At 43.7% G+C, this 121,896-nt stretch overlaps 2 pseudogenes; both read left to right on the forward strand.

The window, feature by feature from the left end:
* The first annotated feature begins 7,282 nt into the window (after positions 1 to 7,282).
* Positions 7,283 to 9,803, forward strand: LOC132223039 (ADP/ATP translocase 3-like; annotated as a pseudogene).
* A 45,951-nt stretch (positions 9,804 to 55,754) lies between these two features.
* On the forward strand, positions 55,755 to 101,780 carry LOC132223040 (zinc finger protein ZFP2-like; annotated as a pseudogene).
* Positions 101,781 to 121,896: the final 20,116 nt, after the last annotated feature.

Below are 121,896 nucleotides of genomic sequence, written 5' to 3' on the forward strand. Positions count from 1 at the left end.
GTGACACAAGGACTCTTTTCAAATTATACCAGGAATCAGCTAGATTTCATCACTGCTCAGATGGAGGTGCTACTGCCTACACCTCATTTTTACCTTTCCTTTTAACTACATTACACTTTCTGACATGTCCTTTCACATATAACTTCCTAGCATTCAGTCATGTTCACTTCTGTGGCATTTTGCTATCACCTGCTCGTCTGCACTGTTGCCTCTGCAGTATTCATCAACTTTGAGCTGCACATGTGTTATGAGGTTTACATACATACTTAAGTAGTCCTCAAAAAACGGCTACTCGTTTATTGAATTTTTTTTGGAATAAGATATAAACAAAATTCTGCAGAGCTTGTCTGTGTCACCTGCAGACAAGCCCTACTAAGCACTGTTAGCGTAAGGAAGGGCTGGAAGTCTTACCTCTCTTCAATGTTGTGTTTGCCATTTTTTTGTCATATTCCTGGTGTGGTCTTCCTTCCTTTATGATCTTCCCAGGCCCAGAACTTCGCTGAAGCCTATTATAAACCTTCATGAACATCTCTTTTCAGAAAATTGCATGAAGCCGAGGTGTCCTGTCCAAAACACTTTTGTAATACAACTTCCCTCTGTCACTAAAATCAACATTCATTTCCTCACCCTTTTTCTGTTTTCAGATTGTTGGCATAAAAAGGATGATGAGGAGACCTGGGCTTCTCAGAATGTATATATAGAAGGAGAGTCACAGGTCAGGGATTCTAAGACAGCTCCAGCAACCCAGAATAACCATCCATGTAAGCAGTGTTTCTCGGTGTTAAAAGATATTTTGCACCTGAATGAGTTACAAGCAGCACACTTGGAGCACAAAGGCTTCATAAGTGAGGCATTTGTGAGAGAGGTCTGTTCCAGTGAAAACACTCACCAGCAACAGAGGCATGCCAGGGAAAAGATATCCTGGAAAGAAGCCACGGATAAGGCCTCATTTGCGACCAGCTGCAGCTTTTACTTATCAGAGCTGACTTCAACCTACAGGGCGGTTGAGGAACATTTTCAAACTTCCTCAGAGCTTCTCCAGCACCAGGCAACTCATAACACTGAGGAGCTACACTGTGGCAGAGAGATTTCACAGGAATTTTTCAGTGGAAAAAGTCTTCACCAGTGGAGTGAATGTGAAAACGCTGCTAGCCACAACTTGAAAGTTGTTGGATGTCAGGATGTGTGTTCTGGAGAGTGTGGCAAATGTAGGAAAAATTATGGAGGAATCTTTAGCCTCATTCGACATAAAAGAGTTCACTCTGGAGGAAAGCGGTATGAGTACACAGATTCTGGGAAGTCCTTCAGTGAAAGTTCCAAGATCATTCGACATCAGAGAATTCACACTGGAGAAAAGCCTTATGAGTGTTGTGAATGTGGGAAAGCTTTTACCCGCAATAGTTCCCTTCTTACACACAAGAGAGTTCATACAGGAGAAAAACCTTATGAATGTAGTGAATGTGGGAAGACTTTTAGGCAAAATAGTCACCTCCTTATCCACAGGAGAGTTCACACTGGAGAAAAACCTTATGAATGTGGTGAATGTGGGAAGTCTTTTAGGGATAATAGTCATCTCCTTATCCACAAGAGAGTTCACACTGGAGAAAAACCTTATGAATGTAGTGAATGTGGGAAGACTTTTAGGCAAAATAGTCACCTACTTATCCACAGGACAGTTCACACTGGAGAAAAACCTTATGAATGTGGTGAATGTGGGAAGTCTTTTAGGGATAACAGTAAGCTCCTTATCCACAAGAGTGTTCACACTGGAGGAAAGCCTCATGTGTGTAGTGAATGTGGGAAAGCTTTTAACTCCAATTATTATCTTGTTATCCACAAGAGAGTTCACACTGGAGAAAAACCTTATGAATGTGGTGAATGTGGAAAGTCTTTTAGGGTTAGTAGCCTGCTGCTTATCCACAAAAGAGTTCACTCTGGAGAAAAACCTTATGAATGTAATGAATGCGGAAAGTCTTTTAGGCAAAATAGTCACCTTCTTATCCACAAGATAGTTCACGCTGGAGAAAAACCTTATTTATGTGGTGAATGTGGGAAGTCTTTTAGGGATAATACGCAGCTCTTTATCCACAAGAGAGTTCACACTGGAGAAAAACCTTATGTGTGTCGTGAATGTGGGAAGTCTTTTAGACTAAATACTCAGCTCCTTATCCACAAGAGAGTTCACACTGGAGAAAAACCTTATGAATGTAGTGAATGTGGGAAGTCTTTTAGGCAAAACAGTCACCTCCTTATCCACAGGAGAGTTCACACTGGAGAAAAACCTTATGAATGTGGTGAATGTGGGAAGTCTTTTCGGGATAATAGTCATCTCCTTATCCACAAGAGAGTTCACACTGGAGAAAAGCCTCATGTGTGTAGTGAATGTGGGAAAGCTTTTAACTGCAATTATTCTCTTCTTATCCACAAGCGAGTTCACACTGGAGAAAAACCTTATGAATGTGGTGAATGTGGAAAGTCTTTTAGGGTTAGTAGCCTGCTCCTTATCCACAAGAGAGTTCACACTGGAGAAAAACCTTATGAATGTAGTGAATGCGGAAAGTCTTTTAGGCAAAATAGTCACCTCTTTATCCACAAGAGAGTTCACACTGGAGAAAAACCTTATGAATGTGGTGAATGTGGGAAGTCTTTTAGGGATAATACGCAGCTCCTTATCCACAAGAGAGTTCACACTGGAGAAAAACCTTATGTGTGTCGTGAATGTGGGAAATGCTTTAGCCAAAATAGTCAGCTCCTTATCCACAAACATGTTCACACTGGGGAAAGCCTAATGAGTGTACAGATTGTGGGAGATCTTTTAGCTGAAAATATGGCCTCATGAGACACCTGACCGTTCACACAAGAGAAAAGCCTTAAATGTAAGGGGAATGTTTCCTTAATCTTACTCAGAATAACAACCATGAAGGAGACTCTATGGTACACAGTTGCCGTAATATGATCCCTTTTTATCAGGACAGACACTCTGCTAGATTCCTCCTCAGTTTCAGGTACAAGTGAGGCTTTAAGGAGCTACTTGAAGTTGCCATTCTGCCCAGGCCTCCTATCTGATTGATGTCACTATGTGTGATTGTGGCTGAAGTGATTTCACCTCTACTACCTGGCTCACCTGAACAGTGTGAATCAGTCACAATCACACTGTGCTTTTTTTGCTTGAATCAATTCTAAATACTCTGACCTCTTGGCAGGATCTTCATTCCTTTCTGTCTGACTAGGGAATGGGCCTTGTCCAGTGTTTTTCCAGAATAGCCATCCTCAGAAAAGAAGTGATACCTCTTGCAGGTAGTTGTGGTTCTCACATTATGCTGTGATGATTGTCTTGGGTTCTATTTCACCTATCTGAACATCGCTGGTTATGAAATATGACATTTCGGTAACATTCTTTTTCCTGTTGTACCTTTAATTGTGATGATTCTATTCACTGCCTGTAATGTTTTGGAAGCACTGTTGTGATCTGTCACCAGGTAGATGTGAAGCAATATTGTGTGGACGTCAAACCTTCAGTGCTTTGGGAAGGAGAACACGATGGCAGAAAATCATTTTTCATCCAAAACTGGCTTATTTTGCATTGCTTCCTAAGGTGTTGAAAAAAAGACTGCATACCTTTGTGGTCTTAATTTATATCCTGGTACCTTGGTTATGCGTGCAGTCAGTGGTCACCCAGAAGATGAGACCTTTGCCGTCATTCTGTGAACAATATGAATTATGTTCTTTGTTCACAGTTTGTATTACTTCATTCTTGTCAATGTTTAGGGGACCTCCTCCCCACATACTACAAAGAAGCCAAGTGCCATGAAGTTCAAAATTTCATCGTCTTGTGACTTTTATTGTAAGTCTCTGAGGTTAACCTACCATTGACACAGAAACACTGTATTCATAGTGATGAGAGAGACTGCAGTAAATTATATGCAAATTGTCTCTTCTGAGCATGAATCCACAAATGTTCCTGGGCCTGTCTCCTGTGTGACCTTTTTGTACACACATTCTCAGCACATCCAAAAGTGTTTCCTGTAGCTGAAGTCATTGGCAGGTAAAATAATTGAATGGATTTGTGGATTCCCTTGGTCCCTGTAAGGTGTTCACCACAAAGTCATTTCTCAATATGTAAGAACTCAAAGCTAAAGGAAGGATAATCCTGTAATCAGTCCCAGGATGTCTTTTTTCACCAGTCAGCATTGTTGTTGATTCCATGGCAGCAGTCTTCACTGCCTGCCAATATTTGCTGCCACTGAGGCAATGATGTTTCTCCCAGGATATAGAAACTGACGTGCAAGAAAGTGCACTAACTCTGTGAAGCCATCACACGTGAAATAATCTCTGTAACTATATTCAAGGTGTGCCAAAAGTAGGCTTTCAGTTGTGAGTACACAAAACACAGCTCTTGTTCTTTTTAAAACATATTTTTAAAATAACTTTGTTTTATTTTGCTTAGAAAGAGAGGAAGGCATGGGGGGAGAGAGATAAACATCCATGAGCTTTCTCCACACACCCCTTAATGAGGACCCAGTTGTGTCTGCGGACTGACCTAGAGTTCAACCAGGAACCTTTTAGTTCACTGGATGACACCCATCCAACTGTGGTACAAGGTGAAAGCAGAGTTTATTCCTGTATTTTTTATTTGTTAGTTATTATTTTCCATACAACAACTCTAAGTCTACATTTCCCACACTCTTCATTTTCCTCCTGCCCTTTTATAATCCCTCTTTCCGGCTTTCCCAGTCTTTCATGCAATCATTACTTTTCCATCATTTACATTAGATTAGTTTATATTCTTCATAGTTTAGTATGTGCGATATAGTGTGTACTTTTTAACAAGCACCGTTGTTCATAATGCTACACAGATATATTTTAAAAATATAGTTTATTTCTTATCAGAGAGGAAGGTGGGGACGGGGGAGGGAAAGAGAGGGAAAGAGATAGACATCAATGATGAGAGAGAATCATTGATCAGGTGCCTCCTGCTTGCTCCATACTGGGGATCAAGGCTTCAACCCAGGCATGTGCCCTTGACTGGAATTGGACTTTGGATCCTTCAGTTCACAGGCCGATGCTCGTCTATCCAGTGAGCCAAACCAGCCTGGGCTACACAGATATTTTGAGATTCAACACAAATGCTATGTGAATATTGAATTTGTTTTGTTTCTGATTAGTATTGCATTCTATGAATAACTACTTCAGCTATTGATCTGCTTATAAAATTGGTTATTTCCAGGTTTGGGGTGTCCTATCTAATAATAGACAACCATGGTAATTGACTGTACCTTTTCTACACCTCCCATTGGCTAATCAGAGCGATATTCAAATTAACCACCAACATAATGGCGGCTAATTTGCATACTGTAGGCAGGGAGGGAAAGTGGGTGCCACCACCCCCGCCCCCAAGTGAGGCCACACGTGGTGTGTGGCTCAGGTGGGGCACGGCGATCGTGGGGTAACCACCCTGCGTGGGGTCCCAGCCGGCCCAGGGCTCCGGAGGTGCAAGGCAGACCTCCTGATCCTTTCCCTCATCAGGCAGGTTCCAATCAATCTTCAGTTTCTACTGAAAGGAATGTGGTGCCTCCATGGGTAGCCTCCCAGGATTCGGACTCGCAGGCTCTGGAGTGGAGACTTTAACAAGGACTTCAGCAACTGCTCAGGGGAAAAACCACCACCTCCCTACTCCACAGCTGCTTCTGTGTCTGCAAGAAACTGTGCATGCTCCTCCCTGTGACATGGGCGGGGCCAGAGCTTGAGTTGAGTGGATCCACACTAATGATAGCAGCTGGACCAGTGCAGGGTGTGAGGGCGGGAGGGTGGGGAAGGAACAAGGAAGAAGCCCTGATTCCCTGCTCCTCCTCCCAAAGGCATGGCCCTTGCTGCTGTCATGATAACTGGAGTTGTGTTCTTCTAACTCTGTTTGGGTAAAGGAAACAAGTGTCTGTTGACTTCTGATCTTACTCTCAGAGCTTCCAGTTAATCCCTCTGGATGCATCATATCCAACCTCCAAAGGATGCAAGGGGCAGGATCTACCTTTGGTCCATAGTTGAGGAAACTGACCAATAAACACATGTGTCTCATTTCTTAGTGTCAACTCCCACAGAAATCTCTGGGTAATGACTCAGATTCTATATCTAAGGGTATATTTTCTTCTACTTTCGTGTTTAATTCAGCCACAGGAATCAAATAATACAATAAAGAATAAAATGTGTTCAGAGGGCTCAACATTGTACTCCCAGGGCCTTTGGTCCTGCACAAACCACAGAGCTCAGTTATCCTTAGATGAAAGGAAAGGAAAGAGAAACGTGAAAGGTTTCCAAGCTCAGTTAGAGAGACATCTGATAACCACATATTAAGGACACGACATTAACTTAGGGGTGGAAAGGACACAAATGAAATAGGAGATGGAGCCATTTGGAGTGAGCAGGCCAGCAGGGAGGCAGTTGGGGGTGAGCAGGCTGGTGGGGGGGGTAGTGGGGGTGAGGACACTGGTACAGGGGGCAGTTGGAGGTGATCAGGCTGGCAGGGAGTCATTTGGGGGCAAGTAGGCTGTCAGTGGTGGGGGGGGGGAGTTGGGGACAAGCAGGCTGGCAGGCAGAGTGGTTAGGGGCAATCAGGCAGGCAAGCAGGTGAGTGGTTAGAAGCCAGCAGTCCCAGATTGTCAGGGGGATGTCCAACCACCAGTTTAGGCCTGATCCCTGTAAACCGGCAGTAGGACATCCTTCCATGGGTCCCAGATTGGAGAGTGTGCAGGCCAGGCTGAGGGACAACCCGCCCACCAAGAGCACAAAGTTTTGTGCACCAGGCCTCTAGTTATAAATAAATCTGTTTGGAATATTTTCATTCAGTTATCTTTATAGATATCCATTCAACTAAAACTGTTGCAGTATAGGTGAATGTTTCACATTTTAACATATGCAGAACTGTGATTTAAAATTGTCATGCACTTTGCCTTCCCACCCATGCCCAGCATATAAAAATTCCAGTTTTTGTTCAACCCTGCAAGGACATGCAATGGTTAATCTTTTTAAAGAGTAGGTCTGGAATTGTCTATATATGAACTTGTTTTTGCTTTCATTACATTTCCTAAGAATTTTTGATGGTGAAAAGTTTTTCATACATTTATTTTCGTTGTCTTTATCTCCTTTGTTAAGATGATGGCTCAGAAATTTGCCTATTTTTAAAATAAATTATTATTTTAACCAATATGAGGACAATTGACAATCTAAGATATATATTTGACTGTCACTGATTCCTCAATAACTGAATGACTTCTTCCTGTATGGAACTATGGGTTTTGAATATTGTAAGCAAGATGTTATTCTCAATTTTTAACTTATGTACAATTTGAATCCACATGTACCATATACTTACAGGTTTTATATGCATTGTTAACATTCTCCTCCACTCTTTTCTAAGAATAAGCATTCAATAATACATTAAGTGAAGTCTAGGTTTGTAATCTTTGTTAACTTCCCTCATGTAAATCCTTTCATTGTGGTTAGTTTCAAACTGCCAAAATGATGGTACTGAACAAGGATATGATAAGATATTTCAGTAGCAAATCATCATATTTTATTCCCAACATATTGATAAGGTAGCAATCAGTATCCACAAGAACATCTAGAATAATAAAAGACAAAGATGTTAATTGACTGTACATTTGCTACACCCACCAGCCAATCAGAATGACGACCTGGAAATTAACCCTACCAAGATAGCGGTTAATTTGCATATACCGGCTGGGAGCGAAGACTGAAGACAATGTAGAAGGAAGTGAAGCACTGCAGAAGAGAGCAAAGTAGAGGCGGTGGAGACAGTAACAGAGCCAAGCGGCGGAGGCTCCAAGGAAACAAGGCGGGAGTGAAGCCTGCCTCAGTGGGTTTCGGTCCCTTCTCTTCTTCGCTCCAGCTGCAGGAAGCCCTATTCTTGCAGGAATCTTCCTGCAATGGGCCTCTAGTCTCTCTCTATATATAAGCCTAGTATGCAAGTTGTCCCCACAGGAGTTTGACTTGGTGATTGATCACTCAATATGACATGCGCTGACCACCAAGGGGCGGCGTGGAATAAAGGAAGGCCCTGCTCACAGCCAAAAGGAAGGGCCCGGCTGGCAGCCGGAAGGCCCGGATCAGCCCTAATTACTGGCCAGGTCTGGGGACGCTACTCGTGCATGCATTTTGTGCACCAGATTTACAGTTTATAATAAAATAGTAAAAGAATTGGGAAATGGCAAGTTTTAAATATTTCTTTAAGGTTTTGTTTACATCTTATTGATTTTAAAAATACATTTCAAAATGTTTTTATTGATTTCAGAGAGGTTTGAGAGAGGGAGAGAGAGATAGAAACATCAATGATGAAAGAGAATCATCGATATGCTGCCTCCCACAGGCCACCTACTGGGGTGGAACCCACAGTTTAGCATGTGCTTTGACCAGGAAGCTGACGATAGTCACTGTGGTTGGTTTCGACAACCACGATCAGAAAGTGGGGTCATGGCTGAACTGTAGGCCCTGTGGACGGACTTGACCTTCTCTGAAGGAAGGCTCACAGATTAACTTGATCCTCAGGCTACCTTCCGTTGGGTACCTCTGTACCAGAGGAATTTTCCATAACTGAATGCAAATAAAATGTCCAGTGGCTGACACTTTTGCTTAAAGGTGAATCTGTAAGGTACTTTAGTATACTCACCACAACGATAGTACCCCAGAAGAAAATGACATACACAGAGGCAGAATTGATGATAAGCACTCACAGAATTTCAGAGGATCTCGCCAAAATTCACAACAATGGGACAGGATATGGAACAAATGCAATAATATTTGAGATAATGAAGAGCCTCGGACATTTACAGTAAATGAAGCTCAATAAATCATCTTTAGCCTTTTGGTCGGGGGGATGGCTACAGCTGCTGAGCCAGAGGCACCCACACTCCCAGCTCCTCTCTGCGCCTCCACTCAGATTCCTGCCCTCAGGCCATCTCCTTCACCAAGGACTTCCTCCACCGCCATCTCCTCCAAGACAGCCGTGGCTCCTATCGAGCAGGTCAAGCCACTGTTGCAGGTGCAACATGCCAGACAGCAGATCACGGCCGACAAGCAGTATGTGGACTGCATCGTGTCCATCCCCGAGGAGCAGGGCGCACTGTCTTTCTGGAGGGGCGACATGGCCAACACCATCTGCCATCCGCTACCTCCCCACCCAAGCACACAACTTCGCCTTCAAGGATAAGGATAAGCAGGTCACCCTGGGGGGCGCGGACAAGCACACCCAGTCCTGGAGGTACTTGGCTGGCCACCTCCCTCTGCTTCCTCTGCCCCTGGATTTCACCCGGACCCGGCTGGTGGCCGACGTGGGGCCATCGGGCGCTGAGCGGAAGTTCAAGGGCCTGAGAGCCTGCCTGGTGCAGATCAGCAAGTCGGACGGCATCCGGGGCTGGTACCAGGGTTTCAGCTTCTCCACGCAAGGCATCATCATCAGCTACCAGGCAGCCTACTTTGGGGTGTACACCATGGCCAAAGCCAGGCCCCCCTACCCCAAGAACACCCACATCCTCACCAGCTGGACGATCCCCGGTCCGTGACGCCGTGGCGGGCCTGGATTCCTACCCCTTTGGCCCCGGGCAGTGAAGGAGGACGCTGCAGTCGGGCGCCAAGGAGCCGGCATCCTGCACATGCGCACTATTGAGGGCCGGTGGCAGGTCCTCAGGGCTGAGAGCGCCAAGGCCTTCAAGGGCGCCTGGTCCAACGTCCTCAGGGGCAGGGGCATCGCCTTCGTGCTGGTCCTGTCCCTCGAGCTGCAGGAGGGCCTCTAGGGGTCCCGCAGCCCAGACACGGGGCCCCAGGGCCGCGGAGGCCCCTCATGGTTACCGATCATTGACCTTCCAGAAAATTCCAACGTCCCCCCCCGTCCCGCCCGCCAGATGATGGTAGCACCGGGTTTGTCTCTAGGATGAAACCCTTCTGATCATGACCACTGACACTGCATTCAACGCCTCCATGGGGGGGGGGCACTCCCATGTCCTGGGGATTCCCATCCGCCCCCCGCCCCACAGGACCGCCCCTCCCGGCCTTGCGGGCCTCTGTGGGTAGCTTTTATTTAAAGGAAATCATGTCTCCATCCGTGCTTGCGCACTGTCCTCTGCACAGGGAAGTATCCGCAAATCCCTTCTTTGTGGGGCATTCTGCAAACAATTAAACCCAGACATGGAGGGGGGAAAAAGAAAAAAAAATCATCTTTAGAAAGCCACCATCAGCCTCCGAGGTCTCCAGAGGATCCTGTGTTTGAGGAAAGACTGGAAGACCTGGCCAGTTCCTCAGTGGTCAGTGCTTTGGCTCCAGGAGTGAATGGTCTCTGGTTCCATTATGGTCAAGGGCAAAGACCTCAATTGGGGGTTTAATCCTAGGGCCATGTCAGGGCACATAAGGAAGGAAACCAATGGATGTGTGTCTTCCTTGTGGATTTCTCTCTCTCTCTCTCTCTCTCTCTCTCTCTCTCTCTCTCTCTCTCTCTCTCTCTCTCTCTCTCCCTCTCCCCCCCCCACATCCTCCCACCCTTCCATTCTCTAGAGTAAATTGAACAAGAATCGTAGGGTGAGGGGGAAAAAAGAAAAAGAAAGACTGCTAGTTGCCCGATTCATGCTTCCTACTTAGTGTTTTTAGACATTAGAAACCTGGGTTTCTCTAGGGAAGCACAATTTCTACTTCACCATGGGCTCTACACTCCTTAGTTTCCAAATCTATGTTGCAATCCCTCAGAATCACCTTCCCTCACAGGTAAGTTAATTTTTATCACTCAAAGACTAACCTAAGTTAAAAAAAATAAACAGATTACTTTATTCAAAAAGCATTGGGGATTTTTGTGCTTGAATAAAAGCAATGAGGGGATCATGACGATGGCACAAATTGTGTGGGTTTATTCTCAGATTTGTGGTCAGATTCTAGTAGCCTCTTTTGTGAAAGAAGACAGACTTCCACTGAGATCAGATGATTCTGGTAAATGTTCTTTATATAGATGTATGTTTTACTTATCAAATTGTTGCAGTATACGTGAATGTTTTACATTTCCATATATGCAGAGCTGTGCTCAGATGATATATGCCCCGTATGCACTTATCCTGGCCCTCACACCTCTTCCCACACTGTCTGAGGGAGACTGCAGTGATCACCCTGGCTTCACGTTTCTGTCTTATCACCTGTTGTAGCAACCTTACCCCATTTGTTTTGGGATGTCCTCCACTAGAATGCCAGCTCCCAAGGACAGACAACTTGATAATTCCTGAGTCTGGAATAGTCAACAGTGTCCACACCCTCGGTCCTCACACATCACAGATGTGCCTGCCTGAGACAGCTGCCCTCTGTGCAGCCTGATTTCTGATGCATATGGATGAATATGGGGCAACGCTGAGGGGAAGAACTCTAAGGCCCATAATTATCCATTTTAGGAATAAGGAATTGGACATTCCTGGAGAGGACAGGGACAGTCCTGTGAGACTCCTGGTCCCTGGAGAACAGGTCACACCCTTGCCCATGTCAAAGCTATGCTGACACCTAATAGAGGAAGGTACCTAGGTATGCTCAGTGCATCACTCCAGAACTTCTGTATCCTGGTAATCTAGTGGGAGTGCATGGCCATCCGGGAGCACTGTGACCAGCAGGAGGAAGGAGCCCCAGTGGAGATGGGGAGAACATAAAGAAAACGCATTTAGCACATGTTCATGCACAGAATGAGTGGAAAGCACAGGGTCATCATTGATGTAAATGTCAGCATATTTTACTGTGATCCCCAGTGGGAGTGCCCATTAGGGCAATTGAAATGATAAAGAGACTTGGAGGCTGGGTAGCGACTGATGTTGATGTAAAAGAACATGGGTGCTGGAATGCTTGCAGTCCTGTGTGCTTCCTGATCAACTCTCTTATCATATGTGTCTTCTCCCTCACCACATTGTAGGAACTGAGGCAGCCAAGGATTTAAACAACTTCTCACTCAGAAGTAGTTCTGAGTTTACTGCCAAGGAACACTGACGAAACTCCTCTTTTTGAAGTTCACGCATTTGAATCTTGCCCGTGATGGCTTAGGGAAGCTCAGGGACTAAGTGCACCTGGATGAAGAGAAAGCAATCCATGCAGACTAACTCCTGCGGTTATTTCCTACCAAAGTCCCCCAGATTGATTGGCACCTTATGGTGTCCTACATAGGGCCCACCAAGTATGTCAGGTTACCTTCTTAAAGCCCTGAATGTGGCTACAGCCCCGTGATGAGCTTTGACCCAATAATGTGGTGGGAGTGAAGACTGTCACTACTAACACAAGACTCTGGAATCAGAGACTGGCATTCTCTCTGTTCATTACTACTAACACCTAGAAGTTACCTACATGGTGACTGAACCTTGTTCATTGCTACTAACACCTAGCAGGTACCTACATGGTGGCTGCATCTTTACCTGGTCCCTGGAGAACCAGGGAGGACATGTGGCATCAACAAGAAAGAGACCTTCTTTAGTATAAGCCACTGAAGCTTTGGGGCTGTTTGTTACTACAACATCTACGGGTTCTAATGGCTGTGCGTTAACAATTCTACTCTCCGGAGGCAGCAGAGCCTAACATTAGAAGTCAGAGCTCTGTTATTAGAAACACATAGTTTGCCTTCCAGTCCTGCCTTTAATTAACTCTACAATCAGGCAATTTATGTCAAGCATCTGAGCCTCAATTCCCTCTTCATAAAATCTCAGGTTGCAGAGAGGACTAAATGTCGTAATAATGCATGAAAAGCATTGAATTCCAGGCCTGGCACCTGTAGTAAACATTCAGTAGCTATTAGCTCCATGGCTTCAAAATGTGTACTGAATACAAACATTCTAACAATGTATGCAATCTCAACTTTTTGTTCTTGGAGCATTTCAAATTTTGTTGTTAAATAAAATTGGTTTACATATATTCTCTCATAGCCTCATTTGACTCTTAAATAATGTGATATCTTTATATTAAAAATAAAAAATCTGATAGCTGTAATAACAGATATTTGAGTATCTTCCCATGATTGGAAAGGTTTCTGGTTATATTCTTCATGGGGCACAAGCCTGGTGTTCTGGCTGGATTCCCAGTGGTTGGGTGAGGAGTCGACAGGAGGCAGCTGATCCATGCTTCTCTCTTTCCTGTCCTATACTCTCTCTCAAAAATCAAATTAACCAAAAAATCAGTTGGAGACAACAAACCCCAGAAAGTACCACCAGCCACAGGATCCTAATGTTGTCATTTCCCAGCACCACTCTGGCTCCAAAACACCAATATTCACAATGGTCAGTGAGGGATTGGGATCCTATTTACACCTGGGAGGCCTGGAAAGGTATATTACCTAAAGGGCTATGCTCCTAATGATGGCTGGAGTTAGCCAATGAAAGACCAGGAGAGGCATATTAACCAGGTGTACATGGGTAAGGGTGAGACTTCCTGAATCTACCTTGTTGGGACTTCTTGAATCTACCTGGTGGTCATGTTGATCTCTTTGGTCTGTTCACAGAGACTGAGGCTTCCCAGCACCAGGTCTCCAGTAGGACAAGGCATCAGAGGCAGTATCTCCCTATGCAGTGGTGTGTCTGCGGTTTGCTGAGCCCCAACATGCCAAACGCCAGAATTTGGGCTTTTGTGACTCGTGGACTCGTTTCTGCTTACAGAGTTCGACAAAGACTCATCGAGTTAACCCTCCAGGCCTGGGGTGTGGGCACCTCTGGGGTCCTGCAGTCCAGGTCGCACTGCCAGGAACAGTGAGTAGCTCATGTGTGACAAAATGGGGAAAGAGGTTAACAGGTTACAATACCTCCATGTGAGGATGTGATGGTGTGACTGAACTAGGAGGATTTGGGAAACCCAGGACTTGTTTTGTGTCTATAGGCAACAAACAAGATGAGGCAGAGTTTTGCACGAGGAGTTTTACTTTCATTCTCAAGAAACTGGGGACATGAAAGATCCTCACCAAAAGAGGGACATTATGTGAGGTAGTTCTTTAAACCTTCCCCAAAGCAGCTCAGAAGAGGAACAGACTGGAAGAGAGATGATAGCAGTTGGGGACAAGAGGCAGAAGTCCTATAAAAGATAAGGTAACTGGCAAGAGTGTGCACTGAGGACTGAGTCTTGAAGAATTGTGGTCATTTTCAGGACACGTGACCCCATTGGCTTGGAAATGGTACTGAGGAGTCTGACCCCATGGATCCTGGGGTTGGTGGCCAGAGTCTCAGCAGATCTTTCTCTGAACACAGATTCCTGCAGATGCAGAGTGGTTTAAGAGTTCTGATTTGTATGACTGATATCAGGGCCCCACTCTTACAGCATCTGTGATAGTGGTATCCTGGGATTGTCTTGCCTCTGTTCTAGCCCTTATATCTGGGGCCCTTGATGAGACACCAAGCCCAGAATTCTAAGTACATGTCTAAGATTGTCTGAAATGATCCCTGTTTTTGGAAAACAGTGGAATCATATGTGAGAAGACCTTCCAGTCATAGGTTCCTATATGTGTAAAGGCTTAGAGTGAAGACTGAGTTCATTCAGGAACCAACTGGTGTCCTTTTTAAAAAATATATGTTTTTATTGATTCTAGAGAGGAAGGGAGGAGGAGAGGGAAATAGAAAATCAATGATAGGAGAGATTCATTGGTGGGCTGACTCCTGCACGCCCCCCACTGGGGATTATGTCCAGAACCCTGGCATGTGCCCCTAACTGGAATCAAACCCTGGACCCTTCAGTTCACAGGCTGGTGCTCTATCCACTGAGAAAAACCAGCTGGGGCTTGTGTCTATTTTGTAAAATAGGAACTGGTAACATTGGGACAGGAGTGAGGTCTAGAGGAGCTTGTGCTACCTTTGGAGTCTGTTCTGCAGGTGATGGGAGTAATGGAAGATTTGGAGCAGCAGAGGCAGGTGATCTGACCCAGGTCTCATTAGACTTCGGGTGCCTGAAGCATAACAAAGCAAATGGCTGTGAGGGAGGTTGTAGAAAGTCTAGGATGGAGGTTGCTGTGGTGAACATGATGGTAAGTGGCCCATGAGGGTGACTGTGGGAGTGATATAAGCTGTTGGATTGTGGATTGGTGCTTTATCTGCCGTCAACTGGATTTTCTAATTTTGAGGCTGAGAGAGAGGTAAGAGCCAGGGATGATTGAAGGTTTGCATTTGGCAGCTGCAGGTATGGAAGCACCATCAACTGAGATGCAGATATTCAGAGTAGAAGTGTAATGTTCACTGGGGACACCAAACTTTTATTTTTTGTCTGTATTGGTGTGCGATATTTCAGAGAGCATTTTATGAGCATCTGGTACTCAGGACAAGTTCAGGTTGAAACCTTCTTTAAAGTCGGGAGTGTAGTGACCAGGGTAGAGTTGTAGATCACTTTTTTAAAAACTTTTTTTCTGTTTAATTGGAGAGCAAAGAGCAATTCAAACAAGATGAGAATGCAGCTGTTGCAGCTTTACTTGTGAATCACACACCAGGATTGTGTTGAGAGCCTTGGTATGGTCAGTAGTCTGACTGATTTATATACGGGAATGAGTGGTCATATGTGAGACACAGTGGACCTGTGAGAGAGGGTCTTAGGTGATGGGATTTGAGTGCTCAAGGCTGTGACTGGTGAAGGGACCTCAAGTGCAGCACCAGAAGAGGTGGGCTCTGCATATCTGAGATTTGATGTGGTTCTCAATAGGTGAGGTTGAATAAAAAAAAACAATCAGGGAGGTAGGTTATCATAGAAGGACTGAAGGCGTCTCATTGAGTGTGGACTATGAGAGTTGGTGTAGAACTTAATTCAGTTTGAATTTTCCAGGCATTAACAAAACCACACTTACTGAGTAATGATTAGGAAGTCAGGGAGATGACTATGGGGGCTGGGACTGTGGGAGTGTATGTTTGTGAGAGTTACGGTAGAGAGAGTGATGTGTACTTGGAGAAGGCATGTGCAATCATGGCTTCATGGCCCCTGACATTGACATAAGATGGAATGATAGTGGATTTCATTTCTGGTGATGTTTGGATAATCTGATATAGTGAATTTCATATTAAGTCCTAAAAAGAGGGTCTATAGTAGTGGTACATTCTTGGTCCAGAGATTAGGTGAAATATATGAGCAACCGGCATTTTATTGTGGAGGGCCGTTACAGTGATCAATAGGAATGAGAGGGCATACATCAGTGTCATCTAGTCTGGCATTGGAAAGGGTGAAGGGTAAGAGAGAAATACATTACTGAAAGGGTGAATTGGAGTATTGGAAAAGAAGTTGAAGAAGAAAACTGGTTCAAGTCATGATGTATTTGTCTTACTTTTGGCATTTTTCCCCTGGGAATGAAGCTGTGTGAGAGATGAGTGTTTCAAGGACATGTGTGCCAGGAAGTGCAAAGTGATGGCCTCAGCACCCTAGGCTTGGTGTCAAAAGGGTGAAGTGCGATGCCAAAATTTTCAGGGACTTGCAGAGAGAATGTAGGGAATAACAAGGTTATTGCCTGACAATAACAGTGTCAAATCACTCATACTCTCATTATGGACAACATCTATCCATATCCTATATTCATGACACCCACTGTATTCAAACGGCACAGTGTGGCCAACATGTTTGTACTAGAGAGCAGGTATGACCTATATGCTCATTGTCCTTATTGTCGTGGGAAGACACTGCATCAGTAGGAATATAAGGAGTGAGTGTCTTTGATGAAACAAAGGCCTGATATATTCTCTGTAGTCAGAAGTCTAGGGAGCAGATGGATATAGAAGTTGGGGTGTATGATAAATGCAAAATCCTAGGAGAGAAGCTGATAATGGACTAAACTGTCCCCATTATGACAGGATATGAACTTTGAGGATGTGGCCACTGCCTTCTCTCCAGAGGAGTGGGGAATCCTTGATGAGGCTCAGAGACTTCTGTACTGCAAAGTGATGCTGGAAGTATTTGCACTTGTATCATCTGTAGCTAAGACCCTCACATCTCTCCTAATGGACTGAGATGATGGCCTCTCTTCCTTTATATTCCACCTGTAGCTTTCTCTCTCCTACAGCCAGACCATGGGGTCTGCAAATTGTCCTCACTCTCATTTGAAATGTGCTATGGATACCAGTGCTGAGCTGTGTGGAGAGCCCTGAGGAATAGACTCCACAAAATTTTTCTAAAACTATTTTCCTCTGAGAGGGAAGGATGTGTCTGGGAGTAGGCATCTTACAGACAGCGTAATGAGTCCCCCTTGCTGTTTCTCTCCCTGGGGGGTGACTATGTCTAGGTTCATGGCTTCCACTTCTGCACCTTTCCTCCAGATAAAGTTTCTGGGTGACTGCCTGTTCCAGGTTATGTTCTTTACTTACATGAATCAGGGGCTGTTCTTGTAAGACCCTCCTTCAATTGGTGTTTGTAATATTACCTTCCCTGAATACTATTCCAAGTTGATTTGCTCAGGACCAGGGCTGGATGGTCACCTCTGTCTTCTTTCATTAATACTTTGAATATTTCGGTTTTATGTATTTGTAGAGAAGGTGGTACCGGGAGAACATGCAGGATGGTCTCAGAGGAGACCTGGCCCAGCTGAGTGGAAATTAGCAGAATGTATGACACAAGGGCTGTTTTCAAATTATACCAGGAACCAGATCAATTCAATCACTGATCAGATGCATTTGCCACTGCCCACACCTAATTTTTACCTTTCCTTTTAACTACTTTACAGTTTCTGACATGTCATTTCACCTGTGATTTCCTAGCATTCTGCCATGTTCACCTTTGTGTCATATTTACATCACCTGCTCCTCTGCACTGCTGCCTCTGTAGTATTCTTCAACATTGACCTGCAAATGTGTTATGAGGTGCACATACATACTTAAGTAGTCCTTGAAAAACAGCTACTCATTTATTGAATTTTTCTTGAGATAAGAAATAAACAAAATTCTGCAGAGCTTGTCTATGTCACCTGCAGACAAGCCCTACTAAACACTGTTAGCGTAAGGAAGGGCTGGAAGTCTTACCTCTATTCCATCTGGTGTTTGCCATCTTTGTGTTATATTCCTGGTGTGGTCTTCCTTCATTTATGATCTTCAGAGGCCCAGAACTTCGCAGAAGCCTGTTCTAAACCTTCCTGCACATCTCTTCTTTTCAGAAAATTGCATAAAGCCGAGGTGTCATGGGCAACACACTTTTGTAATGCAACTTCGCTCTGTCACCACAATCAACAGTCATTTCCTCACCTTTTTTCTGTTTTCAGATTGTTGGCATAAAAAGGATGATGAGGAGACCTGTGCTTCTCAGAGTGTATATATAGAAGGAGATTCACAGGGCCCCAGAGCACTGCTCAAATAAGTCACAATCTGAGTCCAAGTCCCTAACTCCCAAGGCAGCCTTTCTTTTACTTACACAAACAAAGATGTTGGTTTATGCCTCTAAAGAAAAACCACTTACCAGACCGATGTTAAGAAAGGCCTATCAAAATGGAATAAAGAAAAAGTATCATGACTACATCTGACAATTACATGTTTTTTCTCTATTTTTAACATTGGAAGAAAAATGATGCTGACTAAATTATAAAAATAATAAAGCGTAATTATGTATTGTATTATATATTAACTAGTGGCCCGGTGCACGAAATTCGTGCACAGGAGGAGGTGCCCCTCAGCCCAACCTGCACCCTCTCCAATCTCGGACCCTTTGGGGGATGTCGACTGTTGGTTTAGGCCTGATCCCAGGATGTCCGACTGCCGGGATCGGGCCTAAACCGGCAGTTGGACATCCCTTTCACAATCCTGGACCGCTGTCTCCTAACCACTCACCTGTGTGCCTGCCTGATTGCCCCTAAGTGCTTCAGCCTGCCAGCCTGATCGCCCCCTAACAGCTCCCCTGCCGCCTGATCATCCCCAACTGCCCTCCCCTGCTGGCCAGATCACCCCCAAGGCTTTTATTAGTATAGATATGACCCCTCATAGAAAATTTCACTAACCCTGCAGCCCCTGCTCTACTCAGCTATCCTGCCGCCCACCTGTCAGGAAGCTGCCAGGAGCCTTGATGCGGGCAGTGTGGTTCTGGGGCAGGAGCGGGAGTGTGGGGAGCAGCTCCAGAAAAGTTTAGTGAACCCCAGGCCCCCAGCCCCTCCTTGAGCAGAGCTCAGGGCAGGCTGGAGGCCTGGGTCCAAACACTGCAGCTGCGGAGGCCCCGCCCGCCCTGGGCCCCACACTGGGGTCCCGGCTGGGGTGTGGTTTAGGTGGCTTGTTCGTGCCACCAAGCCCCCCCCACCCCCCATAACGCCCCCCCCCCCCCCCGCCGCCCAGGGTGCACACAGGGGGCTTGGCGGTCTGCTGGTGAAAGCAGGTCGGGGCCTCTGCCTGCAGTCAAGCCCTAACCCGCTCTACCCGGAGAGCGGGTTGGGGGCGTGACTACAGGCAGGCGCCACAGCTGCCCGGCCAGCCCTGATCTGCAGGCGGGGAGCGGGTTGGGGTCTTGGCCAGTGGGGGACAGCTGCGGTCACGCCCCGCCAGCCCTGGGTTGGGTCGCCCGCCATCCAGGTCACAGATAGCAGGCCTGGATGGTGGAGGGTCAGGCAGGATGGTGCTGTCTCATCCTGCCTGCAGTATGCAAATTAGCCGCCATCTTTGTTGGTGGTTAACCGCCAACTTAGTTGGCAGTTAATTTGCATATCACCCTGATTAGCCTATGGGAAGGGTACCGGTTGTACACCAATTACCATGTTTCTCTTTTATTAGATAGGCCTAGAGGCCCAGTGCACGAATTCATGCACAGGTAGGGTCCCTCAGCCTGGCCGGTGATAGGGGCCTATGGGGACCTTCTCACACAGTCCCGATCAGGCCAGCTGGCTGGGGGGAGGGCCCACGAGAGGTTGGCCAGCTGCGGGAGGTTGGCTGTGGGAGCGCACTGACCACCAGTGGGCAGTTCCTGATTTGAGCGTCTATCCCAGGGGTGGGCAAACTTTTTGACTCGAGGGCCACAATGGGTTCTTAAACTGGGCCGGAGGGCCGGAACAAAAGCATGGATGGAGTGTTTCTGTGAACTAATATAAATTCAAAGTAAACATCATTACATAAAAGGGTACGGTCTTTTCTTTTTTTTTTTTTTAGTTTTATTCATTTCAAACGGGCCGGATCCGGCCCGCGAGCCATAGTTTGCCCACAGCTGGTCTAGGATATAGGGTGGAAATGATTGTAAAATACCCTACGGTGAGTGAGTCGGAAGGCCGCCAATGCTGTTCTGTGCCAAGATTGACTGTCCCACAGCAGTTTCTCTCCATCACCTGCTCCTTTTGTCCACTCTTCTAAGATGATGCCCAACAGATATCAGGAAGATTTTATGCTCCAGAAATAGGACTCTGATAGTCCTTTACATGAAAAACCAGTCACAGTTTTGTGGTGCAGGGTCTGGCTGGGACTTCTAAAGGGAGGAGGGATGTGACACCACTAAGGGGCAGGGGCAGAAGTGGGGCAGGGTTTTTTTGTCAGAAGGGAGGTGTCTAGCTCTAGTCTTGATGGGGAAGGAGGTTCAGCATAGATTATGGGGTCTGACATTCAGGACTGATGTGTTGAAACCACTTACTCAGTGGTGTCATTGCCCTTTTAGGGTCAAACTTTCCCACTCCTGATGCAGTGATGTATTAGGAAAGACTCAGAAGTCTGCTGAATAAGGAACTTGCCTCTGGGTCAGCCAAAAATCTGAATCAGAGAACCTCTCCCAACACACACACACTCAATGTCTCCAGGCTAAATGGGCTCCTGTATTAGAGAACCTATTCTAACAACCTTGGAATCACTCTAGACTATGCATTCTTTTCATGCTGCACATCAGATTTCTTCACTCCTTGAAATGTTCCCCTCCTATGTTTCCCTTCTTCTACTTTAAGTCATGCTACCTTTATTTCTTTGTAATGGCAAAGAACTTTCACTCCAATAAATTCTTTATAGACCTGTCAGTTTAATATTATTAAAACAATTCTTTCATCACCTCATGATGAAAAGCTCAGAAAGGCTATCATTTATCTATGTAATAATACCCAAATTCCTCAGCCTGGAACTCAAGGTCATTCACAATCCACCAATTTTTCATTCTCATTTCCCAACATTTCTCAGTGAATCCTCTTTTACATACTAGGGGGATTCATTGTCCCTGTAACAAACTCCACCCTTTGTTCATCCATGGCTCATCCTCTAACACCATTCACTTTCTTTCCCTCTTCTATCAAAGCCAGTATTGCCAAAGTGTGATGTGTGTATATCTCTAGTGTTAACATAATATAATTAGGTATTAGACAAAACTTTAAATAACTTTAAGATATAAAGTTGAAATAAGTATGTATTAGGGAATAAGCAAATGATCACATCACACCCACAACTTCATGGATATCATTGTCCAGGACTGGCAAGAGCTGGTAATGCCACAGGTAACCCACTTCTACAAACCCTGTAATTATGGGTATTTTTGCATTATAAGGTTTTAAATGGGGTAATTCCATATCCTTGCCAAACTGAATGGTTCAGGAAGGGGCACATGGTTCAATTAAATCCAATGACAAGAAGTCCAACAGGGACTTTGAGAATGAAATTTCCTCTCAAGAGCTAGCCAGCAGGCGTGACAGCTTCCCTTGCCCTACCCCCGCTTTTCCTGGATGTAGAAGCTGTAGATATGAAGAGAGAAACTTCTGTACTTACTTTGGTACCATAAGGGAAGGCAGCCTGAGGACAAAGATAGCCCCCATGGTGAGGACAAAGTTGAGAGAACAGAGTATCAAATCTCAGGAAGGTGGGGGTGGGTAGGTGGGAAGAGATCAACCAAAGAACTTGTATGCATTTATGCATAACCCATGGACATAGACTATAGGATGGTTAAGGCCTGGAGCAGTGGGCAGGATCAGGTTAGAAGTGGGCAATGGGGAAAAAAGGGGACATATGTAATACTTTCAACAATACTTAAAAAGAAATTAAAAGAAAAAGAAAAGTCTGACTAGAACAGGTCATGACTCTTAAGGAAAAAAAAAAAAGCTGTGCTATTAATAGTGAAAATATTTATGACTGATAACTCTAAACTCCCAGTGACTTTACACAGTACAGTTTATTTCTCTCTTATGTAATGATCTGATGCAGGTGGGAGAGGGACCCAGGAACCATGCTCCTTTGCATCCTGTAAGTTTTGTTCAGCACACAAGTCAATGGAGAAGAAGAGAGAGGAACACATGTTGGAAGTAAGGGCTGGATTGAAAGTGGCTCACTTCACTTCCACTCAGCTTCTACTGGCCAGAACTAATCATAGGACCAGATTAGTTTCATGCCAAACTTTATGCCAAGGAAGTAAGAATTTTGTTGAGGAACCAGCTTTTTCTACACAGTTATAACAAAAAGGCATCTATATAGTTAACTAAATTGGCAAACCATTATGGACTGTAACAAGGCATTGTGCTAGAGTCAGAGCCTATAATGTCTGTCTACCACGAGAATGTTCTAGAGCCCAGCCAGTGTTGCTCAGTGGTTAAGAACTGACCCATGCACCAGGAGGACCCCGGTTTGATTCCTGATCAGGGCACACAGCTGAGTTTCAGACTCAATCCCCAGCAGGGGGCATGCAGGAGGCAGCTAATCAATGTGGATGCATCTATGTTTTTCTCTCTCTCAAATCACTTTTAAAAAATCAAAAAAAGAATGCTCTAGAGCAGTAGTTCTCAACCTTCTGGTCCTTTAAGTACAGTTACTCATGTTGTGACCCAACCATACAATTATTTTCATTGCTACTTCATAACTGTAATGTTGCTACTGTTATGAATCATAATGTAAATATTTGATATGCAGGATGGTTTTAGGCGACCCCTGTGAAAGGGTTGTTCGACTGCCAAAGGGGTCGCGACCCACAGGTTGAGAACCGCTGCTCTAGAGACTCAGCATCCTGTTTGTGGCTCCCACCAGAGAGTGACAGGATCACAAGCAACTTCCACAATTCTTCAGAGAATCGTGGCCTCACATATGATACAGTCCTTATGTACTGGGCCTGGGTCACACCTTTCCAACAAAAAAGTTGTTAGGTGATAGGCATAGACATGAGGAATATGAGAACCCTATTTGTTTTCAGAGTATGAAACATTAGAAAAAGGTATAATGTCTTTGGAATTTTCCTAAGACTTACCAAGATAATAGGCTCTGGACAGTCTGCATGTGCTCAGCTGGAAGCCTCCCGGAATAAACTGTGGTTCTTCTATTTTTCATTCAAAATATGTCTTGCCTCAAAGATGTTTCCTCTTACTGGTTGAAAATAGAAGTCTAAGAAAGAAATGAAAATGGTTTTACAATGACAGGTCAAGGCAGGCAGCAATTATTGACAAGGCATGGAAGCTGTGATGGAATGAAACTGATTTTACCGTCCTCTTACTTTAAAGAGAATAATGAAGAGCCAGATACTACTCTCTGAAAACTGTTTTGGTTTTGCACTGAGGCCACACTTCCCATGAGCAGTTCTCTGCTTCTGACAGCCACCTTTGGCTCAAGATCTCCCTGGTGCATTTGCTGAACTTTCCCTTGATTTTATGAAAAAATCAGACACTTCTTCCCAACTTTCTTTTTCTCTCTCACCTGAGATATGACTTGTGTCACAGTCTGATGTTCCTCAAAGCCTATCCTGGCTTCTTCCTTATTTCTTTTCATGTGGGCATTTTGTGTCAGACCCAGACTGTCACAAAAGCTCATGCTTAATATTACTTTGTTGACTATGACTTGAAAAGGAAACACATATACAAACATATGCATACTACAAATTTCCAGGAAGGTCAGTCCAAGAACCTGTGAAGAGGGATGTTGGAGAGCTCATGATCCTTGGGGGTACTGGAGAGTGGTATTTGGCTAGGGGAACCAGGGAGTCTGAATTCTATCTCTAGAGGTCCTCAAGAAAAGAACATGTACAGGAAACAATAGCAAGTGGGTAATAGTGTACCACTTTAATATTTATTATTGGCTGGCTCAAGCTCAATGAAGAACTCGCTAGTAGGCTGGGCTGGGTTGGGCTTGAGCACCCAACCTAACCTACTCTAAAGATCTAATAGACTCTTCAAAATCTTTATTTCAAACCTAAATTTCAGAATCCACCTACCCTACATCCAGACACATAAGATCGGAGACAGCAAGATTACCTAAGCTCAGTTCAGCCAGTGTTGCTGAGTGGTTGAACATCAACCACTGAGGGCAAGATGGAAATATGGGAACCAGGAGGTCTCAGTTCATTCTGGGTCAGGGCACATGCTGGGTTGCAGGCTCCATACCCAGTAGGGGGCGTGCAGGAGACATTTGATCAATTATTCTCTCTCATTACTGATGTTTCTATATCTCCCTCTTCTTTTCTCTCTGAAATATATATATATATATCCTTATCTAATAAAAGAGAAACATGGTAATGGGCGTACGACCGCTACCCTTCCCATTGGCTAATCAGCGAGATATGCAAATTAACTGAAAGCCAAGATGGCGGCCAGCAGCCAGGCAGCTTGAAACTAACATGAGGCTTGCTTGCTTCAGTGACGGAGGACTCCAACGTTCCCCGCCTCCCTTGCAGGCCTCTGAGCCTGCAGTTTGCACATTGTAACAAATATAGAAGCTAAAAAAAAACCCAGAAACCAGCTTTCAGCGAACTGGGATCTCAGAGCTGGAGTTATACATTGTTTTGATAATAGAACCAAAACAAACCAGATACCTACTTTCAGCAGAGGAGGCCTAAAAGCTGGAGCCTCAGAGCTAAACTGGCCCAGAATTAAAAAAAAAAAAAAAAAAAAAAAAAAGATAAAAATGAGCGGTTGGGAGCTTCCGTCACCTGCCAGCCTGAAAACAGCCCTCAGCCCCTCACCCAGGTTGGCCAGGCACCCCAGTGGGGACCCCCACCCTGATCCAGGACACCCTTCAGGGCAAACCAGCCAGCCCCACCCATGCACCAGGCCTCTATCCTATGTAGTAAAAGGGTAATATGCCTCCCAGCACCGGGATCAGCGTGACAGGGGGCAGCGCCCAAACCCCCTGATCGCCCTGTGGCTCTCTGTGTGACAGAGGGTGGGGCCCCAACCTCCCTATCCGCCCTGCTCTGTTCGTGACAGGGGAAGGCACCCCAACCTCCTGATCAGCCCTGCTCTGTGCCTGATGTGAGGGAGCTCCCCAACCTCTGATCGTCCTGCGCCTCTGTGTGTGACAGGGTGCGGTGCCCCAACCCCCCCTCCCCCGCCCTCCATGGGCCCTGCTCTGTGAGTGACAGGGTAGAGCCATAACCTCCCCATCGGCCCTGCCCTGAGTGTGACAGTTGCGGCAACCCAAACCCCTGATCAGCCCTGCTCTGTGGGTGATAGAGGGCAGCGCCCCAACCCCCTGATCTGCCCTGCTCTGTGTGTGACAGGGGGCGGTGCCCCAACTCCCCTGATGGACCCTGCTCTGTGTGTGACAGGGGGCAGTGCCCCAACCCCCTGATTGGCCCTGCTCTGTGCGTGACGGGCTGGCGCCGCAACCTCCCCATCAACCCTGCCTTGAGTGTGACAGGGGGTGGTGCCCCAACCCCCCAATCGGCCCTACCCTGAGCTTGACTGGGGGTGGCATCACAATCTCCCAATCCGCCCTGCTCTGTGCATGACAGGGGGCGGCACCCTAACTCCCCACTCGGCCCTGCTCTGAGCCTGACCAGGGGCTGCACCTAGGGATTGGGCCTGCCCTCTGCCACCCGGGAGCAGGCCTAAGCCAGCAGGGCATTATCTCCCGAGGGGTCCCAGACTGCGAGAGGGCGCAGGCCAGGCTGAGGGACCCTCCCTTCCCCCCTAGTGCACAAATTTTTGTGCACTGGGACTCTAATATATATATATATTAAAAAAGAGTACCTCTCACCTGGGAGTTGATTTTGTCTTCCTTTGCCACATAAACCACATGGAGAAAAGAAGGAATAAAGTGGGGCATCCTGGAATTTCACACTGATCCCACTCACTAGTCTTGGAAACCAGTCCAATCAGATTACTGTTTCCTCTTCTCAGAGTAGGAGAATAGGGAGGGGTGAATGATCCCCCCTCAGGGAGCATACCTAGATCCTTAATAAAATATATACCAGTAACCTAAGTGCTCCACATGTGTGTTTTGTGTCAGGAGTCTTATCAGTTAGTTCCCTTGAATTGAAAATTCAGTTGTGAGATGAAACAGATACAAACAGAGCAATCAGATCACAATTCAGTGTTCAGCTCTATGGTTCTGACCAATAGGATAGGTGGGAACAATGTGGGCCTGGCTGTCAGTCTGAGTTTCCAAAAAGCGTTAGGTCTCAGTGGGACCCCAGAAGTTATACCACAGAGATGGGAGGAAAAGCAGTTATTAAATGCTCAGATTCTGGCATGCAACAGACCTGGGTTCAAATCCTGGTTCCACATTTTGTGAGGTTTGTCAGGTTCCTGAGTCTGAGCCTTCATTTCCTTATCTATACAATAGGAATAATAATGCTATATGACAGATGATTGCATATATTGAGATATAGCATGGAAAATGTCCAGCCTTTGTGGTAGATGGCCACTTACCATGATGGGTGGTGGGGAGGAACCATTCTAGCTGAGAGGATCAGCAGTAGCAGAGATGAATATGAGGACAGGAGAAGACCAGCTGGACGGAGAGAAGAATGCACTTTGCAAGGTCATGGGGAGTGAGGCTGGCTGATATAACAGCCTAGGTCAGTGATGGCAAACTTGTGACACGCGTGTCAGAGGTGACACGCAAACTCATTTTTTTGGTTGATTTTTCTTTGTTAAATGACATTTAAATATACAAAATAAATATCAAAAATATAAGTCTTTGTTTTACTATGGTTGCAAATATCAAAAAATTTTTATATGTGACACGGCACCAGAGTTAAGTTAGGGTTTTTCAAAACGCTGACACGCCGAGCTCAAAAGGTTCACCATCACTGGCCTAGGTAAAACAGTCATGTAAGGCTGGATGAAATTCAAACTTGGTGGAGAAAGACATAAGGAGACAGAAGTTTTTCTAGTAAAGAGTAGTGGTTGGGGATAGGTGTTTACTTAAAATGTTGGTTACAGTAGGGTATAAGAGTTCAAGGGGACTTTCTTTTTCTTTTGTCAGAAATGAGGCTGCATTCTTCTTTCTCTAAGGGTCCTACACACAGGATCCCAGACACAGGATCTACGACATGGGAGGGTAAGATTGCATTTCTTCATCTCAAACAATCAGGGATGCTATTAGAGAAACTTGCAGAAGGCTAAGCAGAGTTTGTCTGTTACAATACCAATTGCTTGCAGAATTGTTTTAGCATTCTCTAGCTATAGATGCACTTGCAATGAAGGTACATAAGGAAATAAATGTGAAGTGACAGTGTGAAGTCTTATTGAAAAAGTTATTTCCCAAATGTTTACAATTTACATTTTTAAAATCACAACAAATCCAGATATCAGGCACTTGGCCTCTAATTTGTATTCCAACCTAATTACAAAATGATGAATCTATTTACTAGGCTCTTTAATCTTTACCCATATTTCCATCTTCCTCTATCTTTTGATTCCAATACACACCCAAGCCTGTTTGGTTCTTGGCCTAGTTACCCCTGGTTCCTATGGCCTTTTTCCTCTATTGGTTTAGTCTTGACCTCATTTCAGACTCAACATGTAGGGTTATCTGTTTTTATTAAGATACTAGAGGCCCGGTGCACAAAAATTTGTGCACTCGGGGAGGGAGGGGGGGTCCCTCAGCCTGGCCTGTGCCCTCTCCCAGTCTGGGACCCCTCGGGAGATAACGACCTGCTGGCTTAGACCTGCTGCCGCGTGGCAGAGGGCAGGCCCAATCCCTAGGTGCAGCCCCTGGTCGGGCTCAGAGCAGGGCCATTTGGGGAGTTGGGGCACCGCCCCATGTCATGCACAGAGCAGGGAGGATCAGGAGGTTGCGATGCCACCCTCAGTCACGCTCAGGGTAGGGCCGATTGGGGGGTTGGGGCACCGCCCCCTGTCATACTCAAGGCAGGGTCGATGGGGAGGTTGCGGCGCAACCCCGTCACGCACAGAGCAGGGCCAATCAGGGGGTTGGGGCGCTGGCCCCTGTCACTCACAGAGCAGAGCCCATCAGAGGGGTTGGGGCGCCGCCACTCTCACACTCAGGGCAGGGCCGAAGGGGAGGTTATGGCTCTACCCCGTCACACACAGAGCAGGACCCGTTGGGGGGGGCTGGGGGGGAGGGGGTTGGGGCACCACACCCTGTCACACACAGAGCAGGGCCGATCAGGGGATTGGGGCACTGCACCCTGTCACACACAGAGCCGCAGAGCGATCAGGGGGTTGGGGAGCTCCCCCCTATCAGGCATAGAGCAGGGCTGATCAGGGGGTTGGGGCACCTTCCCCTGTCCCGAACAGAGCAGGGCGGATAGGGAGGTTGTGGCCCCGCCCCCTGTCGCACACAGAGCCGCAGGGCAATCAGGGGGTTCAGGGGGTTTGGGCACTGCCCCCTGTCACACTGATGCCGGTGCCGGGAGGCCTCGCGGCTCCGCTGATCCCCGTGCACTGGGTGTGTGTGTGGGGGGAGTGTCCCTCAGCCCAGCCTGCCCCCTCTCACATACTGGGAGCCCTCAGGCATTGACCCCCATCACCCTCCAATCGCAGGATTGGCCCCTTGCCCAGGCCTGATGCCTCTGGCCTAGGCGTTCGGCCCGGGCAGCGGGGACCCGCAGCTGCAGCGGCCCCACGATCATGGGCTTCGCTTTAGGCCCAGGCAAGGGACCCCTAGCTCCTGGGACTGCCAGCTTCGACCTTGCCCAGCTCCCATCACTGGCTCCACCCCTACTTCCTGCTATCACTGACTAGGGCGGAAAAGGCACCTGATTCTCCGATCATGGCTGGGGGGCAGGGCAAAGGCGGCCCCAGGGCCGCCTTTGCCCTGCCCCCCAGCTCTTAGCTCCCCACTGGGTTTCCGATCACTGTCAGTGGCAGGGGGCTTCTTCCTGCTTTCCCTTTCACCTCCCTGCATTGTGCCTACATATGCAAATTAACCGCCATCTTGTTGGCAGTTAACTGCCACCTCAGTTGGCAGTTAATTTGCATATAGCCCTGATTAGCCAATGAAAAGGGTAGCTCGTACGCCAATTACCATTTTTCTCTTTTATTAGTGTTGATTTTGATCTGCCCTAGAAAATAAAAACTGCATGTGATGGAGCTCACTGAGCTTTGAATCACAGCAAAAATGAAAGTATGAATAAAGACTCACAGCTTGATTTAAACAGTCTTCTGGAAACAGCCTGAGTGCCCATCAGTAGATGAATGGACTAGAAAATTGTGGTACATCTACACGATGGAATACTATGCTGCGCTAAAAAGGAAGGAACTCTTACCATTTGCAATGGCATGGATGGAACTGGAGAGCATTATGCTAAGTGAAATAAGCCAGTCAATGAAGGGAAAAAAACCCACATGATCTTACTCATTCATGGATAATAAAGACCATTATAAACTTATGAACAATAATAGATACAGAGGCAGAGCTGCCTCAAACAGATTGTCAAACTGCAGAGGGAAGGCCAGGGAGGGTTGGGGGGCAGGAGGGAGGGGGGTAAGAGATCAACTGAAGGACTTGTATGCATGCATATAAGCATAACCAATGGACCTAAGACACTGGGGGGTAGGGGAGGCCAGGGGATTGTCAAGGGCGGGGGGTGGGGGGAAGGACACATATGTAATACCCTTTGTAATACTTTAAGCAATAAAATAAAAAAATAAATAAACAGTCTTGTGAATAAACATTCTTCCACCCCTCAAATTCATTCCAGCAGAGGCATACACAGGCAGTAAGATTGGCCAGCTCCACATTGTTTCACCACGTGCTAGGCTCCTTTTGCCCTAGTGATAGGCTAGGGCAGTGGTCGGCAAACTGTGGCTTATGAGCCACATGCGGCTCTTTGGCCCCTTGAGTGTGGCTCTTCCACAAAATACCACATGCGGGCACGCATACACTGTGATTGAAACTTCGTGGCCCATGCGCAGAAGTTGTTTTTCAGCCTGGGAGAGTCTATTTTGAAGAAGTACTGTTGATATTTGGCTCTGTTGACTAATGAGTTTGCCAACCACTGGCTAGGGTAAGCTCTTAAGGTCCCATGACTCCTCTGCTTTCTAGTATATTCGGGCTCAGTCCAGTTGTGAGTCAACTTGATGGCAGTTTTTGTGGCTAAGCTAGAAGGTCAGATTTCTTTCTTGCCTATCACAAGCTAAAGTCTCAACACCAGCCTAATCTGTACTAGGAAGGGTCCTGAGCCAAAGGAATAATAGAAGCAGCCTATGGATTTGTTTTTATGAATGTTCATAGGTGGCTTAACAGAGACAACAAAACTAATGCAGAATATGATGTTGGCTGTAGGTTTGTCATATAAAGCTTTTATTATGTTGAGGTATGATCCCTCTGTTCCTATTTTGCTGAGAGTTTTTATCAAGAAACAGTGTTGGATTTTGTCAAATGCTCCTTCCCCATCAATCAATATGCTTTTTCTGCATAGATTGATATGATTACGCGATTTTTGCCTCTTAATTTGTTTATGTGCTGTATCACATGTATTGATTTGTGGATATTGTACCAGCCGTGCATCTCCAGAATAATCATGGTATATGATCTTTCTAATGTATTGCTGGATCCGAGTTGCCAGAATTTTGTTGAGGATTTTAGCATTTATGTTCATCAGGGATAGTGGCCTGTAGTTCTCTTTCTTTGTAGTGTCTTTATCTGGTTTTGGAAATAGGGTAATGCTGGCTTCATAAAAGAGCTTGGAAATGTGCCTTCCTCTTGAATTTTTGGGAATAGCCTGAGGAAGATAGGTTTTAGTTTTTCTTTGAATGTTTGGTAAAACTCCCCTGTAAAGCCATCATGACAGGGCTTTTGTTTACTGGAAGATTTTTAATTATTACTTCAATTTCATCAGTAGTTATTGGCGTATTCACATTTTTTTATTCTTCCTGATTGGTTTTTGGAAGCTTGTATTTTTCTAAGAATATGTCCATTTCATCTAGGTTGTCCAGTTTGTTGGAATAGAGTTGTTCGTAGTTTTTTTGTTTGTTTTTTACAATTCTTTGTATTTCTGTGGGGTCTGTTGTTACTTTACCTCTTTCATTTCTGATTTTGTTTATTTGGGTCTTCTCTGTTTCTTGGTAAGCCTGGCTAGAGGTTCATAAATCTTGTTTATCCTTTCAAAGAACCAGCTCTTGGTTTTATTGATCTTTTATATAGTTTTCTTGGTCTGTATGTCATTTATTTCCTCTCTGATCTTTATTATTTCCTTCCTTCTGCGTACCTGGCCTTTTCTTGTTGCTCTCTTTCTTTTGTTTTCTTCTTGTTGTTCTTTTTTAAAAATATATTTGTATTGATTTTGGAGAGGAATGGAGAGGGAGTGAGAGATGGAAACATCAATGATGAGAGAGAATCATTGATCAGCTGCCTCCTGCATGCCCCCCACTGGGGATGAAGCCCGCCAGCCGGGAATGGGCCCTTGACCGGAATTGAACCTGGGACCTTTCAGTCCGCAGGCTGATGCTCTATCCACAGAGCCAAACCAGCTAGGGCTTGTTGCTCTCTTTCTAATTCTTTAAGTTGTAGGGTCAGATAATTTATTACCATTTTTTTCCCCTTTTTTTTGAGGTACGCTTATAGAGCTGTGAACTTCTCTCTCAAGACTGCTTTCACTGTGTCCCATAGATTTTGGATTGTTGTGTTTTCATTTTCATTTGTTACCAGGTGCTTTTTCTTTCTTCTTTGATCTCTGGTAACCCAATCATTGTTTAATAGCATGCTATTTAGCCTCCAAGTGTTTGATTTTCCCCCCATTTTTTTATTGTAGTTGATTTCTAATTTTATGTCATTGTGATCTGAGAAGATGCTTGATATTATTTCTATTTTGTTGAATTTGAAGAGACTTTGCCTGTGTCCCAATATGTTGTCTATCTTTGAAAATGTCCATGTGTACTTGAGAAAAATGTGTATTCTGTAGCTTTGGGGTGAAATGATCTGAAGATGTCAATTCCTTCTGATCTGATGAGTCATTTAGGATTGATGTTTCTTTGCTGATTTTTTGTTTAGAGGATTTATCCAGTGGTGTCAATGGGGTATTAAAGTCCCCTACTATGACTGTGTTGCTGTCAATCTCTCCCTTGATATGTTCCAGAAGTTGTTTTATGTATTTGGGTGCTGCTGTATTGGGTGCATATAAGTTTACCAGAGTTATATCTTCTTTTGGATTGCTCCCTTTAGTGTTATGAAGTGGCCTTCCTTATCTCTTGTTATGGCCTTCACTTTGAGGTCTAATTTGTCATATATAAGTATTGCTACCACAGCTTTTTTTTCATTTCTATTTGCCTGAAAATTTTTTTTCCATCCCTTCACTATCAGTCTGTGTGAGTCCTTTGTTCTGAGATGGGTCTCTTGTAAAGAGCAGATATATGGGTCATGTTTTCTTATCCATTCAGCTACCTTGTGTCTTTTGATGGGAGCATTTAATCCATTTACATTTAAGGTTATTATTGATAGGTACTTGTCACCATTTTTATTCTTTATGCCTGTGTTCCTTCTTCCCTTCCTATTTCTTCTTTTTACAGAAGTCCCTTTAGCATTTCTTGCACTGCTGGTTTGTTGGTAATAAACTCATTTATCCCCTTTTTTTGTCTATGAAGCTTCTTATTTCACCTTCCATTTTTAATGATAGCCTTGCTGGGTATAGTATCCTTGAATTCAGTACCTTGCTTTGCATCACTTCGTGTATTTCCTTCCATTCCCTTCTGGCCTGATGTGTTTCTGTTGAGAAATCAGTTGATATTCTAATGGGAGATCCCTTATAGGTAAATTTCTGTCTGTCTCTGGCACCCTTTAAGATTCTTATTTTGTAGTTGGTGTTTGCCAATTTAATTATGATGTGTCTTGGTGTCAGTATTTTTGGGTTCATGTTGTTTGGGAATCTGTGTGCTTCTTGAACTTGTGTGTGTTTTTTCTTTCCAATATTAGGGAAGTTTTCTATCATTATTCCTTCAAACAGGTTTTCTATTCCTTGCTCAGTTTCCTCTCCTTCTGGCACCTCTGTTATGCAGATGTTGTCTCATTTCGTATTGTCCCAAAGCTCCCTTAGGCTCTCCTCCTGCTTTACAAGTTGTTTTTGCCAGTTGCAGCTCTACTTGTGTGTTTTTCCTACCTTGTCTTCTAGCTCGCTGATGCAGTCCTCTGCTTCTTCTAGTCTTCTGTTGATGCTTTCTATTGTGTTATTTAATGCAGCTATACCATTCTTTATTTTCTTGGTTTTTCTTCATTTCCTCTTGATTCTTACACATGTTGAATTTGTCTTCCATCCTTTTCAGTGTCTTTATGGTCATTGACTTTCTTTTTCTGCTTTATTGATGTGTTACTATTATTGTAGTCTCTGATGGCTTACTCATATGTCTAATTTTCTCTCCCATGCTCCAAGTCCACACCCTTCTCCTTACTCTTTCTTCGCTAGCCAATTTTTTATGCTTTTGTTTTTCCTCTCCTTGCTTGCTCTCCTCTCTTCTCCTAATTGCTTAATTACTTTCACTCACCAAACTCAAGCCTATTTGCTCTCTATTCTATCCTCCTTTTCAAAAAATAGATGAATATACAGATAGATAGATTAAAGAATTGCTCTGAATTCTTTCTCTGACAAATTGCTTGTCTCCATTTTGTTTACCTCTTTTCTGGTGATTCCTCTTTTTTTTTTTTTTTTCTTTCTTCCTATGGGAGCTGTTTCTTTATCTCCCCATTTTTGCTCCTCTAAGGATATCTGGTTAGGGGCTCACTCTCTACACCACGTTGACCAAAAGACACAAAATACAACTCAACAAGAGATGACACGGAGGGAACAAAACACGAACGTATTCATGACACTGATAACCCCAGTAAAAGTGATCTACAGAGAAAGGAGAATTAGGGGAGGGAAAAGAGTGCAAAAATAATATTGAGGAAAGGAAAAAAGGTGAGAGAGAACATAAAAAGAGGAAAATAGAAGGGGAAAAATATACGTATATGGGGAGAAAACTCCACAAAACAAGCAAATAAACTAAAAAATGCAAACAACAAATACTTGGGAAAAGGGGGGAACTGAATCTGAAGAGGCCGAGGTTTTTTTCAGAGGGTAAGGTAAAGGAATTGAATGAATGGGGGAATGGCCATGGTTCAGTAGAGAGGAGGGATAAAGAGAATGAGTGGATAAGAAGAAAAGTAAAAACAAAATAATCAATACATTTTTTTAAAAAAAATCCCTTTCTTTAATCTATCTATCTGTATATTCATCTACTTTTTGAAAAGGAGAATAGAACAAAGAGCAAATAGGCTTGAGTTTGGTGAGTGAAAATAATTAAGCAATAGGAGAAGAGAGCAAGTGAGGAGAGGAAAAACAAAAGCATAAAAAATTGGCTAGCAAAGAAAGAGTAAAGAGAAGGGTGTATGGTCTTGGAGCAGGGGAGAGAAAATTAGATATATGAGTAAGCCAACAGAGACTACTATAATAGTAACACATCAATAAAGCAGATAAAGAGGGTCAATTTTTAAACAAGGAGTATAAAGAAAGGAAAGAGAAAAACTAATGCAGGAACAGGAGAAGAGAAACAGAATGAAAAAGGGAGAAGTGAGGAAGAAAAGGTTGGCAAAAAAGAAATAATTAGGTAAAGTAAAATAAGGCTAAAAAAATAAAAATAGAATGTAGAATACTACTCCAGAACAAATAAAAGGTAAATAATAATAATAATACATAAATAAATAAATAAATAAATAAATAATATAAAATCAAATAAAGACAAAAGTGTGTTCCCTTTTCTTAAGTAAAAGATAAACAATAAAAAAAGTGAAGTAGTGAAGTGTCATTTGTTTCAGCTGAGTTTTAATGTCCCATGGGGGCTGTTTTGAGATCTGTCTCTACTGCTTTGACATGTCTCAGTTTCCTGCTAGGCAGCCGGGAGTGTGTTGATGTTCCCAGGAATCCACCACTCCTCTGTGTCTGTCTCCACAGCCTTGGTTTCAGTCAAGCGGGACCAACTTGCCCGCTTTGTTTGTTTGCCTGCCTTCAGTTATATTTACACAAGCATGCATTTCTGACATGGGCTTTAGGTGGGGGTGTTGCTGTATTAGTTTCTGGGACCTCATGGCTCCTCAACCCAGTCCCTGAGGGCTCCCTGGGGGTATTCAGAATCTTTGTTTCCCTGCAGAACTCGAGGCTGGGTGCAGCTGTGCTGGTAAGGGGCCGGCTTTTCAGGAGAAAAAATGGCTGTTTAGGGTTGGAGGGACCAGACTGTCCCAGAGCTAGATTCCTGGTTGCTGTTATGTCCAGAATTCAAGATCCCCAAGAAACCACGCCAGGGAGCCAGTCCGATGCAAAAGCAGAGGATCTCTTATACAAGCTCGCTTGGTCCCCCCCTTTCCTCCATTACTGGGTACAAGAGAGAGCCTGAATCCCAAGAGAACAAAGAATTTATAGGGCTTGGGGTCGGGGGTTGGGGCAGGGTGCAGCTAGGGTCTGGTTACACAAAGACAGGGGGGGTGGCCAGCATACTTTTGGCCTTGGGCTAGTTTCCCCGGCTTTCCCATTGGCCGAGATAAGGGCAGGCTGAGTAACTTATACACCCTGCGGCTTCCATCAGTCCTGCTCTGTCCTTTCATTCCCCCCTTGTCTTGGAACTTCCGGCTCAATCATGAGACGGACTGCATTTCTATTCCACCGTTGCTAGAGGCCCGTACTGGGCATACAGAACTATCAATTGAACTATTCTTATAAGCTTAACAAATGGTCCGGTGGAAGGGAAAGAAATCATTTTAGCTTTAACAACTTCTATTGAAATAGGATTTTTCTTCTTAAAATTCCTCCATGGCTATTAAAAAGCCAAATCAAGATAAATTTATTTACTGTCCTGATGTTTGCATAAACACAACAAGAATGGTACCTGACTATCTTTGCTGGAATTTCATGGTTGAACCTTAATGTGCCCCGTAGGGCCAGGAAGCCAAGCCATCCAGCTGCCATCAGGCCTGCCTGCAGTATCTGCTGAGTTAGGTGAATCCCTCACCTGTAGCAACTCCACCTGAGCCCACGCTCCAGGCTTTAAGGCCCATCTCAGTAGCCCTCCTACTCGTTGCGGCCCAGAGTGTGTGGGGGTTCCGCAGGGATGCAGAGGCATCTTTACTGCTCCCCTTCTACTCTTACCAACCGCCAGTGATGGTAGGGCATGGGCCTGACGCTCCAGCGCCAGCCATCTTCAGGGCTCCCAGGCAGGACACCAGGCTTTCTTCGTGGCATTGTTAGTGGCTTCAAGTCTTTAGAGCTCAGATAGGGCTCTTCAAAACATGATACTCCAGTCAAAGTTTTCCGTTAATAAAACCACTATTAGGAACCAGTCTTACTGAATCTATGCAAAGAAACGTACTTACTTAGCATTGCCAGATTTTGGAGGAATTACATAAGGAGAAAAACATACTGATTTACTCTAAGATTTTCTGACTTTCCTTGCTAATTTCTTTTCATGGATTTAAAACAAAACAGCAATTGTTGGTATAAAACCTTCCTTCCATGCACAACCATGCCTCAGACTTTCCAGTCCAAACAGGCTCCCTCCAGCTTCACTACCCCTGACATGGGCATGGTGACCCAGGCCTGCAAGACAGTAGTATTACAGGCTGTCAACTGTTAGCTGTCTCTCAACAGAGACCAAAACCTGATGGGCACCCTTCCCTGCCCAGTTGGGCACTTGTCCTCTTGGCAGCTAGACACCCTTTACTTTTGGGGGTCACCCCACACAGCTCCCTTCCAGAACAGCCAACATACATTCAATCCTGCAAAAGAATCAAAGGTTAATATAACATAAACATAATATTGGCATCATGCCGCTTCAGGTAGCCAAATCTACCACTAAACATGTGATCCTATAAATGGTCCTTGTCTCTTTGGAGCCATGTCCATGAAGATGCAGGCATTATCTAAGTGTATTACACAGTATTGTGGGGGCTCCTGGTGACAGGAGCGATCGTGAGTCATGTTACCGGCATCAGGCAGGTCGAGCACGCCGTAGCTTGAGCTTGAGCAGGTTGCGTTGATCTCGATCGATGCTCCATTTGGTGATAAAGTCTTTCTGGGTCATGGATGGATCCGCTGACCGGACGTGAGTGTGATGGATCCAGGTCGCGACGCCGTCTACCTTTACAGTCTTGGGATCTTGAGCAGACAGGAACAGATGTGGAGGCCTCCCTTTCTCACATCCTAGGACAGGACCTTTGACCTATGTCTCATCCAGATAGAAACGGTCCACATTTATATCACAAAATACCAACAAATCAGTTTCAGTTGTGTAGCCAGTCTGAGTTTTGACTTCTCTCTGGAAGTCTCAGAGATGGTGAATACCATCTAGAAGCTATTAATCCATTCACACAGTCCCCCAAAAGTTAAAGAGGAAGGAAAGAATCATTCAATGTCACTCAAGAGGATTTCAGCGAAACAACAAAATTGACAGATTAAACACATTGGAAAACCAAGGCCAGAAGTACCCTCTGACGTTTCAGGGGTACCAAGGAAGGAGAAGTTAGGCCACAACCAGCCCTTCTCACAATCCACCATTAGTGACCAGTCCCAGCTCACTGGTCTACCATCCATTTAACATTTCTTTTTTCCTCCTATCACACCAAGGCCATGCTTTCCAGGTAGCTAGAACTCTTAGCCTTAATTCTTAGGTGATTAGCAATACATTTTAAGAGACACAGAAAAAAGAAAAATCTTTCTTGGGTAACCTAGGTAAAACTTAGGAAAACATTTTCAACATTTAAAAACAGTTTTCAACATAATAACTGTGGTTCTACTGCTATCATACCACTGAAATTATATTAAGACCGTGATTGCTAATTTATTAAGTATTAAATAAATCCGCGAGGCTAGCACACTTTTTGCCCCATCTGCATTTCCGCAGTAAAACTCCGCCTTAAAACTCCACCTCTGAAATTCTATCCTCCCTTAGTAAGCAGACACTCCTTTTGTGATTGGCTAAGTCAGAGGGTGGGGCCTTTGTTGTTCCAAGATGGCGGCCCCCAGGGGTGCGGCACGCCATGTGGCTGACATGGCGGCTGCCAAGTCACACAGCTCAACATTGTGGCTGTCCACTGTTCTCTGACAGAGCAAACCAAAACCCCTAAAAGGTAGATGGCCAACATTATATTGTAGACAAACAGAAATCTCATTAGCTGTTTATACTTTTTATAATTATCTTAATATCAATTAAGTTTAAACTGGTTTTTGTATTAAAAATCTTCAGTTGAGGTCACAAAATCAATCCTCTCTTCTCAATCAGATTAATAAGCAAAGGCATTTTCAATTAACAGATTAACTTAGGCATATTTAGATCAACATTTCAGTATTATAAATTTCAATGCTTTTAGATGATTTGCACTTAAAAGTTTTAAGTCTCCAGCCAATAAGCCTGGCATAGCTGCTAAAATGGTCACAATTTTCCTGTTGGGGAAGTCAAGAAACAAAACCATAGCTATTCACATGTAAACTTGACTTTCAACTTCCTGGTGGTACTTGCCTCAGGGCGGGAAATTTCAAAAGCTACTTTAAATCGCCTTGGGAAACCTGTCTGCATTTCTTTCTCAGGTTCATCTTTGCCATTTTTAAGACCAAAACAGTCTCGGGTTTTTATTCTGTACTCAGCAAAAGGTCAAGTTCAGCTCAAAACTATGCGCACTCGTTTTTAAACTGGCCTTTTCCCTTTACATGTGCACAGAAATCCCGGATGCATTTATAAATTTGTAAATGCTTTTCAATTACAAGAAGGATTTTAATTTTAGAATACTTGGGGAGAGGGTGACCTGTTTCCACAGACCCTCACTCAGGCGGCCCCCCGACCGCCACACAAAGGAGGAGTGAGAGCAGTCCCCCTTCCTCCACATTTATACACTTTCACCAGACATTCATTCAGAGTTTAAACAATCCATTCAACTCCTAACAACTTCCCCATTCCTGAGGGAGCTCTAAAGCCTCCCCCAATCTCCTTGAAATTATTAATCCAGCAAGTCCACAAAATAAAACGGAAACACAAACAACTAAAGGGCCCAAAGAAATACAGCCTTCCAACTCCATGGAAGCAAAAAACAAAGACAAAAAACAAAACAAACCAAAAGCCAGACGTTGGCTGCGCGCCAACCAGCAGGAGCGACCCGCCTTTTCTCAGATTGAGGGGTTCCTATAGACCTTCCGACTCCGCGGAAGCAAAATTTCCCCTCTTCAGATGGAGGATCGGGGCGCCCCCCGACTCCTCCTGCCTGACTCAGATTAAGGGGGTTCCTACAGACCTTCCGACTCCGCGGAAGCAAAGCTATACCCCTTCAGATGGAGGATCGGGGCGTCCCCCAGCTCCTCCCGCCTGTTGATCCCGTGCATCCACTCAGATCATTATTACAGGCATTTACAGGCAGTTACAGATTTCAGAAGTGAGCTCACACCAAAACACACGACACAAACAAAACACGACCTACCGCGGTCAGTCAGGCCCTCTGGACTGGGAGTCCCATCGATGGTGTTGGGGATCCCGGACGAGCCCCCAAAATGTTATGCCCAGAATTCAAGATCCCCAAGAAACCACGCCAGGGAGCCAGTCCGATGCAAAAGCAGAGGATCTCTTATACAAGCTCGCTTGGTCCCCCCCTTGCCTCCATTACTGGGTGCAAGAGAGAGCCCCGAATCCCAAGAGAACAAAGAATTTATAGGGCTTGGGGTCGGGGGTTCGGGTAGGGTGCAGCTAGGGTCTGGTTACACAAAGACAGGGGGGGTGGCCAGCATACTTTTGGCCTTGGGCTAGTTTCCCCCGCTTTCCCATTGGCCGAGATAAGGGCAGGCTGAGTAACTTATACACCCTGCGGCTTCCATCAGTCCTGCTCTGTCCTTTCAGTTGCCTGTCCCTGCTTTGCTCCCCAGCCTCCACAAAATCACCTCTACCTGTACCTTAGCCTCGGTGAGTGTTTGTAATTGAAAAATCCTATGTACTGGGTTTAGCAAGGAAAAGCAAGGAAAATATACTAAAGGCAGAGCAACTACGCCGCTGCACACTTCTCTCCTCCTGGCACTATGCTGCCAGTGCAGTTCTTCAGGATGCCTTTCTAGGCACAGCCTCCCATGGCTGTGGACTTAGATCTAGAGTCCCCTGCTGCCAGCAGCCATGTGGACCCCCTTCCACAGTCGACTGTTATGTGTGTCTCCAAGGGACTCGGACTTGGTGCAGTGCAGTTTCCTTTTGATCCTTTAGACCCAGTGGTCACGTGTCTCTCTCTCTCTCCAGCCCAGATCTCTGATCCTACCATTCTCCAGGCATCCTCTGTCCATTCCGGCCATGGATTGTTTTACCAGCTGTGTTTAATATGCCAATTCCGGGTGGATAGACTTTGATTTAGTTGTTTCTTCTATTTGCTCTGTGAGAAGGTACAGGACACATCTGCCTATTTGGCCACCATTTTGTTTCCCCAGCTATTATCTATTTACTTTCCAGAAAGATAACTGAACTTCAGTTTCAGATTTATAATCAGTGTGAGCCAGTGTCTGATCAATGAACCTTTGCCAATACTAGGTATTGATCATTGATACATTTTCATGTCTGTATTGAAGCCATATTGATTTAGCCATACTAAAGGATGAGAAAATAATAACAACTATACACTGGGTCCTTATTATGCTGAGCACTTTACACATATTTCTCTTAAATATCCCAACCAACCTAGGAGACGGTATTATTATTCCTTCATTTTCATGTGAGGATATGAAGATAAAAATGATTAATTAACTTGCCTAAACTCATAGCTCCTAAGTAGCAGATTTAAAACAGGGCTTGTCTGATTTCAAAGCTTGAATTTTTACTGATAAGGCCACCCTGGTTCAGTAGTGGATAAATCCTAGGACTTTAAGTTTTTAGATGCTACATAAACTTAGTTTGGTTCCCAGAAAGGGATTCTGGGACTTTGAGATTTGCCTGCAGGAGTATTATTGTGGAAGAGGGGCAGGGAGAGAGAAGCAGGGATCAGAGAAAGAAGTTAAACAGTAAAACAGTTGTGACAAAGGCCTCAGTTGGTCCCACAGTGAGTTCTGGAGCCAAGGCTGGGGGGTGGGGTCAATACTTCAGAGTAGTGTTCAAAGCTGGGGTGAGATGGCCAGACCTTTGAAACCCTGTTATTGAATGCAGGCCTGCCCAGATGGTGGCTTATAATTGGGTAAGGCAGCACCATTTGCCCAAAGTTAATTCCCAGAGAGACTTGGCTATGAGTCGTCTGGCAGGCAATACTCCTGACAACTGGGTGAATCAGTGCCTTGGTACTGAGTGGAGTTCCGGGCAGCACACCACACATCCACTAAAAACTCAAAAGCAAAGGTTCAGAGGACTGACCGAATGAGTCAAACACACGCCCCAATTCTTGCCTATCTTTAGTCTTCTGGAAAAAGTGTACCTTCTAAGTTTTCCTCCCATACTAGGACTAGCTGGAGAAGGTTATTGTATCAGCTATATTCAGCTTCAGAACATTGGTGTTGGGGGTGGGGGGAAGAACTGAGGCTGTGGCCAAGGGAAGCCCAAAAGTCACTACCCATTAGCTGATGTGACAAAGGGCCTTAAAGAAGACAACTCTTGATGCCCTATGCCCATGGCCCTCTTTTACTTCAGCAGTCACCCCATTCCAGTTTTCAGTCCATATTGTTCTATGGGATAACCCTCTCTTCATCCCTAGGGATGAGCACAGGACCAAATGCCTCCAGCTCCAGTGATTGGTAAAAGGATAAATGGATGCCTTCTCCAGGCCAATGACAGTCAGGTCTGGGACTTTGGATGAAACTTTTGGGAAAGATTCTTTTCCACCAGAGTTGCTCCACCTTGGAGTTGCTGGTGGCTATCTAGGTCTTTCATTGGAGAGAACTCACTTGGAGAAAACTGGAGGGAAAAAGAGACAGAAAGTAGCAGAAACAGAGAGTCACAGAGAAAGAGAAGAGTGATTTCAGTGACATGGTTTTAGGACTTGAATTCAGACAAGCCTGAGGTTCTACTTTTCTTATAACCATTCTTCAGACTTTTCAATTACCTGGGCAAATAATTTCCTTTTTTATCCCTCTTAAGAATGTTTGACTTAGGTTATAGTCTTTGCATTTGACATGCTTTTGCTGATACCGGAGAAAACAAACTTCTTTGCCACCAGCAGTAATTGAGGGGTGTCCAATATCCTTGAGCACCACAGAAGGTTCCACTGAGGTCCACGGAAGGGACAGGACATGCCCACGGCCACACAGGTGCTGGACAACCAAGTCAGAGGACATACCTCTCCAAATGCAGAGAAGGAGCTAAATGTACACTGTCATGTCCAAAAATATGTATTTTATAAGTAACATGGCGATTGATAGCTGGCTAGGTGAGATGGTCTTTATTATGTGCTATGAGGGATACAAACTGAATCACACGTGAATGCTGGCCTCGAGGTGCTGCTGTCAAAGTTTTTATCTTAAACTTGTATATTTGAGGTGACTTGACAAGGTTTGAGTATCAGTGGAATAGCGGAGAAGAAAGGATGATAGAGTTAAGAATGACTGGCTAAAATGATTGAGGTGGGGAGGAGAATCCGATAGGTGAATTCTAGTTCACTGAAGCTTACTTATTATAGGAAGAGCTGTGCAGATGTGCAGGCTTTTTTTTTCTTCTTTTCTTCCCTCTTTCACTCCTTCCTGCCAGAAGTAGATATTCATAAACTCTGATAGGCCCTGATTGGGAGTGCAGCATGTGATAATGGAATGACAATGTCATAAAACTCTCATTTTTCTAGATTCCAGGGATAAAACAGTGTTTGTGTACTGATTCAAAGTTATTTCTATTTGTTTGCTTTTCCTCCACTCGCCATTAATGACAGAAATGCTTAATGTGTCAAAGATTATTTTGTTCAGTACATGCCTCCCCATGTTCTAGATTCTCCTTCCCTGTTCCCTTACTACAAGCCAAAAGCTGATAAGAAAGTAAAATAAAGTACAGAAGTTGTGTCTAAGTAAACTTAAAGGTTGTGTTTATTTTCCCCCATTTTCTAAATTGTCCAATTTTGAGGAGAACCAAGATGGCGGCATAGGCTAACGCCGGAGTTTGCTGCTTTGAACAACTACTTCAAAAGTGAAACTAAAAGACGGAACGGACATCACCCAGAACCACAGGAACGCTGGCTGAGTGGAAGTCCTACAACTAGGAGGAAAGAGAAACGCATACGGACACTCAGAGGAGGCGCAGTGCTGAAGTCAAATTCTGAGGTGCGGAGTGCGCGGAGCGGGCTGGCGGCGGAGGGCGCGGTTGTTGTTTTCAATCGGGAGGGAGTCGCAGACTCTGAGCTCCAGATACAGGCGAGTCTTTAGGGACCCAGACTCAAACGGGAGAAGCGGGACTGTCTGGCTTTGGTCAGAGCGAGTGCAGCTTTCTCTCCGAGCTTTGCAGCGGGTGCTGGGACTCAGAGAGGCAGAGCCCATGGGGACAGGACTGAGCGCTGCCATAACTGCTCTCTCCAGCCCACCCTTTTGATCCTGTGCGACCCGCCCTACCCAAGCCCTGCACAGAGGCATTTGCCGGATAGCCTCAGGCAAAGGCTAGATTAGCACCTCCCTAGAGGACAGAAGTTCTCTCACTGCTGACACAGCTGATTCTCATAGCCACTTGGCCTGGAGGTCAAACCCTCCCTGGTATTAGCTACAACAATCAAGGTTTAACTATAAGACTGCGAACAAAGACCACTAGGGGGTGCACCAAGGAAGCATAACAAAATGCAGAGACAAAGAAACAGGACAAAATTGTCAATGGAAGATATAGAGTTCAGAACCACACTTTTAAGGTCTCTCAAGAACTGTTTAGAAGCCGCTGATAAACTTAATGAGCTCTACAAGAAAACTAATGAGACCCTCGATCTTATATTGGGCAACCAACTAGAAATTAAGCATACACGGACTGAAATAACGAATATTATACAGACTCCCGACAGCAGACCAGAGGAGCGCAAGAATCAAGTCAATGATTTGAAATGTGAGGAAGAAAAAAACACCCAACCGGAAAAACAAAATGAAAAAAGAATCCAAAAATGCGAGGATAGTGTAAGGAGCCTCTGGGACAGCTTCAAGCGCACCAACATCAGAATTATAGGGGTGCCAGAAGATGAGAGAGAGCAAGATATTGAAAACCTATTTGAAGAAATAATGACAGAAAACTTCCCCCACCTGGTGAAAGAAATGGACTTACAGGTCCAAGAAGCGCGGAGAACCCCAAACAAAAGGAATCCAAAGAGGACCACACCAAGACACATCATAATTAAAATGCCAAGAGCAAAAGATAAAGAGAGAATCTTAAAAACAGCAAGAGAAAGTAACTCAGTTACCTACAAGGGAATACCCATACGACTGTCAGCTGATTTCTCAACAGAAACTTTGCAGGCCAGAAGGGAGTGGCAAGAAATATTCAAAGTGATGAATACCAAGAACCTACAACCAAGATTACTTTATCCAGCAAAGCTATCATTCAGAATTGAAGGTCAGATAAAGAGCTTCACAGATAAGGAAAAGCTAAAGGAGTTCATCACCACCAAACCAGGATTATATGAAATGCTGAAAGGTATCCTTTAAGAAGAGGAAGAGGAAGAAAAAGGTAAAGATACAAATTATGAACAACAAATATGCATCTATCAACAAGTGAATCTAAGAATCAAGTGAATAAATAATCTGATGAACAGAATGAACTGGTGATTATAATAGAATCAGGAACATAGAAAGGGAATGGACTGAGTATTCTTGGGGGGGAAAGGGGTGTGGGAGATTTGGGAAGAGACTGGACAAAAATCATGCACCTATGGATGAGGACAGTGGGTGGGGAGTGAGGGCGGAGGGTGGGGCGGGAACAGGGAGGAGGGGAGTTATGGGGGGGGAAAAAAGAGGAACAAATGTAATAATCTGAACAATAAAGATTTAATTAAAAAATAAATAAATAAATAAAAAATAAATTGTCCAATGTTATCCAGCAGTGACATCAATCTAACCCAAAGGCAATTATCAGATAATCTGATGCATAAATAAGCCGTAGTTTTACTTTGCCAAGCATCCAATTAAGTGTTTGCTGGATTCTTTTATTTTCCTTCTTTATGTCAGAATCCAGGTAAATATCACAAGCCAGGTAGCTGTACTGCTGACTGAAAGATAAGCAAAGAGCTAAATAAGGAAAACAGATTCAGAGACAATTTACTGAACTAGAACAACCTATTCTGATCAGAGAAGATAAGCATCACTTAACATTTGACAAACTGCTATCCACAGAACACATTCCCACAGTAACCCAGGGCTGCAGAGCACAAAACTTCTGAATCAGTCCCTTTTGTGGTCATTGGTCATATCCTGTCCCATCAGGCAGTCATTGGATGGCTACTGTGTATAAAACGTGTCCTGACTCATTGATACAGAATAGAATTGGGACAAACCCAACCAGCTTTTTCCAGTACAAACTGTGCCTTATAAATAAGATGGAGCAGAAATGTAATTTTATCCCAATGTCCGGTTAATAATGCGAATTTTTTCAATAGATGGAGTTACACATATGTTGATATATATGTGATTTGACACGTATGCTATTTTGTTGTATTGATAGCAAGCTTAAAAACTTAATATGTCAAATTTTCTGGTGTTAACATCATAGATATTTTTACGCTTAAAAATGTCGAATTTCGTGCCCCAAAAAAGCATTTGCGGGAAGTTTTAATTCATTATTTTGAAGAAAAGTGCTGCTGAAAGTTATGGTACACTTCAGGAAGCTTATGGTGAACATGCGCCATCTCAAGATACTTGTGAACGCTGGTTTAAATGCTTTAAAAGTAATGATTTTGATGTGAAAGACAAAGAAAGTCCAGATCAACCGAAAAAATTTGAAGACCAACAATTACAAGCACTATTGAAGTGCATGAAGATGCATGTCAAACTCAAAAACAAGTTGCAGAAAGATTAAATGTTGTTCAGCAAACAATTTCTGATCATTTACAAGCAATGGGAAATATTTTAAAGGGAGGAAAATGGGTGCCACATCAACTGAACAAAAGACAAATGGAAAACTGAAAAGTCATCAGTCAAATGTTGCTTCAATGGCATGAAAGAAAGTCTTTTTTGCATCGCATTGTGACTGGCGATGAAAAATGGATTTATTTTGAGAATCCCAAACGCACAAAATCATGGGTTGATCCAGGTCAACCATCAACATGGACTGCAAGGCCAAATCGCTTCGGAAAGAAGACAATGCTTTGTGTTTGGTGGGATCAGGAAGGTGTGGTGTATTATGAGCTTCTAAAACCAGGTGAAACCATTTATACTGATCGCTGCCAGCAACGAATAATCCATTTGAACCACACTATGGTCACAAAATGACCAGAATGTGCCAGAAGACATGGCAAAGTAATTTTGCTTCATGATGATGCACCACCCCACATTTCAAAACCAGTTAAAGACACATTAAAAGATCTTGCCTGGCAAGTATTAAGCCACCCACTGTATTCACCAGCCCTTATCCTTAAGATTACCACTTGTTCCAATCGATGGCACATGCACTTTCTGAGCAGCACTTCAAAACGTATGAAGAAGTGGAAAATTGGGTCTCAAAACAAGAAAAGTTCTATTGAGACAGTATCCACAAATTACCTGAAAGATGGGGGAAATGTGTAGCTAGTGATGTACCTTACTTTGAATAAAGCATTTTTGATGTTTCTCTTGAAATTATCATTTTTTGATTACAAAATCCACCTTATTAACTGGTACGCCTGGTATATAGGTATCAGTTTCAAATGGGACAGAACACATCAGACATCGTCCTGATGCTTTAGGTGGGCCTGCATCTGTTCACTCTAAGGGATGAAGTATGGACACAGACATGTATGTGTCTGATTGATTGCACAGGCAGAGGAAATGCTGTGAAGAAAAACCAAGCCAGAAGCATCCTTCCAAGTCAGGGCTCAGATAGACCTACCACAGTCTGTCTTTTGACAATGTAATTGGAAAGGACCCTTAAATTGGACTGGCATCCAAGAACCTCAAAAACCTGGAGGAGAACAGGATGACACTTGGCAAATAACAACTCTACTTTCAGAGAAATGCACAAAAAGTACTAGCATCAGAAATTCCCACCAGGATTTCTGGCCCTATGGGGGTTATGTCAAATACAAGTATTCAAAACATATTGAAGATTCACTATCAGCCTGGCACTCTACAAAAACTTGATAAGAATTATCTCATTTAAACCATCCAATGACTCTATGGTACAGTTTGCAGTTAATCCCATTTTATAGAAGGGAAAATTGAGGCACAAAGAGGCTAAATAACTTGACCAGGGTCTAAAGCTAGTAAGTGGTAGAATCAAAGAAGTATGACCCCAGAGCCTGTCCTCTTATCAGATTTGCTTTGCTGCCTTATGGGGATGAAATTACTGGGCAATGAACACTATTAAAACTCTCCAGGGACGGTAGGGCCCACACAGAAACACTTTCCCTGGGATATCCTCTAATACTGTTCTCTCTGCTTTGCTGGAATGTAAATGAGAAAATAACCTGGGTCAACCATGTCCTTGAATTATTTGTGGAAATGTGGTAAAAGGTATTGGTTTCCTGCTATTCACTAATCTAATGCAAGGAATGATTTAATTCATTTCTAACTAGCTTTACAAATGAATTTGGAGGCAGTGCCTCTGGAGCCAGCCTGCCAGGGACAACTACCAGCCGTGGCTCCTACAGCTAATCTGCCTGACCCTCAGACACTTGATCTGTAGAATATAGTTCCCACTTCAGACGACTGCTGTGAAAATTCAAATACTTGGAAGTGTCCTGGGCATGGGAAAGCCCTCAATTAACTGTTACCTTGCTTTCTTTAGAAATTAAGTATTGTTTCATAATGTTACACCTAAAATTCTTGTAGCCAGATATACTTTGGAATTAGAATTTGGGGGATTTTTAGGAAGGAAACAGGGCATCTAGACTGGACATGTGTTATGAAAGTCACATAACACGTGGGATTTGGGACAGGGATATATATGATTTTCTTAAAAAAAATATATCTTATTGATTTTCTACAGAGTGGAAGGGAGAGGGATAGAGAGTTAGAAACATCGATGAGAGAGAAACATCGATCAGCCGCCTTCTGCACACCTCCTACTGGGGATGTGTCTGCAACCAAGGTACATGCCCTTGACCGGAATCGAACCTGGGACCTTTCAGTCTCAGGCCAATGCTCTATCCACTGAGCTAAACCGGTCAGGGCAGACTTTTTAATCTCAGTGGGATATCTAGAGATAAGAAGACTCATATCAGGTTTTGTGATGAAGTGAATTTGCTTGACACTATAAATAAATAAATAAATAAATAAATAAATAAATAAATAAATAAATAAATAAATAAATAAATAAATAAATAAATAAATAAATAAGCAAGCTCATTTTTAGAGCTCTTTGCATTTCTGAATGGTGGACGAGAGACTGTAGATTTTAACTGCACTACAGGGGTTTTACTGGGCATCTGCTCCCAGCATTAGCCATGTCCTCATTGAAGTGGGTCTCTCATTTACTCTTCCAGGACTTGCTCACCTCTGCATGTCTCACTGCAGAAAGGACACTGCAGGCCTGACTCACTGTTTTCTTCCCCACCAAGACTTCTTCCTTCGCCCATATTTCTTCTCTTGAATAATGGCTTCCCAGCATCCAGTCCCTTTGGAATCCCACCTCTCTACCCAGCCAACTGCTCTGAGCTGTTGCTGGTGCTTTCTAACTGTCCCTATACCTCTCCCACATTGTCTGGCTGGGACCCCCATTACTGCTATCCTCATTGGTCATTTCTACCTTTTGAAATCCAAGGATGTGTGTGTTAAGAAATACACTCCATCTCTTAATGAGAGGCAATTGCTGCTTTTTTATTGAAGATTGCTTTGATGATTCCAGAAAGAAGTGTCCTCTCCTCACCTGACATCCTTCTGTTTGTTGCTTCGTTCACACTCCAGTTCTCCTGTTCATTGTGGATATTTGCTGGGAGGCTGTGTAGCATCATGGCCAGGAGTCCAGGCACACAGCCTCCATCCAGTCTTGCCTCTTGCTTTTGCTTATGTGGTCTCTTTATAAGCCTAGGCTTCCTCGTCTGTCCAGTGAAGGGACTAAAACAGCTTCTTCATTATTTAGCTTCCCTCAGTGTGACACAGTCACTGGTTTGCTATCTGTAAAGAAAACCATTGAGCAGAGTGCCTGAGAACAGTATTGTGTACATTATGCCAGGAGATCTCCACTGAAGAAACATGTCTCGTTCATGGTCCAAATCCTCCACAGTGCTTTTCATAATTTCTCACACATCATAGGTACAATGAACATTTGTCAAATTTAACTTTTCTCCATTATACTCTTCCTTAATATTTAAGTTGCTTCTAGCCCTTTTTGGAGTGAAGGTCTCAGATACTCAAAACAATGAAAAGATTATAGACAAAGTAGGAAGATTAGGTTCACAGATATACACAGTGTTTTATTTAAATACGCATGAGTCACAAAGAAATATATATATATTTTTTGAATAGCTCAACCTAAATAAAACCTGGAAAAGTCCATACCCATCATCGCTACTGAAGAATAACAGAGTGAGGAATGAAGGAAAGAAATCAGAATGACTATCTGGCTGAGACAATGGGAAGCTTCATTAAGGTCTGTTAAGCCCCAAATACTAGGTCAGTTATGGCGGGGGGTGCTTTGAGCTCTGTGAAACTGTAAGTATACATAATTGCACTGTGTAATCCAGTCAAACCTTGGTCTTGTGGTACTCTGCTACCAATCCAGCTGCTGTTCCAGCTGTTTCTTTTCATCCCAAACGGCTCCTCTAGGTTCAAGTGAGCCAAGGCAGCAAAGGAGATAGAAACCTTTCCTTTCTCTGGTTTTGGATACCTATGTGACTGACCCTCTGATTCGGTCATCCTCTGCTGTGGCTGTGAAATCGGTAGCTGGGGAGATGAGGATAGAGGCATAACAGAGACCAAAACAGAAAACTGCATCTAATCCAAGTTACCAGGTTCAAAGAGGAATGCCCCCCTTTCCAGATGCCTGGCTTCTGGGCATACAGTTGAGCTGCCATGTGAAATTGACAGAGTGACTGATGAAAGAGAGAGCTTGCCTTCACCTACCATCTTCAGCCCTCAAGGTAGGTGGGCACTTCCAGGACCCCTCAGAATTCCAAGCTGGACACAGTGAAGGCCTAAATATACTGCCCTGAGTGTGCAGGGCTTTTGATGGGGTTTTCTACCACTAGTCATTTATTCCTAAGAGCACCCAATTACTTTTGGGGGGGAATTGTTTCATGCCATAGTGTGCAATCAAGATATGGTGGCAAATCTGGGTTGTGTGTCCTCCCATTTTCCAATGGAATATTTCAAACCAAGCCCTTGAGCCTTCAGTTTGATCCTGTAAGCAGCCCCAGAGCCTTTTAGAAAATTCCCTTTCTACTGGTTTGCCAGAATAAGTTTCTATGGTTTGAATCAAAGAATGCAAACTCAGACCCCATCTGAAACAAGAATTTTGACCTTGATCTTTCTACTAACATCACTTATATTCCTTCTAGACTAGAGATGGGCAACCCCTGGCACCTGTGCCAACATGGCACGCCAGTAACTTTTGCTGGCACGCTAAACCCTCTCTTATAATCTTCAATTTGCAATTTTTGTGAACATTTGAATGACTTTGATGTTAAATTACAAGGAACTGGCAAGACACTTGATGTTATGTTTGGTTACATAAAGGCTTTTGAAAAGAAACTGGAAGTCTTTAAGAGGGATGTGGATGGTGAGAGATTTAGATATTTCCCAAACCTCAAGAGGCACATCGAAGACCTCCCACAAGATGACAGAACAGACTGTCAAAGCCTTCAAAAGCTGGTTTTAAACATCATCGAGACAACTATTGAGCAGTTCTTCTCAAGATTTGCGAAATTCAGAGACCTGGAAGAGACAGCAAAATTCATGAGGTTTCCAGACAGCATGAAACTGGAGGAGCTAAATTTAAAAATGCTTTCATGAATAGACATGGCTGACTTTGAAATGCAGTTGATTGAATTTCAGGAGTAGCTCAATTTGGAAGCAGAAATTTATTGACCTTAGAGTTGACTTGGAAAACATTGAAAAAAAGCGATTAAGAACAGGAGTACCAGAGAGAAGTGTTGAAAATAAACTATTGAGGACTTCCAATGCCATTCCAGAAAATTTTTTCTGTTTAAAAAACTTTGCAACAGCGTTAATCTCCATGTTTTCATCCACGTACGCTTGTGAATCTTTGTTCTAAGTGATGCATTTTGTTAAGTCTCGTAATAGGAGTAGCCTGACGGATGAAAGTAGTAGCTTGTGCATATCTCTGAAGGTCATGAAATATAAACCTGATGTGAAATCTCTGTCATCAATGATGCAGCAGCAAAAGTCCCACTGATAATGTCAAACGGAGTCATAAAGTTTTCTGTCGGACTATCAGTGTACATGTATACATTAAAAAATAAATGTATTTTTCATCATTATATACTGTGTTTTTGTCGCTCGAGTGAATTTTATTATTTCTTCAAGGTTCTTCACATACGTACACCTTAAGAGACACCAAGTAGGCATAAAATGTTCTCAAAAAATTAGGGTTGGCACGCAGAAGAATTTTGAGTCAGAGATTTTGCTGGTTTTGGCACGCACTCACAAAAAGGTTGCCCACCCCTGTTCTAGACCTACTTTCCTTTCAAGCTTCCAGGTGTTAAGGGAGCATTCCCCAGAGAAGTAGGAAAAAAATGAAAGACACCCATAAACAAGTAAGCCAGGGAGCCGTGACAGGCAGTTTGAGGAGCAAGTCTGCGCTCACTGAGGGTCTGGAGCAGTTAGACTGGATAGATCCTGTGGAACTGTGTGGGCTGAGCTGACCAGCTCACTGAAGGCTGGCCAAGCTAAGCATCCAAACTGAGTTTATTTTTTTTTTGGTTGAAAACCTTTTCTCAAGTGAACTGATATGATTTAATTTTCTGTATCAAGATATAATGCAGTGGTGTCCTCAATGCTTATTTCTTGGGACACATGGACATGTTTGATTCTATACTAATCCCTGTACCACTTGAGTCCATATGTAATTTTTGGCATTCTCCCCTTCCCTGTTTTATTTTGAGTAGTTATCTCTCATTTCTCATTACTAAATTCATGTCTGCACAATGTATGCCTCTTCTACTTTTATGCTGGCTTAGAAACAAGGAAATGAAGCTGGTTAAAACTAAGTGTAAAGCAAGAGTGAAGAGGGATTTGGTTGAGTACAGTCCGTACATCTCAGTGCAAGGCATCACTTTTCCTCCTATAAAACCAGTTTTCTGTTGTATTTTGAAATGACAAGGTTATCCTCCAGACACAGGAGATGTTACTGCGTTCAGAAACACATTTTATTTCTCTCAAATTTTACTCAACTTCCTCAGCTGCTTTCCCTCTCACATGAACTGTTCATCATCTCGGCAGAAATCACTGGAAATCACTGAGTTCTATTTTTGTGTAGATATATACATCAGAGTCTTGTCAGAGAGGAGGCATGGAAGATGTATCAGGTAGCTCTTGTTACTTAACAAGTCACTGTGAAACAGGCGTTTAAAGTCACAATCTTTTTTTTATTTGTTCATTTATGATTCTTTGGATCAGAAGTCACGCTCCACTGAGGTCTTATTCTTGCTGCACTTGTGTCACTTGCAGACTTAAGCTGGGACATCTGACATGGCTGGGAAGACTGGCCCTGTCTTACCTCAAGATCTCTCATCCTCCAGGAGGCCGGGGAGCCAGCTCAGGTTCTCCCTGTGGGTACTGGGTTCTAAGATGATGAGAACGGAAGTGGTGAGGCCACCTGAGACCTAAGCTCAGAAGTCCCACATTGTCACCTCAGCCATAGTCTGTAGGTCAAAGCAGGTCACAAGACCAATCCCAACTCAAGTAGTGGAGAAATACACTACATCTCTGAATGAGAGAAGCTGCAAAGAAATTGTGATTATTTTCAATCCACCACAGCAGGAAACCCCAAATTCATTATTTTATGAAGGACCAATTCGGCAAAAAGTCTTCTGATTTTAAAATAATCATCATCTCTGGCCCTGTCTAACCTCTCATTATTTGATTAGTGCTTGTGAATTTACAAAATGCTTTCTGTATTTCATTTATCCACATGACAAACTTTTGAAGTGTGTCTTCTCCTGTTTTCAGATAAAAGATTAGAAGCCCAGAGAAGTTAATGACTCCCTCAGGGTCCCAAAGCTATGACGTGGGGGCACCTCCAGTCTATGCTTGTCCCCTGCACTTCTTATGAGGAACTCTATTTCTTTCAAAAGAGTGTGGTCTGCTTGGTTATTATATTCAAGGTCAGAAGGGAAGCTGGTTCTTTCCCCCAGTGTGAAGATTGCCAGTTCGGGGCTACCTGTTACAGATGGGCACAGTTTCATCTGGGAGGCACTTTTCCCTAACCATGCATCTGTGCTGACCAATTTCAGAAGAGTTTCGTGGGAGCTCTTTTATACCAGTAACTAAATTGACTGAACTTCAACTAGAAGCATAGACAGCTGCTGCTACTCAGAAAAGCAGGGCTAACAGCCATCTCCCTCAGAAAAGGTAGAAGTCGATAAGGAACTTTCATGGCTGCTAAGCGTATACAGTGAAATTTGCCAAACTTATTCCCTTCAGAAAGCTACAGTAGCTACCCACTCATTGAGTTATGCCTGCCATGGTTCTCTCACACAACTCTTTTTATATTCAGCTGGAAACATGTTTGACCTGTTAAATACTCATCTTTTAAAAAATGATGAAAGGAAAGCTCTGGCCAATTCCGTGAAAATCTTGAGAATTTATTAAAGGGATGTTTTAACAATGAAATATGCATCATTGAAACAGAACCTCTACACTGGAAAAACAGTGTGAGGGCATATAGAGGGATCAGAGATCATTATTACCCACTGAGAGGGAATGCCAACCTTCACTGACTATTTTGATACATTAGTTACTTACCGAGTGCATTTCTGTGCTTCCTGTGGTTTTTCATCTTAGATGCCAAGGAATCAGAGGTCAGGGTTCTTGGGAAATTGTTCATTGTCCAACACTGTGAATGACAGCACTGAGTTCTCAATTATGTTCTTTTGCAGCTCCCACATTTTTATTGTTGAAGCATTCTTATTTACAACTTCTCTGTTTGCCCCCAATTCTGTGAGAGAGGGCAATTTCCAAACGTATGAGTGGGGAAACAGTCTCTGAGGAGTTAAGTGGCTGTTCTAAATTCACAAATCTAGTCATGTCAAAGGAGGAGCTAAAAACCCATATTATGACTCCTTCCACCTGTCATATTGCTTTTAAAAATATATAATAAGTTATTTTTTTCTGAACATGAAAGAAACCAATGCACTTAAAAACAAAAGACTAAAATAGACAATAAAAATTACCTACGATCCCCACCCAGAAATGACCCCTGTTCCTCTGCCATCATTTGGCTCTCTTTTCTTTGTGTTTAGTTTGACACAGTTATGTGCATATATAGATTTTACACCTGGTGTTTGTTGTTTAGCTTGTGTTTAAACTTAGGTCAGGAATATTTTTCCATGCTAGTAAAAAAAAATCTTTGAAAATGTAATTGTAAAATGCTGCAGTGGTATGATGTCATATGTGTTTTCCATAAACCATTCACTCCATGCTCTTTTGTTTGACACAAAGAGAATATGTTACTTTTATTATAGTAAATAGCAATAGGGTGAAAAATTAAAGATAAATCTTCTTTTATATTTCTGGGTTTTTCCTTTGATCATATTTTTATGGGACTATATGGTAAAAGCTATTATGATTATGAAGGCACTGGGACATTTTTTTAAACTATGAATTCTGCATTAAACTCAAGTGTAATTCAGATTGTGCAAGAAAACATCTCAGTGGTAAACAGCAGGGTTCTAACTACTGGAAATTCTTTTCTACTAGAGTTGGGAACATATTCAATGGATAGGGGCTTCATCTCACAGGTTAGATCCTCTTCTATAGATATTAATAATTTCCTTAATGGGCTTCACTGTATTACTTCTGTTCACTGTATCCCTGTTCCAAGATTCTGCTATCAAATCCACAAAATTCACCACTATGAGAGTAAAAAGGGGGAGTGAAAGAAATAACTAAAGGATAGAAAACTGGTGAGAAGGCTGTTGTAGTTATCCCTTCCTTTACATTTATTCCTTCTGCCTGAAATACTAAACATGGGGTTTGTTTGTAACCCCAACACTTGTTTATTTGCACACTCAATTAATACAAAGAAGTACTCTGCCCACTAGAAACCATAAGAGACTTTCATTTCTAATAAAGTTAATATCAATCTTTAATATCCCACATTAAAAAAAACAAACAACTCTTTCGTGGTGCTTTTACTTTTTTACCAAAGTTTAAGGGTCATGGGACCACAAAGAGAGAAAACCACTGTGGTCCATCCCCAGCCCTGATTGGTCCATTTCTTGCTCTGACCTCATAAGGCGCCATTGTGATCCGATTGCCAACCAACCCTATATAAGGTGCTGGCTGAGCCCAGGAAGCTGTGGGTAGACGTGGTTGTTTGGATTTGTTGTTAGTAGTGGATTGGCGGATTGATTGGTTGTTGCTTTTGACCTCTTCCTTCTCCTCATTCTCCTCTTCCCCCTCCTCCTCCTCTTCCTCTTCCTCGCCCTCCTCCTCCTGCTCCCCTCCTACCACTGATCCCCTTCAGTGGAAATTTTTAAATCACCATGTGTGATTTTTTGGAAGACATCTCGGCCAAAGTGGACTGCCAGTTTGGCAATTATGCCCTCCTCAGTAAAATCGGGAGGGGCTCCTTTGGCCAGGTGAGACTGGCCCGGCACCTCATAACCAGCATGAAGGTGGCGGTGAAAATAGTCAACTGTGAAGATCCCGCAGACGTGGCCGAAGAAATTGATTGTCTGAAAGAACTAAACCACCCGAACATCATAAAACTATTTGAGGTGGTCAACACCAACCACCAGGTATACATGTTTATGGAATATGCCCGGGGAGGTACCTTATACAATTATCTAAAGAAGTGGGGTCCTATCTTGGAGACGGAAGCACAAGCCCCATTCCGGCAGCTGCTGTCGGCTGTCCACTACTGTCACCAAAAACATATCGTCCACCATGACATAAAACCCGAAAACATCCTGCTGGACATGGGGTTGAATATCAAACTGGCTGACTTCGGACTGAGTGCTGTGTTCTGCAAGGAGGAAAAACTCAGCATCTTCTGTGGCACTCCCAACTACAAGGCCCCAGAACTGTTCGGGCTTGAACCATACGAGGGCCCGAAGGTGGACGTCTGGAGCATGGGGGTCGTGCTATACAAGATGCTGACCGGAGTACGTCCGTTTGGGGGAAAAACCTTAGAAGAACTGGAGGAGCACATCTTGAGTGGGCACTTTTCTCTTCCGGCTTTTTTATCTGTACCGTGCCACACACTCTTAAAGACGATGATCGACATCGACCCCGGCCGAAGACCCAACGTGGGATTTCTTCTACAAGATGCCTGGGTGAATATCGGGGAGGCTGACCAAATGACCCCATACATTGAACCAGCCTGCACTGACATCGACCCCCAGGTCACTGAAATCATGCGGACACTGGGGTATGAGCAGGAAGAGATAGAGTCATCCCTCACGGAGAAGAAGTTTAATAGTGTGATGGGCACGTACAGGATATTAAACATGCAACTTAACACCGGCATCCAAACAGTAAAAGTAAGCCCCAGGTCCTCCTGTGACTCCAACATAACAGTTTATACATCGGAGGGGACTTGGAGATCAGAGACGGAAGGCAGCGACCCTCGGAATACACCAACGAGCCCAGAGTTCAGTGTGCCCACCACCACACCACCGGGGGGCCTGGACTGGGGTATTGCCACCCCTCCAATTAGAGTGGAGGTGAAGAGGGTCATCCGGTCATGCAGTGCCCACTTGCAGAACATCAGCCAGGCTGGCAGTGCGCACCTGCAGAACATCAGCCAGGCTGGCAGTGCGCACCTGCAGAACATCAGCCAGGCTGGCAGTGCGCACCTGCAGAACATCAGCCAGCCTGGCAGTGCGCACCTGCAGAACATCAGCCAGGCTGGCAGTGCGCACCTGCAGAACATCAGCCAGGCTGGCAGTGCGCACCGGCAGAACATCAGCCAGCCTGGCAGTGCGCACCTGCAGAACATCAGCCAGGCTGGCAGTGCGCACCTGCAGAACATCAGCCAGGCTGGCAGTGCGCACCGGCAGAACATCAGCCAGGCTGGCAGTGCGCACCTGCAGAACATCAGCCAGGCTGGCAGTGCGCACCTGCAGAACATCAGCCAGGCTGGCAGTGCGCACCTGCAGAACATCAGCCAGGCTGGCAGTGCGCACTTGCAGAACATCAGCCAGGCTGGCAGTGCGCACCTGCAGAACATCAGCCAGGCTGGCAGTGCACTCCTGCAGAACATCAGCCAGGCTGGCAGAGAACAATTGAAGAGTACTTCCCAGCCAGACACCAGGGGGGAATTAAGGAAACAGAAACTGAAGCCAGAACTCCAAGGTGACAGTAACGTGTTTCCTGTCACCCTGAACAGTAGCAGCCCCAGAAGCTGCAGTGGAGGCACAGAGAGAACCACCAACAAAGGCAAAGCTAGGCCATCTTGTCAGGAGACCCGAGCCTCCTCACCTGACCATAGCCAGCGCAGAAAAGGGATGGTGAGGAGGCTTTTAGGGTTTTTAAAAAGATGCTGCTGCTGCACAGGAGAAAATAAAAAACCACGCGTAAAAATTACGCGGGTGGTACCGATTTAACATTCAAACATGGAGTGTCGGTGGCCACGCTTCACACACCAAGACCAAGAGGAAAAGAGGGTTAAATTGGCCACAGAGTAAAGAGAAGACAATGAACTGAGTGAGACCATGACCGGACAGTACACCACAGCACACTAGACCAAAAGCGAGGGGAGGTCAGTTCACCGCCGCTCACATGCCAGAACCTGAGGGGAGGACGGCTAACGACAGCTCACTCGGCCAAGACGTGGGTAGGTCTGTTCACCTGCTACAATACAAATAAACCTTGAGAAAATTATCCTAAGTGAAATATGTCAGACACAAAAACACAGATACTGTATGATTCCACTTATATGAGGTACCTAGTCAACCTCAGAAAATAGATTTGGTGGTTGTCATGGGTTGGTGGTAGGAGGAATGGGCAGTTCAAGGTATAGTTTCAGTTTTGCAAGGAAAAAATTCTGGGGCTTGGTTACACAAAAGTGTGAATATAGTTAATAATACTGAACTGCAACCTTTTAAAAATAGTTAAGGTAATAAATTGTATGTCATGTGTACTTGACCACAATTAAAAGTTTAAAAAAAATTTTTTTTAGAAGCAGAAGCAATAGAATCTCAATTTCCTGTTTTGGCAATATATGATATATAGGTAGGGTATTACCATTGGGGGCACTGGGTGATGGGTACAGAAACTTCCTGTGCTATTTTGCAATTTCTTGTGAGTTTATAATTATTTCTAGATAAAAATGTTTTTTAAACAATACTCAAAAATCATCATTTCCTAATTATTTTACTACGATTTGCAATGAACTGTATTCTTGAGATTTTTTTAAGTCTCTTGTACTTCTCTAGTGTTGCACATCACCCCTCAAAAATCTACATTCAGTTGGAAGCTGGAAATCAGTGGGAGTATTTATACCACGAAAATTAGTGAATGCTATAAGCAAGGGCGCCACACTAACAACCCCCAGCCGGTTGTTAAGCTTTTGCCAGGAGCCTGTGGTCCAGGTGTCCTCAGGATTAAAATTAGGTTAGCTCTGAATCCTATGCTTGTGAGAGGATGAGACAAATAAGTGGCGACTAGCTGACCATAGCAGTAACTTAGAAACTTCAAAGCTGGGGATTACACCCCTAGGGGTGTCTCTCCCTAGAGAGCTGTGATAGTTAATGTTTGTGTTCACTTGGCTGAGCTGAGGGAGGCCCAGATAGCTGGTAAAACATTATTTCTGGGTGAATTCTGGAGGCTGTTGCCAGAAGAGATTAGCATTTAAATTGTGTATTAGACTGAGTACAGAGGATCTACCCTCACCAATGTGGACAGGTATCACCCAATGCATTTTGAGGGCCCGAATAGAACAGAAGGTGGAGGGGAAAATTCTGTTTCTCTTCTGGAGCTGGGATGTCCACTTTCTCTTGTCTTTCTCTGAGTATCAGACATCGGAGCTCCTGGTTCTCCAGCCTTCAGACTCTGGGACTTACACTAGCAGCCCTGGTTCTCAGGCCTTCACATTGGGCTGAATTATACAACCGCTTTCCTGGTTCTCTAAGCTTGCAGACGGCAGATCATGGGACTTCTCGGCCTCCATACCACGGTTAGTCAATTCCTATAATAAATGTCCTCTTACATATGTTTATCTATTTATCTATAGTTTCTCAACGGGCTCTGTTCCCCTGGAGAACTCTGACTAATACAGAGGGAAAGGGGACAGACCTGACCTGCAGGGTTGTTTTGAGAGGCGAGGGTCGACTGAGTGTGCGTTTTCCTGACAGCGGGTTTTCTCATGCTTGGAGCTCTCTCTCCCCCAGGGCTCACCTGCTCTCCATCTCCTGAATTCATTGGAAGTGAAGCAGAGTGGGGGGCGGCGGGGAGGGGGTCTGGCTTTCCTCCATTTCCTGCTCTTGTGGTGGAGACATCTCTTTTCTTTTCATTCCCATTGAAGATTTTATTACACCTGTGTGGCTCTTACATAAAGTGAGGTAAGAGTCCACGAGGGTTGAGGATCTCAGGGCAAGGCATTCCACCAGCTAAAGCAGTGGTTCTCAACCTTCCTAATGCCGCGACCCTTTCATACAGTTCCTCATGTTGTGGTGACCCCCAACCATAAAATCATTTTCGTTGCTACTTCATCACTGTAATTTTGCTACTGTAAACAATATGTAATTATAGATGTGTTTTCCGATGGTCTTAGGCGACCCCTGTGAAAGGGTCATTCGACCCCCAAAGGGGTCGCGACCCACAGGTTGAGAACCACTGGTCTAGAGGCAGTTCTCCCTGCAGTTCACTCCAGTGATGGGAAGGAGTCAGTTGCCCTAGGCTGAGCCCTTTTCTCCTTGATTGTGTCTCACGGAAGTTGGGAAACATTCCTTCCTGGGTGGTGCTCTTGGATGGCTGAATGTGGGAAAGAAACTCAGAATAACTGTTGGATAAGCCAGGCCAGATGCTTGAGTGAGTTTGTATCCGCATTGCTCAAAAGTTCCTATCGCTGCTCTTTTGAAGTTGCAGTTTTGACTGACAACTTGGGCCTTGGGTCTGCAGGCCTTGTCCACCCTGCTGGTAGAAAATCCTTATCCTCTTGCTTTGCGATGTGACTGCTCATAGTTGGGATGAGTTGGTTGAGCGGCCGGTCCGGTTCCTTCTCTTTCCCGCGGCGCCACCGACCCTTCTCTTCCCCCCGGGGAAACCGACGTGCCCACGAGCGAGGCGGCGCCCGGTGCCTACCTGGTCGTCCTCAAAAATGATTTTGGCGGGGATTTCCTTGCGAATGATCTTCCCGAAGATCCTGTCGCCACCAGGCAGAGCGGCCTGAGCCTTGGCGATCTCATCTGCCTTCGTGGCCTCGATTCCGCCAGGCTACCAGGGGCGCAGCGAGGGCGGAGGGAGGAGCTGGGAGCCGGCCCAAGACCCAGCCTGGGGGAGGTCCTCCATCCCGGGCTTCAGGAGCCGGGGGAGACCGTTTTCTTTATTCTTTTTTTAAATTTATTTATTTATTTTTTAATATGTTTTTATTGACGTCTTACAGAGAGGAAGGGAGAGGGAGAGGGATAGAGAGAAACAACGATGAGAGAGAAACATCCATCAGTTGCCTCCTGCACACCCCCTCCTGGGGATGTGCCCGCAACCAAGGTGCATGCCCTTGGCCGGAATCGAACCTGGAACCCTTGAGTCCAAAGGCCGAGGCTCTATCAACTGAGCCAAACCGGTCAGGGCTTCTTTATTCTTTTCCTGTCTCTCAGAGTGGAGTTGCTAGTGTAAGCCGGCTCTCGCTGGCTTTAAGGACCCTTGCGGGGAACACTGGAGGCTGTGCCTGGGAAGATCCGCTAATCCAGGCAGTGTTTGCGGGGTGAGGCGCCCTGGCCCTTTCATTTCTCAGCTACGGGAGGTCTTGGCTCCAGGACGTAAGCCCTCCTTGCATCATTTTTATTTTTCTCCCTCCAACAGTGATTCTCAACCTGAACTGCGCGTTAAAATCACTTGGAGAGTTTTTAACAAAAACCTGGCTGCAACCCAGGTCAACTCAACCAGACTCTGGGGTAAGACCCAGGCATCGGCGGTAAGGTAAGCCTCCCCACCCTGATGTACAAAGACTCTTTCCCAGCAGTCACCAACTTGATGTCAAATGCCCGACCTTAAAGTACCTAAACCTGCCCTAACCCCACATCCTCCTCCGCATTTTTGCTCCTTTTTAAGATATATATATATTTCTCATCTTTTTGGAGCTCATTTCCCTCTTGTTGAAACCATTGAGGACCGCTGCTTACAAAATCCTATAGGTAATTGCAGTTATCATACTGGACCTCTTGGCGTCATTGGCCACTGTTGGCCATTACCTCTCCCCACCCTCTCTGGGTGCTGTTTCTCCTTCACAGGGAGCCTCCTGTTCCAGCCTCTCGTGCAGTCTGTTCTTGGCCCTCTTCTCTAGCTAGCAGTCTCCAAGTGTCCTTATTAAGAAGAATTAACCACACCTCCCGGACGACCCTCAATTATTGTATTTTACCACTCTGTCTTGGCAGAATGACTGATAGCGGCCCCCTTTCATATCAACAGTTCCCCATTGGTTATTTTTGCTGTCAAAATTAATAGGGCAATTGGTAAAATCTAAATAATGCCTGTAAATTATATAATAGTTTTGAAAATCATCCTAATTTCTTCACATATCCACAGCAAAATTATCAAAATCAGTTGATATATGCTGGGGCTCTATAACTGAAGTTTCTAAAATGTTTCCCAGTGATGCAGTTGCTGCTGGGCCTGAAACCATACTTTGAGAACCACTGATGTAAGAGAGTGGCCTTTTTTATAGGAAACAACCCACTAAAATATTTAGGCGTATAAGGGTTTCATGTTTGCATGAAAGAGATTTTTTAAAAACCCACATCCGTATATAGATTAAAAAACTAAAGCAATTGTGGTAAAATATTAACATTTGGGGAACATGAGTGAAAGGTATATGCAAATTCTATTGCAATTTCCTGTAAGTCTGAAATTGTCAAAAAGTAAAAAGAAAAATATGTACTGGTTGAGATAATAAATGATATGGTCACCTTTCATTAAGTCTGAGGGCTGAGACTTACTGACTCTCCAGTATTTATCATCTAACCTATTCTTCACTTAATTCCAATTTGGTCTATGGTATATATTACTGCCCACTCACCACCTCCATTTGGGTGTCTATTAGGCACTTCAAATTTATTTTTGCTTTCAATTGTTTGTGTCACAATAAACAATCCAACAAAAAGCCCCTCCTGCAGAATTCCATATCTATTGTAATGCCATTCATGGAATTGCTCAAGCCAAAAGCCTTGAAATCAGCCTTAACTCTTCTGTCTGTACTTTCAGCACATTTCATGCGTGTAATCATTTCTCACCTCTACTCCACCACCTTAACCCAAGCTACTATCATATAGATGGCCATGTCCTAATCTCAGGAGCCTATAAGTATGTTACTTTATATGGTAATGGGGTTTTGCTTGTGTAATTAAGTTAAGGATCTTGAAGTAAGGAGATTCCTGGATTTTTTTTTTCAAAACTTGAATATAATATACTATTGTCTTCTCACACTGACCTGAGAAGTCAGGTGCCATTCTGATCACATGCCAGTGTATGTGAACTGTTTTTTTCTCTCCGATTTTTCCTTTTATCAGCATTGTGCTGACCTTACATCATGAGCCATAGTATGGGTTTTGTGTTGGGCACTTGGTGGAGCCCTTTCAATCTAGTAACTCAAGCACCTCACTTGGTGAAATTTCCTTAATTTATTCTCCCTTTTAATTTCTGTTTTCTCTGTTCTCTCTTGTTGGAGCCATCTAGATCACTCCCTTAATTATCTTTTCTCTCCTCAATTTTTATTTGTCAACTTAATCTCTGCTTTTACTAATTTGACATCCGTAAGCTTTTGGGAGTTACTGAACATTCCTTTTTAAAAAGTCCTCATCTGAGGATATGTTTACTGATTTTTTAGAGAGGGAGGAGAGAAAGAGAGAAATGTCAACGTGAAAGATAGACGTCAATCGGGCTGCCTCCCACACTCTCCCTGACCGGAGATCAAATCCAAAACCAAGCATCTGCTCCAACGGGAAATAGAACCTGAAGCTTTCTGGTGTGCAGGACGATGCTTCAACCAACTGAGCCACCCGGCCAGGGCCTAAAGGCTCCTTTTTAAATTTTTCTTTTTGTTTTTATTGCATGTTTGCAATAACTTGGGAGTTAAGTGTAGTTGTCTCTATGTTTTCTGCTCCTTGTTTCCTGTTTCTGTTTTGCTGTATGCCTTTGAAGTTAGAGGAGTTCAAAAATATATAAAATATTTAAAACAGTACCTAGCACACATGATATACTCAGTAAATGTTAGATATTGTCTGGTGAATGGACTGGAGAAAAGGAGGAATGGTGACAGAGTAACAAACCTTCTTAAGTAGTCTAAGAAACGGATGGGGCCCTAACCGGTTTGGCTCAGTGGATAGAGCGTCAGCCTGCGGACTGAAAGGTCCCAGGTTCGATTCTGGTCAAGGGCATGTACCTGGGTTGCGGGCACATCCCCAGTAGGGGGCGTGCAGGAGGCAGCTGATCGATGTTTCTCTCTCATCCATGTTTCTAACTCTCTATCCCTCTCCCTTCCTCTCTGTAAAAGTTCAATGAAATATATTTTTAAAAAAGAAAGAAAGAAACGGATGGGGAGCATCTGAACTTAAATAGGTTGGGGCTATGGTGGATATACAAAAATTAGACATCCTAAAGTTCCCACATGAAGTGTAAGGTATATTTAGAGATGATTTTAAAATTTCTGGCTTGAGAAAGACTGTGTCTTCCATTACTGAAATTGAGAAGACAGGAGAAAAAGCAGTATTGGGGGAATAACATTGAGTATTCTTTTGGACTTGAGAAGTATGAGGTGGCTTTTGGCTAGGCTCCGCCCTTCAGTCCTGACTGGCTATGCGGGACTAGGTTGGGTCTTAGAGTCTAGGCTGGGCACTTTGGAACTAGTGTCAGCCCTTAGGCCTTAGCTGGGCTAGTCCGGGCTAGGGCCATGACAATCATATTGATCTGGGCCTTGGGGAACCCCGGTCTCCACCAGAGTGCCTTACAGGGAAGGACCCATCAGGGAGCATCCTGGCCCAGGAGCCAGAGGTTGAAAGGGCTGCTGACTCTCAAGGAGAGGTGCCTGTGGAAATCACTGACACAGGCTGGGTTCCTTGGGCCTGCTGGAAGAACAGGTATTGCTTAGGGGCGGGACTTTGGGGCGAGGTTCCGCCCTCCAGACAGGGTTTGGCTGTTCCTGGCTGGGCTCTTTAGGGCTGGGCTCTTTAGTGCTGGGCTCCCCAGTCAGGACTGGCTACAGCTGTTGGGGTTAGGGCTCAGCTGGGCTCTGCCAGGCTCCGCTCCGCCTTTCGGGACTAGTTTTTGTGTTTTTTAAAGAAGTGCGAGCTGGCCTCAGTCTTTTGCTAAATCCTCCTCACAATCTGACTCTTACCAGAGTGCCAGGCTCTTTTCTCTCCATTTTTTAACATAATCTTGTAAAAATCAGGTGTCAGCATTCTACCTATTTTTTGAGAAATCACAATTGAACTTGCCTGAGTTACCCAAAACATCTTCCTTCTGAGCTCTCTTAAGATTTAATAAGTTCACGAATTTGTGTATACTAGTATGTGCCTCACTTTAAGAACAGAAGAAGGCCTCCATATCTTAAGAAAAATGATAAAACATACCAGACAGGTAAAGTTGTTTACCTTGGCAGACTGGTTTTGCAGGGGAATTACTAACTTTTTAACTATCTTTATATTGTTTTGTTTCAAAGACCTGGGTATTATTTTTGTAAATAAAGGTTTTTAATTTAAAGATAAATAATCAATGTAAAGGTATTTCCAGAAACCCTGGTTTTCATCAGCTACTTTGAAAAATAGTCAATGAAACGAACAGAACAGAATTACTACTTATGTAATTATGTAATTACATACTTGTAATTATGTAAAATGTGATTTTTTTTTCTTTTGCTCTCTGACTTCTTATTTTCTTGATAGGCTTTACAGCTCTTTAAAAGATTGCACAGGACCAGACAACAAGTTTTTAAAAATGATCCCAGAGCATTAGAAGGTAAGCTGACTTATTTTCCTTTGGAACAAGTCTATTCTTCAGATGGCTGCTCATATATCCAAGAGACCCTGTATAGTCAAGCTTCATCTTAGGGAATGGCCTTCACTACCTCTTCCCTGATGTTGTTATGTGTTATGAAGATTAGTTTACAATTACACTTTTTTGAGGAGTATACACTTAAAGAAAATTAAAGTCCTTTCCCTATTTTATTATCACAATTTCACACACTCTAGGACTAGATACTACCATATTGTTAATGCCTTGTGTCATTCTAGAAGTGACAGCACCTAAGAAAGAGAATCTATTCCAAGCAATTCCACATTTAGCATTTCACTGTTTTAAGTGATTTCTATCTTACCTGGTTCTGTGTTGGTCATGTTCACTTCCAATCCTCATAAATTTCTAAACCTCTTTACCTAGGTTAAGTGTCTCCACTATCCCAGGAAATTCTAGTTTTTGTAATTCACCAAAAAGAATTTCTTGAATATTAAAATATATGCCTTATATTGTACTTTACACAAATTCCTCATTTAATTATTATAACAACCCTGTGATATAGTTGCTATTACAGTAAACCCTTGATTTTGTGGAGATTGATTTAACAGAATTAGGATTTAATGGAAAAATTTCTAGCCTGGCCAAAACCGGTTTGGCTCAGTGAATGGAGCGTTGGCCTGCGGACTGAAGGGTCCCAGGTTCGGTTCCGGTCAAGGGCATGTATCTGGGTTGTGGGCACATCTCCAGTAGGAGATGTGCAGGGGGCAGCTGATCGATGTTTCTCTCTCATCGATGTTTCTGACTATCTCTCTCCCTTCCTCTCTGTAAAAAATCAGTAAAATATATTTTAAAAAAAAAATTTCTAGCCTGTATCTCATGTGAAATTAATTTAACACCCTATTAATTTTAAAATGCTTTAAACCAAGATTTGTTTATAATTAAATTGATCAATTTGTTGTTTTGTTTATTTGTTATTAAAAAATTTATTTTTAACAAATTTTAGGGAATAAGCCATATGTTTGAAAAATACTAGTAATTTCACCAACGTAAATAAGTGTTACATATCTACAACCATAGTCTGCATATTTAAATCCAAGAGTGATTGCTCATAAACAATGTTCAGCAAATGATTAGCATTTGATCACAGATACCAAAGCATTAGAAGTTAAGTATTTGTTTGTTTTCCCTTTGTAACATCCCATGGGGTAATTGGTTCTAGTGTTGCATGGCGTGACTTTCTGCAGCAGTTTTAACGCATGCCACCCATCTTCTGACATGAGCTAAGCCATGCCTGCCCCAGACGTGTGCATTTGTTTATTCACAGTGACTGGTGAATGCACACATTTACTAGACCTATTTAGTATAAATTTAAAAGTACAGTCATACATGTAGAAAAGTTTTCTGTGAAATTAAACTTTCATACATAATTTTAATTACACAAATGCATCTACATTTGCCAATTTTTTAACATAGACATTTGGAAAACCTGTCTACTACATAAATATAAAAGGCTAATATGCATAGTGTCCCCTCGGGAGTTCAACCAGGAGACCGGGAGTTCGATCACTCACTATGTCGTGCACTGACCACCAGGAGGCAGCACAGAACAAAGGAAGGCCCTGGCCGGCAGCCAGAAGGCCCCAATCGGCTCTGATCACCAGCCAGATCTAGGGACCCTACCTGTGCACGAATTTCGTGCACCAGACCTCTAGTTTTATTATAAAATGGACTGTCAGCTTTAACAGACACCCTGCCTCACCTGAATTAGTCCATTATATCGAGGTTTTACTGTATGATTTCTGTTAAGATAAGAAACTAAAAAATGTGAAAGAATTTGCCCCACATTTACTTAGCAAGAGGTAGAGCTAGGATTCAGCCTAAGCAGTCTGGTTCCAATGCCCAAACTCTGAACCACCTTGCATATTGAAATTCGGAAGCATAAAAGGAAGGTTTTATGACTATTCTCCCATCAAAATAGCATAATTTTGTTGCTTTAAATGTTTTTAAGTGAAGTAATTATAAGAACAGGTAACATTGTATGTTCACTAAGCACTTTATATGGATCATTCCATTAAATGCTTACAGCAATACAGTAAGGCAGTTTGTCAGGTTCAACTGAATGATGCTGCTGTAATGATGCTGAAGCCTCAGTGGTGTACATGAACAAAAGTTTTATTTATCATTTACTTTACATGTCAGCCACGGTGCTCAGAGCTGCTATATATTTATTTTAATTTGTATATGTATGTCTGGGTTAATGTGCTTGTAAGTATTGAGTTTTGCCATCTTAAAAACATTTTAAGTTAAATTCTTAGATTTATAGAAACAAAGAATTACATTGGATTTATTGAATCTAATATCTTGAAGTACACCAATGAAATTGGAAGTGAAAAGCAGGAAACAAAAGTATTAGAGTGCTGAAGGTTTATATTAGATTTAATTACAAACTTGCCCGCCTGTCATCAGTTCTCCAAGAGACTTCTTTAATAAATTTCTGATTTTTATACTTTGTTTTCCATGGAGCAAATATATTTCCTCTACTAGAGAAGTAGTCATTCATAATGAATAACATGTAAATTATTGGGGCAGGAATTATAAATTAGGAAGCAAATAACTTTATGTATTTTTCTTTCTGTAGCAGCCAGAATAAAAATGAATGAAGAATTCAAAAATAATAAAAATGAAGCTTCTTCTACGAAAATAGAAGAGGTACAGTAATTGAATTTTTCAATTTTACAATAAAATGCTTATAAATTGTATTAGCAACTAGAGCAGTGGTTCTCAACCTTCTGGCCCTTTAAATACAGTTCCTCCTGTTGTGACCCAACCATAACATTATTTTTCTTGCTACTTCATAACTGTAATGTTGCTACTGTTATGAATCGTCATGTAAATATCTGATATGCAGGATGGTCTTAGGCCACCCCTGTGAAAGGGTCGTTCAACGCCAAAGGGGTCGCGACCCACAGGTTGAGAACCGCTGAACTAGAGGACATGATGAAAATAGAGGGGTTATGTGAAATACAAACCCGATAGTTAAAGCAACTGTAGATAACCTTCACTTGTTTGGTATGGCTCACCTCCTCTGGGTCATCTGCCTACAGCCATAAGAAAACAAGTTGCCTGGTAAAAAGAACAAGGATGGTAGCCCTGGTCAAAACAAGAGCAGCTGAATCAACTCAGACACCCACAGAAGTGCTATCTTCACTTAAGGCAACTGACTGAAACTGAAAAGAATGAGTGCTGTGGTACCTCAGAACTATAGAGGAAACACCTACTCATTTAGCTCAACTAGACAGATTTTTTTTTTTAAATTCCTGTCTTGGCAATGGAAGTTAACCAGCCACAGTTCATGAACACTCTTGGTTTGCCTTTAATATTTGCATTTTAGTCAATTGTTTAAGACAGTCTACTGAAATTAGTCCGTGAGCTCCCTGGTACTCCCAATGCATATTCATTGAAAACATTCACAATGAATTGTTTCCTGTATAAAATCATGCTGTGTATATACACTATCTCAGTTTTGAGCTTCCTAAATATTCCTGTTTCTAACATTGGATAAATATAGGGAAAGGACCCATAGGAAGAAAAAGAAAAATGGAAAACTATTTGCAGGGGTAGTTATGATTCCAAGAATTGGTTTGATAAAAAGGAAAGTATAAATTAGAGAAATTCTTCTGTGTTTAAATAAAATTTCTGAATGTTAATTTTTTTATGAAAATCATTTATATTTTGAAAAAATGTATTTTTGAAATAGTAAATATCTATGATAAGCCAATGAGACAAAATGAAATAGCTTAAGAATTTCTATTCCTGTAATATAAACAAAAAAGGGAAAGATTTCCCTTAAGCATATGATAGGGCAAACAGGGACTATGAAATTTTTACTCATGTAGAAGTTAAGATGACATTAGAGTAAAGTTATGAATTGAAGTTAAAAGGTATATATGGAGGTTTGTCCTATTTGTTATTTAGTAAACTGATAACAATTTGGCAATTTCTAAATTTTTAAATCATGATTTAAACTTCTAAAATTTTTTACATTTTAAATTGTTCATATCAACTAAACTGAGAAAATGAACTACAACCACCCAAGTTCATTTTACTTTTAGAGTACTAATTTAACATTAAGCAATCTAGAAATTAGATATTTGTTATATATAAATACATATGGTACTTTCTACAACTCTTCATATGTTAAATATTTAGTAGCTTTTGGATAATTACATTGTCATATATTAGAGGGTTTGTTAGACTTGGCACCAAAAGGAAACTTAAGCATCCTCTATACCAGCAGTTTTCCAACTTTTTGGTCTCAAGACCCCTTCACCTTCTTAAAAATTGAGTACCCTAAAAAGTGCTGTTTATGTGTTATACTTATCAGTATTTACTATATTAGAATTTAAAGCTGAAAAATTTAAAATAGATATTGATTGAATCATTTGAAAACAATAGACCCATTACATGTTAAAAAATACATTATTTATGAAAAATACTACATTTTCAAAATAATTTAGTTAGAAGAATGGCATGCTTTACATTTTTAAAATCTCTTTCATGTCTGGCTTAATAGAAGTCAGCTATATTCTATCTGCTTCCTCATTCAGCATGTTTTTTAGGTTGAAGTATATGAAGAAAATTCGGTCTCACACAAGTAGTTGGAAAGGTAAAGGAGTATATAATAGCCTTTTCCAAAAATTGTGAATATTCTTTGAAACTATATATCACCAAGTGATAAATTTCCTTAAAGGTTAGTTTCAATGTAGAACTCTATTCCTATTAGTCCAATGGAAGTTATATATTTAAAAAATATATATATATTTTGGCTCTAGAATTCATACACACCACCTCTCGGTCTCCTCTAGTCCCTTGCTCCTCATTTATCCTTGTTCCCAGCCTTAGACCTAGGACTCCACTCAGCTTCTGCACCTCCAAGGAGGAGGCCCTTTTCCCCCTTTCTCTGCCTTGCCAAGAAGCTTCTCAAGTCTGTCAGCGTGTGAGGTTTTGGTCACCCACAGGCTTTCATGTCAATTAATGGCAGCTCCCTCCTCTTGATGTTCAGACCAATATCCTTTGTGCTGTCTTGACTGCTTTCCTTCTCTCACACTTTAATCTGGCAGCAGATCCTATTGGCTTAACCTTCAAAATATACATAGAATTCAACCACTTCTCCCCCTCCTCATCATTATCTCCAGGTTCAAGTTACCATCATTTCTCACTGAGTTGTTACAACAGCCTCCTCCTGGGTCTTTCTTCTTTTGCCCTAAATTCCTACAGCCTGGTCTCAATACTTTTAAAGGCAGAGTGAACCTTTTTTTTTTTTAAGGCATATTCTATCCTTCCTCTGCTCACAACCTCCATGACTCCTCATCCCATGACCTATAAGAGCATATCATCTGACCTCTGTTAACTTCCCTCCTCACTTCACTCATTTTCAAGAAAAAAATCTAGCAAATACCCAAGTCTGAATAATCATAGTTTGTCTGCCTATCAGTGGTTCATTCAAGTACAAATGGTATTTCATAGAGAAAACTCTACTTCTCACAACTCAAACAGTGAAGAAGGGTCTAGGCCAGTGGTCAGCAAACTGTGGCTCGTGAGCCACATGCGGCTCTTTGGCCCCTTGAGTGTGGCTCTTCCACCACATACCACATGGGGCTGCGCACATACAGTGCGATAGAAACTTCGTGGCCCATGCGCAGAAGTCGGTATTTTGTGGAAGAGCCACACTCAAGGGGCCAAAGAGCTGCATGTGGCTTGCGAGCCGCAGTTTGCCAACCACTGGTCTAGGCTCTAGTATCATGAAAATGAATTTGACATCATGGATCCTCTGAAAGGGTGTTAAGGTGCCTCAAGGGGTCCACAGTGTTGAGAATTGCTATTCTAGTCCATTTCTTCATTTTGCAAATAATGAGGTCTGAAAATCAGAGTAGGTTATTAAACCAAGGCCATACACTTAATGACAGAACCAGAATTGGAATCCAAGTATTCTGACTCCTAATCCAACACTCTTTCTAGTGTTCAGAACATCCAAGTCTATAAAAGAAAGATTCACTACCACCACCCCAAAAAAGCTATGTGTTTTAAACACATTGTAAAATATATATGTACAACAAAAAAATACTCTAAACCTGTTTTGGATCAAAATATAAACGGGTGGATAAAAGTTAAAAGTATATGCCTGTCTGAGCTTTCTGCACACTTAGAATGGTTATAAAAAGTTAAAGGCAGATTATTACATAAAAACTTTGTAGTAAACCTATACTTTTCAAAAACAGTACATTCATATGAACCATTGAAAAACACCCGAAGGATTTATTCTGTGTTTGGTTTTCATAACAGCTAATAAAAATAGGTTCTGATGTGGAATTGTTGCTCAGAACATCTGTTGTACAAGGTATTCACACAGACCACAATACACTGAGTAAGTAAAGTAAAAGAAAAATGTTTTCTGATTGCAATGTGTTTTAAAATATTGAGCAATTACAGTGCTTTTAATGCTGATTGGTAAAAGAGCTTGATTTTGCCAATGTGGTATATATTATACATATTTGTAAGGCTACCATTTAAAAATATTCAAGTATGAAACTTTGTTTTACCAGATTTTTTCTTTTTAAATTTTTTTAAAAAAACTTTACTGATTATATTACAAAACTACAGTTACAAAGACAGTATGACTATTTTTATCATATTTATTTGGGGTTCTTAATATTTCTAGTACCATTTACCACTTACCTAGACTAAGTCTGATTCTCTATCTTTTATCCTATGACTAGAGGCCTGGTGCACAAAAATTTGTGCACTGGCGGGGTGGGGGATGGAGGATAGAGGGGTGTCCCTCAGCCCCACTTATGCCCTCTCACAGTCTGGGACCCCTTGGGAGATAACCACCTGCTGGCTTAAGCCCGCTCCCCAGGTGGCAGATGGCAGGCCGATCCCTAGGTGCCTGCCCTGCCTCCCCAGGTCGCACACAGGGCAGGGCCGATCAGGGGGTTGTGGCGCCACCCATGGTCCCGCACGGGGCAGGGCTGATCCGGGGGTTGGGGCGCCGCCCTGGGTCACACACTCGGCAGGGCGGATCTGGGGGTTGGGGCCCCGCTCCCAGTCACACACAGGGCAGGGCTCATCCGGGGGTTGGGGCGCCGCCCTGGGTCACACACTCGGCAGGGCGGATCTGGGGGTTGGGGACCTGCTCCCAGTCGCACACAGGGCAGGGCGGATCCGGGGGTTTGGGCCCCGCTCCTAGTCGCACACAGGGCAGGGCGGATCCGGGGGTTGGGGCTCCTCCCTGGGTCGCACATGGGACGCCCGGGTGGGCCCGCAGATCACTGCTGCCCCACCCGGCAGCCTCGGGTCTGGTCGCACATGGGACCCCCGCCCCCTCCAACCCCCCCCCCCCCCCCCCGCCTAGGATCGCAGATAGCAGGCCCAGATGGCGGCAGGGCAGGCGGGATGGCGTTTCTCTTTCCTCCTAGTTGTAGGACTTCCACTCAGCCATGGTTCCTGTGGTTCTGGGTGATGTCCATTCCGTCTTTTAGTTTCACTTTTTTTTTTTTCACTGTCCTGACTTTTAACACTATCAATTTTTAACTTAATAAATATTTTAACTTTATATAAATTACATCATACAGCATTACTGTTTTATCTGGCTTCTTTCAACATGATATTTGTGAGAATCATCTATATTGTTCTGTATAGCAACATTTCTATAAATATTGCTTGAATATACTACAGTTTATTCATTCTACTATTGTTTGGGTTGTTTCTGATTTTGGACTATAATAAATAATGATTCTGTGAATATTTTATATGTGCCTTCTGGTTTAAAAAATATGTATGTGCATGGATATATATATATATATATATATATATATATATATATATACACACACACACACAAATACAAATATAATGCATTTCTTGGAGATGTCAGTGAATTGTACAGGTCAAAGGGATTATGTGTTTACTACAGGCACAGTGCACGACAATGTGCACTGGAGGGGGAGAGGGCGTTTATAGAAGGGAGGGTGGTGGCCCCTCAGCCGGACTGCGCCATGTCACGGTCTGGGACCCCTCAGGGGATGTCCACCTGCTGGCTAGGGCTCCAGTTGCTTTATATCCTAATACAAAAGTTTGGAACCAGGGACTGGCATTCTCTCTGTTCATTGCAACTAACACCTAGCAGGTACCTACATGGTGCCTGCACCTTTATCCTGGTGGCATGAACATGAAAGAGACCTTCTTTAGTATAAGCTACTGAAGCTTTGGGCCTGTTTGATATTCACCATAACATCTAGCCCAGTGGTTCTCAACATGTGGGTCGAGACCCCTTTTGGAGGTCGAATGACACGACCCTTTCACAGGGGTTGCCTAAGACCATCCGAAAACACATATGTAATTACATATTGTTTTTGTGATGAATCACTATGCTTTCATTATGTTCAATTTGTAACAATGAAAACACATCCTGCATATCAGATATTTACATTCCGATTCATAAAAGGAGTAAAACTACAGTCATGAGGTAGCATCAAAAATAATTTTATGATTGGGGGTCACCACAACATGAAGAACTCTATTTAAGGGTCGCAGCATTAGGAAGGTTGAGAACCACTGATCTAGCTGGTCCTAATGGGTGTGTATTAACAATTCTGCTCTCCAGGAAACAGCAGAGCCTAATAATATTAGTCAGAGCTCTGTTATTAGAAACACTTGGGTTTGCCTTCCAGCCCTGCCTTTATTTAACTCTACTAACAGGCAATTTACATAAAGCCTCTGAGCCTCAATTTGCTGTACATAAAATCTCAGGTTGCAGAGAGGAATAAATGACATAATCCTGCATGTAAAGCATTTAATTCCAGGCCTGGCACATGTAGTAAACATGCGGTAGATATTAGCTCCATTGTTCCACAATGTGTACTGAATACAAACATTCTAACAATTTATGAAGTGTTAACTTTTTGTTCTTTGTAGCATTTCAAATGTTGTTTATAAACAAATGAAATTGGATTGTATATATTCTCTCATAGCCTGATTTGTCTCTTAATAATGTGATATGTTTATATGAAATATAAAAAATCTGACAGCTGGAATAGCTCAGATGTTTGAGCATCTTCCTGTGCTGGGAAGGTGTCTGGTTAAGTTGTTTATGAGGCAGAAGCCTGGTGTTCTGGCTGGATTCCTGGTGGGAAGGTGAGGGGTTGACATGAGGCAGCTGATGCATGTTTCTCTCTTTCCTGTCCCATCCTACCTCACAAAAATCAACCTAACCAAAAAATCAGTTGGAGAATAAACCCCAGAATCTACCACCAGCCACATGATCATAATGTTGTCATTTCCCAGCAACATTCTGGCTTCCAAACACCAATATTCACAATGTTCAGTGAGTGATTGGGATCCTATTTACATCTGGGAGGCCTATAAACGTATATTGCCTAAAGGCCTATGCCCATAATGATGGCTGGATTTAGCCAATGAAAGCCCAGGAGAGGCATAATATCCAGGTGTACGTGGGTTAGGGTGGGACTTCCTGCATCTACCTGGTGCTCATGTTGACCTCTTTGGTCTGTTCACAGAGACTGAGGCTTCCCAGCGCCAGGTCTCCAGTAGGACAAGGCATCAGAGGCAGTATCTCCCTATGCAGTGGTGTGTCTGAGGTTTTCTGAGCCCCAACACGCCAGAATTTGGGCTCTTGTGACTCCGGGATTTCTCCCTGCTTACAGAGTTCGAAGCAGCCTCACTAAATTTAACCCTTCAGCCTGGGGTGTGGACACCTCTGGGATCCTGCAGTCCAGGTTGCTCTGCCAGGAACAGTGAGTAGCTCATGTGTGACAAAAGGTGTGATGGGGGAAAGAGGGTAATAGGCGGCAATACCTCCATGTGAGGACGTGATGGTGTTACCGAACCGGGAGAATTCGGGAAACCCAGGACTTGTTTTGTGTCTAAAGGAACAAAGAAGATGAGGCAAAGTTTTGCATGAGGAGTTTTACTTTCATTCTCAGGAAACTGGGGACATGAACGGTCCTGAACAAAAGAGGGACATTGTGTGAGGTAGTTCTTTAAAGTTTTCCCAAAGCAGCTCAGAAGAGGAAGAGACTATAAGATAGATGATAGCATTTGAAGACAGGAGGCAAAAGTCGTATAAGAGATAAGCTAACTGGTGTGCACTGAGGACTGAGTCTTGAAGTAATGTGGTCATCTGCAGGACACATGGGCCTATTGACTGGGAGACAGTACTGAGCAGTCTGAGCCCATGGGTCCTGGGGTTGTTGGCCAGAGTCTCAACAGATCTTTCTCTGAACACAGATTGCTGCCCATGCAGAGTGGTTTAAGGGTGCCGTTTTGTGGAACTGATATCAGGGCCTCACAGTCTTACAACTTCTGAGATAGTGGTATCTTGGGATTGTCTTGCCTCTCTTCTAGCCCCTATATCTGGGGACCTCAATAAGACACCAAGCCCAGAATTCTAAGTACATGTCTAAGGATGTATGAAATGGTCCCTGTTTTTGGCCAACAGTGGAATCAGATGTTAGAAGACCTTCCAGTCAGAGGTTCCTATATGTGCAATGGCTTAGAGTGCAGACTGAGCTCATTCAGGAACCAACTGGTGTCCTTTTTAAAAAAATATATGTTTTTATTGATTCCAGAGAGGAAGGGAGAAGGAGAGAGAAATAGAAACATCAATTATCAGAGAGAGCCCTAACCAGTTTGGCTCAGTGGAGAGTGTCAGCCTGCGGACTCAAAGGTCCCAGGTTCAATTCAGGTCAAGAGCATGTACCTTGGCTGCGGGCACATACCCAGTAGGGAGTGTGCTGGAGGCATCTGATTGATGTTTCTCTCTCAGCGATGTTTCTAACTCTATCCCTCGCCCTCCCTCTTTGTAAAAAAAATTATAAAATGTATTTTAAAAAAATGGTCAGAGAATCATTGGTGGGCTGACTGCTGCAAACCCCCCACTAGGGATCAAGCCCAAATCCCTGGCATGTGCCCTGACCGGAATAAAAACCCGGGACCCTTCAGTTCACGGGCTGGCTCTCTATCCACTGAGCCAAACAAGCTGGGACTTGTGTCCATTTTTTTAAATAGGAACTGGTAACAATGGGACAGGCGTGAGGTCTAGAGGAGCTTGTGATACCTTTGGAGTCTGGTCTGCAGGTGATGGGAGTAATGGAAGATTTGGAGCAGCAGAGGCAGGTGATCTGAGAAGAGATGGCAGCTCTTGCATCTTTACTTGTGAATCGCACTCCAGGATAGTGTTGAGAGCCTCGGTGGGGTCAGTAGTCTGACTGATATACAAACGGGAATGAGTGGTCATATGTGAGACACACTGGACCTGGGAGAGAGGGCCATAGGTGATGGGACTTGACTGGTGAAGGCTGTGACTGGTGAAGGGATATCAAGTGCAGCACCAGAGAGGTGGGCTCTGGATATCTGAGATTTAATGTTTTTCTCAATAGGTGAGGTTAAAGGAGAAAAACATTCAGGGAGGGAGGTTATCATTGATGGACTGAAGGCGCCTCATTGAGTGTGGACAGTGAGAGTGGGTGTAGAACTTAATTCCTTTTGAATTTTGCAGGCATTAAGAAAACAACACTTACTGAGCAATGATTAGGAAGTCAGGGAGATGACTATGGGTGCTGGGATTGTGGGAGTGTAGGTTTGAGAGAGTTATGGTAGAAAGAGTGATGTGTACTTGGAGAGGGCATGTGCATTCATTTATGCAGGGCCACTGAAATCAACATAAGAGGGAATGAAGGTGGAGTTCATTTCTGGTGATATCTAGATAATGTGATTTGGTGAATTTAAGATTAATTCCTGAAAAGAGGGTCTATTCCAGTGTTACTTTCTTGGACCAGAGCTTAGGTGAAATATATGTGCAACCTGCCTTTTGTTGTGGAGGGCAGTTACAGTGATCAATAGGAATGAGAGAGCATACATCAGAGTCTCTTTTTTTATTCATTAAATCTTTATTGTTCAGATTATTACATTTGTTCCTCTTTTTTCCCCTATAACTCCCCTAGTTCCCACCCCACCCTCCGTCCTCACTCCCCACCCACTGTCCTCATCCATAGGTGCACGATTTTTGTCCAGTCTCTTCCCGCATCTCCCACACCCCTTTCCCCCCCAAGAATAGTCAGTCCAATCCCTTTCTATGTCCCTGATTCTATTATGATCACCAGATTATTTATTCACTTGATTCTTAGATTCACTTGTTGATAGATGCATGTTTGTTGTCCATAATTTGTATCTTTACCTTTTTCTTCTTCTTCCTCTTCTTAAAGGATACCTTTCAGCATTTCATATAATCCTGGTTTGGTGGTGATGAACTCCTTTAGCTTTTCCTTATCTGTGAAGCTCTTTATCTGACCTTCAATTCTGAATGATAGCTTTGCTGGATAAAGTAATCTTGGTTGTAGGTTCTTGGTATTCATCACTTTGAATATTTCTTGCCACTCCCTTCTGGCCTGCAAAGTTTCTGTTGAGAAGTCAGCTGACAGTTGTATGGGTATTCCCTTGTAGGTAACTGAGTTTCTTTCTCTTGCCGCTTTTAAGATTCTCTCTTTGTCTTTTGCTCTTGGCATTTTAATTATGATGTGTCTTGGTGTGGTTGTCTTTGAATTCCTCTTGTTTGGGGTTCTCTGTGCTTCCTGGACCTGCAAGTCCATTTCTTTCACCAGGTGGGGGAAGTTTTCCGTCATTATTTCTTCAAAAAGTTTTTCAATATCTTGCTCTCTCTCTTCTTCTGGCACCCCTATAATTCTGATGTTGGTACACTTGAAGCTGTCCCAGAGGCTCCTTACACTATCTTCGTATTTTTGGATTCTCTTTTCATTTTGCTTTTCCGGTTGGGTGTTTTTTGCTTCTTCGCATTTCAAATCTTTGACTTGATTCTTGTGCTCCCCTGGTCTGCTGTTGGGAGTCTGTATAATATTCTTTATTTCAGTCAGTGTATGCTTAGTTTCTAGTTGGTTCTTTATCATAGCATCGAGGGTCTCATTAGATTTCTTGTAGATCTCATTAAGTCTATCAGCGGCTTCTAGACACTTCTTGAGAGCCATTAAAAGTGTGGTTCTGAACTCTATATCCTCCATGGACAATTTGGCCTGTTTGTTTGTCTTTGCATTTTTTATGCTTTCTTGGTGAACCCACTAGTGGTCTTTGTGCACTGTCTTGTTGTAGTTAAGCCTTGATTGTTGTCATTGATACTGGGGATATTTGATATCCAGGCCAATTGGATGTGAGAATCAGCTGTGTCTGCAGTGGGAAAACTTCTGTCCTCTGGGGAGGTGCTAATCTAGCCTTTGCCTGAGGCTCTCCAGCAAATGGCTCTGTGCAGGGCTTGGGCAGTGCGGGTCGCACAGGATGAAACAGGGCGGGCAAAGCGAGCAGTCATGGCTGCTCTCAGTTCGGTCCCTAGGTGCTCTGCCTCACCGATTCCCAGCAACCGTTGCAAACTCGGAGAGAAAGCTGCCCTAGAGTTCTGACCAAAGCCAGACAGTCCCGTTTGAGTCTGGGTCCCTAGGGACTCACCCGGCTCTGGAGCTCAGCGTCTGAAGCTCCCTCCGGATTGAAAACAACAACCGCGCCCTCCGCCTCCAGCCTGCTCCGCGCGCACTCCGCACCTGAGAATTTCACTTCAGCACTGCACCTCCTGAGTCTGGGTATGATATTATCTTTCCTCCTAGCTGTAGAATATCCACTCAGAAAGCCCTCCTGTGGTTCTGGATGATGTCCATTCCGTCCTCTCGGTGTAATTTGAATTGGTTGTTCGAGGCAGCAATCTCTGGCGTTAACCTATGCCGCCATCTTGGTTCTCTCCCCCAGAGTCTGTTTGGCTGGCTTTGGGTAGGGTGAAGGGTAAGAGGGAAATACACTACTGAAGGGGAGAATTAGAGTATTGGAAAAAAAGATGATTAAGATAAACCAGCCAAGTCACGATGTATTTGTCATAACTTTGGCATTATGCCTCTGCGAATGAAGCTGTGTGGTGCGAATATTTATGTGTGGCAGGAAGTGCAAAATGATGGCTCAGCACCCTAGGCTTGGTGTCAAAAGGGTCAAGTCTGATGCCAAAATGTTCATGGTCTTGGAATGAGAACCTAGGGAACAACAAGGTAATTGCCTGACAAGAACAGTGTCTGATCACTCACACTGGCATTATTGACAATATCTACCCATATCCTATGTTCATGACACCCACTGTATTAAAAAGGCGCAGTGTGGAAATCATGATTGTACTAGAGAGCAGATATGATCTTTATGCTCATTGCCCTTATTGTCATGCGAAGACACTGCATCAGTAGGAATATAAGGAGTGAGTGTCTTTGATGAAACAAAGGCCTGATATCTTCTTTGTAGACAGAAGTGTAGGGAACAAATAGATATGGAAGTACGGGTGTATGATGAAGGTAAAATGCTAGGAGACAATCTGATAATGGACTAAACTGTCCCCATTATGACAGGATATGAACATTGAGGATGTGGCCATTCCCTTTTCTCCAGAGGAGTGGGGAATCCTTGATGAGGCTCAGAGACTTCTGTACTGCAAAGTGATGCTGGAAGTATTTGCTCTTGTATCATCTGTAGGTAAGACCCTCACATCTCTCTTTATGGACTGAGATGATCGCATCTCTTCCTTTATATTCCACCTGTAGCTTTCTCTCTCCTACAGCCAGACCATGGACTCAGAAAACTTTCTTCACTCTCATGGGAAATGTGCTATGGATACCAGTGCTGAGCTATGTGGAGAGCCCTGAGAAATAAACTCCACAAAATTATTTAACACTGTTTTCCTCAGTAAGTGCAGGATGTGTCTGGGAGACAGGCATATTACAGACAGCTTAATGGGTCCTACTTGCTGTTTCTCTCCCTGGGAGGGTCACTTGTCTAGATCCATGGCTTCCACTTCTGCACCTTTCCTCTGGATAAAGGTTCTGGGTGACTGCCTGTGCCAGGTTATGTTTTTTACTTACATGAACTATGGGCTGTTCTTGTAAGACCCTCGTTTAATTTGGTGTTTGTCATATTACCTTCTGTGAATACTATTCCAAGTAGTTTTCCTCTGGACCAGGACTGGATGGTCACCTCTGTCATCTCTCATTAATACTTGGCATATTTCGGTTTTATGTATTTGTAGAGAAGGTGGTACAGGAAGAACCCTTTTTTAATTTTTCCACAGGGTGAACATGCAGGATGGTTTTAGAGGAGGCCTGGCCCAGCTGAGTGGAAACTAGCAGAATGTATGTCACAAGGGCTGTTTTCACATTATACCAGGAACCAGAGCGATTACATCACTGCTCAGAGGCAGGTGCCACTGGCCACACCTCATTCTTACCTTTCCCTTTAACTACTTTGCACTTTCTGACATGTCCTTTCACCTGTGATTTCCTAGCACTCCACCATGTTTACCTTTGTGGTATTTTTACATTACCTGTTCCTCTGCACTGCTGCCTCCACAGTCATCTTCAACATTGACCTGCACCTATGTTATGAGGTGCACATCCATACTAAAGTAGTCCTGAAAAACAGCTACTCGTTTATTGAATTTTTCTTTGATAAGACATAAACAAAATTCTGCAGAGCTTGCCTATGTCACCAACAGACAAGTCCTACTGAACACTGTTAGCCTGAGGAAGGGCTGGAAGTCTTACCTCTCTTCCATGTGGTGTTTGCCATCTCTGTGTGATATTCCTGGTGTGGTCTTCCTTCCTTTATGATCTTCAGAGGCCCAGAACTTCGCAGAAGCCTCTTATTAATCCTTCCTGCATATGTCCTCTTTTCAGATAATTACATGGAGCCACGGTGTCATGGGCAACACACTTTTGTAATGCAAAATCCCTCTGTCACCACAATCAATATTCATTCCCTGACCTTTTTTCAGCTTTCAGGTTGTTGGAATAAAAAGGATGATGATGAGGCCTGTTTTATTCAGAGCGTATCTATAGAAGGAGATTCACAAGTCAGAGCTTCTAAGACAGCTCCATCAACCCAGAAGAACCATCCTTGTAATCAGTGTTTCTCGGTGTTAAAAGATATTTTGCTCCTGAATGACTTACAAGCAGCACATTTGGAGCACAAAGACTTCTTCATTGAGGCATTTTTGAGAGACTTCTGTTTCAGTGCAAACCCTCACCAGCAATACAGGGATGCCAGGGGAAAGACGTTCTGGAAAGAAGCTATGGACAAGGCATCATTTGTGACCAGGTGCAGCTTCGACTTATCAGAGGTGCCTTCAAACAGCAGGGTGGTAGGGGAAGATTTCCAAACTCCCTCAGAGCTTCTTCAACACCAGGCAACTCATAAAATAAGGAGCAACACTGTGGCAGTGAGAATTCACAGGAATTTCTCAGTGGAAAAAGTCCTCACCCGTGGGGAGATGTGAAAATGCTGCCAGCCACAACCTCAACGTTGTTGAATGTCAGGGTGTGTGCTCTGGAGAGTGTGGAAAATGTAGGAAAAATTATAGACGAATCTTTAACCTCATTCGACATAAGAGTTCACACTGGAGAAAAGCGGTATGAGTGTACAGATTGTGGAAAGTCCTTCAGTCAGAATTCCACCCTCATTCAACACCACAGAGTTCACAGCAGAGAAAAGCCTTATGAGTGTAGTGAATATAGGAAATCTTTTACCCGCAATAGTCAGCTCTTTATCCACAAGAGAGTTCACACTGGAGAACAACCTTATGAATATGGTGAATGTGGTAAATCCTTTAGGCAAAATAGTCAGCTCTTTGTCCACAAGAGAGTTCACACTGGAGAAAAACCTAATGGGTGTAATGAATGTGGGAATTCTTTTAGGGATAACAGTCAGCTCCTTATCCACAAGGGAGTTCACACCGGAGTAAAACCTTATGTGTGTAGTGAATGTGGGAAGTCTTTTAGGCAAAATAGTCAGCTCCTTATCCACAAGAGAGTTCACACTGGAGAAAAACCTTGTGAATGTTTTGAATGTGGAAGTCCTTTGGTCAAAATAGTCAGCTCCTTATCCACAAGAGAGTTCACACTGGAGAAAAACCTTATGGGTATAGTGAATGTGGGAAGTCCTTTAGGGATAATAGTCAGCTCCTCATCCACAAGACAGTTCACACTGTAGAAAAACCTTATGGGTACAGTGAATGTGGGGAGTCCTTTAGGGATAATAGTCAGCTCCTTATCCACAATAGAGTTCACACTGGAGAAAAGCCTTATGTGTGTAGTGAATGTGGGAAGTCTTTTAGGCAAAATAGTCATCTCCTTATCCACAAGCATGTTCACAATGGGGAAAAGCCTTATGAGTGTACGGATTGTGGGAAATATTTTAGTCAGAGATATGGCCTTATGAGACACCTGAGACTTCACACTGGAGAAAAGCCATAACTGTGAAGGGAATGTTTCATTTTTCTTACTCAGATTAACAACCATGAAGGAGACTCTATGATACACATTTGCCATAATATGATCCCTTTTTATCAGGACAGACACTCTGCTAGATTCCTCATAAGTTTCAGGTACAAGTGAGTCTTTAAGGAGCTACTTGAACTTGCCATTCTGTCCAGGCCTCCTATTCGATTACTGTCACTATGAGTGATTGTGGCTGAATTGATTTCACCCCTAACACCTGGCTCACCTGAAGAGTGTGAATCAGTCACAATCCCTGTGTGCTCTCTTGTGCTTTAATAAATTCTAAATACTCTTAACTCTTGGCAGGATCTTCATTCCTTTATGTCTGACTAAGGTGTGGGCCTGGTCCAGAGTTTGTCCAGAACAGCCATCCTCAGAAAAGAAGTGGTATCTCTCTCAGGGAGTTCGTGGTTCTCACGTTATGATGTGATGATTGGCTTATGTTCCATTTCACCAATTTGAACACTGCTGACTATGGTGTATGATATTTTGGTAAAGATGTTTTTCCTGCTGTACCTTTAATTGTGATGGTTCTATTCACTGCCTGCAGTGTTTTGAAAACACTGTTGAGATTTGTCAGCATGTAGATGTGAACCAATATTGTGGGGATGTCAAACCTTCAGTGCTTTGGAAAGGAGAATATGACGGCAGAAAATCATTCTTCATCCAAAACTGGCTTATTTTCATTGCTGCCCAAGGTGTTGAAAGAGAGATTGCATACCTTTGTGGTCTTAATTTATAACCTGGTACCTTGGTTATGTGTGAGGTCAATGATCACCCAGAAGAATAGTCCTTTGCTGTCCTTCTGTGTAGAATATGTATTATGTTCTTTGTTCACAATATGTATTACTTAATTCTTATCAATGTTTAGGGGAACTCCTCCCCACATACTGCAAAGAAGCCAAGTGCCATGAAGTACGAAATTTCATAGTCTTGTGACATTTGTTGTAAGACTCTGAGGTTAACCTACCATTGAGACAGAAACACTGTATTCATAGTGATAAGAGAGACTGCAGTAAGTTATATGGAAAGTGTCTCTTCTGAGCATAAATCCACAAATGTTCCTGGCCTGTGTCTTGTGTGATCTTTGTGTACAGATATTCTCAGCACCCCCAAAAATGTTTCCTGTAGCTGCAGTCATTGGCAGAGAAAATAATTTAATGGGTTTGTGGATTCCCCTGGTCTCTGTAAGGGGTTCACCACAAAGTCATTTCTCAATATGTAAGAACTCAAAGCTAAAGGAAGGATAATCCTGTAATCATTCCCAGGATGTGTCTTTTGTAACCAGTCAGCATTCCGGTTGATTCCATGGCAGTAGTCTTCACTGCTTGCCAACATTTGCTGCCACTGAGGCAAATCTGTTCCTCCCAGGAAATGAGCCCTGACATGCAAGAAAGAGCACTTTTCTAATGTGTGTTATTTTGTGAGCCTTGATCTAGAGATAAAGCTGTGAAACATCACAGGTGAAATAAATTGATTCAGTATTCAAGGTGTGGCATAAGTGGACTTTCAGTTATGAGAACATAAACCACAGCACTTGTTCTTTAAAAAATACCTTTATGTTTTTGTTATTTTTTTAGGAAAATAGGTGGGAAGGGGGAGAGAGATAGATAAATATACATGAGCTGCCTCTTGCACCCTCCCTACTGGGGCCACAGGTGGGTCTGTGCACCGACCTGGAATTGAACCAGGATGTTTCAGTGCACTGTATGATACCCACCCAGCTGAGGTACACGGTGAAAGCAGAGTTTATTCCGCTTTTTTTATGTATTATTTTCCATACCAACAACTCTAAACCTACATTTCCCACTCTCTACATTTTATAATTCCTCTTTCCCTTTTATAATTCCTCTGTCTGATTTTTCCCAGTCTTCCATGCAATCATTCATTTTCCATTCTTTACATTAGATTAGTTCATATTTTTCATAATTTTACAGGCGCTATAAGGAGTGTACTTTTAAACAAATACTGGTTTCCTTAATGCTACAGATATTTTGAGATTCAATGCAAATGCTTATGTGAATATTGAATTTTTTTTATTGCTGACTAGTATTGTATTCTATGGATAACAACTTCACAAACCTACTACTCAAATGGTGTCACAGCGAGTATTTCTGGCTGAAGAGATTTCACCTCTAACACCTGGCTCACCTGAAGAGTGTGCATCAGTCACAACCCCTGTGTGATCAGGGGAAATATATTCTGTGTTCTCACTTGTGCTTCAGAAAATTGTGATAACTCTGAGCTCTTGGCAGTATCTTCATTTCTTTATCTCTGACGAGGTAATGCACCTGATACAGGCTTCATCCAGGGCACTCATCCTCAGCTAAAAAGTGCTGCCTCTGTCACGGATATTGTGGTTTGCACATTATGCTGTGATGAATTGTTTCAGGTTCTAATTCACCAACCTGCAAACTGCTCGCTGTCCTCTGTTCTGGATTATGATCATTCAGTAAAGGTGTTTTTTTTTTCTTTTGCACCTTTAATTTTGGGGATTATATTCACTGCCTGGGATGACTAGAAAGGAAAGTTGGAGAGGTGAACAGATGTGATGGGGTCCCAAATATTCTGTGCTTTGGAAGGCACATAGTAATGGCAGAAAATCAGTTTCTCCAATTTTGGCTTTTTTTTAACTTCTGCCCAAGGTCTTGTAAAATTATCTGCATGACTTTGTGGTTCTAATTTGCAGCCTGGTGCCTCTATTATTGGTGAGGTCAACATTCACACTGGAAAGGAGGCCTTTGTTGTGTTTCTGTGCACAATATTAATTATAGTCTCTGGTCACAATAAGTATTACATAATTCTCAACAATGTTTAGGGGAATTGTTCCCCACATACACTAAAGGAGCCATGTCCTGTGATGTATGAAATTTCATACACTGGTGTCATTCTTTATATCTATTTTTTTAATTGATTTCAGAGAGGTAGGGAGAGGGAGAGAGAGATAGAAACATTAAAGATGAGAGAGAATCATTGATTGGCTGCCTCCTGCATGCCCCCTACTGGGGATCAACCCTGCAATCTGAGAGTGTACCCCTGACCAGAATTGAACCTGGGACCCTTCAGTCTGCAGGTTGATGCTCTATCAACTGGGCTCTGGTGTCATTTTTTGTATGACTCTGAGGTTTAAATGTTACCACCCGTACGACAGAAACATTGCATTTATAGTGATTGTGAAAGATTGCAGTGAATTAGATGAAAAGTGCCTCTTCACTTTGGTGTTGTTGAATCAAATCAATCTTAACACTATTCTTTTTAAAATGTTCTTATTGCTTTTTTAGAGAGTAAGGGAGATGGAGAAACATCAGTGATGAGAGAGAATCATTGATCAGTTGCCTCATGCATGCCCCCTGCCGGGATGAGCTCTCCAACCTGGGCATGTGCCTGACCTGGAATCAAACCAGTGATATCATGGTTCATGGGTCCACGTCCAAGCACTGAACCATGCCATGTAGCAAACTATTCTTTTTATTATTGATTATTGACTCTATTACAGATGTTCCCAATTTCCCCCATCTCCATCCCCTTTGCCTGCCTCTACCCTGCCCCCACTGCTTCTAGGCCCTCACCACATTATTGTCTCTGTCCTTGGGCTATGCATATATGATTACACTTTAAAAATATAGTTTTATTGATTTTAGAGAAAGGGAGGGAAAAGGAGAGATAAAAACATCAATGATGAGAGAGAATCACTGATTAGCTGCCTCCTGCACGTACCTCTATCCTAACTGATAATTGAACCTACAGCCCGTGTATGTTCCCTGACCAGGAATAGAACCATGACCTCCTGGTTCATAGGTTGCCGCTCAACCATTGAGTCACAGCAGCTGCGCTATATTATTTAAAAATAAAAATAAAAAACAGTGTATTTATTGTTGCTAGTTTACAGATGTATCCCATTCTCCCCTGTGCATATATTCTTTGGGGGATCTCTCCCAGTCCTCCCCACGCCCCGCTCCTGGGAGATCTGCCAGTCTGTTCCAGTTAACCAGGCCTCTGGCCCCATCTTGTCCTTCCCCAGGACCACTTGCTGTACCACATCACCTTTATTCACTAGTGTCATTGGCCTGAATGCTAGCCCTCCCCTTGGCGTTTGAGAAAACTACATTACCCAGAAAGGAATGGGCCCACGTGGGCGGAGCTAACGGGTGTTTTTGGTGTCAGTGCATCCCGTTAAGGCGGGACTTCCACCTTCCTCCTCCTGGTGGGCATTTTGACCTCTTCAGTTCAAGGACTCACTGGCTTCAGCTCACTGGACCTGAGTAGGAGGAGGCCTGGGAGGCAGCGTCCTTGCTGTGCGGGGTGTGTCTGAGGCTGGTTGAGCACCAACAGGCCGGGAGTGGGGCCTCCGTGCCTCCGGGACTCCACTCTGCCCACAGCGTCCCCGCAGCCTGACCCCGTTTAACCCCCCAGCCTTGGGGACCGGAGCCGCTCAGGTCCCGCTGCCCAGGAAGCCGCATCCAGAACAGTGAGTCTCTCCTGGGTGACACAGGGTGTGATGGGGGATGAGGGCTACAGGCTGCAGTGCCACCTTTAAGGACACGGTGGTGGAGCTGAGGCAGGAGGATTAGGAAAACCCGGGCCTGTTTTGGGTCTAAAGGCAACAAAGAGATGAGGTGTGGGTTTTGCACGAGGAGGTTTACTTTCACTCTCAGAACGCTGGGAGCATAGATGGTTGTGAAAAAGGAGGGACATTTTGTGGGGTAAGATTCTAACTTTTCCTGACATTGCTCAGAGGAAGGACAGACTAGAAGACAGAGGACAGGAAGGTGAAGTCCTGTCAATGGTCAGGTAACTGGCAAGAGTGAGCACTGAGGACTGAGCTCAGAGATAACACCGGCATCTGGAGGGCACCTGGCCTCTGGGCTGGACAAGGGCACTGAGCAGCCTGAGCCCACAGATCCTGGCGGTGTTTGCCAGGCTCTCAACAGACAATTTTCTTTACAGGAATTCCTACTAATGCAGAATGAGTTGGGTGTACCGGACGGTGAAGATAATTTCAGGGCTTCAGAGTCTTGTGGCCTCTGAGATAGTTGTGTCCAGGGGCTGTCCCGCTGCTCTTGTATCCCTTGGGCCTGGGGACTTTGAACAGACACTAAGCCCAGACTCCTAAGGTCATGACTAGGGCTTCCTGTAGTGGACCATGTATTTAGCAACCAGTGTACTGAGTGGTAGGTCCTGCAGGGCATTGGTTACAGATTGTGCAAAGGCTTGTAGGGAAGAGTGAGCTGACTTAGGAACCCACAGATACTTAAATAAACATATATATATGTATATTTTAGATATAGAAAGGAAGGGAGAGGGAGAGGGAAGGAGAAGCACTGATGAGCAAGAGACAAGGATTGGTTGCAGCCTGCACAACCCCTATTGTGGATCCAGCCCACAACCAAGGCATGTGACTTCACCAGTGCATGGGTCTATACCAGTGATGGTGAACCTTTTGAGCTCAGCCTGTCAGCATTTTGAAAAACCCTAACTTAACCCTGGTTGCGGTCTCACATATAGAAATTTTTTGGTATTTGCAACCATAGTAAAACAAAGATTTATATTTTTGATATTTATTTTATATATTTAAATGCCATTTAACAAAGAAAAATCAACCAAAAAAATGAGTTCGCCCGTCAACTCTGACACGCATGTCATAGGTTCCGCATCACTGGTCTATACTCACCCAACTGAGACAAATCAGCCAGGACTGTAGATCACTTTAATATAGGAGCCCTGGCCTGTTTAGCTCAGTGGATGGATCGTCGGCCTGTGGACTGAAGGCTCCCAGGTTCAGTTCTGGTCAAGGGCACATTCCCAGGTTGCAGGCTTGATCCCCAGTAGAGAGCATGCAGGAGGCAGCCAATCAGTGATTCTCTCTCATCATTGATGTTTCTATCTCTTGCTCCCTCTCGCTCTCTGAAATCAATAAAAATATATTTTAAAAAATATATAGGAAATCATGGTCAGGTTGGTACCAGTAGTAGTAGCTCAGAAGGGACAGTGTGAGCCTGAGGTCTAGCTTTCCTGCTGGGGCCACTGTGGAAGGTGGGTATCACGACACAGCAGAGAGATAGAAGTTGTCATGTAGAGTGTGGGGGAGAGGTAATCATTTTGCAGTGGCCAGGGCCTTTAAAAGATGAGTGGACCTTATATTATTTAGAGGCTGAAGAGGTATTCCAACAAAGTAAGACTAGTGCTGGTACATATTAACTTCTCTAAACACTCACCAGGATTTTGTTGTGACCCTTGGTGTGGCCTGGTTTTGGCGAGTTGCAGGCAGTCTTGTGGATTAGCTTAGAGGCTTGAGTGGTCATCTGCGAAACTCACTGGGCATGGTCAGAACGCCATCGGGTGTGGGACTTGAGTTGCGGTTAAGTGAGAGATGTTGGCAAGCATTCTCTGGACAGCAAATGCTGAGTTAACTCAGAGGACAAGGAGAGCACAGTGGGGGCTGGGGCTGAGGGAGTGCAGGTGTAAACCACGTATGGAAAAGAGTGATGTGCACTTGAAGAGGGAATGTGAATTGATGGCCACAGCCCCCTGACATTGACATAAGAGTGAATGACGAGAGAGTCCATTTCTGGTGGTGTCTGGATGATCCAGTACAGTGACTTTTAGTGATTGCTTGTAAAGAGGGGTGTTTTGGTGCTACATTCTAGGTACAGAGCTTCGTTGCCATTTAACTAACCATCTGTCTTTTGTTGTTGGGGGTGACACACAGCTTGATAGGAATGAGCTAGCCTACATCAATATTACCCAGGCTTCAAAATCTCCACTGGAGTGGGTAAGGGAGAAGGGTAAGGGCTAAGAGATTATGGATGTGGTGAACTATAATTTTGGAAAAAAGTGATTAGGAAGTAATTTGTCCTCACCACAGTAAATTTTCATTACCTTTGAAGTTGTGCTTCTGAGAATGAAGCTGTGTGAGAGAAGTGTTGTTCAAAGAACTCTGTGCAGCAGGTAGTGCAAAGACATGGCCTCCGTACCTTGGTATTGGCGTCAAGAGGGTGCAGTGTGATGCCATGTATTTGGTGTCTTTGAGAAACAATATGAGGGTATTGCTTGACAAGGCCAGTATCAAATCACTCACACTATCTTTATGGCCAGCAACTCTGTTTAACCTATGGTTTTGACACCCACTCTGCTGATAAAAGTCAGTGTGGTGTACACAGGAGTCCATAGCTCAGGTGTCTTATCTGCCTTTATTATAGTGGGAAGACAAAATGTCAGTAGGAATATAAGAAGACAGTGGCTTTCATGGGATGAAGGCCTGGTATTTTCTCTGATGTGTGGAGTGGACAGAGCAGATGGATGTGGAGGGTGGGGAGTATGACAGACTAAGAATCTTAGGAGTGAAGCTGATCTTGGGCTGTACTGTCCCCATTATGACAGGATATGAACTTTGAGGACGTGGCCATTGTCTTCTCTCAGGAGGAATGGGGGCTCCTTGATGAGGCTCAGAGACTTGTGTAGTATGATGTGATGCTGGAAGTGTTTGCACTTGTGTCATCTGTAGGTAAGACCTGGATGTTCTCCCAGTGTCCTGAGGTGATGACCTCTCTTCCTTTATTCCTCAGGCAGAGCTTTCTCTCTCCCACAGTGGGAACATGGCCTGTGCTAATTTTCCCCACTGCCTTGTCAAATGTGCTGTGGTTGCCAGGGATGAGCTGGATGGAGAGCCCTGAATACAGGTCTCCATGAACATCCCTAACACCTGTTACCTCAAAAAGTAGAGGAAACAGAGAGTCAGGAGTCTTGCAGTGAACCTAATAGGTCCCAGCTTGCACTTTCACTTCATGGGAGGCTGACAGTGTCCATATGCATGGCTTCAACTTCTGCGCTCTTTCTCTGGGTAATGGTTCTTTGTGGCAACCTGGGTCATGTTATGGTCTTCACTTACATGAACTATGGCTGTTGTTTTAAGGCTTTCATTCAATTGTTTGTAATATTCTCTTCCCTGAATACTATAGCAAGCTGTATAGCTCTGGCCCAGTGATGACTGCTCACCTCTTCATCACCTGTTTCTCTGCACTGGTGCCCCTGTAGTCATCTGCAACATTGACGTGCACATGTGTTCTGTGGTGCACATATGTGGTAATTAGTCCTCGAAACCAGCTACTCCTTTATTGAATTTTACTTGGAGTAAGACGGAACCAACCTCTTGCTCAGCTTGCCCCCTTTCCCAGTCAACAAGCCCTGTTGAATGCTGTTAGTTGAAGGATTAGCCGGAGCACCATATTCTAATCCATGTGGTGCTTGCCATTTTTGTTTCATATTTCTGGCGAGGCCTTTCTGTTTGTGATCTTCATTAGCCCAGAAAGTTATAAGAGCCTCTTATTAATCCTTCCTGCACATCTCTTGTTTTCAGAGAATTGCATGTACCAACTGTGATGTTTAACACACCTTTGCAATGGGAATTCCCCCTGTCTCCCCATTGAACATTCATTTCTTCACCCCTTCTCACTTTGCAGGTTGTTGTCATAACATGGGTGATAAGGAGGCCTGTTCTGGTCAAAGTGTATCTATACAAGGAGAGTCACAGGTCAGGGCTTCTAAGACAGCTCCAGCCACCCAGAAGACCCTTCTGTGTAAGCGGTGTTTCTCTGTGTTACAACATATTTTGCACCTGACTGAGTCAGATGTAGCATATTTTAAGCAGAAAACATTCTGTAGTGATGCACGTGTTGGAGACATTTGTTTCAGTGCAAACCCTCACTGTACTCGGCTGCATATCTGGCACTTTGGCCAGAAGGGGCGCTCTGTGCTGCCTGTTCCTAAAACACATAGATAGGAAGGTACTGACATCAGGCCAGGCCTTGATGTATGGTCTCATGGCCCCTTCCCGGCAGTCTGTACTCTCTGTTCCTAGATCACATAGATAGGAAGGTAGTCACTGTATGATGCTATACTGTGTCGAGAAGTAATTATGTAAACAAGGCTTTGTAACTTTGTGGTTTTTGCAAATAAAAATGCTGTAATTCTTGTAGTCTGGGCTGCATTTCGGCCTCTGCTCTAGCAGGGTGCTGTAACTGTAGCCAGCTGGCCAGCGTAATAAAGGCTCTTAAATTTAAATTCTGATTCGGTAGTCTATCTCGCTGAGTGAACCCATAACATTTGGAGGTCCCAGTGAGATACCCACATCCCAATGGGGAACGAATACCAAGGAGGCCTCCAGTCTCCGTTCTGTGTTCCCGGGAGGCGTAGGAGACTCCACCCAAAAGTTTCAATTCGGAAACCTAGCCACCTGGACTCGGGAGAGAGGTAAGGAAGACCTGTCGTTAAGCAGGAATTGGGACGTCCCCTGGAAGGACCTATACGGAGGGCTGGATTCAGCAGTACTCCTGCTCCTGACGCGCGGCCAGGATGGTGGCCGGGGTCTCTGGTTTGTGCTGCTTTAGGCTGCACCGGGTTTGTCTGTCTGGTGTTTGTTATCTTGGTGTTTGTTGTCAAAAAGTGATCCGGTTCTGTGTGCACCCCGCTGCAATGTTTTTTGAAAAATTTTCATGACTTCAAGGAGCGAGCTGCAGGTTCTGGGCAACCTTCGGTTGCATTTGTCTAGTTTGTTTTGTCTTTGTTCCTTGTTGTCTTTGTCTTTGTCAAAATGGGTTAGGGTCAGTCGTCTTCTTCGACCCCCTATCAATTAGGCCCACTCCAAGCGAGTGGAAGGGGAGCTTGATCACCTCCCGGGAAACCATAGAGCTCCCTTAGGCAATTAGTCAGGAATTGGTGGAAGTCAAAAACTCGGACTGTCTGGTGTATGAATATAAGATGAGAGTCTGTGTGAAGCGAAAGCTACTATGTGCTGTCTGGCTGTACACATGAGAGTATTTGTTATCTCTTTCTGTTTCTCTAGCCACTGAGCCAAAAGAGCCAGGGCTACACAGATATTTTGAGATTCAACACAAAAGCTTATGTGAATATTGAATTTGTTTTGTTCCTGATTAGTATTGCATTCTATGAATAACTACCTCATCTATGGATCTGTCTCTAAAATTGGTTATTTCGAGGTTTGGGGTATGATAAATCAATCTGTTTGCAATATTTACATTCAGTTATCTTTATAGATATGCATTCGACTAATCAAACTATTGTAGTGTAGGTGGATATTTCACATTTTAACATATGCAGAACTGTCATTTAAAATTGTCATGCACTTTGCCTTCCCACCCACACCCAGCATATAAAAATTCCAGTTTTGTTCAACCCTGCAAGGATAGGCAATGGTTAATTTTTTTAAATAGTAGGTCCGGAATTATCTATATATGAACTTGCTTTTGCTTTCATTTCATTTCTGAAGAATTTTTGGTGGTGAACATTTTTTCATACATTTACTTTCATTTTCCTTATCTCCTCTCTTGAGATGTTGGCTTGTAAATTTGCCTATTTTTAAAATTACTTATTATTTTAAGCAATATCCGGACAGTTCACAATCTAAGACATATATTTGAATTTCACTCATTCCTCCATAACTGAATGACTTCTTGCTGTATGGAACTATGGGTTTTGAATACTGTAAGGAAAATGTTTTTCTCAATTTGTAACCTATGTACAATTTAAATCCATATGTACCATATACTTACAGGTTTTATATGCGTTGTTCCCATTCTCCACCACACTTTTCTAAGTATAAGCATTCAGTAATACATTAAGTGAAGTCTAGGTTTGTAATCTTTGTTAACTTCCCTCATGTAAATACCCTCGTTGTGGTTAGTTTCAAAATGGCAAAATGATGGCACTGAACAAGGATATGATAAGATATTTCAGTAGGCAAATCATCATATTTTATTTCCCACATATGATAAGGTAGGAATCAATAACCCCAAGAACATCTGTATATCTAAAAGCCTACTATGCAAATTATCCCCACTAGAGTTTGACTGGGAGACTGATCACTCATATGACATGTGTTGACCACTAAGGGGCGGCATGGAATGAAGGAAGTCCCCGGCTGGCAGCCTGAAGGCCCTGATCAGCCCTGATTGGTGGCCAGGTCTAGGGACGCTCCCCATGCATGCATTTTGTGCACCAGGCCTCCAGTTTAGAATAAAATAGTAAAATAATTGGGAAATGCAGGTGGTAAATATTTCTTTAAAGTTTTTTTACATATTATTGATTTAAAAAATACATTTCAAAATGTTTTTATTGATTTCAGAGAGGTTATGGAAAGAGAGAGAGGTAGAAATATCAATGATGAGAAAGAATCATCGATAGGCTGCCTCCCACAGGCCACTGACTGGGGTGGAACCCACAGTTCAGCATGTGCTTTGACCAAAAAGCTGACGATAGTCACTGTGGTGGGTTTTGACAGCCAGGATCAGAAAGTGGGGTCATGGTTGAACTGTGGGCACTGTGGACGGACTTGACCTTCTCTGCAGGAGGCCTCACATTTTGCCTTGAGCCCTAGATTCCCTTCTGATGGGTTCCTCTGTACCAAGGGAACTTTCCTGAACTGAATACAAATAAAATGTCCAGGTGCTGACACTTTTGGTTAAAGGTGTGTCTGTAAGGTACTTTAGTATACACACCACAATGATAGTACCCCAGAAGGAAATGACTTACACAGAGGCATCCACAGAAGTTCAGAGGATCTGCCCAAAATTCACAACAATGGGACAGGATATGGAATAAAAGAGACAAAATTTGAGATAATGAGCAGCCTCAGACATTCACAATAAATCAAGCTCAATAAATCATCTTTAGAAAGCCAAAATCAGCCTCGAAGATGCCCCTATTGGATTCCTGTTTTTTAAGTAAGACTACAAGACCTGGCCAGTTAACTCAGTGGTTATAGCTTTGACTCAAGGAGCAAATGGTCTCTGGTTCCATTACGGTCAAGGGCAAAGACCTCAGTTTCAGGTTGAATACTAGGGCCATGTCAGGGCACATAAGGGAGGCAAGCCATCGATGTTTCTCTTTCTTGCGGATGTTTCTCTCTCTCTCCCTCTCTCTCCAACTCCTCCTACCATTCAACTCTCTCTAGAAGTAAATGGAAAAAGAATTGTAGGGTCTGGGAGGAAAACAGAAAGTCTGCTAGTTGGCCGATTCATGCTTCCTACTTAGTGTTTTTAGACATTAGAAACAGGGTTTCTCTAGGGAAAGCAGTTTCTACTACACCATGGGCTCTACACTCTCCAGTTTCCAAAGTTATGTTGCAATCCCTCAGAATCACCTTCTCTCACAGGTCAGTTAATTTTTATCACTCAAAGACTAACCTAAGTTAAAAAATGAACAGATTATTTTATTCAAAAAGCATTGGGGATTTTTGTCCTTAAATAAAAGCAATGAGGGGATCAAGATGATAGCACAAATTGTGTGGGTTTATTCTGACATTCCTGGTCTTCATTCTAGTAGCCTCTTATGTGAATGAAGACAGACTTCCACTGAGATCAGATGATTCTGGTAAATGTTCTTCATATTGTTGTATGTTTTACTTATCAAACTGTTGAAGTATAGGTGAATGTTTTACCTTTTCATATATGCAGAACTGTGCTCAGAGAACATATGCCCCGTATGCACTTATCCTGGCCCTACCACCTCTTCCCAGTCTTTTTCTGGAGGACTCCAGTGACCCCCCTGGCTTCACATTTCTGTCTTATCACCTGTTGTACCAACCTTGCCCCATTGTTTTTGGGGTGTCCTCCACTAGAACTTTAGCTCCCAAGGAAAGAGAACTAGATACTTCCCGAATTATCAATGTCCACACACTCAGTCCTTACAGGTCACAGCGGTGACTTATTGAGAAAGATGCCTTCTGTGAAGCCTAATTCATTTTCTGATGCATATGGATGAATATGAGACAACACTGAGGGGTAGAACTCTTAGGACCATAATTATCCCTTTTAGGAATAGGGAACTGGACATTCCTGGAGAGGACACGGACAGTCCTGTGAACTCCTGGTCCCTGTAAAACAGGTCACATCCTTGCCCATGTGACAAAAGGTGTGATGGGGAAAAGAGGTTCATAGGCTGCAATACCTCCATGCGAGGTCGAGACGGTGTGACCAAACTCGGAGAATTTGGGAAACCCAGTGCTTGTTTTGTGTCTAAAGGAACAAAGAACATGAGGCAGAGTTTTGCACGAGGAGTTTTACTTTCATTCTCGGGAAACTGGGGACAGGACTGTTCGTGACCTAAGGAGGGACATTGTGTGAGGTAGTTCTTTAAACTTTTCCAAAAGCAGCTCAAAAGGGGAACCGACTAGAAGAGAGATGATAGCAGTTGGGGACAGGAGGCAGAAGTCCTATAAAAGATAAGGTAACTGGCAAGAGTGTGCACTGAGGACTGAGTCTTGAAGTAATGTGCTCATCTCCTGGACACATGGACGTATTGACTGGGAAACGGTACTGAGCAGTCTGAGCCCATGGGTCCTGGGGTTGGTGGCCAGAGTCTCAACAGATCTTTCTCTGAACACAGATTCCTGCAAATGCAGGGTGGTTTAAGGATGCTGTTTTGTGGAACTGATATCAGGGCCTCACACTCTTACAACTTCTGAGATAGTGGTATCATGGGATTGTCTGGCCTCTCTTCTGGCCCTTATATCTGGGGACCTTGATAAGACACAAAGCCCAGAATTCTAAGTACATGTCTAAGTTTGTCTGAAATGATCCCAGTTTTTGGCAAACAGTGGAATAAGATGTGAGTAGACTTTCCAGTCATAGGTTCCTTTATGCGCAAAGGCTTAGATTGAAGACAGCTCCTTCAGGAACCAACTGGCGTCCTTTAAAAAAAATAGTTTTCATTGATTCCAGAGAGGAAGGGAGAAGGAGAAATAGAAACCAGAATGATCAGAGAGAATCATTGGTGGGTTGACACCTGCAGGCCCGCCCCTGGAGATCAGGGCCACAAGCCTGGCATGTGCCCCTGACCCGAATCAAACCCGAGACCCTTCAGTTCACAGGCTGGTGCCCTATCCAGCTGAGCAAACCAGCTGGGGCTTGTGTCCATTTTTTTAAAATAGGAACTGGTAACAATGGAACAGTGGTGACGTCTAGAGGAGCTTGTGCTACCTTTGGAGTCTCTTCTGCAGGTGATGGGAGTAATGGAAGAGTTGGAGCAGCAGAGGCAGGTGATCTGACCCAGGTCTCATTTGGCTTCTGGTGGTTAAAGAATAACAAAGCAAATGGATGTGAGGGAGGGGGTACAAATTCTATGATGGAGGTTGCTGTGGCGAGCATGATGGTTAGTGGCCCATGCTGGTGACTGTGGGGTTGAAATAAGGTGTTGGAATCTGGGTTGGTGTTTTATGTGCAACCAAGTGGATTTTCTAATTTTCAGGCTGAGAGAGAGGTAAGAGCCAGGGATGACTTGAAGGTTTGCATTTGGACCTGCAGGTATGGAAGCACCATCAACTGAGATGCAGATATTCAGAGTAGAAGTGTAATGTTCATTGAGGATAGCAAACTTTCATTTTTTGTCTGTTTGGTGTGCGATATTACAGAGAGCATTTCATGAGCATCTGGTACTCTGAGGAGAAATTCAGGTAGAAAACTACTTAAAATCATGGGTGTAGTGACCACAGTAGAGTAGTACATCATCTTAAAAACTTTTTTTTTCTCTTTACTTGGAGACAAAGAGCAATTAAAACAAGATAGGAAGGCAGCTGTTGCATCTTTACTTGTGAATCACAAACCATGATTGTGTTGAGAGCTCTGGTGTTGTCAGTAGTCTGACTAAATTACATACGGGAGTCAGTGGTCATATGTGAGACACACTGGACGTGGCAGAGAGGGCCATAGGTGATGGAACTTGAGTGCTGAAGGCTGTGACTGGTGAAGGGATATCAAGTGCAGCACCAGAATGGGTTGGCTCTGAATATGTGAGATTTGATGTGGTTCTCAGTAGGTGAGGTTGAAGGGAAAAAAACAATCAGGGAAAGAGGTTTTCATAGAAGCACTGAAGGCTCCTCAATGATTGTGGATGGAAGGACTGTAGGCATCTGATTGAGTGTGGACGGAAGGACTGAAGGCGCCTCATTGAGTGTGGACTATGAGAGTTGTTATAGAACTTAATTGAGTTTGAATTTTCCAGGCATTAACCAAACCACACTTACTGAGTAATGAGTAGGAAGTCAGGGAGATGACTATGGGGGCTGGGTCTGTGGGAGTGTAGGTTTGAGAGAGTTATGGTAGGAAGAGTGATGTGTACTTGGATAGGGCATGTGCATTCATGGCTGCAGGGCCACTGAAATCAACATAAGAAGGAATGAAAGTGGAGTTCATTTCTGGTGATACCTCGATAATGTGATATGGTGAATTTCAGATTAATTCCTGAAAAGAGGGTAGATTACAGTTGAACTTTCTTGTCCCAGATATTAGGTGAAATATAGGTGCAACCTGCCTTTTGTTGTAGAGGAGAGTTACAGTGATCAATAGGAATGAGAGAGCCTACATCAGTGTCATCTTGGCTGGCGTTGGGAAGGGTGAAGCGTAAGAGAGAAATACATTACTGAAGGGGTGAATTGGAGTATTGCAAAAGAAGATGATTAAGATGAACCATCCAAGTCACGACGTATTTGTGTTACCTTTGGCATTATGACTCTGGGAATGAAGCTGTGTGAGAGAAGTGTGGTGCAAAGATTTCTGTGCAGCAGGAAGTGCAAAGTGATGGCTCAGCACCCTAGGATTGGTGTCAAACGGGTAAAGTCTGATGCCAAGATGTTCAGGGTCTTGGAATGAGAAACTAGGGAACAACAAGGTAATTGCCTGACAAAAACAGTGTCAAATAACTCACACTCTCATTATGGACATCATCTCTCCGTACCCTATGTTCCTGACTCCCACTGTATTGAAAGACGCAGTGTGGAAAACATGTTTGTAGTAGAGAGCAGGTAGGATCTATATGCTCATTGCCCTTATTGTCGTGGGAAGACACTGCATCAGTAGGAATATAAGGTTGAGTGTCTTTGGTGAAACAAAGGCCTGATATCTTCTTTGTAGTCAGAAGTCTAGGGAGCAGATGGATATGGAAGTTGTGGTGTATGATCAATGCTAAATCTTAGGAGAGAAGCTGATAATGGACTAAACTATCCCCATTATGACAGGATATGAACTTTGAGGATGTGGCCATTGCCTTCTCTCCAGAGGAGTGGGGAATCCTTGATGAGGCTCAGAGACTTCTGTACTGCAAAGTGATGCTGGAAGTATTTGCACTTGTATCATCTGTAGGTAAGACCCTCACATCTCTCCTAATGGACTGTGGTGATGGCCTCTCTTCCTTTATATTCCACCTTTATCTTTCTCTCTCCTGAAGCCACACCATGGGATCTGCAAATTTTCCTCAACCTCATATGAAATGTGCTTTGGATGCCCGTTCTGAGCTGTGTGGAGAGCCCTGAGAAATAAACTCCACAAACTTCTTTAACATTATTTTCCACAGAAACTTCAGGATGCCTCTGGGAGCCAGTCGTCTTACAGACAGCTTAATGGGTCCCACTTGCTGTTTCTCTCCCTGGGAGAGTGACTATGTCCAGATCCATGGCTTCCACTTCTGCACCTTTCCTCCAGATAAAGGTTCTGGGTGACTGCCTGTGCCTGATTATGTTCTTTACTAACATGAACCATGGGCTGTTCTTGTAAGACCCTTCTTCAATTGGTGTTTGTAATATTACCTTCCCTCAAAACTATTCCAAGTGTATTTGCTCTAAACCAGGGCTGGATTGTACCCTCTGTCATCTTTCATTAATTCTTGGAATATTTCAGTTTTGGGTATTTGTAGAGAAGGTGGTACAAGAAGAACCGTGTTTTTTTTTCACAGTGTGAACATGCAGGATGGTCTTAGTGGAGGCCTGTCCCACCTTAGTGGAAACTAGCAGAACGTATGACACAAGGGCTCATTTGAAATTATACTAGGAATCAGCTAGATTTCATCACTGCTCAGATGGAGGTGCTACTGCCTACACCTCATTTTTACCTTTCCTTTTAACTACATTACACTTTCTGACATGTCATTTCACATATGACTTCCTAGCATTCAGTCATGTTCACCTCTGTGGCATTTTTCCATCGCCTGCTCCTCTGCACTGTTGCCCCTGCAGTATTCATCAACTTTGCCTGCACATGTGTTATGAGGTTTACATACATACTTAAGTAGTCCTCAAAAAACAGCTACTCGTTTATTGAATTTTTTTTGGAATAAGATATAAACAAAATTCTGCAGAGCATGTCTATGTCACCTGCAGACAAGCCCTACTAAACACTGTTAGCGTAAGGAAGGGCTGGAAGTCTTACCTCTCTTCCATGTGGTGTTTGCCATCTTTGTGTCATATTCCTGGTGTGGTCTTCCTTCCTGTATTTTCTTCAGAGGCCCAGAACTTCGCATCAGCCTGTTATAACGATTCCTGCACATCTCTTCTTTTCAGAAAATTGCAGGAAGCCGAGGTGTCATGGGCAAAACACTTTTGTAATGGAACTTCGCTCTGTCACCAAAATCCACATTCATTTCCTCACCTTTTTTCTGTTTTCAGATTGTTGGCATAAAAAGGATGATGAAGAGACCTGTGCTTCTCAGAGTGTATATATGGAAGGAGAGTCACAGGTCATGGCTTCTAAGACAGCTCCATCAACCCAGAAGAACCATCCTTGTAAGCAGTGTTTCTCGGTGTTAAAAGATATTTTGCACCTGAATGAGTTACAAGAAGCACAGTTGGAGCACAAAGGCTTCATAAGTGAGGCATTTGTGAGTGAGTTCTGTTCCATAGAAAACTCTCACCAGCAACAGAGATATACCACGGGAAAGATATCCTGGAAAGAAGCTACAGACAAGGCCTCATTTGTGACGAGGTGCAGCTTTTACTTATCAGAGCTGACTTCAACCAACAGGGTCTTTGAGGAACATTCCCAAACTTCCTCAGAGCTTCTACAGCACCAGGCAACTCATAACACTGAATTGCTACACTGTGGCAGTGAGATTTCACAGGAATTTCTCAGTGGAAAAAGTCATCACCAGTGGGATGAATGTGAAAACGCTGCTAGCCACAACTTGAAAGTTGTTGGATGTCAGGATGTGTGTTCTGGAGAGTGTGGCAAATGTAGGAAAAATTATGGAGGAATCTTTAACCTCACTCGACATAAAGGAGTTCACTCTGGAGGAAAGCGGTATGAGTGCACAGATTGTGGGAAGTCCTTCAGTCAGAGTTCCAACCTCATTCGACATCAGAGAATTCACACTGGAGAAAAGCCTTATGAGTGTTGTGAATGTGGGAAGACTTTTACCCGCAATAATTCCCTTCTTGTACACAAGAGAGTTCACACTGGAGAAAAACCTTATGAATGTGGTGAATGTGGGAAGTCTTTTAGGGAAAATAGTCAGCTCCTTATCCACAAGAGAGTTCACACTGGAGAAAAACCATATGAATGTGGTGAATGTGGCAAGTCTTTTAGGTATAATAGTCAGCTCCTTATCCACAAGGCAGTTCACAGTGGAGGAAAGCCTCATGTGTGTAGTGAATGTGGGAAAGGTTTTACCCACAATAAATCCCTTGTTATCCACAAGAGAGTTCACACTGGAGAAAAACCTTATGAATGTGGTGAATGTGGGAAGTCTTTTAGGGATAATACGCAGCTCCTTATCCACAAAAGAGTTCACACTGGAGAAAAACCTTACGAGTGTGGTGAATGTGGGAAGTGTTTTAGGGATAATAGTCAGCTCCTTATCCACAAGAGAGTTCACACTGGAGAAAAACCTTATGAATGTGGTGAATGTGGGAAGCCTTTTAGGCAAAATAGTCACCTCCTTATCCACAACAGAGTTCACACTGGAGAAAAACCTTACAAATGTGGTGAATGTGGAAAGTCCTTTAGGCAAAATAGTCACCTCCGTATCCACAAGAGACTTCACACTGGAGAAAAACATGAATGTGGTGAATGTGGGAAGTCTTTTACCCACTATAATTCCCTTCTTAGCCACAAGAGATTTCACACTGGAGAAAAACCTTATGAATGTTGAGAATGTGGGAAGTGCTTTAGTCAAAATTGTCAGCTCCTTTTCCATAAGAGAGTTCACACTGGAGAAAAACCTTATGAATGTGGTGAATGTGGGAAGTCTTTTAGGGATTATAAGCAGCTCCTTATCCACACCCATGTTCACCTTGAGGAAAAGCCTTATGAGTGTACGGATTTGGGAAATATTTTAGTTGAAAATATAGACTGATGAGACACCTGCAACTTCACACTGGAGAAAAGCCATAAATGTGAAGGGAATGTTTCATTTTTCTTACTCAGAATAACGACACTGAAAGAGACTCTATGATACACAGTTCCCTTAATATGATCCCTTTTTATCAGGACGGACACTCTGCTAGATTCCTCATAAGTTTCAGGTACAAGTGAGTCTTTAAGGAGCTACTTGAACTTGCCATTCTGTCCAGGCCTCCTATTCAATTGATGTCACTATGAGTGATTGTGGCTGAAGTGATTTCTCCTCTACCACCTGGCCCAACTGAAAAGTGTGAATCAGTCACAATCTCTGTGTGCTCCCTTGAGCTTGAATAAATACTGAATACTCTGAACTCTTGGCAGGATCTTCATTCATTTCTCTCTGACTAGGGAATGGGCCTGGTCCATGGTTTGTTCAGAACACCCATCCTCAGAAAAGAAGTGGTACCTCTTTCAGGGAGTTCATGGTTCTCACAGTATGCTGTGATATTTGGCTTAGGTTCTATTTCACCAATCTGAACAGCTCTGGCTGTGGTTTATGATATTTTGTTAAAGGTGTTTTTCCTGTTGAACCTTTAATTGTGATGGTTCTATTCACTGCCTTCAATGTTTTGAAAGCACTGTTGTGATTTGTCAGCATGTAGATGTGAACCAATATTGTGGGGACATCAAACCTTCAGTGCTTTGGAAAGGAGAATATGCCGGCAGAAAATCATTCTTCATCCAAAACTGGCTTATTTTGCATTGCTGCCCAAGGTGTTGAAAGATAGATTGCATACCTTTGTGGTATTAATTTATACCCTGGTACCTTGGGTCAATGGTCACCCAGAAGAGGAGGCCTTTGCTCTCCTTCCGTGAACAATATGAATTATGTTCTTTGTTCACAGTATGGATTACTTAAATCTTATCAATATTTAGGGGAACTCCTCCCCACATACTGCAAAGATGCCAAGTCCCATGAAGTACGAAATTTCATAGTCTTGTGGCATTTGTTGTAAGAGTTTGAGGTTGACCTACCATTGAGACAGAAACACTGTATTCATAGTGATGAGAGAGACTGCAGTCAATTATATGGAAAGTGGCTCTTCTGAACATAAATCCACAAATATTCCTGGGCCTGTCTCTTGTGTGACCTTTGTGTGCAGAGATTCTCAGCACCCCCAAAAATGTTTGCTGTAGCTGAAGTCATTGTCAGAGAAAATTATGTAATGAATTTGTGGATTCCCCTGGTCTCTGTAAGGTGTTCACCACAAAGTCATTTCTCAATATGTAAGAACTCAAAGCTAAAAGAAGGATAATCCTGTAAACAGTCCCAGGAGGTGTCTTTTGTAACCAGTCATCAATCCTTTGGATTCCAAGACAGTAGTCTTCACTGCCTGCCAATATTTGCTTCCGCTGAGAAAATGATGTTCCTCTCAGGATATAGAAACTGACATGCAAGAAAGTGCACTGAAGCTGTGAAGCCATCACACGTGAAATACTCTTATCTGTTACTATATTCAAAGTGTGGCAAAAGTAGACTTTCAGTTGTGAGTACAGAAAACACAGCTCTTGTTCTTTTAAAAAATATTTTTAGAAATACCTTTGTTTCAGTTTACTTAGGAAAAGAGGAAGCCTCTGAGGGGAGAGAGAGATAAACATCCATGAGCTCTGTCCCACACACCCCTTCCTGCGGACCCAGGCGGGTCTGTGCACTGACCTGGAATTCAACCAGGAACCTTGTAGTTCACTGGATGTCACCCACCCAACTGAAGCACAAGGTGAAAGCAGAGTTTATTCCTGTATTTTTATTTGTTATTATTTTCCATACCAACTCTAACCCTACAATTTCCACACTCTTCATTTTCTTCTTGCCCTTTTATAATTCCTTTTTCTGACTTGCCCAGTCTTTCATGCAATCATTAATTTCCCATCATTTACATTAGATTAGTTCATATTCTTCATAGTTTACTACGTGCTATATGGTGTGTACTTTTGAACCAACACTGGTGTTCATAATGCTACACAGATATATTTTAAAACATTTTATTTGTGTTCAGAGAGGAAGGGAGGGACAGAGAGAGAGGATGGGGAAGAAAGGGAGAGAGATTTACATCAATGATGAGAGAGAATCATTGATCAGCTGCCTCCTCATGCTCCCTACTGGGGATCAAGCTTTCAACCCAGGCATGTGCCCTTGACTGGAATTTGTCCTGTGACACTTCAGTCCACGGGCCGACGCTCCTCTGTCCACTGAGCCAAACCAGCCAGGGCTACACAGATATTTTGAGATTCAACACAAATGTTATGTGAATATTGAATTTGTTTTTTTTTCCTGATTAGTATTGCATTCTATGAGTAACTACTTCAATTATTGGTCTGTCCATAAAATTGTTTATTTCCAGGAAATGGGTATCCTATCTAATAATAGACAAACGTAGTAATTGATTGTACTTAACTATGCCTCACATTGGCAAATCAGAGCGTTGTGCAAATTTGCCAACAATAAAGTTGGCGGTTAACTTTCATACTTTAGGCAGGGAAGTACAGTGGGAGCGACCATCCAGGCGCCTGTGTGCGGCCCCAGGGGGTGCGGGGCTCAGGCTTGGCATGGCGAATGTGGGGGCCCCACTCCATGTGTGGCCCAGGGTGGCGTGGGGCTTAGGATGTGCGATCAGTAAAGCTGGACTGGGGATTGGTGAATAGGCGCAAGGCAAACCTCCTGGTCCTTCCCTTCAGCCAGCAGGCTCCTATCAATCTTCAGTTTCTACTGAAAGGAGTGTGGCACCTCCACTGTGCCACCTCCCAGGACTCGGACTTGCAGGTTCCAGAGTGGACACTTCAGCAAGGCCTTTAGTGTCTGCTCAGAAAAAAACTGCCACCTCCCTACTCCACAGCTGCTTCAGTGTCTGCAAGAAACTACACATGCTCCTCCTGTGACATGGGGGGGTCAGAGCCTGAGTTGATCGGTTCCACTATAGTGATAGCAGCTGGACCAGTGCAGGGAGGGAGGGTGGGAAAGGGGCATGGGGGAAGCACTGGTTCCCTGCTCCTCCTCCCACAGTCATGGCCCTTGGTGCTGTTATGATAAAAGGAGTTGTGTTTTTCTAACTCTGTCTGGGTAAAGGAAACAAGTGTCTGCTGACTTCTGATCTTACTCTCAGAGCTGCCAGTTAATCCCTCTGGATGCAGCATATCCAACCTCCAAAGGATCCGAGGGGCAGGATCAACCTCCGTTCCATAGCTGAGGAAACTGAGCAATAAACACATGTGTCTCATGCCTCAGTGTCAACTCCCACAGAAATCTCTGGGTAATGAATCAGATTCTATATCTAAGGGTATATTTTCTTCTGCTTTCATGTTGAATTCAGCCCCAGGAATCAAATAATATAATAAAGAATAAAATGACTTCAGAGGGCTCAGCATTGTATTCCCAGAGCATTTGGTCCCACACAAACCGCAGAGCTCAGTTATCCCAAGATGAAAGGAAAGGAAAGAGAAATGTGACAGGTTTCCCAGCTCAGTCACAGAGACATCTGATAACCACATATTAAGGACATGACATTAACTTAGGGTAGGAAAGGACACAACTGAAATAGGAGATGGAGCCATTTGGAGTGAGCAGGCCGCAGGCGGGCAGTTGTGGGCAAGCAGGCCAGAAGGGTGGGACAGTTAGGGGTGAGCAGGCTGGTAGAGGGTGTTGTGGGGTGAGGACACTGGTACAGGAGGCAGTAGGATGTGATCAGGCTGGCGGGGCGGCATTTGGTGGCAAATAGGTCAGCGGCCGGGGGGGAGGCGGATGGGGGCAAGCAGGCTGGCAGGCAGAGTGGTTAGGTGCAGTCAGGTAGACACACAGGTGAGTGGTTAGGAGCCAGAAGTCCCAGAGTGTCAGAGGGATGTCCGACTGCCAGTTTAGGCCTTATCCCTGTAAACCGGCAGTAGGACATCCTTCCAGGGGTCCCAGATTGGAGAGGGTGCTGGCTGGGCTGAGGGACCCCCACCCCGAGTGCACAAATTTTTGTGTACCAGGCCCCAAGTTATAAATAAATCTGCTTGGATTATTTGCATTCAGTTATTTTTAAAGATATGCATTCTACTAATCAAACTGTTGCGGTGTATGTGAATGTTTCACATTTTAACATATGCAGTACTGTGATTTAAAATTGTCATGCAATTTGCCTTCCCACCCATGCCCAGCATATAAAAATTCCAGTTTTTGTTCAACCCTGCAAGGACATGCAGTGGTTAATCTTTTTAAATAGTAGGTCTGGAATTATCTGTATATGAACTTGCTTTTGCTTTCATTTCATTTCCCAAGAATTTTTTGTGGTGAACATTTTTTTCATACATTTACTTCCATTTTCTTTATCTCCTTTGTTAAGATGTTGGCTCAGAAATTTGCCTATTTTTAAAATTACTTTTTATTTTTTACCAAGAAAAGGACAGTTCACAATCTAAACTATATATGTGAATTTCACTCATTCCTCAGTAACAGATTAACTTCTTGCTGTACGGAATTATGGGATTTGAATACTGTAAGGAAAATGTTTTTCTCAACTTTTCACCTATGTACAATTTAAATCCACATGTACCGTATACTCACAGGTTTTATATGCGTTGTTCACATTCTCCACCACACTTTTCTAAGTATAAGCATTCAGTAATACATTAAGTGGAGTCTAGGTTTGTAATCTTTGTTAACTTCCCTCATGTAAATACCCTCGTTGTGGTTAGTTTCAAAATGCCAAAATGATGGCACTGAACAAGGATATGATAAGATATTTCAGTAGCAAATCATCATATTTTACTTCCCACATATTGATAAGGTAGCAATCGGTATCCCCAAGAACATCTATATATCTAAAATCCTAATGTGCATGTTGTCCCCACAAGAGTTTGACTGGGATACTGATCCCTCACTATGACATGTGCTGACCACCAGGGGGCGGCATGGAATGAAGGAAAGCCTCCATCAGCCCTGATTGCTGGCCAGTTCTGGGGGGGATACCCATGCATGCATTTTGTGCACCCGGCCTCCAGTTTATAATAAAATAGTAAACTAATTGGGAAATGCAAGTTTTAAATATTTCTTTTAAAGTTTTGTTTATATATTATTGATTTTAAAAATACATTTGTAAATGTTTTTATTGAGTGCAGAGAGGTTAGGGAGAGAGAGATAGAAACATCAATGATGAGAGAGAATCATTTTTTTTTAATTAAATCTTTATTGTTCATATTATTACATTTGTTCCTTTTTTTCCCCCCCCATAACTCCCCTCCTCCCAGTTCCCGCCCCACCCTCCGCCCTCACTCCCCACCCACTGTCCTCATCCATAGGTGCACGATTTTTGTCCAGTCTCTTCCCACATCTCCCACACCCCTTTCTCCCCCCAAGAATAGTCAGTCCATTCCCTTTCTATGTCCCTGATCCTATTATAATCAACAGTTCATTCTGTTCATCAGATTATTTATTCACTTGATTCTTAGATTCACTTGTTGATAGATGCATATTTGTTGTTCATAATTTGTATCTTTACCTTTTTCTTCCTCTTCCTCTTCTTAAAGGATACCTTTCAGCATTTCATATAATCCTGGTTTGGTGGTGATGAACTCCTTTAGCTTTTCCTTATCTGTGAAGCTCTTTATCTGACCTTCAATTCTGAATGATAGCTTTGCTGGATAAAGTAATCTTGGTTGTAGGTTCTTGGTATTCATCACTTTGAATATTTCTTGCCACTCCCTTCTGGCCTGCAAAGTTTCTGTTGAGAAATCAGCTGACAGTCGTATGGGTATTCCCTTGTAGGTAACTGAGTTTCTTTCTCTTGCTGTTTTTAAGATTCTCTCTTTATCTTTTGCTCTTGGCATTTTAATTATGATGTGTCTTGGTGTGGTCCTCTTTGGATTCCTTTTGTTTGGGGTTCTCCGTGCTTCTTGGACCTGTAAGTCCATTTCTTTCACCAGGTGGGGGAAGTTTTCTGTCATTATTTCTTCAAATAGGTTTTCAATATCTTGCTCTCTCTCATCTTCTGGCACCCCTATAATTCTGATGTTGGTACGCTTGAAGCTGTCCCAGAGGCTCCTTACCCTATCCTTGCATTTTTGGATTCTTTTTTCAATTTGCTTTTCCGGTTGGATGTTTTTTGCTTCCTCGCATTTCAAATCATTGACTTGATTCTTGCGCTCCTCTGGTCTGCTGTCAGGCGTCTGTATAATATTCGTTATTTCAGTCCGTGTGTGCTTAATTTCTAGTTGGTTCCCCAATATAAGATCGAGGGTCTTATTAGTTTTCGTGTAGATCTCATTAAGTTTATCGGCAGCTTCTAAACAGTTCTTGAGAGACCTTAAAAGTGTGGTTCTGAACTCTATTTCTTCCATTGACAATTTTGTCCTGTTTCTTTGTCTCCGCATTTTGTTATGCTTCCTTGGTGCACCCCCTAGTGGTCTTTGTTCGCAGTCTTATAGATAAATCTTGATTGTTGTAGCTAATTCCAGGGAGGGTTTGACCTCCAGGCCAAGTGGCTATGAGAATCAGCTGTGTCAGCAGTGAGAGAACTTCTGTCCTCTAGGGAGGTGCTAATCTAGCCTTTGCCTGAGGCTATCCGGCAAATGCCTCTGTGCAGGGCTTGGGCAGGGCGGGTCGCACAGGATCAACAGGGTGGGCCTGAGAGAGCAGTTATGGTGGCTCTCAGCCCTGTCCCAAGGGGCTCTGCCTCTCTGAGTCCCAGCACCCGCTGCAAAGCTCGGAGAGAAAGCTGCACTCGCTCTGACCGAAGCCAGACAGTCCCGCTTCTCCCGTTTGGGTCTGGGTCCCTAAAGACTCGCCCGGATCTGGTGCTCAGAGTCTGCGACTCCCTCCCGATTGAAAACAACAACCACGCCCTCCGCTGCCAGCCCGCTCCACGCACTCCGCACCTCAGAATTTGACTTCAGCACTGCGCCTCCTCTGAGTGTCCGTGTGCGTTTCTCTTTCCTCCTAGTTGTAGGACTTCCACTCAGCCAGCGTTCCTGTGGTTCTGGGTGATGTCCCTTCCGTTTTTTGGTTTCACTTTTGAAGTAGTTGTTCAAAGCAGCAAACTCCGGCGTTAACCTATGCCGCCATCTTGGTTCTCGAGAGAGAATCATTGATAGGCTGCCTCCCACAGGCCACTGACTGGGGTGGAACCCACAGTTCAGCATGTGCTTTGACCAGGAAGCTGACGATAGTCACTGTGGTTGGTTTTGACAGCCAGGATCAGAAAGTGGGGTCATGGCTGAACTGTGGGCACTGTGGACAGACTTGACCTTCTCTGCAGGACGCCTCACAGTTTGCCTTGAGCCTCAGATTCCCTTCTGATGGGTTCCACTGTACCAGAGGGAAATTTCCAGAACTGAATGCAAATAAAAAGTCCAGTGTCTGACACTTTGCTTAAAGGTGTATCTGTAAGGTACTTTAGTATACTCACCACAATGATAGTACCCCAGAAGGAAATGACATACACAGAGGCCGTATTGATGATAAGCATCCACAGAATTTCAGAGGATATGCCCAAAATTTACAACAATGGGGAAGGATATGGAATAAAAGAGATAAAATTGGAGATACTGAGGAGCCTCGGACATTCACAATAACTCAAGCTCAATAAATCATCTCTAGAGAGCCAAAATAAGCCTCCAAGATGCCCCTATTGGATTCCTGTGTTTTAAGCAAGACTGCAAGACCTGGCCAGATAATGCAGTGGTTAGAGCTTTGCCTCCAGGAGCAAAAGGTCTCTGGTTCCATTACGGTCAAGGGCAAAGACCTCAGTTGCAGGTTTAATACCAGGGCCATGTCAGGGCACATAAGGGAGGCAAGCCTTTGATGTGTCTCTCCCTTGCGGATGTTCCTTTCCCTATCTCTGTCCCTCTCTCTCCAACTCCTCCCACCATTCAACTCTGTCAAGAAGTAAATGGAAAAAGAATCTTAGGGTGAGAGGGAAATAAGAAAAAATTCTGCGAGTTGGCCGGTTCATGCTTCCTACTTAGTGTTTTTAGACATTAGAAACCTGGGTTTCTCTAGGGAAAGCAATTTCTAGTTCACCACAGGCTCTACACTTTCCAGTTTCCAAAGTTATGTTGCAATCCCTCAGAATCACCTTGTGTCACAGGTAAGTTAATTTTTATCACTCAAAGAGTAATCTAAGTTAAAAATAAACAAATTATTTTATTCAAAAAGCATTGGGGCTTTTTGTACTTAAAAAAAAGCAGTGAGTGGATCATGACGATAACACAAATTGTGTGGGTTTATTCTGTGATTTGTGGTCTTGTTTCTAGAAGCCTCTTATGTGAAAGAACACAGACTTCCACTGAGATCAGATGATTCTGGTAAATGTTCTTCATATAGATGTGTGTTTTACTCATCAAACTGTTGCAGTATAGGTGAATGTTTTACATTTTAATATATGCAGAACTGTGCTCAGAGAACATATGCCCCATATGCACTTATCCTGGCCCTACCATCTCTTCCCAGACTTTCTCTGGGAGACTCCAGTGACCACACTGTCTTCACATTCCTGTCTTATCACCTGTTGTAGCAACCCTGCCCCATTGTTTTTGGGATGTCCTCCACTAGAACAATAGCTCCAAAGGACAGACAACTTGATACTTCCCGAGTCATCAGTGTCCACACTCTCAGTCCTTACAGGTCATAGCTGTGCCTGCCCTTCACTGCTGCCCTCTGTGCAGCCTGATTCATTTTCTGATGCATATGGATAAATATGGGGCAACGCTGATGGGAAGAACTCTTAGGCCCATAATTATCCCTTTTAGGAATAAGGAACTGGACATCCATGGAGAGGACAGGGACAGTCCTGTGAGACTCCTCTTCCCTGGAGAACAGGTCACACCCTTGCCCATGTGAAATCTCTGCTGACACCTAATAGAGGAAGGTACCTAGGGATGCTCAGTGCATCACTCCAGAACTTCTGCGTCCTGGTAATTAGTGGGAGTGCATGGCCATCCGGGAGCACTGTGACCAGCAGGAGGAAGGAACCCCAGTGGGGATGGGGTGAACAATGGAGAAACCACATTGAGCACATGTTCATGCACAGAATGATTGGAAAGCACAGGATCACCATTGATGTAATAGTCAGCATATTTTACTGTGATCCCCAGTGGGAGTGCCCATTAGGGCAATTGAAATGATAAAGAGACTTGGATGCTGGGTAGTGACTGATGTTGATGTAAAAGAACATCGATGCTGGAATGCTTGCAGTCCTGTGTGCTTCCTGATCAACTCTCTTATCATATGTGTCTTCTCCCTCACCACAGTGTAGGAACTGAGACAGCCAGGGATTTAAACAACTTCTCACTCAATAGTAGTTCTGAGTTTACTGCCAGTGAACAATGACCAAACGCTTTTTTTTTTTTGAAGTCCACACCTTTGAATCTTGCCCGTGATGGCTTAGGGCAGTGGTCTGGAAAGTCATCAGTCACCAGAGCCAAATATCAACAGTACAACGATTGACATTTCTTTTAGAGCCACATTTTTTAAACTTAAACTATATAGGTAGGTACATTGTTACTCACTTAATTAGGGTACTCCTCAGGCTTACGAAGAGCCACACTCAAGGGGTCTAAAAGCTGCATGTGGCTCGCGAGCCGCAGTTTGCCAACCACGGGCTTAGGGGATCTAAGGGAAAAAGTGCACCTGGATGAAGAGAAAGCAATCCATGCTGACTCATGCAGTTATTTCCTACCAATGCACGTTCCTCTCCTTCAACCCTGTACAGTCCCCCAGATTGATTGGCATCATGCGGTGTCCTTCAAGGGTCGCATTACGTTTATCAGGTTCGTTCCCCTACAGACCCCATGAATTTGGCTGCAGCCCCGTGATGTGCTTTGACCAATGAAGAGTGTTGGAGTAAAGACTGTCACTACTAATACAAGAGTCTGGAACCAGCGACTGGCATTCTCTCTGTTCATTGCTACTAACACCTAGCAGGTACCTACATGGTGGCTGCACCTTTATCCTGGTCCCTGAGAACCAGGGAGGACATGTGGCATGAACAAGAAAGAGACCTTCTTTAGTATAAGCAACTGAAGTTTTGGGCCTGTTTGATACTCACCATAACATCTAACCCAGTGGTTCTCAACCTGTGGGTCGACACCCCTTTGGGGGTCGAACGACACAACCCTTTCACAGAGGTCGCCTAAGACCATTGCAAAACACATATGTAATTACATATTGTTTTTGTGATGAATCACTATGCTTTCATTATGTTCAATTTGTAACAATGAAAATACATCCTGCATAGCAGATATTTACATTATGATTCATGAAAGGAGTAAAACTACAGTCATGAGGTAGCATCAAAAATAATTTTATGATTGGGGGTGACCACAACAAGAGGAATTGTATTAAAGGGTCGCAGCATGAGGAAGGTTGAGAACCACTGATCTAGCTGGTCCTAATGGGTGTGTATTAACAATTCTGCTCTCCAGGAGGCAGCAGAGCCTAATGATATAAGTCAGAGCTCTGTTACCAAAAACACTTGGGTTTGCCTTTTATCCCTGCCTTTATTTAACTCTACTAACAGGCAATTTACATAAAGCCTCTGAGCCTCAATTTGCTGTACATAAAATCTTAGGTTGCAGAGAGGGATAAATGACATAATGATGCATGTAAAGCATTGAATTCCAGGCCTGGCACATGTAGTAAACATGCAGTAGCTATTAGCTCCATAGTTTCACAATGTGTACTGAATACAAACATTCTAACAATTTACGAAGTGTTAACTTTTTGTTCTTCGTAGAATTTCAAATGTTGTTTTTAAACAAATGAAATTGGATTGTGTATGTTCTCTCATAGCCTGATTTGTCTCTTAATAATGTGATATGTTTATATTAAACATAAAAAAATCTGACAGCTGGAATAGCTCAGATGTTTGAGCATCTTCCCGTGCTGGGAAGGTTTCTGGTTAAGTTGTTTATGAGTTAGAAGCCTGGTGTTCTGGCTGGATTCCCAGTGGGAGGGTGAGGGGTTGACAGGAGGCAGCTGATGCATACTTCTCTTTTTCCTGTCCCATCCTATCTCTCAAAAATCAACTTAACCAAAAAATCAGTTGGAGAGAACAAACCCCAGAAACTACCACCAGCCACACGATCCTAATGTTGTCATTTTCCAGCAACATTCTGGCTTCCAAACACCAATATTCACAATGTTCAGTGAGTGATTGGGATCCTACTTACATCTGGGAGGCCTGGAAAGGTATATTACCCAAAGGGCTATGGGCCTAATGATGGCTGGATTTAGCCAATGAAAACCCAGGAGAGGCATATTATCCAGTTGTAAGTGGGTGAGGGTGGGACTTCCTGCATTTACCTGATGCTCCTGTTGACCACTTTGGTCTGTTCACAGAGACTGAGGCTTCCCAGCGCCAGGTCTCCAGTAGGACAAGGCATCAGAGGCAGTATCTCCCTATGCAGTGATGTGTCTGAGGATTGCGGAGCCCCAACCCGCCAGAATTGGGCTTTTGTGACTCCTGGACTCCTCCCTGCTTACACAGTCGGATGCAGCCTCACTGGAGGTAACCCTCCAGCCTGGGATGTGGACTCCTCTGGGATCCTGCAGTCCAGGTCACACTGCCAGTAACAGTGAGTAGCACATGTGTGACATAAGGTGTCATGGGGGAAAGAGGTTAATAGGCTGCAATACTTCCATGTGAGGACGTGATGGTGTGACCGAACCAGGAGAATTTGGGAAACCCAGGACTTGTTTCGTGTCTAATGGAACAAAGCAGATGAGGCAGAGTTTTGCAGGAGGAGTTTTACTTTCATTCTCAGGAAAATGGGGACTTGAATGGTCCTGACCAAAAGAGGGACATTGTGTGAGGTAGTTCTTTAAACTTTTCCCAAAGCAGCTCAGAAGAAGAACAGACTAGTAGAGAGATGATAGCAGTAGGGGACAGGAGGCAGAAGTCCTATAAAAGATAAGGTAACTGGCAAGAGTGTGTACTGAGGACTGAGTCTTGAGATAATGTGGTCATCTCCAGGACACATGGGCCTATTGGCTGGGAAACGGTACTGAGCAGTCTGAGCCCATGGGTCCTGGCTTGGTGGCCAGAGTCTCAACAGATCTTTCTCTGAACACAGATTCCTGCAAAGGCAGAGTGGTTTAATGTTGCTGTTTTGTGGAACTAATATCAGGGCCTCACACTCTTACAACTTCTGAGATAGTGGTGTCCTGCGATTGTCTTGCCTCTCTTCTAGCCCTTATATCTGGGGAACTTGAGAGACCCCAAGTCCAAAATTCTAAGTAAATGTCTACGGTTGTATGAAATGATCCCTCTTTTTAGCCAACAGTGGAATCAGATGTGAGAAGACCTTCCAGTCATAGGTTCCTATGTGTGCAATGGCTTAGAGCAGCCATGGGCAAACTACGGCCCACGGGCCGGATCTGGCCCGTTTGAAATGAATAAAACTAAAAAAAAAACACCAAAAAACCGTACCCTTTTATGTAATGATGTTTCCTTTGAATTTATATTAGTTCACACAAACACTCCATCCATGCTTTAGTTCTGGCCCTCCGGTCCAGTTCAAGAACCCATTGTGGCCATCAAGTCAAAAAGTTTGCCCACCCCTGGGATAGAGTGAAGACTGAGCTCATTCAGGAACCAACTGGTGTCCTTTTTTAAAAATATATGTTTTAATTGATTCCAGAGAGGAAGGGAGAAGGAGAAATAGAAACAAGAATGATCAGAGAGAATCATTGGTGGGCTGACTCCTGCACGCCTACCCTCTGGGCATCAAGCCCACAAGCCTGGCATGTGTCCCTGAGGAGAATCAAACCCGGGACCGTTCAGTTCACAGGCTGGTGCTCTATCCACTGAGCCAAACCAGCTGGCACATGTGTCCATTTTTTAAAATAGGAACTGGTAACAAAGGGAAAGTGGTGAGGTCTAGAGGAGCTTGTGCTACCTTTGGAGTCTGTTCTGCAGGTGATGGGAGTAATGGGAGATTTGGAGCAGCAGAGGCAGGTGATCTGACCCAGGTCTCATTAGTCTTCCTGTGGCTGAAGGATAACAAACCATATGGCTGTGAGGGAGGTGGTAGAAAGTCTAGGATGGAGGTTTCTGTGGTAAGCATGATGTTAAGTGGCCCATGATGGTGTCTGAGCGGTTGAAATAAGCTGTTGGATTCTGGGTTTGTGTTTTATGCTCGGCCAACTGGATTTTCTAAATTTGAGGCTGACAGAGAAGTAAGAGCCATGGACTGAAGGTTTGCATTTGGCAGCTGCAGGTATGGAAGCACCATCAATTGAGATGCAGATATTCAGAGTAGAAGTGTAATGTTCATTGGGGATACCCAACTTTTATTTTTATCTGTTTTGGTGTGCGATATTTCAGAGAGATCTTGATGAGCATCTGGTACTCTGAGGAGAAGTACAGGTTGAAAACGCCTTTAAAGTTGGGGGGAAAGTGACCAGGGCAGAGTTGTAGATCATCTATTTACAAACTTTTTTTTCTGTTTAATTGGAGACCAAAGAGCAATTAAAACAAGATGAGAATGTAGCTGTTGCATCTTTACTTGTGAATCGCACACCAGGATTGTGTTGAGAGCCTTGGTGTGCTCAGTAGTCTGACTGATTTATATACAGGAATGAGTGGTCATATGTGAGACACACTGGACCTGGGAGAGAGGGCCATAGGTGATGGAACTTGAGTGCTGATGGCTGTGACTGGTGAAGGGACATCAAGTGCAGCACCAGAAGTGGTGGGCTCTGGATCTCTGAGATTTGATGTGGTTCTCAATAGGTGAGGTTGAAGGAAAAAAACAATCAGGGAGGGAGGTAATCAGGATTGAAGGTGTCTTATTGAGTGTGGACTGAAGGACTGAGGGAGCCTCATTGATTGTGGACTATTAGAGTTGGTGTAGACCTTAATTCAGTTTGAATTTTCCGGGCATTAACAAAACCACACTTACTGAGTAATGAGTAGGAAGTCAGGGAGATGACTATGGGGTCTGCAACTAAGGGAGTGTAGGATTGAGAGAGTTATGGTAGAAAGAGTGATGTGTACTTGGAGAGGGCATGTGCATTCATGGCTGCAGGGCCACTGAACTCAACTTAACAGGAAATGAAGATGGAGTTCACTTCTGGTGATGTCTGGATAATGTGATATGGTGAATTTCAGATTAATTCCTGAAAACAGGGTTGATTACAGTGGTACTTGCTTGGTCCAGAGATTTGGTGAAATATATGTGCTACTTGCCTTTTGTTGTGGAGGGCAGTGACAGTGATTAATAGGAATCTGAGAGCATACATCAGTGTCATCTTGGCTGGCGTTGGGAAGGGTGGAGGGTAAGAGAGAAATACATTACTGAAGGGGTGAATTGGAGTATTGGAAAAGAAGATGATTTAGATAAGCTGTCCAAGTCACGATGTTTTTGTCTAACCTTTGGCATTATGCCTCTGGGAATGAAGCTGTGTGAGAGAAGTGTGGTGCAAAGATTTATGTGCGGCAGGAAGTGCAAAGTGATGGCTCAGCACCCTAGGATTGGTGTCAGATGGGTAAAGTGTGAGGCCAAAATGTTCAGGGACTTGGAATGAGAATCTAAAGAACAACAAGGTTATTGCCTTACAAGAACAGTGTCAAATCACTCACAATCTCATTATGGACATCATCTCTCCGTACCCTATGTTCATGACTCCCACTGTATTGAAAGGCGCAGTGTGGACAACATGTTTGTAGTAGAGAGCGGGTAGGATCTATATGCTCATTGCCCTTATTGTCGTGGGAAGACACTGTATCAGTAGGAATATAAGGAGTGAGTGTCTTTGATGAAACAAAGGCCTGATATCTTCTTTGTAGTCAGAAGTGTAGGGAGCAGATGGATATGGAAGTTGTGGTGTATGATCAATGCAAAATCCTTGGAGAGAAGCTGATAATGGACTAAACTGTCCCCATTATGACAGGATATGAACTTTGAGGATGTGGCCATTGCCTTCTCTCCAGAGGAGTGGGGAATCCTTGATGAGGATCAGAGACTTCTGTATTGCAAACTGATACTGGAAGTATTTGCACTTGTATCATCTGTAGGTAAGACCCTCACATCTCTCCTAATGGACTGAGATGATGGCCTGTCTTCCTTTATATTCCACCTGTAGCTTTCTCTCTCCTGCAGCCAGACCTTGGGCTCTGAAAATTGTCCTCACTCTCATGTGAAATGTGCTATGGATGCCAGTGCTGAGCTGTGTGGAGAGCCCTGAGGAATAGACTCCACAAACTTCTTTAACACTCTTTTCCTCAGAAAGTGCTGGATGTGTCTGGGAGCCAGGCATCTTACAGACAGCTTAATGGGTCCCCCTTGCTGTTTTTCTCACTAGTGGGATGACTATGTCTAGATTAATGGCTTCCACTTCTGCACCTTTCCTCTAGATAAAGATTCTGGGTGACTGCCTGTGCCAGGTTATGTTTTTTTACTTACATGAATGATGGGCTCTTCTTGTAAGACCATCCTTCAATTGGTGTTTGTAACATTACCTTCCCTGAATACTATTCCAAGTGTATTTGCTCTGGACCAGGGCTGGATGGTCACCTCTGTCATGTTTCATTAATACTTGGAATATTTAGGTTTTATGTATTTGTAGAGAAGGTGCTACCGGGAGAACCCTAGTTTTTTTCCACAGGGTGAACATGCAGGATGGTCTCAGAGGAGGCCTGGCCCAGCTGAGTGGAAACTAGCAGAATGTATGACACAAGGGCTGTGCTCAAATTATACCAGGAACCAGCTCGATTCCATCACTGATCACATGCAGATGCCACTGCCTGAACCTCATTTTAACCTTTCCTTTTAACTATTTTACACTTTCTGACATGTTACTTCACCTGTCATTTCCTATCATTCTGCCATGTTGCCTTCGTGGCATTTTTATATCACCTGCTCCTCTGCACTGCTGACTCCTCAGTATTCTTCAACATTGACCTGCACATGTGTTATGAAGTGCCCATACATACTTAAGTAGTCCTCAATAAAATGCTACTCATTTATTAAATTTTTCTTCGAATAAGACATAAACAAAATTCTGCAGAGCTTGTCTATGTCACCTGCAGACAAGCCCTACTGAACACTGTTAGCGTAAGGAAGGGCTGGAAGTCTTACCTCTCTTCCATGTGGTGTTTGCCATCTCTGTGTCATATTCCTGGTGTGGTCTTCCTTCCTTTATGATCTTCAGAGGCCCAGAACTTCGCAGAAGCCTGTTCTAAACCTTCCTGCACATCTCTTCTTTTCAGAAAATTACATGAAGCCGAGGTATCATGGGCAAAACACTTTTCTAATGCAACTTCGCTCTGTCACCACAATCAACATTCATTTCCTCACCTTTTTTCTGTTTTCAGATTGTTGGCATAAAAAGGATGATGAGGAGACCTGTGCTTCTCAGAGTGTATATATAGAAGGAGATTCACAGGGCCCCAGAGCACTGCTCAAATAAGTCACAATCTGAGTCCAAGTCCCTAACTCCCAAGGCAGCCTTTCTTTTACTTACACAAAGATGTTGGTTTATGCCTCTAAAGAAAAACCACTTACCAGACTGATGTTAAGAAAGGCCTATCAAAATGGAATAAAGAAAAAGTATCATGACTACATCTGACAATTACATGTTTTTTCTCTATTTTTAACATTGGAAGAAAAATGATGCTGACTAAATTATAAAAATAATAAAGCGTAATTATGTATTGTATTATATATTAACTAGCGGCCCAGTGCACGAAATTCGTGCACAGGAGGAGGTGTCCCTCAGCCCAACCTGCATCCTCTCCAATCTCGGACCCTTTGGGGGATGTCAACTGTTGGTTTAGGCCTGATCCCAGGATGTCCGACTGCCGGGATCGGGCCTAAACCGACAGTTGGACATCCCTTTCACAATCCTGGACCGCTGTCTCCTAACCACTCACCTGTGTGCCTGCCTGATTGCCCCTAAGTGCTTCAGCCTGCCAGCCTGATCGCCCCCTAACAGCTCCCCTGCCAGCCTGATCATCCCCAACTGCCCTCCCCTGCTGGCCAGATCACCTCCAAGGCTTTTATTAGTATAGATATGACCCCTCATAGAAAATTTCACTAACCCTGCAGCCCCTGCTCTACTCAGCTCTCCTGCCGCCCACCTGTCAGGAAGCTGCCAGGAGCTTGATGGGGGCAGTGTGGTTCTGGGGCAGGAGCGGGAGTGTGGGGAGCAGCTCCAGAAAAGTTTAGTAAACCCCAGGTCCCCAGCCCCTCCTTGAGCAGAGCTCAGGGCAGGCTGGAGGCCTGGGTCCAAACACTGCAGCTGCGGAGGCCCCACCCGCCCTGGGCCCCACACTGGGGTCCCGGCTGGGGGTGTGGTTTAGTCGGCTTGTTCGTGCCACCAAGCCCCCCCCAACCCCTCCTCATGCCCCCCTCCCCTGCCGCCCAGGGTGCACACAGGGGGCTTGGCGGTCTGCCGGTGAAAGCGGGTCGGGGCGTCTGCCTGCAGTCATGCCCCAACCCGCTCTACCCGGAGAGCGGGTTGGGGGCGTGACTGCAGGCAGACACTGTAGCTGCCCCGCCAGCCCTGGTCTGCCTGCGGGGAGCGGGTTGGGGTCTTGGCCAGTGGGGGACAGCTGCGGTCATGCCCCGCCAGCCCTGGGTTGGGTCGCCCGCCATCCAGGTCACAGATAGCAGGCCTGGATGGCGGAGGGTCAGGCAGCATGGCGCTGTCCCATCCTGCCTGCAGTATGCAAATTAGCCGCCATCTTTGTTGGTGGTTAACCGCCATCTTAGTTGGCAGTAAATTTGCATATCGCCCTGATTAGCCTATGGGAAGGGTAGCGGTTGTACGCCAATTACCATGTTCCTCTTTTATTAGATAGGACTAGAGGCCCAGTGCAGGAATTTGTGCACAGGTAGGGTCCCTCAGCCTGGCCGGTGATAGGGGCCTATGGGGACCTTCTCGCACAGTCCCGATCAGGCCAGCTGGCTGGGGGGGAGGGCCCACGAGAGGCTGGCCAGCTGCAGGAGGTTGGCTGTGGGAGCGCACTGACCACCACGGGGCAGTTCCTGAATTGAGCATCTATCCCAGGGGTGGGCAAACTTTTTGCCTCGAGGGCCACAATGGGTTCTTAAACTGGACCGGAGAGCTGGAACAAATGCATGGTTGGAGTGTTTGTGTGAACTAATATAAATTCAAAGTAAACATCATTACATAAAAGGGTACTTTTTTTTTTTTTAGTTTTATTCATTTCAAACGGGTCGGATCCGGCCCGCGGGCCATAGTTTGCCCACGGCTGGTCTAGGATATAGGGTGGAAATGATTGTAAAATACCCTACGGTGAGTGAGTACGAAGGCCGCCAATGCTGTTCTGTGCCAAGATTGACTGTCCCACAGCAGTTTCTCTCCATCACCTGCTCCTCTTGTCCACTCTTCTAAGATGATGCCCAACAGATATCAGGAAGATTTTATGCTCCAGAAATAGGACTCTGATAGTCCTTTACATGAAAAACCAGTCACAGTTTTGTGGTGCAGGGTCTGGCTGGGACTTCTAAAGGGAGGAGGGATGTGACACCACTAAGGGGCAGGGGCAGAAGTGGGGCAGGGTTTTTTTGTCAGAAGGGAGGTGTCTAGCTCTAGTCTTGATAGGGAAGGAGGTTCAGCATAGATTATGGGGTCTGACATTCAGGACTGATGTGTTGAAACCACTTACTCAGTGGTGTCATTGCCCTTTTAGGGTCAAACTTTCCCACTCCTGATGCAGTGATGTATTAGGAAAGACTCAGAAGTCTGCTGAATAAGGAACTTGCCTCTGGGTCAGCCAAAAATCTGAATCAGAGAACCTCTCCCAACACACACACACTCAATGTCTCCAGGCTAAATGGGCTCCTGTATTAGAGAACCTATTCTAACAACCTTGGAATCACTCTAGACTATGCATTCTTTTCATGCTGCACATCAGATTTCTTCACTCCTTGAAATGTTCCCCTCCTATGTTTCCCTTCTTCTACTTTAAGTCATGCTACCTTTATTTCTTTGTAATGGCAAAGAACTTTCACTCCAATAAATTCTTTATAGACCTGTCAGTTTAATATTATTAAAACAATTCTTTCATCACCTCATGATGAAAAGCTCAGAAAGGCTATCATTTATCTATGTAATAATACCCAAATTCCTCAGCCTGGAACTCAAGGTCATTCACAATCCACCAATTTTTCATTCTCATTTCCCAACATTTCTCAGTGAATCCTCTTTTACATACTAGGGGGATTCATTGTCCCTGTAACAAACTCCACCCTTTGTTCATCCATGGCTCATCCTCTAACACCATTCACTTTCTTTCCCTCTTCTATCAAAGCCAGTATTGCCAAAGTGTGATGTGTGTATATCTCTAGTGTTTACATAATATAATTAGGTATTAGACAAAACTTTAAATAACTTTAAGATATAAAGTTGAAACAAGTATGTATTAGGGAATAAGCAAATGATCACATCACACCCACAACTTCATGGATATCATTGTCCAGGACTGGCAAGAGCTGGTAATGCCACAGGTAACCCACTTCTACAAACTCTGTAATGATGGGTATTTTTGCATTATAAGGTTTTAAATGTGGTAATTCCATATCCTTGCCAAACTGAATGGTTCAGGAAGGGGCACATGGTTCAATTAAATCCAATGACAAGAAGTCCAACAGGGACTTTGAGAAAGAAATTTCCTCTCAAGAGCTAGCTAGCAGGCGTGACAGCTTCCCTTGCCCCCCCGCCCCTCCAACCTTTTTCTGGATGTAGAAGCTGTAGATATGAAGAGAGAAACTTCTGTACTTACTTTGGTACCATAAGGGAAGGCAGCCTGAGGACAAAGACAGCCCCCATGGTGAGGACAAAGCTGAGAGAACAGAGTATCAAATCTCAGGAAGGTGGGGGTGGGTAGGTGGGAAGAGATCAACCAAAGAACTTGTATGCATTTATGCATAACCCATGGACATAGACTATAGGATGGTTAAGGCCTGGAGCAGTGGGCAGGATCAGGTTAGAAGTGGGCAATGGGGAAAAAAGG

Source organism: Myotis daubentonii, chromosome 21 (assembly GCF_963259705.1).
Source record: "Myotis daubentonii chromosome 21, mMyoDau2.1, whole genome shotgun sequence".
NCBI classification, from domain to species: Eukaryota; Metazoa; Chordata; class Mammalia; order Chiroptera; family Vespertilionidae; genus Myotis; species Myotis daubentonii.